Below are 129,958 nucleotides of genomic sequence, written 5' to 3'. Positions count from 1 at the left end.
CAACTTAACAAGAGATTTATGAAGAAATCACAACTATTGCTTATCAAAAGCCTAGAATTTATGGCTTGTTCAAAGTGCGTAAACTGAACGTTCTCTTGTGACCTTTTTTATTGGCTTCTTTACAATGTGAACTGGCAAAATCCTATACCTCAAGCCTGTACTTAATTTTATTAAAACTATTTGATCGCTGATTCTTCCAATTTGTGTCTTGCAAATTACACTTTTCTAAAGATACCAATAATCTTTTATACGAATTTACCGTTGGGTTAAACGATTGGAATCTGAGCAGACCATTAGTATCGTAGCCCCATTAAATCTTCACTTTTTCCCAACGATTTTTAACTGATGGAGCTGGCTACTAAATCTCTTTCAACAATATCATGTATCAAAAAAATAAAATTAAGAAAATAAATGAAAATGCCTTTATTTATTATAAAAGTTTAAACTTTGTAAAAAAAATGTTCGCCCCTTAATAAAAAAAAGTCACACGCTTTCCAAGGATTGTTTAAAACAATCTATAAATTATGAACGTCATACATTTTCAAATAATGATTGTTAAAACAATCTATAAATTATAAAATTTATACATTTTCAAATAATGATTGTTAAAACAATCTATAAATTATAAGTCATACATTTTCATATAATGATTGTTAAAACAATCTATAAATTATGAACGTCATACATTTTCAAATAATGATTGTTAAAACAATCTATAAATTATAAAATTTATACATTTTCAAATAATGATTGTTAAAACAATCTATAAATTATAAAAGTCATACATTTTCATATAATGATTGTTTAGAACAATCTATAAATTATAAAAGTTATACATTTTCATATAATGATTGTTAAAACAATCTATAAATTATAAAATTTATACATTTTCAAATAATGATTGTTAAAACAATCTATAAATTATAAGTCATACATTTTCAAATAATGATTGTTAAAACAATCTATAAATTATAAAAGTTATACATTTTCATATAATGATTGTTAAAACAATCTATAAATTATAAAAGTCATAAATTTTCATATAATGAATGTTAAAACAATCTATAAATTATAAAAGTCATACATTTTCATATAATGATTGCTAAAACAATTTATGAATTATAAAAGTCATACATTTTCATATAATGATTGTTAAAACAATCTATAAATTATAAAAGTCATACATTTTCATATAATGATTGCTAAAACAATTTATGAATTATAAAAGTCATACATTTTCATATAATGATTGTTAAAACATTATATGAATTATAAAAGTCATATATTTTCATATAATGATTGGTTAGAACAATCTATAAATTTTAAAATGTATACATTTTCAAATAATCATTGTTTAAAACAATCTATAAGTTATAAAAGTCATAAATTTTCAAATAATTATTGTTTAAAACAATATATAAATTATAAAATGCATACATTTTCATATAATGATTGTTTAAAACAATCTATGAATTATAAAAGTCATACATTTTCATATAATGATTGTTAAAACAATCTATAAATAATAAAAGTCATACATTTTCAAATAATGATTTTTAAAACAATCTATGAATTATAAAAGTCATACATTTTCATATAATGATTGTTTAGAACAATCTATAAATTATAAAAGTTATACATTTTCAAATAATGATTGCTTAAAACAATCTATGAATTATAAAAGTCATACATTTTCATATAATGATTGTTAAAACAATCTATAAATAATAAAAGTCATACATTTTCAAATAATGATTGTTAAAACAATCTATGAATTATAAAAGTCATACATTTTCATATAATGATTGTTTAGAACAATCTATAAATTATAAAAGTTATACATTTTCAAATAATGATTGCTTAAAACAATCTATAAATTATAAAAGTCATACATTTTCATATAATGATTGTTTAAAACAATCTATAAATTATAAAAGTCATACATTTTCATATACTGACAACTTTCACAGGGAGAACATGAATATCTACTAGACTATCCTCGGGTGTTTTCAGTCTCTCTGTTCCCTATCTTCTCACCAGTTTTTCATCTTTTCTGACTCACGATCTGCCTTCGATTGTCTCTAACTTCAAAATGCCATCAACTGTGTCCAACTGGCAACTGTTCTTAACTGATGCAAACCCAAGACTCTCTGAAAACTGCTCTCAAACATCGTAAAACTTATTACCAATGCTAAAACTAATTCAAAATCTCCTTTTGTTCAGCCCTATGTCTCAAATAACTGTCACACTTTGCTTTACAAGTAGTTTCAAACAATTAACTTAAAACAATAAGTTTAAAACAATTAGTTTCAAACAATTATTTTAAAACAATTAGTTTAAAACAATTAGCTCAAAACAATTAGTTCAAAACAATTAGTTTCAAACAATTAGCTCAAAACAATTAGTTTCAAACAATTAGTTTAAAACAATTAGTTTCAAACAATTAGCTCAAAACAATTAGTTCAAAACAATTAGTTTCAAACAATTAGTTCAAAACAATTAGTTCAAAACAATTAGTTTCAAACAATTAGTTCAAAACAATTAGTTCAAAACAATTAGTTTCAAACAATTAGTTCAAAACAATTAGTTCAAAACAATTAGTTTCAAACAATTAGTTCAAAACAATTAGTTCAAAACAATTAGTTTCAAACAATTAGTTTAAAACAATTAGTTTCACACAATTAGTTTAAAACAATTAGTTTCACACAATTAGCTCAAAACAATTAGTTCAAAACAATTAGTTTAAAACAATTAGTTCAAAACAATTAGCTCAAAACAATTAGTTTAAAACAATTAGCTCAAAACAATTAGCTCAAAACAATTAGTTCAAAACAATTAGTTTAAAACAATTAGTTTCAAACAATTAGTTTAAAACAATTAGTTTCAAACAATTAGTTTCAAACAATTAGTTTAAAACAATTAGTTTAAAACAATTAGTTTCACACAATTAGCTCAAAACAATTAGTTTCAAACAATTAGTTTAAAACAATTAGTTTAAAACAATTAGTTTCAAACAATTAGTTTAAAACAATTAGTTTCACACAATTAGTTTAAAACAATTAGTTTAAAACAATTAGTTTCAAACAATTAGTTTAAAACAATTAGTTTCAAACAATTAGTTTAAAACAATTAGTTTAAAACAATTAGTTTCAAACAATTAGCTCAAAACAATTAGTTTAAAACAATTAGTTTAAAACAATTAGTTTCACACAATTAGTTTAAAACAATTAGTTTCAAACAATTAGCTCAAAACAATTAGTTTCAAACAATTAGTTTAAAACAATTAGTTTCACACAATTAGTTTAAAACAATTAGTTTAAAACAATTAGTTTAAAACAATTAGTTTCACACAATTAGTTTAAAACAATTAGTTTAAAACAATTAGTTTAAAACAATTAGTTTCAAACAATTAGTTTAAAACAATTAGTTTAAAACAATTAGTTTCAAAAAATTAGTTTAAAACAATTAGTTTAAAACAATTAGTTTCAAACAATTAGCTCAAAACAATTAGTTTAAAACAATTAGTTTAAAACAATTAGTTTCACACAAATAGTTTAAAACAATTAGTTTCAAACAATTAGCTCAAAACAATTAGTTTCAAACAATTAGTTTAAAACAATTAGTTTCACACAATTAGTTTAAAACAATTAGTTTAAAACAATTAGTTTAAAACAATTAGTTTCACACAATTAGTTTAAAACAATTAGTTTAAAACAATTAGTTTCAAACAATTAGTTTAAAACAATTAGTTTAAAACAATTAGTTTCAAACAATTAGTTTAAAACAATTAGTTTAAAACAATTAGTTTAAATCAATTAGTTTAAAACAATTAGTTTCACACAATTAGTTTAAAACAATTAGTTTAAAACAATTAGTTTCAAACAATTAGTTTAAAACAATTAGTTTAAAACAATTAGTTTCAAACAATTAGTTTAAAACAATTAGTTTAAAACAATTAGTTTAAAACAATTAGTTTAAAACAATTAGTTTCAAACAATTAGCTCAAAACAATTAGTTTAAAACAATTAGTTTCAAACAATTAGTTTAAAACAATTAGTTTCAAACAATTAGCTCAAAACAATTAGTTCAAAACAATTAGTTTCAAACAATTAGTTTAAAACAATTAGTTTCACACAATTAGTTTCACACAATTAGTTTAAAACAATTAGTTTAAAACAATTAGTTTCAAACAATTAGTTTAAAACAATTAGTTTAAAACAATTAGTTTCAAACAATTAGTTTAAAACAATTAGTTTAAAACAATTAGTTTCAAACAATTAGCTCAAAACAATTAGTTTAAAACAATTAGTTTAAAACAATTAGTTTAAAACAATTAGTTTCACACAATTAGTTTCAAACAATTAGTTTAAAACAATTAGTTTAAAACAATTAGCTTAACGTTTTGTTTTTCTTTGGGGTTCAAATGGTTCTTATTTTCCTTATTTTAAATCGCGATATATACAAGGTGCTTTCAATAAGTTTCCTGACTTTTTTTCTATAAGCATTTGTCATAGACCCTTGAAAATTGAGTTTGTTATTGCTACACACCTTATGAGATGACTGACCAATTTTTATGATTTCAGGTTCAAAGAAACTGCTCTAGCAAAAATTGGTATATAGCCTGATTGTCACAGCTGGTGAATTTCGGACATGCAATCGTGACATGAGGACAATTTAGAAGGACGATATGCAATAAAATTCAGTTTTAAACTTGGAAAAATACCACAGAAACGTATGGAATGCCTCATACTGCTTTTGGATCATCTTGCCGTAATCGAGCATCAGCTTTTGAGTGGCATAAGAGATTAAAAGAGGCCAGGGAGTCTTTGAAAGATGATGAGAGAGGTGGGAGGAGTAAAGAAGTCAGAACACCAGAAATGATTGGCCAAATAAAGAATTTCATGGATAATGATCGTCACGTATCTATATAGACAATAAGTGCACAATTTGATGTCAGTGTGAGAACTGTACACATAATTATTCGCGAGGAACTGAAGATGCGGAAGAACTGCATGTAGTTTGTTCTAAAGGAGCTCAGAGAAGATCAAAATGAAAGACGTTGTCATGGAGATGGTCAAGCTGATCCAATTCAGATCCCTATAGTCAAGATCTTGCTCTATATGACTTTTTGTTGTTCTCTTAGCTCAAGGAAAACCTTAGAGGCTGTCGTTATGAGACAATTGAGCAGTTGAAAGAGGCTGTGACGAGGGTCATTGACACGCTCACACAAGAGGGCTTCCATGAGGCCTTCCAGAAGTTTTTGCAACAGTACAAGTGTATTGCAGCCGGAGGAGATTACTTCGAAGAGGACTAAAATTTCATGTGTGTACTATTGATAAAAATGCCTATATGAAAAAGATCTGAAAACTTATTGAAAGTACCTCGTATGTAACACAAACAGCTTTAAGAATCAAACCTGCACGCAGAGGCACACTGACCCAACTGACTGCAAAATCTCAGAAAAACTAACCGCCAACCTCAACCGTCTACCTCAACTCTGCCTCACTTTCCAAAGGCTTTTTTGGATTTTTTTAACCTTGACTGATTCTGACTTTCGTCAATCCAGAAGTTAACTGCTGAAGATATCCACTCGAGATAATGGCTAGATAGTTTTACATAAAGGTATCTTTAGATATTCTTCAGCATTATTTTCACGGTCACAACATGATTCCCCATTCAATAAGATAATTGTTTTATTTCAAATAAAGAACATATCTATTGGGTAGCCATATTACAGCCAGAGATATTTTCAATTCTCTTTGCCCCCCCCTCCCTTTTCTTTGACCACAAATGCATCATCTGTAACGTCTGCCATTCGAATGCACCACTAAAACGTGCAGCGCTTTGCATATTTATAATTGAAAAATTAACAAAATATAAAGAATTAGCAGGCCGCTCGGCATTGCCCGGTCATGAAATGTGCATACATATTATATTTTAATTCATACAGAAACTGAGACGTGCGTGCGGGTATTGTTTTTTTTTTCTAAATCTTTCACTTCTTGTTAGTAAAAAAAAATACTTGAGTTGAGATCGAAACCAAAACCTAAAGACAGTGACTCAAGTACGATAACCATTAGACCAGCGTGAAACGACCTTTAAAAGGTGTTTTCAAACTACGTATTCTTAACATAAGTAATCTGTCATGTAAACGATTCGCACATGCGCATTCATGAAACAGTTAACAAACATGTAAAAATGCGATAACTCCTATGTACCATTTTTAAATTTTGACCAGTTAACAGCCATTTTCCGGATGAAAATTGATTAAAAAGATTTTTACTTGTCTGAATATCCTATATACCATATTTCAAATCTTTAGCTCAAAAATTCGTTGAGTATATAGGTTGAGAAGTATCCTCACACTGTCACACACACACACACACATTCTCACATTTATAGATTACCAAAACAAAGAATTACCAAAATAAGTACAACACGTCACTATAATCGTTTTATTACTTCACAATAACATCCCTCTTTGTGATAATACAAGCGTGTTTATGCATTTGTATGTTCACATTACTGCATACCAACAGTGCTCTATTCTTTTTTGAAGATCTATACCTTATGCTAAGTAACACACTTTTGTTCCTTTCATTCAGACAGCTGTTTCGCCCAATCATGTGACTTCAGTGTAGCTAGACATGACAAAAGCAAATATGTGTGTGTGGATAAAAATGTTTATATTTTCTGTTCATGACGAGCTGCTCAAATGCCTTGAAAACTTCTTCCTACGCCCTGCGTTCATGGAATTTGTGTTAGCATTTGTTCTGCCGGTCTGATGTCCACAGACGTACGGGTGGGTTGGTAGTGCAAACCGGAAGCACTCGATCTCACAAGATAAATATTTACACCGTATGTAAACGACTGAGATGAATTGAGTAAACAATCTTGCATAAACAAGAAAAAGTATTCTTAAGATACGTCTATTTAATTTACGCGGTTAATAGTGGAAATTACAGTTAAATATTACATGATCACAAAAAAATGATATTCCAGACTGTGCTTATAAAAACCTTACTTCAAATGTAAGCTTTATAAAAACGTTATTTCACATTTAAGCTTTTCTAAAAATGTTATTGCAAATTAAAGCTTTATAAAAACGTTATCTCAAATTTAAGCTTTATAAAAACTTTATTTCATATTTAGGTTTTATAAGAAAACTATTTCAATTTTAAGCTTTATAAAAACATTATTTCATTAAAGGTTTATAAATTCATTATTTAAAATTTAAGTTTTATGAAAACCTCATTTAAATAACACTTTTATAAATGCATTATTTAACATTAAAGCTTTATAAAAACATTATTTCAAATTTAAGCTTTATAAAAATGTTATTTGTAATGAAAGCTTTAACAAAATATTATTTCACATTGAAGCTTTATAAAAACATTATTTTCAGTTTAAACTTTACAAAAACATTATTTAAAATCTAAGCTTTATAAAAGCATTATTTCAAATTAAAGCTTTATAAAAATGTTATTTGTAATGAAAGCTTTAACAAAATATTATTTCACATTGAAGCTTTATAAAAACATTATTTTCAGTTTAAGCTTTACAAAAACATTATTTAAAATCTAAGCTTTATAAAAGCATTATTTCAAATTAAAGCTTTATAAAAAAATATCATTTTACGTTAAAGCTTTAAAAACATTCAAAATTTAAGTTTTATAAGCATTATTTCATATTTAAGCTTAATAATTATCATAAAACATTATATCAAAGTTTAGCTTTATAAAAACATTGTTTCACATATATTTGACATTAAAACTTTACGAAAAAAAATGTTTCAATTTTATTTGCCTAATGAAAACATGGTTTCAAATTTAAGTTTTATAAAAACACAATTTTACATTTAATCTTTACAAAAATATTTTGTCAAATAATGGATTTATAAAAATGTTATTTTAAATTTAAGTTTAATACATTATTTCAATTTTTAGCTTTATACAAACATTACTTCGGATTAAATCTTTATAAAAATATTTTTTTAAATTTAAGCTTTATAAAATATTATTTACCATTTTTGATTTATAAAAACATTATTTGAATTTAAGCGTTATAAAAACTTTATTTAAATTGAAGCTTTAAAAGAATGTATTTAAAATTTAAGCTTTATTGAAACATTATTTAAAATTAAAACTTTATAAAAATTATTTTAAATTTAAACTTTATCAAAACATTTGTTTAAATTGAAGCTTTATAAAAACGTAATTTTTCATTTAAACTTTATATAAACAATATTTTAGATTTAAGCTTAATAAAAACATTATTTTTAATTTAAGCTTTGTATAAAAAATTATTTCACATTTAAGCTTTATAAAAACATTATTTTATATTTAAGCGGTTTAAAACGTTTTCAACTTCAAGCTTTACAGATACATTATTTAACATTAATGCTCTATAAAAACTTTATTTCAAATGTAAGCTTTATAAAAACATTATTTCAAATTAAAATTTTAACGTAACAGTATTTCAAATTGAATTTCATAAAACTATTTAAAATATCACTTTAGAAAAGAAATTATTTAAAATTTAAGCTTTATATAAATATTATTTCAAATTTGTGTTTTACAGAAATTTGGTTTTTAAGTTTAAGCTTTCTAAAAAAATTACTTTAAATTTAAGATGTATAATTAAATTATTTCAAGTTTTATCAAACATTATATCAAACTATATAAAAACATTGCTCAAAGCTTTATAAAAACATTATTTTAAAATTAAGCTTCATAGAAATATTATTTCACTTTAAAGCTTTATAAAAACTTTAATTTATATTTAAGCTTTAAAACACATTATTCAAAATAGGAGCTTTTAAAAAACATTATTTTGCCTTTAAGCCTTATAAAAAAGTTTTTAATTAAGCTTTGTAAAAGTTATTTAAAATTTAAGCTTTATGAAAACTGTATTTTAAATTAAAGCTTTATAAAAACATTATTTCAAATTTAAACTTTTTATAAACATTTTTCAAATTAAAGCTTTATCAACACGTTACTAAAAATTTAAGCTTTATAAAAGACAGTATTTAAAATTTATGCTTTAGAAAAAGAATATTTTTAAATTTAAGATTTATAAATGATTATTATAGATGAAAGCTTTAAAACATTATTTTACATTATAGCTTTATAAAACATTATTGCAAATTAAAGCTTTACAAAAACGTTATTTCCAAGTAAAGCTTTATAAAGAATATTTCAAATTATAGCTTTATAAAAACTGCATTTTCTAATTTAAGCTTCAACAAAACGTTACTTTGATTTAAACTTAATTAGAAAAGTCTTTCGAATTTATACTTTATAAACACTCTATTGCAAATTTTATAGAAAACATTATTTAAGTTCAAGCTCAATATAAACATTATTTAAAATTGGCGCTTTATAAAAACATATTTTTAAATTAAAACTTTATAAAGACATTATTTTAAATAAAAGCTTAATAAAACATTATTTAAAATGTAAGCTTTAGAGAAGCATTAGTTCATATTAAGCTGTATAAAAACCCTATTTCAAATAAAAGCTTTTTAAACAATTTTTTTTCAAATTCAAGCTTTATGAACACATTTTTCACATAAAGCTTTATCAAAACTTTTTTTTAATTTAAGCTTTATAAAAACATAGTATGCCATAAAAGCTATATAAAAACGTAATTTCAAATTTCAGCTTTATAAAACATATTTCCAGATTTAAGCTTTGTAAAAATTGTATTTCAGTTTTAAACTAAATATAAACATTATAAAAACTTTATTTCAAATTTAAACTAAATATAAACATTATAACAACTTTATTTCAAATTTAAACTAAATATAAACATTATAACAACTTTATTTCAATTATAAACTAAATATAAACATTATAACAACTTTATTTCAAATTTAAACTAAATATAAACATTATAAAAACTTTATTTCAAATTTAAACTAAATATAAACATTATAACAACTTTATTTCAAATTTAAACTAAATATAAACATTATAAAAACTTTATTTCAAATTTAAACTAAATATAAACATTATAAAAACTTTATTTCAAATTTAAACTAAATATAAACATAATAAAAACTTTATTTCAAATTTAAACTAAATATAAACATTATAACAACTTTATTTCAAATTTAAACTAAATATAAACATTATAACAACTTTATTTCAATTATAAACTAAATATAAACATATTTCAAATTTAAACTAAATATAAACATTATAACAACTTTATTTCAAATTTAAACTAAATATAAACATTATAACAACTTTATTTCAAATTTAAACTAAATATAAACATTGTAACAACTTTATTTCAAATTTAAACTAAATATAAACATTGTAACAACTTTATTTCAATTATAAACTAAATATAAACATTGTAACAACTTTATTTCAATTATAAACTAAATATAAACATATTTCAAATTTAAACTAAATATAAACATTGTAACAACTTTATTTCAATTATAAACTAAATATAAACATTATAAAAACTGTATTTCAATTATAAACTAAATATAAACATATTTCAAATTTAAACTAAATATAAACATTATAAAAACTTTATTTCAATTATAAACTAAATATAAACATTATAAAACTTTTGATTTAAGATTAGGAAGAGAGTTGGGCAACGTGGGCCAGTTTTGGCGCCAAATCTACACACACAACGGGTTCATTAGCCGGATTCTTCCCAGCTCCCTCAGTTTTATATCAGTTTTTTTATTCTTATTTTTAAATTTCACATATTATGTGTCCGAATCCCTATCCTTTTAGACAGTACTAGAATTATTTTTATTCACTTTCGATTTCAAAATTTTAAGTGAGATATACAGACATACATACATACATACATACATACATACATACATGATGATGATTGATTGCAATCTTGTCAGACGAGTGCCACTCCCTCAGTCACTGAAAGTCCATGAGCCAGAAGATAACCCTTTTTTTTAGTCCTGCCAGCGAATTCACACGCTCAAGCAGACATGACATTGAAGACGGTCCTTAGCATACATACATATATATACATATACACACATACATACACATACATACCCATAAACATACATACATGCACACATCCATACATCCATACATACATACACAATACATATAACACATACATACAAACATATACATACACACATGCACACACATATACATACATATGCATACACATATATACAATCATATACATATACATACACACATATACATACATATTCACATACATATACGTACACATGTGTGTACATATAAATACATGCACATAAAGTTACCTACATATACCTACACATACATATATATGCACCTATATGCATACATATATATGCATATATACATATACCTATACATACATACACACAAATATATATATGTATATACATACAAACACACATAAACATATATACACAAAAATAAATAAATAAATAAAGATATATACACACATACATATATACATACGTATACAAATAGGTATACATACACATACATACACTAGTACATATATTAACATACATACATACATACATACATACATGCATACACACACACATACACATACATATGCATATATAGAATGATGGCAGATCAATTATTACATGCTTCCAGCATTTCAGGGCTACACATGTGACACTTTTTCCATAGCCACGGACAATTTTTATAGACAAATGCTTGAGGAAGTATCTATACAAAGATGATGTTACAGAGTTTTAGCTTTGTACGACAGCTAAGTTTCTCTCTCGGTTCAAAATGTTGAGATCCAGCAACAAGCATGAGCAAGATAGCCAGCAACCAATCAAACTGCAGACCAGCTTAATGCTTAACATACATACATACATACATACATACATACATACACACTAACAGACATCTCTCCTTTATATAACTGAAGATAGAAGCTTAAACAACAAGCATGGGTTTTTGTATTAATTTTCTCATTTTGTTTTAGCTGGGGATGGGGCATACAACCGGATGCCAGATATTCACTTGCTGTCTAAAGCAATCCAACTGAGAGATTTTTTAATCATCCTTTATATGCTAACTAGCGGGGATGCCTGGCATTGCCTGGATGTTTGTAGGTGCAAATGAAAAAAAAATGTTTTGTTAGGAAGGTAGGCTCGAACCCGATGCCTTGGGGTGTAAGCAAAAAAAAAAGCGTGATGACTTACCTCAATTCTACGAGGCAGTGGAATGAGAACAGTTGAAATTAAACAATTAAAAACTTAAGTGACAGGTGCGTGAATTTGATGAGGTCAAACATCCTGCGACTTGGGGAGTGTCCAACTGAATAGCAATTGTCTGATATGACGGGTTATTTTCCCCCATATTGATCAAACCTCATTGCTTTCAGGAGGTCTCAGCACAAAAGGCCGGGAACGCCTTCGCTTTCACAGTTTTGCTTTTTTTATTCGGGAAAGCAAAACAAACATGTGGCGAGTGAAAAAAAAATCGCAAAAATAGCGTATATAACTCGCCGAAATAAAATATACATGAGAGCTCGTTTTGTAAATCTTAGATATTATAATCTAGGTAGCATATAAAAGGTTCTAAGAAACAATAAGCAACCCGAGCGCCCCCCACAACCCCGTTCAAAAGCCTTTGCCGGACATACAGAAAAAATACACACACACGCATAAACACATACACATTTTTGCTTTTATATTATAGATGTTCTTATCTCACTTGCACTTAGTTCACCAAGTAAATTTTCGACATAGCTTTTTAAATGTTTTTCATGAGTCCAATTGCTCCTAAAATAACAGTTTCTTTTATTATCGTACATAAGTCCTTGGTATTTTGTTATCTTTTCCCCTCTCAACTCTGTTTAAGGCAGTATCATTGGGGACACTAACTTATACTAAGGTTGCTTCTTTCTCCTTCTTGTCTCACTTGTACCCCCTCGACTAAATCAGCTAAATCACACCCCTTCACAGTAGAGATCCCTAGATGTAAGAGAGCCTTCTATTCCAGTAGTTTCTTCCCCAGAACCGCTAGACTTTGGAATTCCCTTCCGGGTTCCTGCTTCCCCAACTGTCCTGACATGCAAAAGTTCAAGTGTAACGTGAACCAACAGCCGCCCAACTCCCCACATAGTACCCGTGTAGCTTATGTCCCTGATAGTATCCGCCTACATCAAAGTGGCAACGTGCCTTGTTTGGGATGAAAGTTTGAGAAAAAACAAAATTTTTAAATATAACTATGTCAAGTTTAATAGCTCTGTTTTCAAAGTATGTAGCTGTAGAAATTGCCTAGTCATAGTGGATGGTGTATGACTTATTTCCAACTGTTCTTTCTGGTAAACATGTTCTAAGGACTTGCTGTTGCATTCGATATTCAACTGTCCAGAAAAGTTTTAATTCTGTGGAGTTAAGTCCCCATTAAAACATACATCACTTTTCTGTCTTTTTCTTCAGCAAAGAATGTCACAATCTACATCTATAATATAAAGCTGAATGTGTGTGTGTGTGTGTGTGTGTGTGTGTGTGTGTGTGTGTGGTCACGAATAGGCTCCTATTTAAAAAAACAGGTTACATATAATGATAGAAGATGTATCGAGACACAGGAATGGGTATGTTTGATCTGGCAGAACGGTTGTTCATTAAAATTGTGGGGTCTGCGTTCGCACCTGGTCCACAAAGTATGAAAATAAAAAATTTAAAAATGAAAAAAAAACGTTTACAAGTGTTTTTGATATAGATGTACATAAGAATAATTTGATAAGTATGTTTTAACTTAAATAGGGATGGTATAATAAAATTGTGAGGTTTGCGTTCGCGCCTTGCCTCCATAGAATGGAAATAGGCACAAACTTTAATAAAGACTTTTCATATCTATCTGCATAAGTATACTTTGATAATTATGTTTCAGTTTGAAGAAATATGGTATAATAAAATTATGGGGTGTTCGTTCATGCCTGAACTCCATAGAATGGAAATATGTCACAAAGTTTAACAAGGTTTTTTAATATAGATCCACAGAATATTGTGATAAGTGTTTCAGTGTGAACAGGTACGGTATAATAAATTATGGGGTTTATCTATTTTATTTTTACTTTCATCATATTTTGCTTTGGTTTTGATACCCCCAGATTCGAAGCATTCTCTTTACAACCCTTCCTTTTCATAACCTATCATACTTTCATAAATCAGAGTCCATTTTCTGTAGGCTGTTTTTGAACCCAGTCAACGACGGGTACTTTTGCTAGTTGTTATATAATTAGCAAAATTGAAATTCGTAGCGCTAAAGATTGAAAATAGTTAAGAGACAATCTTCTGTCTTTTATATACAAAAATTCAGCAAGACATACAGACATTGTTTCTCCAAAGTTTCCATTGCTTCTACTTTGTAAACTCAATTTAACTTAATAAGATAATTTTTTTATTCATCTTTTTAATGTTGCTGTTGATGAGGTGTTAAGGGAAATAAATGTAACATAGCTGTTACGTCGCAAACAAACAAATAGAAATAAATAAAAATCCGGGTCGGCATTTTTTCTTTTTTAACAAAAGTTTTGTTTGTTTCACCATTACTATTGTTTCAACACCACCTAAAAGTCTCTCGCCATCGTCCACCTTTTTTTTTTTCTTTTACAAGGTGGTCATCACTTATCAAGGCCTGGAAGCCACTCAGGGATAAGGGTAATTGTAAGTACAGTACGTTAGTGGGGATATTTAAAGTGTCTACTTAAGAGGGTGGTTCATCAGGAATTTGTTTACGTTGGACCTGAAGACATCCAAGTTGTAGTCAGGAGGGAAGCCGGCAGACGGAACAGAATTCCACAGGCGTGCAGTTCTAAGAAAGAAGCTTTGTTCATGGAATCTATGTTTTGATTTAGGCATAGATAAAGAGTGGGGAAAGTTTTTGACAGTGGTTTCAGCTGGACGGGTGTTTTTTGTAAAAGATTGGCGAGGGGGTCCAGAGATTGGAGTTCAGACGCGCACCTGCCATGGAAATAATGATAAAACAAAGATAGGCTTGCAACATCTCTTCTCTGGGAGAGAGGTTGCAGGGAAGAGGAAAGGGCATCCCCCACTAAGCCACGAAGTCTATTTTGTACTTTGTCAAGGCAGGATAGCTGTTTTTAGCAGCTCCTGCCCAGATATGGCAGCAGTATTCCATCCTTGGACGTACTTGGCTTTTATATAGATAGAAAATTGCATCAGTAGTGAGATATCTTCTGGAGCGGTAGAAGGATCCCACCATCTTTCCAGCGACCTTGGCAACAGACTTGATGTACGTGTTCCATTTCAGATCAGGAGTAAAGGTCAAGTCCAGAAGCTTGTCAAAACATTGGGCTTCTCCTAGACGAGAGCCATCCATTTCAATTGATGTCAGATGGGGATCAGAGCGTTGATGATGTAAAGATAGGAGTTTTGTTTTAGATGCATTAAAAGTAACCAGCCACGTCTTCCCTAATGAACCACTCATTCGAGATCAGAGGAGAGAGAATCCGAGAGAACTTTGTCATTTACAGCCTTTGATGTGTTGCTGTAGATGGTCGTGTCATCAGCATAGATGTCAACGAATGATTTAAGTATGTGTTTAGGGAGATCATTAATATAGATCAGGAAGAGAGTTGGGCCCAGGATGGACCCATGAGGGACTCCAGCATTAATACTGCAGGCCTCTGATTTTTGCCCATCAACCACTACTCTTATGAGCCTATCAGAGAGAAATGATTTAATGATAGAGAGAATATTTCCAGTTATACGGTAGCTGGAGATCTTGTGAAGTAGGCCTTTATGCCATACCTTGTCGAAGGCCTTTGGTATGTCAAGAGCAATTGCCCTAGAAAGGAAGCCTTTGTCAAGAGATTCACTAATCCTATGAGATATAACCGTTAGCACATCTGCTGTAGATCTAGCAGAACGGAAACCATATTGCGTGTCGCTAAGAAGGTTATTTCTGCTGAGGTGGTTGACTACTTCTCTATTTAATATGGATTCCAGCAACTTACTCATGACACACAGGAGACTTATTGGTCTGTACTGAGAGGGAGATGACTTATCACCGGAGTTCTTAAATACAGGCCGTACTGATGAGGTTTTCCAAGGTGTTGGAAAGCACTTCTCCTTAAGGCAACGTTTAAACAGTTTTGTAAGTATGGGAGCAAGTTCTGGTTGAAGCTTTTGTAACACTATAATTGGAATGCCGTCAGAGCCAGTAGCTTTACTGGAATCAAGGTTCTTGATTAGTTGTGCGACCTTATGCACAGATATTTGTATGTTACCTAGCATGTTCTGTGTTATAGGAGGAAATATGGGGAGTTGATGGCCTTCGTCGCATAGGGTAGAATTAGCTGCAAACCTGATGTACACTTCTCTTCTCTAACCGCATGCCAGCCACAGCCAGCCATTAGTTGCCTTCACTTTACATGTCCATTTTCTTCAACGTTGACTTTCTTTCTCGCCGAGTATGTGTCGCATTTTTTCTCCTTCTTCTACTCACGCACACGTCCTAATTTGCATATGCGCTTTTTTTTTTACTATTACTGCTAATCTCTTCGCGTGTGTGCCATCCTTCACTGCTGCTTCTATTTTCCACATACTTATACACGTTCTGTTACATATATTAGACAAGCTTTCTACGACTCTTGACCAAATTCTGTACATGGTGTTTTCTCCAGTATTAAATAATGTTGCAAAACGTTTGGTTCTTGTCTAGAATTACCCCTATATTAAAATATATTAAAATATATTAAAACCAAAAAAATAAAGAAATCTGTATGATGTAACTGTGATCAAACGAAAATAATTTTTTTTTTAAATCATATAAATTGATCACGTATTTTTAAACAAGAAAATCATTTTAAAGCGACTAATGGGAATTTGTAGGCATTACAACAAAAATCTTAGTATGAAGTATTATTCAGTTATCTCCCTTTGTCTGAGATTATTTTTTCTAAATGGACAAAACAGGAGCTGCTAGAAAGACTTATCCTGCCTTGATAGAGTTCAAAACAGACTTCGTAGCCTCATCTTTTCCTCTTCCCTGCAACCTCTTTCTCACAGAAGAGATGTTGTGAGTTTGTCCTTGCTCTATTGTTGTTTTCATGGCAAGTGTTCGGCTGAGCTCCAATCTATGGTCCCACCCTCGCCAAACTTTCACAAGAAACACTCGTCTAGCAGAAAACACTATCAATAATTTCCTCCACTCTTTATCCGTGCCTAAACCTAAACGTAGATTCCACGAGCAAAGCTTCTTTCTTACAACTGCACGCCTATGAAATTGTCTTTCATTTTCCTGCTTTCCAGCTGACTGCAATATGGTTGTCTTCAAGTCTAACATAAACAAGTTTTTGATGAGCCGTTCCATATAAGTTAACAAATTTATCAAATTTCCATTACTAACGATTATTATATTGTCCAATTTCTACTGTACACTCTTTAACCCTTATCCTCGAGTGGCTTCTTGGCCTTGATCAGTGGTCATTCCTATGTAAAAAAAAAGTCACTGCCACAGATACTAATAAAATTTGATTTTATTTAAAAATAAAAAATACCTTATTTACATGATTTTTAGAATATATTTTTCTTTATTTTTATTTTTATTATTATAGGGAGAATTATTTTTATTATTATAGGGAGAATTTTTTTATTATTATAGGGAGAATTATTTTTATTATTATAGGGAGAATTATTTTTATTATTATAGGGAGAATTTTTTTATTATTATAGGGAGAATTATTTTTATTATTATAGGGAGAATTATTTTTATTATTATAGGGAGAATTTTGGGCAAGACCCCTACCTTTTAGTTAAACTTTGGATCTTTCAAGTATTGCATGCAAAATCGTTCATTCTGAGGAAATCTCATCACGTCATCATATTTTTCTCAATTTTTTTTTTTTTCATATTTTTTGTCACTGTGCATAACTTATGAAAAATCCCTTAAATATCTTCCTGTAGAATGCCAGGATTTTATTTATTTTATGGATGCTTAAGGTGCTGCATATTCTAGGCCAGTGTTTCTGAAAAATCCTTAAAAGAAATTACACGTTCCATGGAGCACGTGTACAAAAACAAAATATGTTGTATCTCCTTTTATTTTCATTCTAGACATTGTTGTCCATATTTTTGAATAACTCATTTAACAATGCACTTAGTAGTTGTCTTTTCTTTGATGGATTAGATTCAAAATTCAAATTGTGAGAAGTAATATTCCTGGAATATTTAAGAATACAGAAACTAAACAGAGTTATGTTTTTTTTGTTGTTTTTTTTTTTTTTTACATAGGCGTCACCACTTATCAAGGCCGATAGGCCACTCAAGGATAAGGGTTAGAGTGTAGAGTAGTCAAAAGGACAATATAGTAATCGATAGTAATGGAAGTTCGGTAAATTTGTTAACTTAAGTGGAACGGCTCATCAGAAACTTGTTTACGGACTTGAAGACAACCATATTATAGACAGCTGGAAAACAGGAAAACGGAAGACAATTCCACAGGCGTGCAGTTCTAAGAAAGAAGCTTTGATCATGGAATCTATGTTTAGGTTTAGGCACAGATAAAGAGTGTGGAAAATTATTGATAATGTTTTCAGCTAGTCTAGTGTTTCTTGTGAAAGTTTGGCGAGGGGGGACCATAGATTGAAGCTCAGTCGAACACTTTCCATGAAAATAACGATAAAGCAGAGACAAACTCGCAACATCTCTTCTGTGAGATAGAGGTTGCAGCGAAGAGAAAAGGACATCTCCCACCAGGCCACAAGGTCTATTTTGAACCCTATCAAGGCAGGACAAGTCTTTTCTAGCAGCTCCTGCCCAAAGATTTTTTATTTGGTTCTTCTTGTTTCGACATGGAAAAATTCAATTGTTTTATAAGCTGTTCTGGCATTTGAGTGATTCGTTTTCACAGTTCTGAATTTTTTAGATGAGGATTGATCGTTTATATTATTTGTTTTGATCGAACTATTGTTCTCATCTTGAGTGTTATTTGTACAATGTTTCGGTCGGTGTAGCTTTCGACCTTCATCGGGCATGTTGGTTGTTTTGGAAAAGAAAGGATATAAGTTACTGGCTCCATAGATGATTTTGTATTCTTGGAATTATTGTTTATTGGCCGTGGTCTCATGTGTGTGAAAAAATGTGATTTATTCTTATTGCATAAATAGAATTGCCCAAATTTACGGTGGTATATTCTCATAGTAAATCAAAAATTATTGCAACATTAATACTTCTTTGTCAAATTTTCAGACATTGTAAAAAAAGAAAAACAAAATTGAACAAAACTTTTATTACATACTTATGTGTTAGGTTTAAAAAGATAGTACAAAGAAAATTGTGCAAATTTTATAGATTTTTATGTATTTTTTAAAACAAAAAAAACATTTTAACAATGAAATATTTTGCCTGTCATTTTGTCAAGAGACATAATTCAAACATTACTATCACACAATCATCATCATCAGGATACCAGATCGAAATCGTTTACTAATCAAAATTGATTTTATTTTAGAAAAAAATATAATAAAATTTACTGGATCAATTTTGGTGCACAGCCTTTTTTATCTACATGTGTTACGGACATTTTAATTACAAAAAAAAAAAAAACTTTTCCTTTTATTCTGATGATGAATGTTTCCCGAAATTAAGAAAAAATTGTTCAATCGTAGAATGCACTTAAATAGATGCAGATTTCATATTTATTTTTACAAAGCCAATTCACTATCGAAATATCCAAAAAATATATCGTCGTGATTTCAAAAGTTAAAAAAGCAAAAATTATTTGGGTGCCATCAGCTAGAATCAAATGCAAAACATTTAAGCACTCCAGTCACGTTCGCTACCATTTGAGTGATCAACAGATAAGATTAAAAATTAAATCACTTCAAGCTATGAATTTTGCCTTTCAATTACCTGACTTTTGTACACGTCATTCATCCAAACAAAGATTTTACTCGTTATAAACCATCCTTGGTGTATGATTACTATTCCCGATATTTACAGCGTTATGTGACCAGTACACACACACGTTTTATATACAGATTAATAATTCTTTATAATGCGGTAAACCTGACTAAGCAGCAATTAGTAATAAACTTGTCAGTTTCTCGTAGGGAGAAGGTAAAAAAACAGCGCAGAACGATATGTCATCCTGAGAGAGTAAGTTCATAAGGATCCACACTGTCATGCTTGTCGTCTGAAGAGGCTTTATCGGTTGAAGTATGGAACTGCATTTTTATTGCCAAGCTTGAATGGGTGCAGTTTATTTTTCATGAAACTAAACATTTATTATAATTAATGTGGTCAGTCGGTCATCAGTAGGGCTAGGACAACAGCATATTCTTTTCATTGTTTTGACTCTTGAGTGTTGATATCTTGTATGCTTTTATATAGAGTTATGGGGTTCTCGGTTGTCTGTGTCGGATATATACTCGAGAGTCAAAACAATGAAAAGAATATGCTGTTGTCATAGTCCTAGTTATCAGTCTATCACACACTTAAGCAGAAATAACATTAAAAGAAAAAAAACATTGAATGAACGCATCTTAAAAATTTCCATTCTTGTTAACAAATCATAGTTTTTTCTATAAATACTATTATGGTAGGTGTTCTATTTATTTCCTGCTTCCTTTGTTCCAACCTGTTAGTCTAGTGGTCTTCATCTATTCACTGTTCTAAAACCTCATTGGTATACGACTTCTTATTCAAATAGCTTCAAGAAGTGCAAAATAGTGGAACTCTCTTCTTGTTGACTGCTTTTCTCCTTCCTACAGACTTTGTCTTTTCAAAACTATATGTCAATTTCTTGTCTTTGCTGTAATCATTTTTCATTCTTGTTAGCTCCTTACATAAAGTGGCTTCATGCCTTGTCTCATGCCATTTCCCTAAAAAAAAAAAAAAAAGAATGAAAAATAAAAAAAAGCATTGTTCAAATGTCTAAAGATATTTTATTCGAAAAGAAATAGAGGGGGGGGGGTCAAAAGTTTCTAGAAGAATCCGACTGCGCCAACATCAATGTTTTCTTCGTTCGTAAAGAATATCAAACATCTCACTCCAAGTAACGTGTGCTAAAAATTCATTATGTGAAGGCTCGATGAATCGGTTACGGACATTGTGGTAAACTGGTTGGCCGTAGAGAGTTCCAGTCTTCCAGTCAGGGACGTCTTTCATCAATTCACTCTCTTCATCACGGTTGGCGCGCAGCCTCTTCAAATAACTGAAGAGAAATAAAAAACAACCAAAAAGAATAAATAAATAAATAAAATATAAAAAACAACCAATAAAAAAATAAAATAATTTGTGTAGCGAGTAAGAAAATACTTAAAGTTTTTTTTTTTTTCACTAAAACCTAAATCATTTATAGTTCATTTCTAGTAAAGAGACAAGATTTAACATACTTTCAAAAGCGAGAGAAAGATATATAAAAATATATATATATGTATATATATATACACACACATACACACACATATATACACACACACACATATATACACACACACATATATACACACACACACATATATATATATATATATATATATATATATATATATATATATATGTATAGAATGAGAGAGAGAAAGGAGATGGATAAAGAAGAGAAAGAGGAAAAATTAAACAAAAAATGAGACAGAAAGAGAAAAGACAGAAACTAAAAAAAAAGAGGGAAATAGAAAGAAAATGAGACAGAAAGAAAGAAAGAGAGATGAAGAGACAAAATGAGAGAGGAAGAGAGAACAAAAAGAGAAAACAGAGAGACAAGTAATCATAGACTCACAGTCTGTCAATCTCTGCCAGAATAAGGGGTTCCACAGCAATTCTGGCATCCATCATTTCGCGTTTGTTATTTCTGAAAATTAAAAACAATAAAAAAAAAAATGGTTATCTAGCAAAATGAGAGAAGAATTATAAAAATCTGTTTTTTGAGAAACAAAGAAATAGTTTTATGTAGAACATTATTTTAAAAACCTCACAAATTTTAGAAGCAGCAGAAATTAAAGCCAACAAAAATAATAAACAAACACATAATACCGCCCCCCCCCACTAGTTTTTGTTATTCATGAGAATTGATTTGACAGAAATTGTTAGGTTACCCTAATAATCTTCTGACCCATTCCCAAGATCTCAGGAAAAACGATTTAGTTATCGGCTGAACAAGCTTAACCCTTGTGTCACATCTTCCTGCAATGGGAAATGACGGACAGGGACTCTTTAAGAGATGAATGAGTACAGTGGATAGTACAATCAATAGTTAAGTTTTTTGAAGAGTTCAATGAGGGCCATCTTGTATGTTGCCTACGCTCTGCTTGAATTCCACTATCAAACACTTTACAATGTCGGGCCAGGTTTTGTTTGGAATAAAATGATGCTAGTTGGGAAATTATAGAAAGCAAAAGTTTTGCAGTAGAAAAAGGAAAATTGTAAAACAATTGTGAAAGAAAAAAATCTGCATCTGATTAATGGCTGCTTGAATCTCATCAAAGCTTTACAAAAAGAAAAAAAAGGCATTCAGTCCGATTTTAACCAAAGTTAACACCCTTATACAACCTAACATTACACATGCATATGAAAAATTTTATTACTGCACAAACAGAATGGTCCAACATATAAAAACAGTAGGTTCTTTAATATGACAGGGGCGCATTCGAAATGAGGGTTTCTATTTAAAGCACAATTAAACAATGATGCTTAACTTTTGAATTTAAAAGCCATTATATAAAATTTTTTTAGAAAATTAACTGTTCTGTACAGTTCCCTAGTTTTATAAAAAAATTTAAAGAAATAAATATTTAACAAACTAACATATTTTTATACTACTAAGATCAGAAAAAAAAAAGAACATTTTCTATTTTTTAAAGAAAAAAAAATACATATTTCTTATTTCTTTCTATAAAAGATAAAAAAAAAATTAAAGAAATAAATATTTAACAAACTAACATATTTTTATACTACTAAGATCAGAAAAAAAAAAGAACATTTTCTATTTTTTAAAGAAAGAAATACATATTTCTTATTTCTTTCTGTAAAAGATAAAAAAAAAATTTTAAGAAATAAATATTTAACAAAATAACATTTTTATACTACTAAGATCAGAAAAAAAAACATTTTCTATTTTTTAAAGAAAAAAAATACATATTTCTTATTTCTTTCTGTAAAAGATAAAAAACAATTTAAAGAAATAAATATTTAACAAACTAACATATTTTTATACTACTAAGATCAGAAAAAAAGAACATTTTCTATTTTTTAAAGAAAGAAATACATATTTCTTATTTCTTTCTGTAAAAGATAAAAAAAAAATTTAAAGAAATAAATATTTAACAAACTAACATATTTTTATACTACTAAGATCAGAAAAAAAAGAACATTTTCTATTTTTTAAAGAAAAAAATACATATTTCTTATTTCTTTCTGTAAAAGATACAAAAAAAAATTAAAATAAATATTTAACAAACTAACATTTTTATACTACTAAGATCAGAAAAAAAAGAACATTTTCTATTTTTTAAAGAAAAAAAAATACATATTTCTTATTTCTTTCTGTCATATATAATAAACAAACACATAATACCGCCCCCTCCCACTAGTTTTTGTTATTCATGAGAATTGATTTGACAACTTGATAAAAAAAAATTTAAAGAAATAAATATTTAACAAACTAACATATTTTTATACTAAGATCAGAAAAAAAAGAACATTTTCTATTTTTTAAAGAAAAAAAATACATATTTCTTATTTCTTTCTGTAAAAGATAAAAAAAAAATTTAAAGAAATAAATATTTAACAAACTAACATATTTTTATACTATTAAGATCAGAAAAAAAAGAACATTTTCTATTTTTTAAAGAAAAAAAATACATATTTCTTATTTCTTTCTGTAAAAGATAAAAAAAAAATTTAAAGAAATAAATATTTAACAAACTAACATATTTTTATACTATTAAGATCAGAAAAAAAAGAACATTTTCTATTTTTTAAAGAAAAAAAATACATATTTCTTATTTCTTTCTGTAAAAGATAAAAAAAAAATTTAAAGAAATAAATATTTAACAAACTAACATATTTTTATACTATTAAGATCAGAAAAAAAAGAACATTTTCTATTTTTTAAAGAAAAAAAATACATATTTCTTATTTCTTTCTGTAAAAGATAAAAAAAAAATTTAAAGAAATAAATATTTAACAAACTAACATATTTTTATACTATTAAGATCAGAAAAAAAAGAACATTTTCTATTTTTTAAAGAAAAAAAATACATATTTCTTATTTCTTTCTGTAAAAGATAAAAAAAAAATTTAAAGAAATAAATATTTAACAAACTAACATATTTTTATACTATTAAGATCAGAAAAAAAAGAACATTTTCTATTTTTTAAAGAAAAAAAATACATATTTCTTATTTCTTTCTGTAAAAGATAAAAAAAAAATTTAAAGAAATAAATATTTAACAAACTAACATATTTTTATACTATTAAGATCAGAAAAAAAAGAACATTTTCTATTTTTTAAAGAAAAAAAATACATATTTCTTATTTCTTTCTGTAAAAGATAAAAAAAAAAATTTTAAGCAGTGCCGTCATACTTTGAGTTGCCCAATCTTCTGCTTTGCTGCTATTTTATCTCTAAAATAACCTTTTTTTTTTTTAATTTAATTCCCTTTACTGTTCCACGGTTTGAAATAAGCTGAAATATTATTCTGTTCATACAACTAAACATTATAGTTGCTACAATGGCCTTCACCATGTTCGGGTTAGGACGCCCTTTTCCTTTCCCTGCACTACACTTCCAATTATCGCAATCCATGCACTGTGGTTCTAAGCAAGATAGTCAATCATGATTCCACCATTCAAAACCAACCACCTGGGAGTTCAGCCAAGTTCTCCTTGATAAATATTACTAGGGATATGACAACAGCATATTCTCATCATTGTTTTGACTCTCGAGTATATATCCGACACAGACACAATCAATCGAGGACCACATCACTTTGTCTAAAAACATATAAGATATTAGCTGATATATACTTGAGAGGCAAAATAATGAAAAGAATGCTCTATTGTCATAGCCCTAATTATTACGTTTGATGAATTATAAAAAAATAAATAGGGATTTATTATACATAAAACGTTGCATACACAAAACAAAAAATCTGTAATATTGTTTCACTTAAATCTTTTTAATGGCAACATTACGACGATGCTCATCAGAAAATTACTAATAATACATAATAAAGTGTAAAGAATAAAAATTTTTTTTAAAGTAGTTGAAATTAAACTCAGAATTTAATAAAACTGAATTTTTTAAAAGATTCAGTTGATGTTTAAATATTTAATTAAATACAATTTACGTGAAATAAAAGTTACTCTCAAGTTGGTAACGTATCAGTTTTGATGGAGAAATTTACTTTATTAAATTACGACGTTTGTTTGTTTACATTTTCAGCAAAATTGTTCTCAATATGATGACTTAATTGTTTGGAAAATACTTACAGAGTTTGCAACTCATTTTAAATAAGCTGACTTAGGTTTCTATTATTAAAGCATTTCATACAAAATTTGCTTAATAATTGATAACTCTTTAATAAATTTCAAGTATTTTTTTTGCAATTGTCTTGTCTATTAGAAAAGGAAATTTAAAAAGATTGTCATCTTGTTGCGAATACATCTTGACACAAGCAGCAAACGAAAAATAAAAATAGGTAGAAGGAGTGATATAAAAAAAGATCTTACTTCCAATATTGGGCTTGGAAATACCAAGCCACCATTCCGACTGCAGTTAAACCAATATAGGTGGCAAACATACCAAAACCTAAAGAAAAAAAATAATGAATTAATACAAGCATTAAAAAATAAAATTTATCACGGTTGGGAAAGAAAAATAAATTAGCAGATGATAAATACAAACTATGCAGTATCTCAAACAAAAAAATCATTTGAATTTTTAAAATCGAAAACAAAAAGTAAAATATTTTTGGGGATATTAATCTAATCAAAATCGGACAAACTTTAGTAGTTGGGTAAAAAATAAATAAATAAAAACTTTTTTTTTTAACACTGCTGTCGTCTCCATTGCTGAGTGAGGTTTAAAAAAAAACCTAACAGCTAAAGGGACACAACTCTTTGTCGACTTAAATAATTATGTGCCTTGCTCAGAGATATTTCTCTGATAATTGCATCATTTGGTTTTGTTACAACACAACATCGTTTGGGTCATTTAATGGCAAATCAAAATACCTATTGTAAACATCTGGATATTTTACTCATAACCAGGAGCAAATTATGGGTTCATAACTTTCACAATAATTTGTAAATTATGTGCATTAAGGTATGAACCCACAATTTACTCCTTAGGTCAATATTGTAATCCTCTGGTTTCAAGAGGTTTTGTGTCAAGTTTTATTCATCAATTAATATACTATAGAAGGGTAAATCAAGATAAATTGATACATCAGTTTTTCACAAAAATATTTTATATAACATTTCAATTAGAAAACAGTAAACAAAAATAGAAAAGTTTGTTTCTAATTCTTTAAACTTTTCATTATTTTCCTTGTAAATATTTTGTAATTTTCTTAAAAATATTTTTTTTTCAAACTGTTAAAAATTGTTTGTTAAACTATTTAACATTTCTTGTAAAATATATTTTTCAAACCTGAAGAAACATACAACTGGCAACAATTAATCGAATATACAACCTGATTAATCCCATGAAAGATCAATAACCGGTTGTAGATTTTATTTCCAGAATCTAGTCTTCCCAAACAGGGCTCTAAGGATAAACTTATCTTTAGTTGACCTTTGACAACTAAATATTTTCGTTTACTAGCCAAATAGAAAAGTTACTAGTCAAATCAATATGATTTTTGGAATATGACATCTTTGTTTCATGACAAGTACGTACATCAAAGATTTTTCTGGGTTTTTTTATAAGTGTAATTCTAACGAATTTGATGTTGAAACTTGAAAATATAAACATTCAAATTTTTTCAGATGTTTTCCAAACAGCCTTTGTTAAGAAAAAAGAACATTAAACTTTTTATTGTTTAAATAATTTGACTTTGCTCAGTTTATTGAAAAAAAATTGAAAAGATATTTTTCTCTCAGTAAATAAGCTTTAAAGGTTTGTCAGTGAAAAAAACACAATCATCAAAAGATGAGCATTTTAATATTTCATATGAGTTGGGAAAAAAATCACTCATAAATTCAACCGTTTCATTCGTAAAGCCCTGCCAAGGGATCACTTATCTAAGTACTAACTAGGTTCAATGTTGCTTAACTCTGATGATTTAATGTGAACCAATAATTCAATGTTGATGTAATGCAATTAAACATTAATAAACATTTGTTCAAAAACTATTAGATCGGCATCAATTTTCTCATGAAGAGCCGCTGAGATGCCGCACGTAATTAAGTTCAGAATACTCCCTAGGATTTTTTAAATAAAACGGTTTTAAAGCGAGAAACAGTCATGGATTTGCGCTGTTACCTGTGCTGCTACATTTTGGTCAAGTTCACAAATGAACTGAGATAACTCGAGACACAAACATTAAAATAATTTTTGCTTCTTTTTGGAAGTTGTAGGCTCTTTTTTATCATTTGTATTCCTTCGTAAGCTTGTTTCAGTTAAAAGTTGAACCTCAAGTGGCTGTTGCTGCTGTTGGTGTTGAGCGCCATTCATCCATTTTCATATGAATCAGATTTTGTTAGCATTTGTTTTCTCCAATATCTTTTGAGAAAGTACGTATGGAAAAAACCATGTGAAGATTACCAATATCTCCAAGTTCTTGTGGAACGACCTGGATTCGAACTTGGCACACCCAAGTTGTCAGTTCATATTGTTAACCATTGAGCCACAGTCAACTCCTTGCTGCTGCTGCTGTTTATTTCCTTGACAGTCATGCAAGGTTATAGTATTGCTAGCATTAGGAAATGGATTGTCACAAAATTATTTTGTGATGAAGAAACCATTGTTATTCATCGTTTAACACGCATTGCAATGCTAACATCGGTTGAATGATTCTTCTCTATCAATAATAAAAAATAGAAAAACACTAATTTTCTGCAATTATAATCAGCACAATTCAACTTGAACACGTCTCAAAATTGAAAATCAAAGTTAAAAGTGTACAAAGAAATGCGATCAAAACTAAAATTCAATATCAACAATTTCTTTGCATTAAAAAAAATCAAAAGTGAGAATTTACAATCAAAACATTTAAATGCAATTAATATGCAAATTAAGTTTTCCAAACAAGATTTTTGAAATGCAAATTGATTTCTTTTGAAAAAAAGGAATCTAATTTGATGCATCATTCATCAAATGAAGCGACAATAACAAAAGCTATTCATTGGGGGGGGGGGGGAGCAACTAGATATCAATTTCAATTTCTTCCAAAATTAAAATTTCCTTCAAACGAAACAGGGTTGAATGAATATGCAAATTAGCAGACCATTCATAAGAATAACACGGCAACAATTATTTGCTTTTCAATCAACAGTATTGTTTGCCTTACAACTAGCACAATTAAGATCTTTATTATGCAAAGTTCAAAGGTCAGCTTTCTGTGTGCAAAAAAAAAAAAAAATTAAAAAAAAAAAAATTAAAAAGATAAACAAGCTCTCAAAAAGAGAGCTACTCACGTTTTCAAAGCACAGCAACCAATCATATAAAGTCCATAATTTTATTTGGACGATTTGGATAATTTGGCTAAGTATTCTCGTGTGTTATTTGGATGGTTCGGACAAGATGAGAACAATAATCCAAACAAGATATAGCAATCCAGTAATGTTACAAGAAAGGCTGTTCCCTTTTCTTGTAAATACGAAAAACATTAGATAAGTGGAAAATGAGATTAGGACAGACCGAGATTCGAACTTTGTAAGCAAGGTTCAGAAATATATTCAGAAAATGGAATGTTAGAATTTTGCATTGTTAAATTTCATATAAAATAGTTTAGATATGTTTGTTTGAAAAAAGAATTGTTCATTCTTTTATGCAAATTGAATTAAAAAATATTAGCTAAAAACAAAAAATAATGAACAATACAATTTAAAAATATATTGAAAAATAGGTTAGTGAGAATTCTTTGTCTGCAGAAGTGTGTTGGGAATATTTGCCGAGCCACGTATGTTTAAGCCACGTGAGTCGATTACGTTTAAAGCCATACATGACGTCACAGCAGAAAGGGAATTTCTCAATATAGGAGCTAGTTTTAGAGATTGAGGGCGGTCGGGCAGACAGGTTCGAACAGTCGAACAGAGCTGGCATGATCAGAGGACGTCCCTTTAGAAGCAAAGGGAGAACGTTTAATCATGTAGAACGACTGGTCAATCTGATAAAGAAGTTATCATGTTTTTGTAAAACTGTGTCGTGTCATCATTCAACAGTTGAAGGTAATGTGTGAAACATTTTATATGAACTTTGTATAACCCCATCCTAAGTAATGTCTCTCTCCATCCCAAGTAATGACTCTCTCCTCCTGTGTTAAAAAAACTAATCGTCCTCTTCTCACATTTCAACCTATGTAACATCCAGTGTTCTTCAAGTCCATCTTTTTAAACTCAGTCCTTGTTATGTTGAACTAGGGAACTTATACAGAATTTCAAACTGAATTATTTAATCCACAGGAGGTATAGCCATGACTGGGTGACAGTGTTTTTATCTTTTTCTTTTTTTTTTTCTTTTTTTTTATGAAAAAAATGTCATTGTAATAAGGAACTAGAAAATAAACAAAAAAATGTACTTCAAGGTCAAAAACAGCCAATGATAAGTGCAAGATGAATAAATTCCAACCCAAGAGCAATTCTTTCCCCTTTGTCAGAATTATTGCTCATCGAATGTGTGGACTGAACGACAAAATATAGGGAGACGAGAGTTACAAGACTGCAAAAGTAATCAGAGTTGTTTGGGTGTAAGTATTGCCATTGCACTCACAAAATGGACTTGTACAAGCACATACCACCATTTATTATAATCAATTAAAAATGGAAAAATGCAATAGTTATATTGAAACAGTTAGCTCCCACATTTTATCAACTAGTTTTGTCTGATTCCCTAGTGTTAAATTAATCCACCACATTTGTTGTCTAATTTTTTGAAATTTTTTTTTATTTTTGAAAATATCAATTAACAAATAATAAAATCAAACTGTTTATTAAAAATTATTATTGCCACCCAGACTTAGGGTTAGTGGTAGGATTAAGGAGAGTATGTTTGGTTTAATAAAACATAAATAAAATCAAACTGTGTTTATCTAGAAGTGTAAGCCATGTTTAGTTTCAGAACAGTTTCAGATGGTTTATTGTTCCACACAAGTCCTGAGAGGTGACTGGTTTGCAATAGACAGTTCCACAGAGCAAAAGATTCTTACCGTGTCGAGACAGAAAAAACATACGAAATTGCTACAGAAAAGGTTTAATATTTATCGAGCAATTCTGGTTTCTGATTGGTTGGTAGCAGAACATGAATTAATTCGATTCGTCAGTTGCTAGCAGCATCGTTTATAAATAGAATCCCCCGACTGTGAGGGATCATACCCCATTATGAATCAAAAATATTCCAACAGTTTATTAAAAAAAAATTCGCAAGAATTTGTTAACAAATACAATTTGCCAAGTCACCACTTGGAAAATCAGATAAAACTAGTTGAGAACATTTAGCAGTCATTTTATGAGCCAACAACTTGAATATAACCAATTAATAGAAATACTATGAAATAAAGACACTAATATAATATACCAGGGCTTTACATTGCGAGTGAAACAGTCGCATTCGCGAGTGATTTTTCAAAGTGGCAACTTGAAATAATAAAACGTTCATCTTGGCACTTGTGTTTCTTTTTTTCACTGACAATCTTCCAAAGCTCACTGCCGTTTTAATAAAACAAAGTCAAATTATTTGAACAAGAAAAGTTTAATAGAATAAACTCTATTCTTTTTTAACGAAGGGTGTTTAGAAAACACCTGAAGAAATTCAAGCCTCAATATTAAATTCAGTGTATATTTAGAATTACACTTAAAAAAAAGAAAATACAGAAACATCATTATGATGTATGTGCTTGTCACAAAACAAAGATGTCATATTCCAAAAATCATATGGGTTTAGATAATAACTTTTCTATTTGGCTAGTAAACGAAAATATTTTGTTGTCAAAGGTCAACTAAATATAAATTTATCCGTAGAGCCCTATATTAATAGCAACGTTGTGACCTGGCCGGTAATAAGCAAAACAAAAAGTGTATTAACAAAAAAAAGTAGGTTACAGAAGTACATGCCATGATTTTTTTTTAAATACTGGTGATCAGTCTTCGGCAACTCCACAGACCTACAAGAGGTGTTCAATAAATAATGCTCTTGAACCACTTTCTGCTGTTTAATCTAGTTGAAATTTTGCATTGGCAATGATTTATATCTCTATGGGTTATGTGGAAAATTACAGCTGTGAACTAATTATGGTTGCTGATTTAAAAGTGTTTGAGCTAAGTCGGGTGTGAAATGAAGATTTGAGTGTCACACAGTGATCTGGTTTTCGTATTTGAAAGTAAACACATCACAGGGGACGTTTGATGAAATAGAAATCACACATGGTAATGATGCCTTATTATATGACCTTGTAAAACGCTGACACTGTAAATAACAAATATGGTCAGATATCTATGGAAACAGCTCCCAGACCATCCCTGCTGCCTTCTACCATAAACGAGGCATCTCTCAGTCAAGTTGAGGCTGCCATTATGGAAGACCAAGGAGTGGCTATTTGCCAAATAGACCAAGAGGTTCAGATTAGTACAGGATCTATCAGTTATGACAATTTGGATGTGCATAAAGGTGTCTGCTAAATTCCCAGGTTACAAGAAGCGAGAACGCATTGAGTGCTTGAAGATAATTTTGGAGATGTGCCAAGACGACGAGTCAAAGTTTTTCAAAAATAAAGATGAAACCTGGGTCTATCACTATTATCTATTGACCAAAGCTCAGCCAATGCAATGGAAGGACTTGGATTCACCATCTTCAAAGAAGGCAATGACGCAGTTCTCTGCTGGCAAGGTCATGCTTATAGTCTTCTGGGACCAGGACAAAGTAGTGATGAGAGGTTTCCAAGCAAAAGGTACAATTACAGAACTCTATTGTGCTACACTTTGAGGAATTAAGAGAAACTATCAAAATCAAAAGGCGGGTCAAGATCAGCAATGATATCATCCTCCTGCAAAACAACACTTCGGTCCACAAATGCGCATGTATCAAAATCACAGGCATGTATCAAAATCACAGGCATGTATCAAAATCACAGGCATGTATCAATGAAATCCTCTACCACTCCCTCTACTCTCCTGATCTTGCATTCTCTGACTTCCACCTCTTCCCAGCCATGAAGTTGCTTTCAAAAAGAAAGCATTTCCTAGATGACTTTTTTTTTTTTACACAGGCATCACCACATTATCAAGGCCAAGAGGCCACTCAAGGATAAGGGTTAAAGAGTGTGCAGTAGAAATTGGAAAATATAGTAATCATTAGTAATGGAAATTCGGTAAATTTGTTAACTTATATGGAACGGCTCATCAAAAACTTGCAAGATGATGCAATTTTGATTTCCGAAGTCACATCATGGTTCAAGGACCAACCTAGGGGGTTCTACAAAATGATCTTCAGAGCGGCATTAAGAATGTGTAACTTTGCGTGGTTTCTATGTAGAGAAAAACTAAAAAATGTGCCAAGTTTTGTTGCTCTACTGCTACGAGAAGTTGGTCAGGATCATGACTTATTGAACACACTCTCGCATCAGTTTTCTGTGCATCAGGAGTTATTTAAGAAGGATTGTTTCTAGGGCAATAGCACTAGACATGTTAAAGGATTTTCATAATGTCTAGCACAAGGGCTTGCTTCACAGATTTCTTAGCTTTAAAATATCTGATATTCTTTTTGCAACCAAGGAATCCTTTCTCTCCAATAAGTCTATAAAAGTAATTGTTGACATCTCAAGTTGATAAAATCAATGTCAACATGCCACAAGGATCTATTCTGGACTCAACTTTTTTTTCTGATCTGCATTAATGATCTTCAAAATTATATTTGGAGCTTATTTGCTGACATCTATGCAGACAACACATTATCTATGGCAGCACCTCAATGAACATTGGTGATCCAAAGATCTTGTTGGTTCTCTCTCTTCTGATCTGAAATATTTGGTGCAATGGAGAAAGAAATGTTGCTTGTAACTTTTAACACCTCTAAAACATTCTCTCCTTTTACCACCAATGTCCAGATCCCTGTTTTGCCAAAATCAAAACGCTTATCCTTGAGGAAGTCTTGATAAACTCCTACAACTGACTTTCACTCCAGATCTAAACTAAAAAACAAATTGTCCGTTTCATATTAGCAGTGCACAACATATGTAGCATCAAATTTCAATCTTTAGTGTCCAAAATGAAAATGTTTAAACTTGTTTCTTTGCAACCAGATTTGCACAGGCATCCACCGAATTAAAACAATTAAATTTAGGAGTGATACGACACACAGACACATAATTCTAAATATGAAGGAGTTTGCTTGAATAAATGCACAAATTCTCTCCTCCACCCGACTCACTAGTGACTTAGATGGTTTATGAAAACTTTATTTAAGTAGATATTTAATGTATATATCTTCCTAATGGAGGCATAGTAATATCTGGCAGCGAATACACGTTTAGAATTATTTGTCTTGAGGGAATGGATCCATGGATCTTATCAGATCATTTATTTAGAAGGAAAACTGGTGTAAACCGTCAAGTGCGGAAAGCCTCCTTTCCCGAACTGAAGACTAACAACCTATTCAGTTTACAAGTCTAAAATTTTTTTAAGTAGATAGACTGTCTATTACTGATCTTTTGTGCTCCTCACTGTATTTTAGTCAAGAGCAAAGATATGATAACAGGGACACTTTAAAGACACTCCTTGCTTGGCCTTGTTTTCTGACTCGTCAATGAATGCTGCTCCACAATCTCACTATCTGAGCAACTTGGGGACACTTGCTTGTTACTTAATTTCATATGACTACTCTCAGTTTTCTAGAGGTGTGACAACTTATTTGACTGCTGTTTCCGACTGGTAGTACAGGAATCATGTTGCGAAATTAAGACAGGAACAAAAATTAAGTACAATATAAAACAATTTACAACGTTAGAAAATAATGGATTTCACAAAAAAATAAAAATGAAAAAGCCTCATCTTTGTCCTGAAAAAATCATCTATTCGCATGCATTCAACTTGAAGATTGTGTTGTCAGGACTTCATATAATTTAGACTAAACCTTTAACAGGGTTCAAAAACAAGTCGCCAACCTGACAAGTCCTGCACTAGTAACCAAACTGTAAACTTTGTCCCATTACTGAAATATGGCATCTTTGTGTCTGTTGAACAAGTATTTTAATGGAATGTGCAAGTATTTTAATGGAATGTGCAAGTATTTTAATGGAATGTGCTCTGATGAACTCAGAGCTCTTGTATCCCCACAACATAGATACCCCGACAAACAGCAAAATCCCACCCCTACACTGTAGAGATGCCAGAAAGTTTTCTACTTAAATAACTTCTGAATGAATAATGAGTTATCAACCACTCCCCCATTATTCAACTACCATGATTTCATTTGAATGGCAACTGATAAAATTGAACTGCTTGCCCAATTATTCAATCTAAACTCAACTAGTCATGCCATGAACCAATTTTCAATCTAATAAGTCCCACTCTGTCAACTAAGCTCTAACCCCTGTCCCATCACCGCAATGTTGCATCTCTATACTCTGTGCTTGTTTTACAAGTATTTTAATAGAATGTGCTCTGATGAACTCATTGCACTTGTGCTCCCTCGACATACATATCCCTGACAAACCCACTTAGCAACAAAATCACACCCTTCACTGTTGAGATCCCTAAATACCCGAAAACTTTCTACTCTAATAGTTTCTTCCCTCAAACAGTTAGACTTCGGAATTCCCTACCTGACTGTACTGATATGCAGAAGTTTAAATGTAACATAAACCAACATCTTGTTAATCTTTCCTAGGCATGAATCCAAATAGTTAGCCCCTTACGTTCAAGTGATGATATGCCTTGTTAGAGGTGAACATGAGTAAAAAAAAAAAAAAAAAGTCACTAATTTTTCACTACAAACACTTGATTATCGGAATATCCCTCCTGTCTATGTCCGTGACATCATAAAAAAGCCTTGACATTCCTAAATAGTAATACTAAAGAACGCACAGTTTAGCGCTGGACAAGGCACATTGTGCTACTTAATGACAGTCGGTTTTCAAATCAGTAATTAATAGATTTCTTCTTCATCAATCAATATAAAACTTATATGATTGGATTCAGAATAAAATTTTCTTTAAAATGGTATTTTTAATATTTGTGTTGTGATTTGTATATTCCAAGAAATTGTAATTTAATTCTGCCTATTAATGAAACATGCTGTCATGGCATGCTTGCGAGCAGAAGATGACTTTTCGGATGCACACATTTTACGTCTGTTCATATAAATATTCGACACAAGTTCTACAAGTTGATGATATTTCATATTTTTAAACTAAGAGAAAAGAATTGTCTTTATCATGGAATTTGAACTAAACACGTACGACTTTCCAGTCAAAAGTTGAGGCTTCATAGTACAAAACTAAATCATGATAGAAACTTTGTTCAAAACGGTATGTAACAGCTAATATATTTATTTCGTTTTTTATAAAATTTGAAAAGGATTGGTTAAGAACTTGTGTTAGGAAATAGATCGAAAATAAGAAAAAAAATATGGTAAATCATATTGTAGACCCGTTTTACCGGAAGTGAGGGTCAGCTGATTGGATCTGCGTGTGAGTCACGTGATCAGGGTAGCTGGAGTTGGAGAGTTTGGATTTGGACAGAGAAAAGCGGACGGCTTAACAGATCACCCCCTCCTCTTCACTGTGGGGGGGGGGCTGACGTGTGAGAAATAAGACCTATGCAAGACTTTGAATTAACCACACAAGCAAAGACATTCACTTTCCATTCTTCTGCGATCAACATCTGGAAGGTGAATAAAAACTATATAAAACCAATTTATCGTCTTGGAGTGAATGAATATTCGTCCAAAACCGGTTTCCAGTCTCCCCTCCAAGACACAAGATGAATTCCAGGTGGACAAGATCAACGACGCATGAATAAGGCATGTCTAAGATACATGTACCACACACAAACACACACACACACACGAACAATTAGATATGAATAAATCACAAATAGAACATTAGACGATCATACAACGGTACCCCTTTATGATACAACAATATAACACTTGCTATGTGCACATCGACAGAAATGGTAACAAGCAACAATATTTAAGTGTTTTTTTTTAGTGCCGTAACGTGCGATACTGTCATGTAAATTCAGAACAAAATGCTTGTTTACAAAGTGGCTTACCAGCCATATTTTGTTAATACTTTCTTGGAATTGTGTTATGGTGGCCATTTTGGATTTCCTGGTCGCCATCTTGGATTTTTCATGTGATAATATCCATCAGAATAATATTTCCTATGATGATAAAGCATTACTTACAATTTTTCTTAGCTGTTTTTATGATGTTTCTACGTTAAAATATGCTAATTAGTATGCTAATTAATCCATAAGTTACCAAGTAAGATGGTCATAAATAAAGCCACCGAAACTTTCATGGTATTATGATATGTTCAAAATTTCATTATAATATCTTAAAAAGATCTGAAGATTCAGCTTTTTAAAGATGGGTTAGTCTGTAAATTTCCTACCATTTTCAGTCATACGTCCAGTGAACCATGCATTTTTTGATACTTTGAATGGTTATAACTCTAGTTTTAATGGGTCGATTTAAAAAAAAAAAAGATTATTTTTTTGTTTTTATGCTCTTTTCAATAATGCTTAATTTGAGTTTATTCAATCTAAAGAAAAAATGATATTGCTACTCAAAAGCATGCACGCTTGATCTTATCTCTGCTAGAGTAAGAAAAATATATATATAGTGATACCTTGGTTGTCGAATAAGTGTATTTGAACCAAAAGTTGAAGATTTTCTTGCACTGGTAGTCGAACGAAATTTCGGAGTTCGAACCGCCAGCTTCACTTTGAATGTTCCTCAATGGAATGTTGTAATTCATATCAGTTACGATACTTTTTTGAAGTGGGACGACCCAACCCCACTCCGCCGACGTCGTCACGCAAGTGAACTTTACGGCGAACAGCGACATTGCAACCCCTTCGACAGTCTACCAGAACCACACAATATGATTGGTCGATCCTTTTTTTGCGTGGGACAATAAAGGACCTTGAGGTGTCCAAAAAGTTTTTTAAAAAGTCAGTAGACTTCAATACAATGAACGAAGCAGATGTACTTTGGGACGAGAGTAATTGCTCAAAATAAAAAAAACTTTGTTGTTCTAATAATTGGTTTGTGTAAAATCTTTAGAAACTAAGAAGAACTGGACATTCTTTTACCATTGGATAATTCTGTTGAAGAGGAACATTCAGAGAAGAGGAAAGAGGATGGATCGACAACAGTATTGAAAGAAATATGTAACAAGTGGAATAATATCACACAGATATTCCTACAACCAGCATTCATTGAATAAATATTTTAAATGTAAAGAAGATCCCATTCCAGAATCATCTTCAAGAAATTTGCCAAAGAGAGAACCTTAGATTACGATTTGCCTTCTGTTTTGATGGAAGCAGATTCTCCTTCCAAGCAGTAACCTCCCCATCCCTCCCTTCATCACTTGCAGCATCAGCTGATCATAAAAAGGTAAGAAATGACAAACATTTTACCCTCTTAACACATGCATCAATTAGACTTTTGTAATCATCTTAATATACGTTTTAGTTGATTTTCTGTGCAAGTAAATGTATAAAATCCTCAAAGTTTGCAGATAAAAAAGGACTTTTAAACTCTGGAATCAGTTAATTCTATTTCAGTTAATTTAAAAGGGAAAACATCATTTTGGGTGATCAAGTAAACATCTGGAACGAATTATGGTCGCGTACCGTGGTACCACTGTATATATAATCTGCTGAGTTGGCTATTGTCCTCTCCAAACTTTATAACAAATGTCTTGTCAATTCTTGCTTCCCTGACAGCTGGAAAATTGCTTCAAGAACTGACCCACAAAATCATCACTCCCCCTCCACCAGTCTCTTCCCACTCTCTGCTAAAATCTTTGAATCAGTAATTAATCTAACGATAGTCCAATACATCATAAATGTTAAACTTTTTTGTAAGCATCAGTATGGATTTAGACAACCTGTTCTAATGTGGATAGCCTAACAGTCATTTCTGAACGCATACACCATATACTGGATAAAACAGGTAATGTGCAAATAATAATGCGTGATATACAAACAGCCTTAACCAAGGTTTGATATTAAGATTATTTTGTATGGTATTAGTGAATATTTTTTATCAGTTCTTTTTTTTAGCAAAAAAAAGAAAAAAAAAAAAAAAAACTACATACAAATGTTTGTGCATGATGTTGCCAAGCTAATCAAAAATCTTGATTCCAGTAAAGCAACTGACCCTGACAGCATTCCTATTACAAAAAGCTTCAACCAGAACTAGCTCCCATACTTACAAAGCTGTTTAAGCATTGTCTTAAGGAGAATTGCTTCCCGACACCCTGGAAAACCTCATCAGTATGTCCAGTATTTAAAAATTCAAGTGATCGCTCATCTCCCTCTAAGTACAGACCAATAAGTCTTCTGTGCGTCACGAGTTACTGAAATCTGTGTTAAATAGAGAAGTAGTCAACCACCTCAGTAAAAATAACCTTTTTAGTGACATGCAATATGGTTTCCATTCTGCTGGATTTACATCAGATGTGCTTACAGTTATATCTCATAGGATTAGCAAATCTCTTGCCGGGGACTTCCTTTCTAGAGCAGTTGCTCTTGACATATCAAAGGTCTTTGATAGAGTATGACATAAAGGTTTACGCCACAAAATCTCCAGCTATGGTAAAGCTGGAAATGTCTTCTCAATTATTAAACCATTTCTCTCTGATAGGCTCATAGGAGTAGTGGTTGATGGGCAAAAATCAGAAGCTCAACTGCTGGAGTCCCTCAAGGGGTCCATCCTGTGCCCAACTCTATTCCTGATCTACATCAATGATCTTCCAAAACACATTTTAAAATAATTCGCAGACATTTATGCTGATGACACTACCATCGATGGCAACACTTCAAAGGGCGTAAATGACCAAGTTCTCTCTCCTCTGATCTTGAACATGTGGTACAATGGAGAGAGAAGTAGCTGGTTAATTTTAATGCATCTAAAACCAAGCTTCTATCTTAACATCATCAATGCTCTGATCCCCGTCTGGAATCAATTGAAATGAATGGCTGTTGTTTTGGGGAGGCTCCATGTTTTGACAAGCTTCTGGGTCTGACCTTTACTCTTGATGAAGATTGGACATGTACATCAAATCTGTTACCACAGCTGCTGAAAAAATGGTGGAATTGTTCTACTGCAATTCTCTACCTATATAAGAGCCAAGTTCATCCAAAGATGGAGTACTGTTGCCACATCTGGACAGGAGCTGTTAGAAGCAGCTTATCCTGCCTTGACAGAGTTGAAAATATACTTCATAGCCTAGTAGCTGATGCCCTTTTCTCTCCCAAGCAACTTCTTTTCCACAAAAGAGATGTTGCGAGCCTGTCTCTTCTTTATCATTATTTTCATGGAAAATGCTTGTCTGAGCTCCAATTTATGGTTCCCCCCTGGCCTGACTTTCACGAAAAACACTCGACTAGCTGAAACCGTTATCAATAATTCCCCCCACTCTTAATCCGTGCCTAAACCTAAACATAGATTCCATGAACAAAGCTTCTTTCTTAGAACTGCAAGCTTGTCAAACTGTTTCGTTTTCTTGCTTTTCAACTGACTACAACATGGTTGTCTTCAAGTCCAACATAAACAAGTTCTTGATGAGCCATTCCTCTTAAGTAATCCAATTTACCAAATTTCCACTACTAACGATGACTGCAATATTTTTCTATGGACTACTTATCGAGTGACCTTCGGGCTTTGATAAGTGGTGACTCCTTTGCAAAAATTATTTGCGGCAAAAAGACAAGGAGCAACTCACCATCGTTGATCTTGTTGAAAAAAATGGAGGAAATTCTCGAGCACACTGCCTTTGAACCATACAGTCTCTCATCCTTGAAATCTCGATTGCTAGAACATTTCAAAGACAGAATCATTGTGACTGAAATTAATGGAAAACCTAATGTTACATTCTTAAGTAGAGCAAAATATATTCTCCATGAATTCTATGCACAGGGTCACTCAACAGAGGTGATTAGAATCATAGAAATGGATGCCAAGCTTTTCAAGAATGACATTAAAAGTATCCATATAAATTCAGAATATTACCCGTCTAAGAATGATCTTGAATAGGATACAATTCTTGAATATGTTTCTAAAATATTGTTGATCTTTTCAGGAAGATATTTGCAGGCAAAGACAATGATTTGAAACTTGCATCAATAATTCCAGTGATAATGCATGCTGTTAGACGCTGAGTTCTCCTTGCACCTTTGCAGTTTGGTTTAACAGTGGAAATGCATAACCAATTTGGATCGAGGTTCTTAATTGACATTCTGAATTAACATAGTTTCTCTTAATCTTACTCGGAAATCCAGAAATTCAAAAGAAGTGTTGCTCTTGTTCATGGCGCTGAAACTCTTCTCTGTTGAAACTGAATTTGTGTAGTTTGTAGCCGATAATGTGGACCATAATGTAAGGAGTATTGATCGATTCAACACATTCTACCTTATGGGCATCATAGCATCTTTTATGCCCGGGAAAGTTAATGCAAAACCAGTTACAAGGATTAAAGTCCTTTCAGAAGATATGATAAGGGTTGGAAGGATCAACATCAAATACCTATATTGACAACACACCAACAAACCACCAGTTACATTTAAAAAGCTCCACGCCAAGAAAGTCGTCAATTCCATTGCTAATGTTGACATCCTTTTGGGAGGTTTCACTAATTTTACATCTGTCCAGACCCGCATGATCAGGCCTTATGCAGTCAGTGCACAAAGGAGCATATCCTGGGAAATCAGCCACAGTTTTTTTGCCAATGATCAACATGGACCCTGATAACCCAAACTGTGTGTACTCAACGTTATGTCACATTCGTGATTTAGCCAGGAAAAAACAATATTACACCAATTCTAACATTCGATCAGACATTTTGGTACAAAGCAATGAGGATAGTCGAGTTACAACCTAGTTCCAGTCCGCTGAAATCATGTCTTGCGACTTGGTGGGCTCATTTGATAACAGGTTCTGAACTTGTGTATGTTGAAAACTCGGTCAAGCACATGCTAAGTAGCAAAGCAATTGCAAGAGCCATTTGTGCTCACTTTTTAGTTGATGTTGCTCTGAACGCATTTTTTTGCGAAAGCCTATGATTTGCCAGTTTCACATGTCACTGAGGATGCAGAAGAGTCTTTTCCTCAAAATGAAGACCTGAAGAAAACTCAGGGGCTATTGAAAGGTCTTCTTGATGACACTGAGACATTGGATAATGTTCTGTCATCAGAGTCTGTGACCAGGATTGCCAAGAGAATCAACCATGTGAAGGACGTGATGGTTGATCAGCAAACAGCAAAATTGTGGCTTTAATCCTTTGATAGGGTGAAGATTCTGCAATTGTTTATCAAAGCAGAGCGCACCGAGAACTGGGAATTGCACCTTAACACTGAAAGGAAAATGCTGCTAATATTTGCTGCAGCATTTTTCACATTCTATATGCAATATATTTTTCACATTCTATTATATGCAATATATTTTTCACATTCCAAATGCAAAGTAGGCCTACTTGTACTTGCAGCAAATGGAGGAGCTGCCGAAAAGCCATCCTGAAGTGTACCAGAAATTTTATGAAGGATTTCATGTGATTAGACGGAATAATTACTACTGAGCTGGCTTCTTGACGGATCTGATTATTGTGCTAATGAGAAGCATGAAGACATCTGGAGGTCTTACTCATGACAGAAGAATGGACAAAATTCAACGATTGGTTTGGACACTATCGCTGCCAGCGTGCGCTGAAATCAAGTTTACCATGCAAGAACTAACAGGCATTCATTACGGCACAAGGAGGTACTTCAGCAAGAAAACATTGAGATTTGAGGGATACATGGAAGTTCCTTGCATTTCTCCAGACATTTGACTTTTCACGGAAGATCCGTTCATTCACAGCATTTCAAGTGGAGTAACTGGAAACAAAAAGGTGAATGTGGACAGACCAAATTCCGTCAGAGAAACAATCATAGCTTAAATGAGTGGAGAAAATGTCCACAAGTACACTTAAAAAAAAAAGGATCAAGCAATTACACGCATCAAAAGTTTCGCTCAGCAAAGATGAAGCAGAGTTGAAACTGATCCACAACTCCTATTCCAGAGACTGTGTATGCTATTTACCAATGAACTCTCAACTTGGCCGCAGCAACAACATTTCCCGTACGAGCGTTGTGGTTACCCACCGGCACTTTTTGATTATTTCGGACTACTGTGAGAGGCAAAAAACTGACTTTGGCAGACACAATATGGGAAGTGACTTCCCTTGTACAATCAGGTTCACAGTCTTCAGATCCATAGTATCTCTTAGATGATGGAGCACTACTTCAACACCTCCCATGGAAAAAATGTCACACATTTGATGAGATTTGTGCCCAATATCACAGATATGTCACAACTAGATATGGAAAAGCATGCATTGTTTTTGATGGGTATTAAAGACACGACTCACCAATACCGAACAGGGGGCTCTGTTGTCACTGACGCCTTTAATGGTGTTCAAATTAAAAAAGGATGTTTTTTGTGCTAATCAACAAAACAAACAATTGTTCAACTTGCTGGGAAAGAGTTTGGAGGAAGCAGGTTGTAACGTAGTCCATGCATCTGGAGACACAGATGTATTGATTGTTAAGACTGCTCTAGAACTTGCACAGACAGGAGAGCCATTTTGATAGCAAATGACACAGACCTATTGGTCATTCTATGCCAATAGAGATGATGGTTACATCTTGCCACAACCAATAGCTAGCGTGAAAGTCTGGAATTTTGGAAGATGTGTTCCAACATTCTTTTCATCCATGCACTACTGGGTCATGATTCTACATGGAATTGAGAAGGCAGCATTCCTTCGAAAGGTGATGAACAATAGAAACTTCCTGAAACTGACAGAAGTGTTTGGCAAGGATAGCAGTGCAGAAGAGGTTACAAAAGCCGAAGAGAAGGCTTTAGTATGCTTATGCTATGGTAATGATGGGGAAAACATTGATCATCTCCGACTGAGGCGCTTTAAGGAAAAAGTTGCAAAAAGACCAAAGTATGTTGAGGTCAAATCATTGCCACCAACAAGAGCAGCTACGAAATTCCACAGCCTTCAAGTTTACTTCCAAATTATGGAATGGAAAGGTAGAAACCAGCTAAAATCTGACAACTGGGGACGGAAACTTTCAGATAGTAAATTACAACCAATCAAGACTGACTTGCCTCCTGTAAATTTGTTGGTTATGATTAGGTGTAACAGTACTTCAGGGTGTACTGCAGCAAGATGCAGTTGCATAAAACATGGCATTCACGGTTCAAACTTGTGTGGGAATTCCAAAGGCCTCCACTGCACCAACTCACCACAGCCATATGATGATGATGATGATGAAGTTACCTTTGACTAGTTCTTGACAAGAAATTTTTTTTGGTCCATTCATAAACTTGTTCTGTGGTGGTTATGTAAGAGCCTTGCCCCAGCATTCGACCAACTGACCATTCCTTTATTGTAAATTGTACTTATTTTGTACCTATTTTTTTTAATGAAATGTCAGGAATTAATGTGAAAATTGTTGCCTTGAAAAAAGCTACTTCGTCTGTTTTTGTACCTTTTATATTCCTATTTGTGTAAAAAAAAAAAAAGTATGAAAACAATGGCAGGGGGGGGGTCATTTTCTGGTATTAGTTTATTATTAAGCATATAGCTACCTATGATTACAATTTAAAACACCAAGAAAATGTTAAGCTGGCTTGGGGTGGGCCCTGAGTAGGTTTTTATGCAAAAAATGTTTTTATTTTTAATTTAAGAAAAGTTTTTTGTCAAATTTGTTTATTTTTGTCAGTAATTGTCAAGAATAATACACATACTTGTCAGGAATTTAATGTCTCAAAATTTTAATATTATTATGTTGGATTTTAAAGATGGTGGCCGTTGACCCCTTTCAGCAAGGTTAATTGTGACAAACTATTTTTTATCTGAAAGAAAGGTATTCATGGCCAATATGCAAGTTAAAAACCTTTCTTAGCAATTTGTTTGAAGTTCAGCCACATTTTGACTGGATTATATGGCAATGTGAAACATGTTTATCATCATTCAATCCCGAGTACAAACATATTAAAAGGTTTATATCTGTAGTAACATTTACTCGATTGTAATTCATGACAGACTAACAAAGTGAACTGACATCTCTTCTTTTTCATTAAGCAGAAAAAAACTGACATTTAATCTAAATATTTCTTCAAATAATTATATAGTAAAAATAGAAATTCTACTCAATAATATCAGTCCAGGTTAATTTTTATCTCAATTACCTAAATTATATAGAATTTGGTGCAGTTCACCATTATTCTCAAACAATTTATTTTTGCTAAAACTATGTTTGAGTAAAAACAAAAATAAGTCAACCAAATTTCATTGTGCATTTAAAACATACAAGACCAAAACTATAGTCTCCATCTTTATAAACAAGTAGGAAAAAAAGTTAGCTAAAGATATATAATAACTGAAGTTTACAATTTTGTAGTTAAAATAGTGGGAGATTGTGCAGTGAACACAACAAATGAAACAAAATGGTAAAACAAAAACAAATATACAACTAATAAATGTTACCATATCTTGAACTTTTCAGCTTTAAAATGATTTCCCTTGAAACAGTATTATGTTTACCAAATTAATTCTGATTTTATAAGAATTTAATTTAATTGATAAGATTAAATAGTTATTACAGTTTGGTTATTTAATTAATAATTAAACCCAAAATAATAATGTTTCAATGGCAGCCATCTTAAAGCCATTTTTATTTGTTTATTAATATTGTTTCATTGCTTTTAAAAATCTTTTGTAAACAAAAGTCAATTGTTGGTAAAAAAAAAAAAAAATTCTAAAAGTAAGATAAAAATAAATTTGACATAATAAAAATTACCTCCCGTTGAAGTAAAAAGGGCCAACCCATTTAATTCTAAATAATTTAGGTGACTTAACTAAAAATTACTTTGGCCATTTTATAAATTTTATGTTACAAAAACTAAAAAATAATTTATCTGAATATGAGGCCAGGTAAAAAAAATAAATGTAATTCAAGGGAGATAATTCAGTTTTTTTTTGTTTTGTTTTTTCAAGTTTTCGTTTCTAATTTTAAAATTCAACTCATTATTTTAGTAATTTAAAATAATCAATGCAATAAAGAGCAATAATTCAATATGGAATAAATTTTATTCCAACATAATTAAAATAAATATTTTTTTAAAAAAAGAAAATGTTAAGATATTTACATTGACCTTCAAATGTATTTTTTTTTTACTTGATTATTTATATATCGAAAGGAAAATATTTTGAAAATTAAATTGGTGCTTGTTAATAAGAGTCGACAGATCGATTTTTAAAAATATTTTGGGTGCTTCTACACTTTATTGTCGAAATTGGAGACGCCATTTTATTTAACGCACCTGCTCTCCAAATCCAGGGGAGACTATGGCCGAAGCATGAAATAAATAAAAAATTAAACTGGAGAACAATTGCAGTTAAAACAAAAAATAAATAAAAAAAACAAAAAAAACAACCCACTTCCCCGTTAAAAGAAGAAAAAAACAATCATTTAAGTTAATTTGTTGTTGACTTTTCAAAGTTGCTTTAATTGAAAAAAAAACAAAAAAAAACTATTTTATAAATATTGCTTTCATTACAAAATTAGGGTTTGTATTACTGTACACATAGATTCGAAAAAGCTGTCAAAAAACAAATATATAACAAATAAATGTTATCAAAGGCAAGATAAGTTACTTTTCTACCAAACTGGATATAATTTTTGTGTTTTTATTCAATGTAACATGTTTATTTAGCTCGAAAAACATGCAGTGTTTACCGATGTATTGGAAAATTCAAAATGGCACCCAACTCTCTCTTTAACACGGTAAGTTTGGGAAAAGGTGTCATAAATAATAAACTAGACAAAATACTATTAAAAAAAACACCGAATATATGTCATTGCCAACTTATGTCATGGTAAAATATATTGAGCAAATTTCTAAGAGTTTTTGTCTACTTTGATAAATTTTTATACAATAAATGTTTTGGTTTTGTTTTCAAATGGCGCTTGTCCAGTTTAAACCATTATATGTCATTTCATTTTCTGCTTTTAATAATTAAAAAAAATGTTCCATGAAAAAACTTTCCGTTCTCATTAATTAAATCGAAACATTTCCAATTAAACAATTTCGGATATATGTTCTCTTTCACTTTATTTACCTTTTTTTTATACTTCTTTCCGGAAGTTTAATTTTTTGTTATTTATTTTATGCTTCGGCCATTGTTCTCCCCTAAATTTGGAGAGCAGGTGCGTGATATAAAATGGCGTCTCCAATTTCGGCAATATTTTGTTACGGGGGTATTTGTTCTTCAGATGCTGCAATGCTGCATTGCTGCACTTCAATGTCAGTGGAGGAGAAATCCTTCACGACTGAGACAATTTTTATTTTTGTTTCTTTTCTCCACATTAAAAACGACCCTGATGTCTAACTCTGTCCCGTGGGGAGGCATTGTAAATAGGAACAACAATAGTTATTTAACAGTCATGTCAAAAATAGTAATCTATATTTGGCGCACGTATGAAAGCGGCACACCCCACCGCCCACCCCTCTGTAATTTTTTTTTTTTTTCATTTTTTTTTCAGCCGATTATTATCGAATGGTCATTAATCTATATCAGATTATCAACAAAAAAGAAAAAAATTCAATAATTAACATTTTTAAGGAGTGCTGCTCCGCTGCTGCTCCGTTTCTAATAGAACGTTGTAATAAATCGATCCCCATTTTGGAAGCAGCGACTTATTTCTGCCGACTTTCGAGAATTTAGCTTTTTTAAGGTTAAACTGCTTCAAAAAAGGCTAAATTCACGAAATTTAGCCGAAAAAAGTCAATGCTTCCAAAAGAGTACCGCTTCCATACGTGCGCCATATATTCAAAATTATTTTTTTTTTTTAATTTCATTTTCACCCCAAACAAGGCACAGTACTACTTTGATGTAGGGGGCTCGGGACAGTAGTTGTAGGGATACTATGTAGGGAGTCGAGGAGCCAGATGTCTATTCACATTACACTTGAACTTCTGCATGTCAGTAAAGTTTGGAAAACATGAACCCAAAAGGGAGTTCCAAAGTCTAGCAGTTCTGGTGAAGAAACTATTAGAGTAGAAGACCTTCTTACATCTCTCTACTGTAGGGGTAAGACTTGGTTACTTGTCAAGTTTGTCAGGGGTATTTATGCTGAGGGAGTACAAGTTCGTCGGAGCATCCACCATTAAAATACTTGTAAAACAGGCAGAGGGATGCAACATTCTGTCGATGGCTTTTAACCCTGCCCAGGAGCGAAAGACTAGTAGCAGGTGCACCAGCCCAAATGTGACAACAATACTCCATACATGGGCAAATGGTAGCCTTATAGAGGTATAGGATACTTTCAGGCATAAATAACTTTCTAGCACGGTAGAGAGAGCCTACCTGATTCACAGCGGTCCTGGCAATGCTCTCAATGTATCTTTTCCAACTCATGTTCCCATTGAACGTTAAGCCAAGGAGTTTAAAAGATGTATTTTTAAAAGATGTATTTTCAGGTAATGTATCTTTAGCCATTATTGAAGGAAATAAGTTTAGTCTTGGCAGCATTGAATGTGACCATCCGTTTTTGTCCCCAATTCCATTACAGATTGGCGGTCGTCCTCTAGTGTTTCTGCCATTTCCTTAGATATTTGTTCATTTGCTTTTCCTTTGTGCCTGTTATAGGGCGTGGTGTCATCAGCAAATATACCCATGTTAGAAACAATTTTATCAGGGAGGTCATTTATGAATATTAGGAATAATAAAGTTCCAAGGATAGACCCCTGAGGTATACCTGCATTTATATCATATTGCTTCGATGTACGACCGTTTACAATCTGGATTTTTCTCTTATTTAAGAAGGATTTAATTATCTTAAGTATTTGTCCAGTGATACTGTATGATCTGATTTTCCTTAGAAGACCATCATGCCATACCTTGTCAAAAGCCTTAGATATATCGAGGGCTACCACTCTACCCTCCTCTTTTTTGTCCAGTGAACGGTATATAAGTTCAGAGATTACAGTAAAGATATCTGCTGTCGAATGGACTTTCATAAATCCATATTGTTGGTTGGTCAGAAGTTTAGCAGCTGTAAAGTGATGGACTAGAGCTTGGTTAATTATGGACTCAAATATTCTGGTGAAAAGTGAGAAGAGGCTAATGAGGCGATAATTTACTGGGTCCATTCTTTCACCAGAATTCTTGAAAACTGGTACCACAGAAGCAGTTTTCCAGCAGTCAGGAAAGCAAGATTTGTTAAGGCATTTGTTGTAAAGTTTGGAGAGGACTGGAGTCTAGAAGTGTAAGCCATTTTGAGTTTCAGAAACAGTTTCAGATGGTTCGCTGTTACACACAAGTCCTGAGAGGTGACTTGTTTGTAGTAGATAGTTCCACAGAACAAAATATTCTTACCGTGTCGAAACCCGGGAAAAGAACATGTGAAATTGCTCCAGAAAAGGTTTAATATTTATGAAGCAATTCTGGTTTCTGATTGGTTGGTAGCAGAACGTAGTTAATTTGATTTGTCAGTTCTTAGCAGCATCTTTTATAAATAGAATCGTCCGACTGTGTGGGATCATACCTCATTATAGCTTCAAAATATTGCAACATATTTGCAACGACCTCAGTGGAGCATTTTCTTAATAGCACAACCGGGATGAGATCGGGTCCACACACTCTTGAGGTGTCTAGGATTTTTATGATATCATGCACCTGAGAAGGAGTAATTTTCATATCATCTAGTGTGACGTCAGTCCACAAAGGAAAGTCAGGGAGGGTGTGGTTTGCTGGGTCTAATGAGGAGTGTTAAGGAAACTGACTGGCAAGCATGTTCGCCTTCTTGGTTGCTGTGCGAACAACCTCATGATTGTTAGAAACTGGGGGAATTGTTGATTGCACATTATTTACTATACTGTTGCAGATTTTCCAGAAATCACGGATTCCTAATTTCTGTTCTTCAATGCATTTTCTGGCAGTTTTGGTATATTACAAAATTTAGAAAATTCACTGAGTAGAAAATTATTTATAATCAAACAAAAGTAATTTTTATGGAAAATTGGACGAAATGGCATTTTCCCTAGATGTGAACACCTTGATGACTGAATACATGGGACATACTTATCTTCCTTTTTCACAACTTTATGACTGATGTTTTGTTTTTAGCTGATAGCAATACTTTTTTTTTTATTAAAACATGACCTAAATGTGAAAAACTGAGTGCAGATGTTTTACTCAATGAATCTTTGTAAATTTTTGATATATTACTATTTTCGACCTGACAAGTACTGTTCCTATTTACAATGACCCCCCCCTCCTCATGGGACAAAGTTAGACACCAGGGTCGATTTTAACGTGGTATTGTTTTGGCTGAAAACCGCATATTAAAAAAAACTGGTCTGTCGACTTTATCTTAACAAGCACCGTTAAACTTAATTATTGTATTATCATTTATTAATAATAATGAGTTTGTTTTACAACAGATCGAAGTACGAAGAATTGATAAATAAACAGATGTATAACAAATGTTACCAAAGGCAAATTTTTGGAGTTTTTTATTACATTTTCACTCCAAACAAGGCACACTGCCACTTTGATGTAGGGGGCTACTATCAGGGACATAAGCAACAGGGATACTATGTAGGGAGTTAGGTAGCAAGATATCGGTTCACGTTACACTTGAACTTCTGCATGTCAGTACACTTGGGGAAGCAGTGACCCAAAAGGGAATTCCAAAGTCTAGTAGTTCTGGGGAAGAAACCACTGGAGTAGAAGGCTCTCTTGCATCAAGAGATCTCTACTGTGTAGGAATGGATTTAGCTGCTTGTCGAGTTTGTCGGGGGTATTCAACGTAAAATGAGCACCCACTTTCTGGCCACCTAGTAATTTCTTCATATCATAAACAAATTAAACCGTTATATTCTTTTTCAGCACCCAAGCTTCTGGGCTTGACCTTTACTCACGATCTGAAATGGAACATGTATATCAAATCAATTACCAAAGTCGCTGGAAAGATAGTGGGATCCTTCAACCGCTCCAGTAGAAATCTCACTCCTGATGCAATTCTCTACCTATATAAAAGCCAGGTTCGGCCAACGATGGAATACTGTTGCCACATCAGGGCAGGAGCTGCTAGAAGCAGCTTACCCTGTCTTGACAGAGTTCAAAATAGACTTCGTAGCTTAGTGGGGGATGCCCTTTTCTCTTCTCTGCAACCTCTTTCCCAGAAGAGACGTAGTGAGCCTGTCCCTACTTTATCGTTATTTTCATGGCAGGTGCTCATCTGAACTTCAATCTCTGGTCCCCCCTCGCCAGACTTTCACGAAAAACACTCATCTTGCCAGAACCACTATCAACCCACACGGTAAATTTTCAGATTAGGTCCACCTCCACAATTTTCTTTTAAATGACAACTTTTATGAGTTTTCGAATATGAAAATCGCATTGAAACTTTGCAGAAATAAGTAGTTATCGAGATATAAAAAGTTGTATTATGCATTGTATTCTTTGGCGGCCATCTTTATGGCACGCGCGTAAAAATGATGGCCGCCAAAGAATAGAATGCATAATACAACTTTTTATATCTCGATAACTACTTATTTCTGCAAAATTTCAATGCGTTTTTCGTATTCAGCATAGTCGAAAACCTGTCTAAGTCGTCATTTAAAAGAAAATTGTGGAGGTGGGTGGACCTAATCTAAAAAAATACCAAACAAACGAACGAAAAACAAAAGTATTGTAAGCCGCTCGCGTGTAAGCTTACTGACAGCATTATTAATGTCCTAACTTATGAAAAATGAGCGAATCTCTTAGTCAAAAGAAGACACGGTTTTCGGAGGGCGCTGAAAACGAATATCACAGTTAAATCTGTTTTACGATATGAAGAAATTACTAGGTGGTTAGAAAGTGGGTGCTCATTTTACGTTAAATTTATATAGGAAAGTGATCCCCCACTTTTTGAGAAAGTAATTTCTTCATATCATGAAAATTACTTATCTGCCCCAAATTTAAATATGATAGGGTTTGTATTACTGTACACATAGATTCGAAAAAGTTGTCAAAAAACAAATATATAACAAATAAATGTTATCAAAGGCAAAATAAGTTATTTTTCTACCAAACTGGATATAATTTTCGTGTTTTTATTCAATGTAACATGTTTATTCAGCTCGACAAACATGCAGTGTTTACCGATGTATTGGAAAATTCAAAATGGCGGCCGACTCTCTCTTAAACACGTTAAGTTCGAGAAAAGGTGTTATAAATAATAAACTAGAAAAAAATACTGTTAGAAATTCGCTCAATATATATTACCGTGACATAGGTTGACATATATTCGGTGTTTTTTTAATTGTATTTTGTCTAGTTAATTATTTATAACACCTTTTCTCGAACTTACCGTGTTTAAGAGAGAGTCGGCCGCCATTTTGAATTGTCCAATACATCGGTAAATACTGCATGTTTTTCGAGCTGAATAAATATGTTACATTGAATAAAAACACAAAAAATATATCCAGTTTGGTAGAAAAGTAACTTATCTTGCCTTTGATAACATTTATTTGTTATATATTTGTTTTTTGACAACTTTTTCGAATCTATGTGTACAGCAATACAAACCCGAAACTTGACATTGATTGACCCTTAATTTAAAATGTTTGTTTTTTTTTTACTATGAAAACGCAAGTTGTAGTGAGCGCTATAGTTAAACCGAAAACAAAGTTTTGATACTCTTGCTTTTGGAGTCCCGAGAATTTGTCAAAAACTCGAAATAAATAAATATACTAAGAAAAGTCTCCAGGTCTAATAATGTGTTTATCCACACACACACACACACACATTAAGGGTTTATGCAATTTACGCGCCTGAAATGCACTTACACCAAAATTTGGTTATTTTATGTGACAAGGACGCATGAATGTTTGTTTCATTTTTTTTAGACAATAATATTTGATTTTTCTTTCGTTTGTATCAGAAATTATTTTTGATTCAAAAGTTTAAAATAAATACCGAATTTTTAAGCCATTTTTATTTTTTTTTGTTGATCGATAAAAAATGGCAAGCATGTTTACTTCGCATGTTTTATTCGTAATTCAGTCGTTTAAAAACGTAATTTTTCACATTGAATTAATGTTTGAAATGTTAAAGTCAAGTATTATGATTCATTTGTGTTCATAAATCAGAGAAAACTATTAATGTTTTTTATGTTTGTTGTCGTTATAAAAGAACATTTGTCCAAGGGCAAACGGGACACACGCACATGAAGAAGAAAACTTAAGAAATTAACTGCAATTTGCATTAAATGAATCTAATTCAGAAAATTACTTACCACTCATTCCCTTTTTTGTTTGTTGTTTCATCCAGTTAATGGGTCCATAGCCCCCCTTTGGGGGCATATCTTGTTTGTAGCCGACCCCGGCACTCGCCATTGCTGCGGATATCTTCATTCGGGGTCGGAGGGGCTAACAAATTACTACTGACATCTAGCGGACAAAAATAAAATAGAATTATCTCCCTTAGAATTTGATTACTGCCCTTTATTTTCAGAGTAAATCAGAGTGATGTCCCTTGTTTTTGTTTTAACTTTTAATGCAATTTTCCTATTGCCTCCCCACGAGCGAGGGTATAGTTAGATACAACGTAGGTTTTTAACAAGACGGAAACTAGCTCCCCAAAAAAGAGCACTCTCGATAGGAACAAGAATAAACTTTGCCTCGGTTTAAGAGGTTTTCTCCTTCACTGATCAAGGAAGAAAAAGTGAAGCGTTGTATATGAGTAGACTTCAGATGCTCTTCCTAGCCAATACCAATTTAATGGTTTTCAATTTGAATACAAAGATTTTGTTTGGAGGTGCTTGTTTACACTGATCTTTTAAACTAACGCATTTCAAGTGAAAACATTACATGTCATGGTGAAATTATTGTCAATTCTAAAGTTTACAAAAAAAAATGATCCAGTTGAAAAATAAGCGCTGTGTTATAATTTGTCATTGTGCAGGGGGAGACAACTCTCGTTTTACTGAGAGATTCATTCATTTTTTTTTTTTTTTTTTTTCAATCTCATAAGTTAGGGCACTCAAACTGACGATATTTTTTATTAAATTAAAACAACATAAAAAAAAAAGAAAGTTGCGACGAATTCTTTTAAATATAACAAAATTGCTAACATTAATAATACAAAATGTAGTCTTTACGCACTATTAAGAGAATCGTGTGTTTTCATATAATTTACTATGCTACCGGGTTTACACATAGATTCGAAAAAGTTTTCAAAAAACAAATATATAACAAATAAATGTTATCAAAGACAAGATAAATTACTTTTTTACCAAACTGGATATAATTTTGGTGTTTTTATTCAATTTAACATGTTTATTCAGCTCGAAAAGTATACAGTGTTTACCGATGTATTGGAAAAACACGGTAAGTTCGGGAAAAGGTGTTATAAATAATAAACTAGACAAAATACTATTTAAAAAATACCGACTATATGTCAAGTTATGTCACGGTAACATATATTGAGCGAATTTCTAACAGTATTTTGTCTAGTTTATTATTTATTACACCTTTTTCCGAACTTACCGTGTTAAAGAGAGAGTCGGCCACCATCTTGAATGTTCCAATACATCGGTAAACACTGTATGCTTTTCGAGCTGAATAAACATGTTAAATTGAATAAAAACACCAAAATTATATCGTTTGGTAGAAAAGTAATTTATCTTGTCTTTGATAACATTTATTTGTTATATATTTGTTTTTTTGACAACTTTTACGAATCTATGTGTACGTACAGTAATACAAACCCGCTAAACCAATGCTATTTAATTAGATGAAAATATTTAAAAAGAAAGAAAAAAACTGTGGCAACTTTTTCTAAATTTTTTACGACTACTTTTTTTTTAAGTAAATGTTATGGTAAAGTTTTAAAAAAGATAGTCTTTAACCTTAAAAAAATACAAAGAATGAAACAAGGATGGGTACGTGTAAAATGAATGCCGCTGCTCAAAATGTATAAACATTTTGAACCCTCCTTTAAATTCACCCAAAATTAGGAAATTAACAAATTTTAATGAAATTTTCACTATGTATCAAATAATGATCATGGAATATAATGAACCCATTATTTGTATTTAAATCTTAATGGAAATGTGGCGCTTATGTCAATAGTAACTCCGATCTAAGGGAGATAACCAGTATAGACATAGCAAAACTAAGCATATTTTTCAAAGTATAATTTGGGACGCTTATTAATTAATGTACACAAAATTATAGTGAACAACCTGTTACAATGAAACAATGGTAATTAATTAAAAAAAAAAAAAAATTGAATAAACTTGTTGATTAACGAAAAAAAATTAAAAAATAAGAATTTTTTTTTTTTTTAGTCAACGTCAGGATGATTACATCTTTTTGAAGGAAATTTTGAAGTATTTAAACTGTCAATTTCTGGCTATGATTGAAGTTTAAAGTCAAGCATTGTAAATTAATAAGAATTATTTAGACAAACAAAAAAGGAATGAGAGAAATTGTGATTTTTATTTACATAAAAAAATGGTACTAATCGTACTGAAATGATAACGTTATTTTGAAATCCATTTTTAACACAGGGAGGGCTCTTTCTTTCTTTCTTTCTTTCTTTTTTATGAACTATTCTGTAGTTCAACCTAGCAATTTAATAAACAAAAGATACCGTAAAAATTGAATTTAATAATAATTAAAAAAAAAAAAAAACTTGCATGGTCCTTTCTCTACTCGATTTATGGCGGTTGCCATAGCTTTTAACAACATTTGAAAAAGGGGTCACCATTTCCCATTTTGGGGGCACCACCGACATTAGAGAGAGAACAAGAGTGCTGAAAAAGAATGGTTGGGGGAAAGAAAACATCGGTTATAATTAAGTGCGACGACACTTTAGGATTAATGATGTTTTATAAAGGTTTCCAAGATATAGGGTACAAAGAGGATGGTACATTTCTTTGATAAAAGTCTTTACCCAGGGAAACGAGTCCGTCACGTCTTGATGCTTCTATCGTTTCTGCATGTCTGAGAGAGATTTCTTCTTTGTATCGCCCTCCAAGACAGTCCTCTATTCCGATTGGCTGTAACCTCTGGTGACGTTGAGAGAAGACAGGAAGGGAAAAGTAGAAGAGCAGGGAGAAAGAGAGAAATAAGGGAAGCATACCGTAGCAGCATCATAGTAGTAGTTCACTACACGAGTCCCCCTCCAAATAACGGAGTTAAGTACCCTCCACAAAATTATTAAATATTTATATTGCCTAAATTTGTTTAAAAATAAAAGTATTCATTTTTCTTTTTCCATGTTACTTTCCTACCAGATCTAAACTTATATGTGTCAGCACTTTTATCTTCAACTTTGTCAGTATCATCTGTCTTAATAAGTTTATCATTAGTAGTACCGTCATTTATCTTTGCCTTTTCAGTCGTTCTAATTTTATTATTACTAGTTGGTTCTATGTACGGCTTTAATCTATCTATTGATATGTGTGTATGAGTACCGTTGTTCATATCGATCTGATAATGCTTATCTGATTGAGTCAAAACTTTATAAGGACCTGAGTACGGTGCTTCTAATTGTTTCCTAACTCGATTAACTCTGAGCCATACTTTTTCGGTATAAATGTTTTGGGACTGTCATGGATATATCCTTTTCCGTTGTTAAATACATCAATTTCGGACATCTATTCACACAAATTACGTATGTACTGGTTATTAACTGGAGTTTCTCCTACTCTCTGTGTGTGTATCAACTGCTGAGGAATCAATATCGGAGCTCCAGTAACAGACGTCTCTGTGTGTGTATCAACTGCTGAGGAATCAATATCGGAGCTCCAGTAACAGACGTAAAGGGGGAAAATCCTGATTCATTAGGGGTGCTACGTATACCCAGCAAAATCACCGGTATTGCTTTCATCCATGATTCTTTTCGAGCCATTATTGCCGCTTTAAGGGTTCGGTGTGCTTTTTCGATCATCCCATTACTTTGAGGGTGATACGAAGTTGTCCTCAATCGGTAAAAACCTACTACCTTGGCCAATTCCTGGAATAATTCGCTCTCAAACTGACTACCTCTGTCAGTTACAACATGCAGTGGGACTCCAAATCGAGATATCCATGCATTGACAAACGCTTCTGCTAACGACTGTACAGTTATCTCAGTTCAATCCAACGAGTTGCACGATCGATGCAAGTAAGCAAATATTTGTAAGGGCTCAGGTGAGGGTCGGACTCATTGTGCGTTAAGGGCAGGGGTCCAACGATATCGATATGTACCGTCTGGAAACGTGCAGATGGTAACTCAAATTCTTGGACTGCAAACTTTGTGTGTCTGTGAACTTGTGATTGTTGACACACTACACATTCTGCACAGAATTGTTTAATCGTTTTATCTAAACTAGGCCAAAAGTATCTGGACTTGACCAATTTTATAGATGCTCCCGTACCAGGATGCACTAAGCTATGTAAACTGTTGAAAATAGCTTGACGAAGCTCTTTTGAGATAAACGATCTGGGGTACTTAGTTGAAGTATTGCATAGGACTGAGCCGACTTCGCTTGACACACAGTATTCTTTGCAAATTAGTGTATGACTTTATTTCGTCATCACCTTTTTGTGCCTGGGCTATTTCAGCCAAGTCGCATGCATCTATCTACACAGTTAATGCAGGCCGAGACATACAATCTGCAACTATATTCTCAGCTCCTTTAATGTACTCCATGTCAGCAATATATTCGGCAAGCACTGATAAGTGTTGCTGTTGTCGATCTGACTTTGCTGGTGTCTGACTATAAAAGGCTCGGCATAATGGCTTATGATCAGTGAATAATGTCACGTGACGACCTTCTATGAGGTGGCGGAAATGTAACACTGAAAAATAAGCTGCTAGTAGCTCTCTGCCGAACATGGAATACTTGGCTTGGGTTTGAGAAAATTTCTTGGAAAAGAAACCTATAGGTGCTGGTTTCTTATCTGTCAACTGGTGTAATGCAGCACCAGCGGCGTATTGACTAGTATCCGTAACTAAGTGGTATTCTGTAGCTGAAGACTGTGGATGAGCTAATGCCATAATTTCCGATAATTTGCTTATTGTTTTGAAGGTGCTAGTTTCTTCCTCATTAACCTCAGTCTTTGCTTCAGGATCCAACCTCATCCGTTCGGATAGTGGTAAAATTATGGATGCATAATTAGGGACTAATTTGCGGTAAAAACCTTTCATCCCCAGAAATCTACGTAAGCTTTTTGAGTCCTTAGGTATCGGAAATTTTTCAAACTCGTTGATTTTCTTTAGAGTAGGCAAGAAGCCTTCTTTGCTTACGTGAAAACCTAAGAAATCCAACTCTGGTACTCCGAATACACACTAATCTAAGGAAATCTTTAAATTGTTATCACTAAGGATCCAAAATACTCTATCTAAATCTTCCTTGTCCTGTTGCTCACTTTCGCTAAAAACTAGTATGTCGTCTAAATATATAAATATGCAATTTAATTTTAAAAATATTTTATCCATAAAACGTAGCCGCAGCATTCTTTATACCAAATGGCATGTAATTAAACTCAAACAAACCAAAAGGTGTTACTACTGCTGTTTTAGACACATCTTCAGGATGTACCTTAATCTGATGATATGCTGCAGTTAAATCTATTTTGGAAAAATATTGTTTATTAGCTAAGTGTGTGCAGAAGGAATTTATATTTGGTAGCGGTCTGTTTTGGTAATGCTATTTAACGCACGGAAATCACCGCACGCTCGATATGACCCATCCAGCTTCTTCACCAAGTGCAAAGAGGTTGCTCACTCGCTACTGGAAGGCTGGATAACTCCAGTATTTAGTAACTTCTTAAATTCTGTCTGTGCTGCATCTAACTTAGGACCGGAAAGTTGTCTGGCTTTAGAAAAGACTGGTACGTGGTTGGCTGTATCAATCCTGTGATACACTTCACCATATTCTTTGTTTGTGTTGTTATGTTGTTATGTTGCACATTATTATATTTATCTATTACTTCGGTAACATAATTTGCTAGGTCTATTTTGTTAATCACTACAGCATCAGTTCCCGTTACTGCATTGACTGTAATTTCATGCTCCGTTATGTTATCACGGATGGATCTATTTTTACAATCCACTATAATGTTAAATTTGGTTAAGAAGTCAAATCCTAACAAAGGGTTAGTGACATCTGCGATCACGAAACTCCATTGAAAAGATCTTCTCAAACGGGGTATCTTAACTTTGAGGTTTGTCTGACCATAGCATTTTATGCTTTCACCGTTAGCGGTAGAGATATGAACAGGAGTTGGCTCCAGAGTAATTCCATTTACTACGGAATGTGGGAAAATGGAAACACTGGCTCCTGTATCTATGATAAAATTGACTTTAGACGCTCCTATTTTAGCAGAAACTTCTAATAACGGCGGCACTACTGGAGCAAACACAGTCCGGGAGAGGAAGGGCACGATTTAAGCAGAGTCTGTAAGCTACTCTTTTTCTTTGGCCACTTACACCATGGCTTACATGTACGAGCCTCCTCCACAAAATATATATGGACTCTACATATCTTTGGCCGCTGTTTCCTTCTATATGGACATAGGCCGGCTGGAATGGTTTCACTAGACTGTCTGGTGGTAATATGGTCGTTTTTCCGAGTTTGACTCTCAACCGCCTGAAATACTGACATATTTTCTATTAACGGCATCAAGTTGTCGGATAGTCGACTCAACTCCGTTAACGGCATTTCAGTGTGGGCTGCTATTATTGGGGTGATTTGCTTCGGAAGGGCATGTATGAATTTATGGTGCACTATCTCGTTGCTTGCCCCTATTCTATGTGCGACCGTTACCATCTCCTGGAGGTATAATGACGGACGACCAGCTAACGTAATGGTCATCAACTTCTCCAGGAGTTCAGGTCTGGTCTTTTCATATGCAGACAACACAGACTCCTTTAACTTCGCATAGTTTATCGTCTGCAGAATTGCTGGAGGTATATTTGTTACCACGTCAGGCGGTAATGCGCTGATAACCGTATAGAACTTAGTATCATCGCTCGTAATGTGTCTGAGATGGAATTGAGCTTCTATTATCGAAAACCATCCCTCGACACTCGTCTCCATAAATTGTGGGGGGTTTATGCTAACCTGTTGTGCGTCCATTATTATTATTACTAATTATTATTATTAATTATTATTATTATTACTATTATTACTACTATTAATTATTATTATTATTATTATTAATTATTATCATTACTATTAATTATTATTATTAATTATTATTATTATTACTATTATTACTACTATTAATTATTATTATTATTATTAATTATTATTATTACTATTAATTATTATTATTATTATTATTACTATTATTACTACTATTAATTATTATTATTACTATTAGTTATTATTAGTTACTATTATTATTTTTTTTATTATTATTTATGTGTAGCTGCGACTAAAGGAAATGGCTGGGGTGTGATAAGGAAGAAGAGAAAAAAGGCGAGTACTCACCAGAGGTTAATTTCAGCAGGTGTTTGGAGAAATAAACAGAAGCTGTAAAATGGCGGAAAGTAGTTTGTGGGTTCAGGGGTTAATACCATGCAAACGGTTTGATTATCAGATTCGTTGTCAGCGACCCCGATTACCTCTAAAAAAAAACAAATTAGAGTGGTCGGTGTTCTGTTGTAAATAATCTGAATATTTACCCTAATTTTTTTTTTTCATGTAATCTTTTTTTTTTTTACATGTAATTTTTTTTTTTTTTTTAGTTACTGTTGACATAAGGAAATGTTTAAACAAAAATCACCTTTACTAATGTGAGGGTTTTCTGTAGAAAAAAAAATGAATTTATATTTGATTTTTTGAACATAAAGCATCGTAAATTGTAACAATAAAAAAAAATTTTTACAGGAACATTACGAAAAAAAAGCCTTAAAGTCCATATTAATGAATTCGATATAACTAAGAAAAAATAATTTCTCGAACTACTAATATTATCATTAGATTAAGCATCGTTTATTTAATATTTTCACACACAAAAAATTATAATTGCAAAAAAATATTTGTACTTTTTTTTTTGTTACATGTTCACATCATTTTTATATGGAAGATTCTTATATTTTCCTTGCTTGAATGAACATGTAACTTTTGGCATAACATAATTTACCGTTTGCATGGTATTAACCCCTGAACCCACGAACTACTTTCTGCCATTTTACAGCTTCTGTTTATGCTACGCATGTGTGGCAGCATAAACAATGGTTGTTGAATGTGCCTTCACGTAAAGAACTGCCGGTTATCTTTCAGATGCAAGGTTCATTGTTTACTTGCGGTTTTAACGATGTAAGATTCCGTTGTACGGAAGACCAAATCGGCCAAAATGTCTATCATGTTTTTATTGGCGCTTTTCTTCGTATTTTTAATAACATTTTTTTGCACCATTTACAAGTTCTTTTTACAAATAATTTTTTTAATACTGTAATAGTAAAATAAAGATACATTTATTAATTACTAGCAATCGGTGCCCGGCGTTGCCCAGGTGTTTTGAAGTGTTTGCTTAGGAAAAAAAAAAGGTCAATTTTTTAAAACTTTTACCCCTATTATGACCTCGTAACATTTATTGTTTAGGGATCAAGTAAAGTTAATAAGTTAGATCCATGTCCAAGGAATCTATATATATAAAATATCACGTGTTCAGACCTTAAATTGTAGGAGAAGTTTGGTAGAGTTCTCAAAGGTCTAATTGTTGAATATTGACCACTTAATCGCCAAATTTCTGTCGAAAACCTATCACATCGATGTTCCCAAATCTCAGTACCCTGTATATCAAATTTCGAATCTGTAGGCTTAAAATTGACAGAGTTTTAACGTAGGGAAATGCACACAGACGCACCGACACAGTCAGACACCATCACTTATACATATATATAAACATAAACATCATATATATAAAGATAATAGTACGCCATATATATAACAAAAGAGCATTATTTACTGAAGTGAAAGGAAAACCCGGGGGAAATTTACCCATAAATAAATCTATATTTTTTTGTGTGTATTGATAGTCTGGTACTTATACAGTTTAGTGACGACATTAAAAAATGGAAATATTGAAAAAAAAATTTTATTGTACGTAACTGTTATAGACTGAAGTTCTCTGAAAAAAATTTCACTTCATTTGATCAAGTAGTTTTTTTTTTTTTTTTTACAGCGAAAAACAATGATTTATCACGGCTACGTCAACGTGGCCATTTTGGAAATGTTATTGCAGGCCCAGGAATTCCCCAAGGGCAGGTAACTGCCGTACATAGCAGAATACCTCCATTTTAGGCCAATCTAGCCCTTTTTCCCCCCCACCAGAATGAGATTTTTTTTTTTTTTTTTGCGAAGACAGATGCCATTTTTGGGGTGTTTTTTTTTTTTTTTAATTTGTAACAGAAGTAAATAAACGAAGTTTCGAAGTTATCCATGCGTGTCCAACTGAGCATGTTTCGAAAATAATCTCGTATAAAAATTCCTCAATTCTTTGCATTCTTCAATTTCTTTGCATATTCAATAGTATTCTTATTTATAAAAAAAAAAGTACGCAAAAAAATTGCAGATTAAAAAAAAAAAACGTAAAAAAACTTCAGATGTGTTGTGCGCATCTCAACATGGCGAGAAAAAAAAAGGCTAGATTGCGAAATTTGGCCTATAATGGAGGTATTCTGCTATTTCCAAAATGGCCACGTTGACGTCGTCGTGATAAATAATTGTTTTTCGCTGTAAGATTTTTTTTTCGGAGAACTTCAGTCTATAACAGTTACGGACAATAAAATTTTTTTTCAATATTTCCATTTTTTAATGTCGTCACTAAACTGTATAAGTGTCGATAGTCTTATCAACACCCCTTTTTTCTATTTATTTATAAAGAAAATACAACTTTATACAAATTCCCTATTAGTTTTTTTTTCGGTTCTCTTATACGATGATCATCTTTATTTAACTATTACGTGTAATTATATTCATACAGATATTCTATATGATTTATATTTGCGTAATATTTGCGTAGAAATGAAGAAAATCAAATTTACTGTGTATTTATCGTGTTGCCATAACAACGTGACGTAGCCAAGGACGGTAGTGGACGTGAGTGTGTGTGCGTGTGTGCGCGTGTTTTCGTGCTGTATTGTTAGTAGTAGTAGTACTAATAATCTGGCCAGCGTTTGCTTTCTTGTGTTAATGGCGGACGTTGAGTCAGAGGTTGGATTGTGATGTCTGTAACTTTCGTATTTTTCTAATTTGTAAATGGCAAGTTAGAAAAAAATTAAACCCTTCCAAGATGGACAATAAATAAGACCAAAATATTTTATGGTAAAGTTAAGAGCGTAAGAACTATACTTTTTTAGGAGATGTGATTATTGGATTAACCAATCAGAAATCGTCTGTGGCACACACATCTCTGTTTTTATATAGATATAGATATAGATAGATAGATATAGATAGATATAGATAGATATAGATATAGATAGATATAGATACGGAAAAAGTATCTCGTAATGTTTTCACACGAGATTTTTTTCCTGTTGATTTCTCTTTTTTTTTTAATATTAAAATTGATTTAAAGTGATTTTCAAGCCTTTAACATGACGGAGTTTATAATGAAAACCAAATTACCGTTAAAATTAAAATAATCTTTATTAGAAATTTGTAACAAAATAACAAAATTATAAAACTACTAGATTAAAATTGAGAACTTTTAATTAAACAACGTGAACATTTTATAATGAGTGTTTTCATGAAATGTATTTTTAATAATAAACTTAAACTTCATAAAAAAAACGTATCCAATATAGAATTTTACTAAAATAATTTTACTATTACAGTATTAAAAAAATTATTTGTAAAAAAAAACTTGTAAATGGTGCAAAAAAATGTTATTAAAAAATACGAAGAAAAGCGCCAATAAAAACATCGTAGACGTATATTATCATTTAAACAGTATATCAATTTAAATATTTAAATTCAGTAAATAAATTTAAATATTTAAATTATGGCCGATTTGGTCTTCCGTACAACGGAATCTTACATCGTTACAATCGCAAGTAAACAAGGAACCTTGCATCTGAAAGATAACCGAACTGCCTTTTCAAATGGCATAGTTGTTGTGAGCCGACAACAACTACGGAGGGCAGTAATTGCAGAGAATGCAGTTAGGAGATTCAAAGTTACTATCCATCGCGGTTACCACCTGACGAAGGTCAGAGGAATAGTTGGCTGAAAAGTCGTGAAACGACAACTAATAAAGATGAGAATAATAGTCCGCAATAAATTAAATTAATACAGTTGATTTTATTTACTTATTTTATTATTTTTATTTAAATTCCAATTAAATGAACTATTCACTTTCAGTAACTGGAACGCATGTTTCGTTTCATATGCCCAATGTTTCATATTTCACAATTTTGATTTACCAAGTGACTTTATCCATTATTTAAAAAAATTATTTAAAAAATGGTAAAAATTATACAAACATTCACAATAGGAATGTATGGATGCACAGCTGGGGAAAAAAAAAAGAAAATCAACACACCTTAGCTCCTTATAACTACCTGACGTTATTTTCAAACAGACTTTTGACTTTCTGACATTTTGGGCTTCTATAGAATCTACACATAGATGACTTTGTTTGGGTTTGCTTAAGCGAAGCTAGAATCTTCTGCTTTTGGGGGCTAATTAAGTTATTTTTTGTTTGTACAAACAAGCCGTTTTTCTTATTTAATTCAATATCTTAGGACTTTAGTAATTATCTTAGAAATAGACCCAGAAAACTAATATTTATCTTTCAAAGGATTTTTACAATGAATATATTTAACTTCAAAATTTAGCTGAATTTGTCAGCTTCGTAATGTCGCCGTGAAAACATTTTTCAGTATAACTTCTTTTTTTTTTTCACGTGTACAAATATTTTTTTCCGTTTGAAAATTAACTTTTAGGCGTTAATCTTTCAAATACAATCAAAAAATTAGTCGGAAACCTACAAAAAAAACATGATAAACCGGTTTTCAAAACTATGTCCCCCTATCAGTTTTCAGCCATTAATGCCTGTACCTAATACTTGATCATTTTCCATAAGTTTTGGATTTTATACTAATTTCTACATGACACGTAGGTACTAATAATGTTTACATCTGAAATGCATTGGTTTTAAAGATCACCAATGTAAACTCATTAGACATCTAGCAAGTAAAATTTTGATCCAGTGGTAATTTTATTTGCGATTCACACACTTATAATTTCAGATTTCTTGAATTTTGCAGAAAGACAACAAACCAGAAAAGTGGTCGATAAACAAATATATAACAAAAAAACGTTACCAAAGGCAAGATAGTTAATCTTCTACTTATTTGGATAACTTGTTTTAAATGACAAGCTTCTGGGTTTGACCTTTACTCCTGATCTGAAATGGAACACGTACATCAAGTCTGTTGCCAAGGTCGCTGGAAAGATGGTGGGATCCTTCTACCGCTCCAGAAGATATCTCACTACTGATGCAATTCTCTATCTATATAAAAGCCAAGTACGTCCAAGGATGGAATACTGTTGCCATATCTGGCCAGGAGCTGCTAAAAACAGCCTATCCTGCCTTGACAGAGTACAAAATAGACTTCGTGGCTTAGTGGGGGATGCCCTTTTCTCTACCCTGTAACCTCTCTCCCACAGAAGAGACGTTGCGAGCTTGTCCTTGTTTTATCGTTATTTCCATGGCAGATGCTCGTCTGAACTCCAATCTCTGGTCCCCCCTCGCCAATCTTTCACGAAAAACACCCGTCTAGCTGAATCCACTGTGAAAAATTTCCCCCACTCTATATCTGTGCCTAAATCAAAACGCGGATTCCATGAACAAAGCTTCTTTCTTAGAACTGCACGCCTGTGGAACTCTGTTCCGTCTGCCTGCTTCCCTCCGGACTACAACTTGGATGTCTTCAAGTCCAATGTTAACAAATTCCTAATGAACCGCCCCCTTAAGTAAACACTTCAGCAAATCTCCTCACTAACTTAATGTACTTGCAATAACCCTTATCCCTGAGTGGCTTCCGGGCCTTGATAAGTGGTGATCACTGTTTAAAATAAAAAAAAAATAAAAAATGTCACGTGACATTTACTGGGTGGGTTTTTACCAGTATTTTGTTTAATTTTCGATTTTGGAGCGATTATTGACACTCTCCACATGACCATCTCATGTTGGCCATTTGTTTCTTATTCTGACGTAAGATTCGGCATTTGTGTTTCAAACTAAATATATGCTTTAAAATAAGTTTAAATGCAAAAACTTATCCAAGCAGATAAGAGTTGTATCTTGCCTTTGGTAACATTTATTTGTTTTTTAACAATTTTTTGTTTATTGTCTATTTTGCAAAATGCCTTATATTTTACTCAAACTCATTTTTAATCATTATATGAGACTATTTCTCAGCCTAGCTTCCATATGTGATATATACAAAACAGTAGTAGTTCCACTAGGTTGAGAAAATGTTCTTACGGAATTTTTAATTTTGATTTCAAATGATGTATTATTATCAAATAAATTTTCGTCATAATACCTGTACCTTATATATAATTTTAAAGAGCATTTTGATTTCAAATGATGTATTTTCAAATAAATTTTCGTCATAATACCTTCACCTTATATATAATTTTAAAGAGTATTTTTCGCTCTATCTGATCGTTTAAATTACAATCGTTTTAAAACAATTATGTCTTCTTTTCAGAACGTTGGCTACAAGATAGAAAAATAGCAAATTCACACAATTTTCTTATTTCAATTCAAGCTAGGCCAAAAAGTTGCTGAAACAGCTTGCGATATCAATGAAGCATTTGACACAGAAACCACTACTGAACGCATAACACAATTGTAGTTTAAGAAATTTTGTGGTGGCGATAAGAATCTTGAAGATGTGTGTAGTGGTCGGTCATCAGATGTTGACAACGATCAATTAGAAGCCTTAGTCAAAGACAGTTTACACACAACTGTTTGAGAACTTGCTTCTGAATTATATGTAATGTATACAACAATTTTCAATCACTTGAGAGAGATTGGAAAAACAAAAGAACTTGGTAAGTGGGTGCCTCACGAATTGAACAACAACCAAAAGAAACGCCGTTATGAAGTGTCATCTTCCCTTCTTTTACACAAAAAAGAATGACACATCTCTTGACCAGGGTTCTTTACGACAACTTACCTCAGTGGTTAGACACTGACGAAGCTCCACGACACTTCCCGAAGTCAGAGTTGCACCAAAAGAAGGTCATGCTGACTGTTTGGTGGTCTGCGACCAGTCTCATTCATTACAGTTTTTTGAATGCAGGTGGAACCATAAACAATACTGTCAACAAATGCATGAAATGCATCAGAAACTTCAACAACAACACCGAGCACTAATCAACAGAAAAAACCCAATTCTCCTCCACGACAATGCCCGACCACACATTGTTAAACCGACCCTACAGAAGTTGAACGAATTGGGCTATGAAATTCTGTAGACCAAAAACTGACAATGGAGTCTGGTAGGCAAAATGTTTTAAACAAATATATATACATATACATAAATATATATAGAAAGAGGTTTGTGTTTACTATAACTTTTTATGCAAATATTACGCAAGTATAAATCATGTAGATGATCATCCTATAAAATAAATAAAATAATAGGGAATTAATTAAAATGAATGTTTAAAAGAATATGCAAATTAGCTAGATCTTTGCAGATGAATGCAATTCAACGATCCATGTACAACAAAGTTGTATTTTCTTTTGAAATAAATAGAAAAAACGGCTTTTAATTTGAATATCAAAACAAAAATCCAAATTTTGTAAAAGATTTTTTATAGTAAAACATTTTTATCTAATACTCTACAAGGTTTCAAAGCCAGTTTTGAACTCTATCAAGGCTTGATAGGGTGCGCTGAGCAGCTCCTGCCCAGATGTGGCAACAGTACTCCATTTAAGGCATACCTAGCTCTTATACAGATAGAGGATGCATCAGCAGTGAGATATCAACTGGAGCAATTGAGTGATCCAACCATTTTGCCAGTAATCTTAGCAACAGATTTAACCTGAAGTAAAAGTTTAAAAATCTGACGTTTTTTCTAAACCATACTATTTCCATGTTGACTCATGAAGTTTTTTTTTTTTTTTACACCATCATTACAAGATTGCACTATATATATATATATATATATATATATATATATATATATATATATATATATATATGCATTCAAATTTGCGAAGCTGGATTTGGAATTGAGAATTCCGATCATAAGTTAAAATAAATAATACAGAATGTTATTGAAAATGGAATGTAGAATTACCATTGTTTAGTTCACATAAAATAGTTATTGTTTATTGAAAAAGGAATGTAATGTTGTAATTTTGTTTCTGTTAAAGAAATGAAATTAAAATAAGGAATTTAAAAATGGACAATGGAAAATGTTGTAAAGTGGGTTAATCAAAATTTAGGTTAGAGAGTCGGCTTTGTGGAAATGTGAGGCGTGTCAGGCCACATGTCTGATATGCATGTGTTGGTCATGCGATGACGTCATGAGTTTTAAATTTAGTTGGAGCTTGGCAAAGGGTAAGTCAGTCAGTTAGTCAGGGGAGAAGAGAGAAGTCAGTGAGTCAGAGACAGAGCTGACATGGAACCTTGGAAGCGAAGGGGAGAAGAAAGAATCATGTAGAGACTTGAATTCCTTGATGCAAAGCCATTGAGCGGTCGGAATGGAATAAACAACATCGCGATCTTTTTGTATCTACGTCTTCGTGTTATGTTATTCAACAGAAAAGGTATTGTGAATTTATATTATAAGAACTTTGTGAAAATCATCATCTCAAAAATAGGTAAAGAAATACATGTGCCAATGTTATAGAAACACTTCCATTCACAGAAATGTCAAACGTATAAATGTCAAACGCACTATCTCTCGGTCTATCTATCTATATATCAAATCTCCTTTCATTGTGTATTACTTGCCGTAAGCTCTCCTATATTAACATGTACTCTGTCTCTTTATATATAAGACCTGTCTCTTTATATATAAGACCTGTCTCTATCTCACAACATGAACACTTTAACACAAACAATATATAATACATGCGTCATCCCTTCTAAAATATAATCCCTATGTAACATATATATATATGTATATATATATATCTTATATATCTATAATATAAAGCTGAACGTCTGTGTGTGTCTGGTCACGAATAAGCTCCTATATGGTTTGTGGCACTATTTCCTTGTGCCACTGTTTCTAACACACTCTGCAGCATGGACGGGTGGTAAATTGTCCATGAGCGTAGAGATACAAAGAAATCCCTTCCCATAATTCCCTTGCTATCTTTCTGTCTCTTTCCTGCACGACCACCATGATGTGAGGACGCATAGTCTGTCTTTCCGTACATGGGAGGGGGAGACCCCCTCCCTCAACACTAGTTAGGGTAGGTTAGTTAACTTCGAAAAGCCTATTATCCAGTTTTAATTGTAAAAATTAATTGTAATATGCATTGTAATATATATTTTGTAAAATAAAATAGTTAGTTATACCTTATGTATATTACAATTGTGTCGCGTGTCATTTTTCTTGTGTCTGCCATGAATGCCTTCATAAATGTCTTAATTCGAAAGGCGGCCCTGAGGACAAAGAGATGAAGATTCCCACCAGAATGCCACCAGGGTGAAGAGATCATCTTGAGAAAGGAAAGGAGCCACGCCCAGATCCAACATCTCAGGTATGATTTTCTTCTTGCTACACAGACCCTAATGACTGGCCCATCTTCATATCTTCATGAGACCGCTTTAAGACATTTACTATTACACGTCTGTCGGTCACACCTCAGTGACCGGCAGATAGTGGTATAGGTTGACTATTATAGAAAACTGATCACATATAATGGTAGAAGACAAATTTAACGACAATTAGAATTTTATTACAACTTGCCACCCAAAACAATTTAAAAATACATGAAAATTGACATACTCCAATGGAACTGTATTTGACATTAAAGAAAATGGCCGACTATATTATTTAAAAAGTATGGTTCCCTCAAAAACTGTATGTCACGACTTGGAAACATGGCATAAAATTCTAGGACACTGCAATACAGCTGATATTAAAAAATTACCAAATGTAGTCGAAGGCATGAAAATAATACCTTCAGATGATCTCCCAAATTGTGATGCGTGTGCATGGGAAAATGACAAAAGATATAAGCCGAACGCCAGACAAAAAAGCTACGAAAATTCTCCCACTTGTGCATTGTGACTTAGCAGGTCCGATCAGCCCGATGGGGAGAAATAATCTAAGGTACGTTTTGAACTTTATTGATGATTTTTGCAGTTTAATTATGGTTTATTTTCTAAAATATAAATCCAACACTATCCTCGCCACTAAGAAATATTTAGCTGATGTTGCCTCGTACGGTTCAGTAAAATGCATTCGCTCAGACAATGGGACTGAATTTACTAGTAAAGACTTTGAACTTCTATTAATTAACCACCGTATTGAACACGAGAAATCGGCGCCATATTCCCCCCTTCCAAAATGACACCACTGAAAGGGCATGGCGAACCCTTTTTAGGATGACAAGATGCCTACTTATTGAATCGAAATTAACACATAGTTTATGGACATACGCTTTAATGACAGCAGCATATATCAAAAATAGATCGTTCAATAAGAGACTAGGTAAAATGCCGTATGAAGCGTTTTGCGGTGTAAAACTTAAAATGAACAGAATGCATCTATTTGGTTCTGATTGTTTTGCATTTATAGAAAACACCAGTAAACTAAATACTAAAAGCGAAAAAGGTACTTCCGTAGGTTACGATAAAAATAGCCCGGCATACTTAATCTACTTCGCAGCTCAAAATGCCATAAAAAGGGTTAGATGTGTAAAATTCAATGATACATTGAATTTAAAAATGGCGATCAAGTGGATGAAAAACGTGAAATATTACCTAGCATCTTAATCGATCACAATGAAAATATTAATAACGACAACTATTACAGTACTTCTGACGAAAATATTAACCAGACACGTCGATACCCAATAAGGGAGCGAAAAAGGGCAGACTTCTTACAAATTGAAAAGATACAAGATTACGCCGTGGATTACTGTTATTCGTTGAACAGCGCACCGGAAAGTTATAATGAGATGATTAATTCAGAAAATCACCAAGAATGGGAAAAAGCTATGGTATCCGAATTGAAAGCTTTATCTGAAAATAACACATACGAAATAGTGGCAAAACCAACAGATAAAAATATAATTTCTTCACGCTGGGTTTTTTCCAAAATAAAATCACAGCTTCTGGCAGTGAAACTTTTAAAGCAAGATTTGTGGCAAAAGGTTTCTCACAAATTTCTGGTGTGGAATATTTTGCAACATTTTCACCAACGACAAATTTAACAACAATTAGAATTTTATTACAACTTGCCATTCAATACAATTTAAAAATACATCAAATGGGTGTAAAAAATGCTTATTTAAATGCTCCGATTGACTGTAAAATCTACATTTACCCTCCAGAGGGATTTAAAATGAAAAATAAAAATTGGGTGCGGAAATTAAATAAATCGTTACATGGACTAAAACAAAGTGCACACAATTGGAATTTAACACCCCATAATTATTTAATAGAACAGGAATTCAAACAATGTCCCATAGACGCATGCATGTATATCAAAAATGTAGGTAATAAATTGTTGATTTTGTTTTTTTGGGTTGACGATATATTACTCACTTCAAACTGTGACGACACTAAAAGATGTTAAAAATTAATTAAATAAAAAATTTAAAATGGCCGATCTTGGATGACTGTCATGGTTCCTCGGTATAAAATTTACCTGTGAAAATGAAACTATAACTATGACCCAATCACGATACATTGAAAAAAATTCTGCTCAAGTTCGGAATGCAAGATTGTAAGCCGCGTTCAACTCCCATCGAAATGGACATAAAAAAAAAATTGTAAATTGTCCCGGGCACAACGTTAAACTGCGACCTGATCTGAACTACGCCACCATCTTTGTTCAACACAATGTCTCAAAACTTAACATATATATATATATGTATATATATATATCTTATAATATAAAGCTGAACGTCTGTATGTGTGTGTGTCTGGTCACGAATAGGCTCCTATATGGTTGACTATTATAGAAAACTGATCACATATAATGATAGAAGATGTATCGAGACACTGGAATGAGTATGTTTGATCTGGCATAATGATGATTCATTAAAATTGTGGGGTCTGCGTACGCGCCTGGTCCACAAGGTATGGAAATAAAAAATTTAAAAATTAAAAACAAACGTTTACAACTGTTTTTGATATAGATGTACATGATAATACTTTGATAAGTATGTTTTAACTTAAATAGGGATGGTATAATAAAATTGTGGGGTCTGCGTTAGAATGGAAATAGGCACAAACTTTAATAAAGACTTTTTATAACTATCTGCGTAAGTATACTTTGATAATTATGTTTCAGTTTGAAGAAATATGGTATAATAAAATTATGGGGTGTTTGTTCGTGCCTGACCTCCATAGAATGGAAATATGTCACTAAGTTTAACAAGGTTTTTTAATATAGATCCACAGAATATTGTGATAAGTGTTTCAGTGTAAAAACGTATGGTATAATAAATTATGGGGTTTATCTATTTTATTTTTACTTTCATCATATTTTGCTTTGGTTTTGATATCCCCAAATTCGAAGCTATCTCTTTACAACCCTTCCTTTTCATAACCTATCATACTTCCATAAATCAGAGTTCATTTTCTGTAGGCTGTTTTTGAACCCAGCCAACGACGGGTACTTTTGCTAGCATATATATATATATATATATATATATATATATATATATATATATATATATATACTTAAAATTGGAGGTAATGAAAATTATAAATGTACTAGCAGGTCGTTGCCCGGTAGTAAAATACACATAAATATCATATTTTAATAAATACAAAAACTGAGACATGTGCATGTGAGCATTTTGCTTTCTTTTCTAAACAGTTAACTTTTTGTAAGTAAAAAAAATATACTCTAGCTAAGATCGAAGCCAAAACTTAAAGACAGCGAGTCAAGTACGATTAGGCCAGCCAGCTTGACACGATCTTTAAAAAGTGTTTTCAAACCTACTTATACTTAACATAAAGAATTTATCAATAAAACAATTCATGCATGCACATTTGTGAAACAGTTGACAAACAGATAAAAATCCAATGAGCTTTCCACATTCTAATTTTCCATTTTTATGCCTTAGCAGCCCTTCCTTCTAGATAAAAACTGATTAAAATATTCTGAGTTAAAAGAAAATGTTTGCTTGACTGCCAAATTATATCAGTCCATGAAGAAATAATTCAAACTTACCAATTGAACAGTTTTTCTTAAAGCAAATTCTCTAATCCTTCTTCCAACAATGATTGAATATTGGCAGCTGTCAAGATTTGGAAATCTATAAATTTGAAAGATATAACGATGGGTTTATTGAGAAAAACAAAAGGATACAATAGCATTTATTTGTAGGAAACAATAATGCAAACATGTGCATTGCTGCATGTTTAGCGAGATGCATAGTTGCACTGTATACAGACTGTCAGTAGCCCTCGTTAATCAACAAGTAAAGTTTCTATACTAATGACACCTTCTCTTATACTGTCACAGCCATCTAGCTTTGGAAACTCCAGTCAATCTGCAAAGGGGAGATAATTCAATTAAATTAGACGACAAGCCTTCAATGAAAACGAGTAAAAGTTTACTTCTCTCAGAGAAATCATTTTTTCATTTCAGAGAATCTTCTCGTGTCACTGGAAAAGTTTTGCGCTTGGGTTCTGACACGCCATATTTGATATAAGAACTTAGTAGAGTTTCCGGTGTTAATTTTAAATAATGTCAAGGAATGGTGTTGTTTCATACAAATTGTATCATCCGTATGAACTGACTGAATGTTACATTTTCTTGTGTTAAATCATTGTCATATGATTTACATCGTTTCGCGATCAGCATGCAGCAGATGTGATTTACAAACAAGAAACTAAAGTCTTACACAAAAATTAGCTGAACTAATAAAACGATTATTAGATATTTTTCAATTTTAGAGCAATTTTAATAGTTAAGTAATAATCACATATATATAAACAACAGGGAGAAGGTGTATATATATATATATATATATATATATATATATATATATATATATATATATATTGTCGACCGTAATCCTCATCTTCACAGTTGTTGTTTCAGCACGTTTTGGCCAAGTTATCCTTTGGCCTTCTTCAAGTGGTTAACCATGACAGGAATAGAAATGCTGAGTCTTGTAACTGTATCAACAATAATTACTGCCTTCCATAGTTGTTGTTGTCTCACCACGTTTTTGGCCAACTAAGCTTCTGCCAGGCTTTGGGTAGGATTGAAATCACAACCTTCAGACAATACTCACCTTAAACCGTAGAGACTCAACGCTTCTATCCACTGTGTCATGGGCTTCAAAGTGCGATCAAGGTTGGATTTTATGGTCCTATAAATCCAATTTTGTGTTCTTATCTGATCTTCCATTGTTGGATACTGAATGGTATTATATATTATTTTTATTTTTTATTTATTTTTTAAATTTTTGGTGGGGAGGGGAAGGGCCTTTGTTATAAGGGTTCATAATTTGAGTATTCAGAAGACAACTTGTTGAAACAACAACTATGAAGATGAGGATAACAGTTGGCAAAAATTATGGCGCCTCATCTCAAAAGATTCCAAAAAATGAAAAATAAATAAAATAAAATTATATATATATATATATATATATATATATATATATATATATATATATATATATAAGGCAAAATGTGTGTTAGTATGTGTGTGTGCATTTTTTCTGTATGTCTGGCAAAGGCATTTGGGGGGGGAGTTCTGGGCGGTTACTGTTTCTTAGAACCTTTTATATGTTACCTAGATTATAATATCCAAGATTTACGAAACGTATTTATCTTTAATTTGGATGACTTTTACACGCTATTTTCGAGATATTTTTCACTCACCACATGTTTCTTTATATAAGTATATAAGTGAAACTGAATCCATTGTGTGGGGACATGCAGAAAAGCAATAAGGTTTGATCAATGTGGGGAAAACCCCTTATATCAGAACATTGCTACACTCCCTTTTAATTGGGAGCTGGTTTTCCCCAGCATCTTAGGGGCAACAAACAACATATGCAGAAACTGGCTTGCAGCCAAAGTTAAGTGCGGGATTTCATTCTCTTATGGCGTGATATTTGACCTCATTAAATTTACGCGCACCTGTCACGTAACTTTGTAATCGTTTGACTTTTTAATCGTTTAATTTCACCCATTTTCAGTTCTCTGCCCTTGTAGCATGGTGGTAAGTTATTAGGCGATTGACCTCCAGGGTTTGGGTTCGGCTTCAAACCTACCTACCTACCTACCAGAACTTTTTTTTTTTCTTTTACATCTTCAAACACCCGGGCAACGCCGGGTACCCCGCTAGTACATAGGGAAAAGGTAATTGTTTAGAAAGGAGGAAAATTATGTTAATTTTGAAAAAAAGGTTGCACAATTACATGTATGAGGGGCGTGCAATAAGTAATGCCCCTGACCCACTTCCATTTGTCTGATCTTGCATGTGCAATGATTTATATCTCTATGGGTTATATGGCAAATTACAGCTCTGAATTAATTGTGGTTTCTGTTTTACAGGTGTTTGAACTGAGTCAGGTGTGAAATGGAGCCTGTTGAATGTCGAACAGTGATTCGGTTTTTGTATTTGAAAGGATGCACACCACAGGAGACTTTTGATGAAATGAAAGAAACTTATGGTGATAATGCTCCCTCATATGACCTTATAAAACGCTGGAATTGTGAATTCAAACATAGCCGCAAGTCTGTGGAAACAGCTCCCAGACCTAGTCGCCCCCCCCCTTCTGCCATTGATGAGACATCTGTCCGTCAAGTTGAGGCTACCATTTTGGAAGATCGGTGCATTACTATTCGCCAAATAGCCCAAGATGTCAAGATTAGTACAGGGTATGTGGAAACTATCATTCATGACCAATTTGCATATGCATAAGGTGTCTGCTAGATGGATTCTCAGGTTGCTCACACCATTCCAGAAGCGAGAATGCGCCGAGTGCTCGAGGATGAATTTGGAGATGTGCCAAGAAGATGAGTCAAAGTTTTTCAAAAGACTGATTACACAGAATGAAACCTGGGTCCATCACTATGATCCAGAGACCAAAGCCCAGTCAATGCAGTGGAAGCACTTGGACTCACCACCTCCAAAGAAGGCAAGGGTGCAGCCCTCCACTGGCAAGATCATGCTCACAGTCTTCTGGGACCAGGACGGAGTAATGATGACAGATTTCCTGGCAAAGAGTACCACAATTATAGGAGCCTATTAAGCTTCACTTTTGAGGAAATTAAGGAAATTTATCAAAATCAAGAGGCGGGGCAAGATCAGCAAAGGTACCCTCCTCCTGCAGGACAACGCTCCGGTCCACAACTTGCATGTCGCCAGATCAGAAGCACGGGTGTGTGGTTATGAAATTCTTCCCCATCCTTCCTACTTTCCTGACCTTGCACCCTCTGACTTTCACCTCTTCCCAGCCATGAAGTTGTTTTTGAAAGGAAAGCGTTTCCCAGATGATGCAGCCTTGATTTCTGAAGTCACATCATGGTTGGCGGACCAACCTGGGCTGTTCTACAGAAACGGTCTCCAAAGCTGCATCAAACGATGGGAGAAATGCATAATTCTGGGTGGTTCCTATGTAGAGAAAGATTAATAACTGTGCCAAGTTTCGTTGCTCTACTACTATGGGAAGTGGGTCAGGGGCATTACTTATTGTGCGCCCCTCGTATGTCTCTCAATTCTCAATTCAGTTTTCGTATAGAAATAAAGGCTTTGCATACTTTTGAAATTCGGAAATGAATGATGGCTGACTCTGAACTGCTGTCTAGAGTTCTGTCAAGATTAGTCAAACCTGTCGCAGACGATGGATAAAGGGAACGAAGGAGTTGGGTGACTCCGAGTGACTGTTGCTGAGGGCTTTTGTTACTAAAGTTCAGCTGTTGTTCTGTTGGGTTAAGGTTTGTTTTAGGCTGACTCACGTGACTCCTAAGGGAGTAGTGGTTCAGATACCTATTAGTCAATCCACTAGCTCCTAAGGGGATAAGGCAATATCTCTACACATTCTAATAAAAGAAAAAGTTAATTTAATAAAGAATCATATTTGCTATCGAAACAATAGCAGAAACTTGCAATGAAGTGAGAGGATAACAGAAAAAACAGCTTACATTGTAGACTTGTATATAATCAAGATTATCGACTGTTTTCACTTGTGGGGTATTTTATTCCGATCTCCAGATAATGTCAGGTTATCAGGAGATAAAACGCACTGTTTCAGAGCCTATCTCTTCCTTGCAGATTTGTACATAATCAAGTTTATCAAATGTTTTTTTATTTGTGGGGCATTTCTTTCTAGTTTCCAGATAATATTGAATCATCAGGAGAGAATATCAACTGTTTCGGGGCCTACTTTTTTTCTGTGTATCGTCTTCCTCTACTTCACTGATGTGAGGCCTAATTATGTGAATTGCATTTAAATAAAATGAACACTTCAGTATAATCAAAACTTGATGATTAATTAATTATCATATTAAAGATAAATGAGTGGACACAATAAACAGAGATGTTAGGAGGGGTGGCATTTCACACTTAGCGATTATCAAAGTTATCCTTCAATTATTATCTGACTTATTAACTCTCATAGACAGACTGACTGAATTCTTAGTTTCTTTGTCAATCTCAATATCCGTGACGTAATGCATCATGTCATTGAAATTTCTTTGCTGTAATTGAACTGAGCTCATCTAACTTTACATGACATCTTTTGCTATTCAGTTTTCATGGAAACTTGGTTATTTCCCAAACTTCATCTCACTTTGGTCTACACTTCGTTCAACCTTTATCAAGCTTAACACTAGCTGATGTAATCGCTATCTGATATAAGATCATCCATTTTATAACATGCTAAGCAAGATGCATTATTTTAAATTGTGTGAAATTTTTTCTTCTTAAAACTTTTTTCTATTTATTTTCATTCGTTTTGTTTTAGTTTATTATAATTTTTATTTCACTTCATTTTTATTATTTCTATATCGAAATAACACTGCAATGCTCATATACAGGGTGACCCAAAAAACAGAGGACATTCAATTGTTTTTCTGAACATTTTACAGTCAACGGAGAAAAAAAGGTGTTTTGATGTGATTTTTTGAATATAATAAACTAGTTATGACCAAAGTTCCATTTCATTTGGACAAAACACTAAGAAACGGGGCCTAATTAGAGTTGGGGCTCGTTTTTTTTGGTCACCTTGTATATGATCAGCCAATCAGATAAAAGAATTACATGTTTTTTTGTATACTTACTTGTATTCTCTATAAAAAGTGCATCTAAAAGGAAAAGAAGAATGCATTATTACTTCGTTTCTGTTTAACATATATATATATATATATATATATATATATATATATATTAAAAGAATAAAATATGTATAAATACGTTTGAAGCCAAAAACTGCAACGCAAACTTTTTATTTTGCATTGCAGTTTTTGGCTTCAAACGTATTTATACATATTTTATTCTCCAAATTTCACTCAGCACTTCTAACGGATATAAACAAAATATATATATATATATATATATATATATATATATATATATATATATATTAGCTTATATGTTCAAATTTAATTTAAAAAGGATCAGTTTTCAAAGACCTGCAATAAAGTGATGGATAGTGGAAATTCTTCGATAAAGAATGCAATGTCATAACTTTGTGAATATCGCATGAATTTGAATAAAGTTTTTGGAAGTAACTAACCTTAAAGGAGTCGTTTGATGATATAATTTTCATTTTGTTGTGATGTATATATATATATATATATATATATATATATATATATATATATATAACTACTTCATTTACTCACATAAAATTGATATACGAAAGTATAGATATATGTGTAAACTTTAAGTATTTACTTCAAAAGTGCTCAATACGTAGGTAGAGCTAGTTAGTAATTTATAATTGCCATAATATAATTTCAAACTGAATTATATATATATATATATATATATATATATATATATATATATATATATATATATATATATATATAAGGGCAAATAGTTCATAAAACATATTAAAAAACACTTTGAAAAAGAGTTAAAAACATATTTCATCTGAAAAGGAAACACTTAATAAGTGGATAGTCCTTAATCCGCAGAGTTTTGAAGAAATACTTTCCTTCTCATCAGAGGGTAGGAATTAGCAAAATGCGGGATCGGATTTTGCTTGCAAAAGTATTTGATGAAACTGCAAGTAAGTCAAAGATCTTACTTGATAACAAAAAGTGAAGCATAGGGAATATGGTGAAGAAAAAGGTGATTTCACATGAATGGATAGTCTGGTGAAAGGTAAATTATCCAATGCCTTGGATTTACATTTTTGGATTTTACCATCATTGGATGTCTTCAAGTCCAATATAAACAAGTTCCTGATGAATCGCCCCCTTAAGTAAGACACTTTATCAAATCTATATTACTAATAATTACTATGATATTATCCCATAGATTACTGTACACGCAATAATCCTTATCCCCGAGTGGCTTCCGGGCCTTGATAAGTGGTGACTACCATGTAAAATAAAAAGAAATGTTGATAAAAGAAAATGGAGATTTTTAATTTTTAGCCTTGCAGTAAACATGTCTTCATAGCTCAGGCATTAACATCAAAGGAAAAGTAAATCGTAAGCTAAACGTTTTGGTTTTAATTTTTGGTGGTGCATTTTTTTAAAACTTGTTAAATCATCTATAATATAAATCTCACCTGTTTGTTTAAATGTATGTATGTATGTTTTTATGTCTCGCAAAACTTTCGACAGAGGCGACGTATTTTCACGAGGTCAGTATAATTTTGAAGCTCGACCCTTTGGACCACAAATATCGAAAAATTGGCCAAAACATTAATTCCTTCACCCCTCAATTGGGCACTTTTCTACAGGGCGGGGTCGCTTTTTCGCTAATATTTTTGAAAATCATTGCCTCTTTTCCTCCTTTACAGTACGGGTACTACCACTTTTTTTTGATCAACACACACCTCCAAACGTCTGGGCAACGCCAGGCTAGTCTATATATATAAAAGCCAAAAAAGGCTCGCACATTTTTGTATGTCCAGCAAAGCTTTTTTTGCGGGTGTTCAAGGTGGGGGGGGTGTTACTGTTTTAGAACTTTTTATATACTCCCTAGATTATAATATCTACGATTTGCAAACAGACGTCATCTTTAGACTTATTTTGATCGACTTTTATAAAATTCCCGCTATTCCGCCCTCTTGCATGTTTGTTCGGCTTTTTAGTATAAATAAAGTGAAACTAATTGAAGTGAAGCAGTTTCTTGACTTTCCCGTCAGGGACGGCCAGAAAGCAATCAGCTTTGATCGCTGTGGGGAAACCCCTCATATCAGACAATTGCTATTCATTTGGACACTCCTTTTTTGTGGAGAGCTGGTTTTCCCCAACATCGTGGGGAAAAAAATACAGCGTGCGGAAAGCTATAAGCTTAACTGGCTAACAGCGCAAACTCATTCACTTAACTTTCACTTTCTGCGTGTCAACTTTTTAATCGCTAAATTTCAACACTTTTGAATTCCTCTGGCGTCTTAACACAGCAGAAAGATCTCAGGTTTTCTTTTATTTTCTTCCCCGTTTCGCATCACGTCACGGTTCGAGCCTACCTGCCTACTAACACTTTTTTTTTTCTTTTTTTCACGTTTTTTTCCTCCTTCGATGTTCGGCTTCGAAATTTTGTTTTTTTTCCTCCACACACACATACAAACACCCGGGCAACGCCAGGCACCCCCAGTAGTTACTATATATTGGGTCCAATATAATATAATTTTGATTAACGCAAATTTCATATTTATTATAATAAATATGAAATCTGCATTAATAAAAATATCATATTTAAATATATTTCATGGCCAGGCAATCCCGGGCGGACTGCTAGTATATATATATATATATATATATATATATATATATATATATATATATATAAAGAGAGAGAGAGAGAGAGAGAGAGAGAGAGAGAGAGAGGAAACATGGACACCTTTGTATAGCTTAATTGCCATGATATAATTTCAAACTGAACTATTTACAGTTTATTTTCATTGCAACAGACCGTACACAATCTTTCTAGACTGAGACAGCAGAGGAGAAATTCGCTTAAACTGGTACATAGTCAGAAAAAAAATTGCTCAATATGCACAGCTTCTCTTTGTATCCTTCTGCCAAAATATCTGGTGGAGAGGTTGCACGTACTTCTTCATTTTGGAGGCGATTACATTTTTCTGTTTTCATCCGTTCTTTTATATTTGAAATTGTTGTGGGGGTAACGATGGAGTTGACATAATAATGAAAAACTGCTCAATACCCTTAGTAGAGCAGGTGTGTCCAAACCAAGCTTCATGTTGAACCTGCCAATGCCGGGTATCCATGCTAGTATATACATATTTCCCCAAAACTTCTGGCCTTGATTAGGGGAGACTAAAACTTGCTGCTATGTGAAATTTACTTTATGTATGAAAACAAAAGAGGGGAGATATAATATATGAGAAATATTTGGAATCAAGTCTCCCCTGGTTGTTATTTCAGATCATTTGAAATCATAGTAGCAAATTTTAGTCTATCCTCCATCAAGGCCAGATGTTTTGGAGAAATATCAGATATTTTGTAATTCATATGCAAAACTAGGAAAACAAATGGGTATGATTGAAACATTTTATGGCTGTGAAATAATGCCAAAAATAGGCTCTGGATGATTGATGATCCCCTTAATGTGCGACCTTAAGGGCAAATATCCCATAGTCCACTACACAATTCAGGTCATTATATATATATATATATATATATATATATATATATATATATATATATATATATATGTATGTGTGTGTGTGTGTGTGTGTGTGTGTGTGTGTGTGTGTGTGTGTACAGGTAGCCAAACTGAATATTGAAATGCTCAAATCTTTGGTTCTATGGGACGAAACTACATGAAAATTTTGAAGATTATAATACTATTTTATGGTTTAAATTTTATGACACTTGATAAAAAAGAACCTATATTTTCAAATCAACAAAATATGTATACATTTGCCTACATTTGCCATGCCACTAATATATATATATATATATATATATATATATATATATATATATATATATATATATATATATGAGAGAGAGAGGTGTTATGAAAATTACTTTTGTTTTCTTTTTAAACTATTTTCTTCTTCTATTTATTTGGCATGGCCGAATAAAATTGGACACAATTCTGTTCCTATTCTTTGTTAAGATTAACTTTTGAGTACATTTTTGATAAGATAGGAAATCAACAAGCTTTAAAGGCTTCCAGGCCGAGTTGTCTCCCTTGCTCTGTTGCTTGTAACGTTCCTCAAAATCGCCACCATTCTAAATGACACATTAAACGAATTGAAACGGCAAACGAACATATATAAGTGTGTGTGTGTGTGTGTGTGTGTGTGTGTGCTCACGTGCGTGTGTAGTTTCAGATGCTATATTTCCAGGCCGAGTGATCTCCCTTGCTCTGTTGCTTGTAAGGTTTCTCAAAGTGCCAACATTCTAAATTACATACTGAACGAATTGAAATGACGAACGAGTATATATAGGTGTGTGTGTGGGTAGGTCTGCGTACTCACACGCCTGTGTAGTCTCAGATGTTATATTATTTGTTAAAAATGAAGATATTCAAATTATTTGAATCTTACACACACACACACACACTAGCAAACTGCTCTGCGTTGCCCAGTCATAAAATATTTTTAAATAGGGATGTTTTATATTTAATATTCTTATTTCCTTCAAAAGACTTTTTGTATTCCTACACGTCAACACATAGGAAATAAATACAGAAAAGATATAAACATTTATATATTTTTCATATTGATTTTTGATTCATACATATATACACATATATATATATGTATGTATATATATATATGCATATATATATGTGCATATATGTATGTACATATATATATATTTATATATAAACTAACATTAAAAAAAAAACCCTAACCTAGATTTAAAACAGATCAAGAAACTAGATATCCAGGCTAAATAGAGCACACACAAAGGAACAGGTTAACCAGAGGTCAAATAGGCCTTTGTCCGATAAGTGCATGCTCATTGGCTGATAGGAAGAGCACGGTTGATACTAGAAAGCTGATTGGCTAACTAAAATCTCAATAAAAGATGCGTATATAAAAACGACAAACAACCACAAAATTCACGCATAAGCCTGAAGAATCCTAGAGTGGATGAAACGCGGAATATTCAGTGTAGCTTAATGGCCATATATATTTTATAACTTACTTACTATATATATATATATATATATATATATATGCATGCATAGGTGTGTCAGAAATTTCGTGAAAATAGTGAATAATTCCACCCCATCTTTCCAAGCTTATAACTCATCGAAAAATGTAATTCAAGCCCTAATTTTTTTTTTCAATTAAAGGAGCAACGACCCAGGTTTCATTAAAAAAAAAACAACGTGTTTTTTTTAAAAAAAAAGGTTTTAAACTTCGGACTTTACAGGTAAATTTCTAAAAAAACGTTTGTTTTTTTTGTTTTAAATTTGAATATATTATTTATTGACCTTTTCTCTTCAATCTGTGATATATAAGACTTTGGTACATAAATTAATTATTTACTTTTTAATAGACATTTCAAAATGGGAGGCGTGAATTATTCGAACCCCTGTCTTTCCAAGCTTATAACTCCTCGAAAAATGTAATTCAAGCCCTAATTTCTTTTTCAATTAAAGGAGCAAGGACCAAGGTTCCATTAAAAAAAAAAAAGAAAAAACAAATAAGGTAGTTTAAAAAAAAGGTTTAAACTTCAAACTTTACAGGTAAAATTCTAAAAAACACTACGTTTTTTTTTGTTTTAAATTTGAATATATTATTTATTGACCTTTTCTCTTCAATTTGTGAGTAAATTAATTATTTACTTTTCGGTGAGTAAATTAATTATTTACTTTTTAATAGAAACTTGAAAATGGGGGGGGGGGTGAATTTAAAAAAAAACGTTTGTCTAAAATATTATATTCAGTTTATTGGAAAGAACATAACATTTCACATTGACCCTGAAAATATCGTAAAAATAGAATCAATAGAAAAATTTTGATAGATTTTTAAAGTTTAAAAATTGAAAAATATTGAGTTCGGAAAATTCATAACTGTTTATAAAAAAAAAAAAATATTTCTATTACTTTTAAAACAACTGTAATAGTTTATTTTGGAAGTATAATCCATAAAGAAAATAAATAACCCACTTTTAACAGAGAAATTACAAGATTTTTATATTTTATTCGCAGTTTCGTGTTAGGGGTTTCAAAAATTCCTACAAAAATTCTGATACACCTAATGCATGCATGCATACGTACATACATACATACATATGTATATAAATAGAGGGAGAGAGAGAGAGAGAGAGAGTAAAAGCAATTAAATGAAAAGATAGAAAGAAATCAAATACTTGTATTACATTACCTTTTTCGATGACAAGCGAAATATTCCGACGTCCACAGCCAAGCAGGGACCTTAACTCCATGAAAAGCGCCCGTTTGAAAACGTCTATCATTTTAACATTGCGCGGCGATTTCACGTAAGCAACGTCCTTCACAAGACGTTGTTTTCTTGGCCTTATATCCGTTAATAAAATTGAATTAGCACCAACAGTCCGGACTTTGTACTCATTGGAATATACTCGAACGACCCGCTCAAATATCAGATCAAACTGCGCCTTCGATACGATTATGATGACCGCCGATGATGTTGGTGTCAGCATTCGGGTTGGGGTCACACTGAAATCTGGCTTTTCATCCTGGCGCGTCTGGGGAATCCGGATTCTGAACTTCCATGATAAGAGATTTTTGAGTTTTTCAAGGGCTTCAATATTCAGGTCGACAATATGAAGGAACGATAGAGTTCGATTTTCTTCGTAGTCAGTTAAGAACTGTTCTATTGCTTCGGATAAACTTTCAGCAAACAGCTTCACTGGAATCTGTCTGCAATCTAGAGAATTGGTTGACATTATTTATAATTAGCAGGGCCCATGGAAATTCCACAGTAGCTGAAAATTTTTTATAACATATTATAAATAAAATTATGAATAAAATTATAAATAAAATTATAAATAAAATTATGAATAAAATTATAAATAAAATTATAAATAAAATTATGAATAAAATTATAAATAAAATTATAAATAAAATCAATAAAAACTAAAATAAAACAAATAATGACGAATTTAAAACATTTTTTTGAAAATTCTTGTTTTAACCTTTTAAAACTAAAATGAATTGATTTAAAAAATTTAGATGTTTTTAATGGAAATTCAACACAACATATTTTTTTTCTGAATAATTTTTATATAAATCATAAAAGAACAGACGTCAATTCACTTACACATTGTTTAAAAATTTTATAAAGGAAACTATAATCCAAAAACTTACAGTCTCCTCTTAACATGACTTTTTTATAAAATAAAATAAAATAAAATAAAATAGCCAATTTGAAACCGTAAACAGACAGCCATGTTTTTCAAAATTTGTTTTTTTAAATTTTTTAAATTTTGTGAGAGTAAATGGGTTTGATGATTTTCAACTGACAAAGAGCGGCTTTAAAGGGAGATAATTTTAACTGATAAAGAGCAGCTATGAAGGGAGATAATTTGTTTCCTATTAATGTTTTGTTTGTGACACTAGACGTATGGACAAGTAAATAAACATATATCAATATATAGATATATTCATATTTTAACCCTTATTTGAATTTTTTTTCATTGAATAACTTTTAAAATAACTTTAAAATAACACTAAAATAACATTAAAATCACTTTAAAATAACATTAAAATGACTTTAAAATAACATTAAAATAACTTTAATATAACATTAAAATAACATTAAAATAACACTAAAATAACACTAAAATAGCATTAAAATGACTTTAAAATAACACTAAAATAACATTAAAATGACTTTAAAATAACATTAAAATAACTTTAAAATAACATTAAAATAACTTTAAAATAACATTAAAATAACACTAAAATAACACTAAAAACATTAAAAATAACTTTAAAATAACATTAAAATAACTTTAAAATAACATTAAAATAACTTTAATATAACATTAAAATAACATTAAAATAACTTTAATATAACATTAAAATAACACTAAAATAATACAAGATAGAAATATTTTCGAAATTTATGAAAATAGTTGGACAGAACTAGAATCTCACTGGAGTCTGAAATCTAAAGAATTGATTGGCAGCAATTATAATTAACTATATACTTTGTTTGTACTTATATCTTTTAATTATCTAGTATATCTTTAAAAGTGAAAATGGTGTGTGAGAACAACTTGCAACATTTATAATCAATGAAAGTTAGTATATAGAGTATTCAGACACGTGAAAAACTTTTTAATTGTTTCTTATCTGGAAAAAAATATCCGCTAAAAGAAGTCAAAATTAAAAAAATTGTTACTTGGGTGGGGGTGGGGGATCATTGGATTTTTATCTGTTTGTCAACTGTTTCACAACTACACATGTGAAGTTTTGAAACATGACAGCTTCCTTATGTTAAGAATAAATAAGTTTTAAAAACATATTGTAAAGAACGTGTCAGGCTGGTGTAATGGTTATCGTACTGACTCATTGTCTTAAGATTTGGTTTCAATCTTAGCTCGAGTATTTTTTTTTACTTACAAGTGAACTTTTAGAGAAAAAAACACATAACACTCATGTGCATATATCTCAGTTTCTGTATTAATTAAAATATAATATTTAAGTAATTCTATATATATTAATATTAATAAGTAATTCTATATTTATAAATATTAATAATTCTATATATATTAATATTAATAAGTAATTCTATATATATTAATATTAACAAGTAATTGTATATATATTAATATTAACACGTAATTATATTTATATTAATATTAATAATTCTATATATATTAATATTAACAAGTAATTGTATATATATTAATATTAACAAGTAATTATATATATTAATCTTAATAAGTAATTCTATATATATATTAATATTAACAAGTAATTCTATATATATATTAATCTAAACAAGTAATTATATATATATTAATCTTAACAAATAATTCTATATATATTAATATTAATAAGTAATTTATATATATGTTAATATTAACAAGTAATTCTATATAAATTAATATTAATAATTCTATATATATTAATATTAACAAGTAATTCTATATATATTAATATTAACAGGTAATTCTATATTAATAATTATTAATAATTCTATATATATTAATATTAACAAGTAATTCTATATACATTAATATTAACAAGTAATTCTATATATATTAATTAATAAGTAATTCTATATATATTAATATTAACAAGTAATTCTATATATATTAATCTTAATAAGTAATTCTATATATATATTAATATTAATAAGTAATTCTATATAAATTAATATTAACAAGTAATTCTATATATATTAATCTTAATAAGTAATTCTATATATATATTTATATTAATACGTAATTCTATATACATTAATAATAATACTTCTATATATATATTAATATTAACAAGTAATTCTACATATATTAATATTAACAAGTAATTCTATATATATTAATATTAACAAGTAATTCTATATATATTAATATTAATAAGTAATTCTATATATATTAATATTAATAAGTAATTCTATATATGTTTATATTAACAAGTAATCCTATATAAATTAATATTAATAATTCTATATATATTAATATTAACAAGTAATTATGTATATATTAATATTAACAGGTAATTCTATATTAATAATTATTAATAATTCTATATATATAAATATTAACAAGTAATTCTATATACATAAATATTAACAAGTAATTATATATATATATATTAATATTAATAAGTAATTCTATATATATTAATATTAATAAGTAATACTATATATAATAATATTAACAAGTAATTCTATATATATTAATCTTAATAGGTAATTCTATATATATTAATATTAATAAGTAATTCTATATATATTAATTTTGATAAGTAATTCTATATATATATATATTAATATTAATAAGTAATTCTATATAAATTAATATTAACAAGTAATTCTATATATATTAATATTAATAAGTAATTTTATATATAATATATTAATAATAATAATTCTATATATATATATTAACATTAACAAGTAATTCTACATATATTAATATTAACACGTAATTCTATATATATTATTATTAACAAGTAATAATATATATATTAATATTAACAAGTAATTCTATATATATTAATCTTAATAAGTAATCCTATATATATTTATATCAATAAGTAATTCTATATATATTAATATAAAAAAGTAATTCTATATATATTGATTTTAATAAGTATTTCTATATATATTGATATTAATAAGTAATTCTATATATATTAATATTAACAAGTAATTCTATGTATATTAATCTTAATAAGTAATTTTATATATATTTATATTAATTAGTAATTCTATATTTATTAATATTAATAATTCTATATATATTAATATTTACAAGTATTTCTATATTTATTAATATTAATAATTTTATATATATTAATATTAACAAGTAATTATATATTAATATTAACAAGTAATTCTATACATATTAATATTAACAAGTAATTCTATATATATTAATATTAACAAGTAATTATATATATAAATCTTAATAAGTTAATCTATACATATTAATATGTATAAGTAATTCTATATATAATGATATTAACAAGTAATTCTATATATATTAATCTTTATAAGTAAGTCCATGCATATTAATTTTAATAAGTAATTCTATATATTAATATTAACAAGTAATTCTATATATATTAATTTTAATTTGTAATTCTATATATATTAATATTAATAAATAATTCTATATTTATTAATATTAATAATTCTATATATATTAATATTAACAAGTAATTCTATATATATATATTTATATTAATAAGTAATTCTATATATATTGATATTAATAAGTAGTTCTATATATATATTAATATTTACAAGTAATTTTATATATATTAATATTAATAATTCTATATATATTAATATTAGCAAGTTATTCTATATATATTAATATTAACAAGTATTTCTATAGTTATTAATATTAATAATTCTATATATATATTAATATTAACAATTAATTCTATATATATTAATCTTAATGAGTAATTGTATATATATATTAATATTAATAAGTAATTCTATATATATTAATATTAATATTTATATATATATTAATATTAACAAGTAATTCTATATATATTAATATTAACAAGTAATTCTATATATCTTAATCTTAGTAAGTATTTCTATATATTTATATTAATAAGTAATGCTGTATATATTAATAATTATAAGTAATTCTATATATATTAATATTTACAAGTAATTCTATATATATTAATATCAATAATTGTATATATATTATTATTAGCAAGTAATTCTATATATATATATATATATATATATATTAATAATAACAAGTAAGTCTATATTTATTAATATTAATAATTCTATATATATTAATATTAACAAGTAATTCTATATATATTAATATTAATAAGTAATTCTATATATATTCATATTTTAATCCTAATTTTAAGGTTTTATGTCATGGAAAAAATAAGACAACATAGAAATTTTTTGGAAATTAAAATAATAGACAGAACTTTTTTTTTTTTGATATTGAGAAAACTATTTAAAAATTAACCACTTAACTCATTAAATAATTTGAAATTATTCCTATAAGATATCGATTAACATACTTAGAAATGATCATTTGCTTCCATAATAATTTCAAATAAGCCATTGGCTCTATATCAGACACCCATCGAAAAAATTATGTTACTTGGATATTCATTGAAATATACGAAAACCCATTTAAAAATATCATGAGACTCGTTGACTCCTTATCATTCAAACTCTACCGTGTTTGAATATATACGTAAGTGTTTACTCATTTAAAATTGCTTGAAAGCTTCACCGCTCACTCATTTTGTGATCAAATTTCAAACAATTTGTACATTTCATAGGTCACGTTTTCAGCTTTATTTTGAAAGAGATATTTTCAATTTTCGTTCATTAAAACAAACGTTATAATAAAATTACTAGTGTTCAAAAGTCTTCAGAATAAGTAAGGAATGTGAGAAACGGTTTCTTCTGATTGGTTGTTGGTTGCCATAGCAACATTTTCAACATGACGTTTTAGAGACGATTTCTTCTGATTGGATGTTGGTTATCATAGCAACTTTTTTGTTGTCGACACCTTCATAAATTATAGCGGGAATGTCGCTGGCATGCCATCTTATTTGGGTTATAGAGAGAGAGTTAACAAAAGTGATTCTCTTTGCCGTGCTAGGGCTGATAATCTTTATGAGATCGCCCATTAATTCTGTTTCTCTCTTTTTTTGTCCTTTTTTCTGTTTATTTACTTAATTAGATGTTTTATTTGATTTTTTTATTTAGTCAATTTAAGAAGTTGGTAATAATTTTTTATGGATTATTGAAAATGCGTATAATATTGAACACAAAAAAGAAAATATTATTTCAAAGCAAAGCCTGGAAAAATATTGGATTACATAAAAATACGAGCATGAAAAGTAATATGGTTAAGATAAAACTTAGAAAAGTAAAAGGAATAATTGTTAAACTGGAAAAGAAAAAGACAAGCTATTCTTGTAAAGAATATAATAAATTTATAACTTAAAATATTGCAGCATTAAGCATTTTAAAAAAATTCAATTTAACATTATAAAATCAATTATTAATGCTGAAATATTACAAGATTGTTTTTTATTGTCTTTTTCTTTTTTTCTTATAAACAAATTTTCACACCAAATGAAGGTTTGAAAATTTATGGATGGTGTGTTCAAACCCAATGTACTGAACCCTTAGTGTTAGCAAATTTATTATATAAAGGAAAGATGTCTGTGTTTTGTGTGTTTCTATGTCTGCTAAAACTTTAGTCAGCTGCATCCGACCGAATTGAAACTGATACCCTCTAAAAGAGCAATGCCTTGCATGCATAATATGCCAACATTAGAAAAAAGATTCATTCTGTGGTGATCAACTGGACATCACTGTTTTGGCAATCATGCAACTAACTATAACTGTCTATAAAGCTTATTTTGCAATGCCATGACGTCATAAGCACTCGTGACTGTGCAGGCAAATACGTTTGCCTGTAACTTTTTGCCTTTTTCCCTTCTTTTGCATTTCATGTTTGAGCCTGGCCACCACAGCTCGTTTTTTTTTTTCGGTTGCATGGGCACTCCCTGCTATTTTGATTGGTGATACAAGTTGTTTTGATTCATTTTTTTTTTGGGGGGGGGCATTTCTCCAGTGCATGGGTAACAAAAAGTGCTCAATATCCAGCAAATCGCTTTTTCTTTCATATCTCTTCTGTCAAAATATCTGGTGGGAAGGTTGTCACATACTTCTTCATTTTTGGGGGTGATTACATTTTTTGTGTTTTTATCCGTTCTTTTATTTTTGAAATTGTTGTGGGGGTATCAATGAAAGTACTCAACATCCTTAGTTTAGCAGGTGTGTCCAAACCGAACTTCATGTTAGCCCGGACAACGCCAAGTATCTATGCTAGTTATATAATAAAGCATAAATTTCTATAGGCAAAAATGCAACCATCTCTTTTACAGCTTACAGACTTAAAGCCTGCCAGACACAGCACACTGAAGGGATCAGTTCTTGGATTAATACAACACATTTTCTACATAAAACAGAGAAGAAATGCCAGATAGCCACAGCCACTTACCACAGTTTCAGCATCAATATCAAAGTTTTGATGATAAACACAGCATAAGCTCAGAACTATTAAGAGCACAACGTGTCTGAACGTATTTATTCCTCGCTTCACAGGATTGTATTTAGTGCCACATCGTCTTCGATACAATCAGGTCGAAAGATTTATATTTGTGCCTTACAACTCTGATTCGACTCAGCGATGTCTGACGACAGAGCTATACCATATTTTACATATCAAGACGCAGGATTAGATTTAGACAGATACATACGATGCATCAGAATAAAAGAACCGACTTAATTTGTGAATATCAAAGTCAAAGACTATGGGAATGGATGTTAAAACAATAGCAGGCAGCAACTTCAGTTCTGTTTATCGTAGAGATTTTTTAACCAATGACGTCGCACATATGACAATGACTTCAAAAATGTACGTCAAGAAAGACCATATTTTCAAATTTTAATAGCACTAACCCCCCATGCAAAATGTTAGTCTGATCAGATAAATATTTTTGTAGTTATCAATGTTTCTATTGCTTAACTTTGGGAATATTTCATACAATATGGAGAAGTAAGGTTCAGAAAAGATTTTGACTCATCCTTACATTGTCAAGAAATTATCAAGTCATATCAAGTCTGATTATGTTCTTGCTTTCTGACTGGTATGGCATCAGAATGGATAAAAAATATCTTGACGTACATCTGTACATTATAAACTAGCAGGACCTGTTAACCGGCGTTGCCTGGTGGAAGCATGCCTCCCTCACCTCCGTGAAAACAAATGAGGTATGACTGTTGCTGTTGTTGCCCAACCCTCAACCTCCTCATGTTAAGAACAGTTTTCGGAATAGACACCTCATTTTGAGTGGGGTGGGGTTGTCAAAAAATTTGTCCAAAACGGAATCTTGATAATCGCTGTCAGGATTCCCACATGCAAATACTCTGAACCAACAAAATAATTTGGTGGTTGCAGTGTCAGTCAGCCCGTGCATACTAATCTGGTGGCCAATTATTAACAGTGCACAAGACAGGGCATTATATCTCGGAAAATATTTGTATCCGCCAAATAAAAATGAGATTTTCTAAATCAGCATAGTGGGAAACTTATAAAAGTCATCATTTTAAAGAAAAGTGTGTAGTTGTAGTTAGGGTACAAATTTATTTAAAAAAAAGAAAGAATAGCAAACATATAACAAATAAGTTTTTAATATGCATAAAATATTGGGTTCAGGATATATATTTCTTTTTATTTTTTTTTTGGTGGGGGTGTGAGAATAACTACATGGAGAGGGCGTTATAATATGTCGTAAAGTACTTGTACCGTCAAATATAATTAACATATTTTGATTCAGCGTAGTGGGAAACCTATAAATAGCATGGCAGATTGCTGAAACAATCTTTTACTTGGTGAGTCTGTTGCCAAGGTCGCTGGAAAGATGGTGGGATCATTCTACCACTCCAGAAGATATCTCACTACTGATGCAATTCTCTATCTATATAAAAGCCAAGTACATCTAAGGATGGAATACTGCTGCCATATCTGGGAAGGAGCTGCTAAAAACAGCCTATCCTGCCTTGACAGAGTACAAAATAGACTTCGTGGCTTAGCGGGGGATGCCCTTTTCTCTACCCTGCAACCTCTCTCCCACAGAAGAGACGTTGCAAGCCTATCCTTGTTTTATCGTTATTTACATGGCAGGTGCTCATCTGAATTCCAATCTCTGGTCCCCCCCTCGCCAATCTTTCACGAAAAACACACGTCTAGCTGAATCCACTGTGAAAAATTTCCCCTACTCTTTATCTGTGCCTAAATCAAAACGTGGATTCCATGAATAAAGCTTCTTTCTTAGAACTGCACGCCTGTGGAACTCTGTTCCGTCTGCCTGCTTCCCACCTGACTACAACTTGGATGTCTTCGAGTTCAACGTTAACAAATTCCTGATGAACCACCCTCTTAAGTAAACACTTCATTAAATCTCCACACTAACGTAATGTACTTGCAATAACCCTTATCCCTGAGTGGCTTCCGAGCCTTGATAAGTGGTGACCACTGTGTAAAAAAAAAAAAAAAAGGTAAAAAAATAATCTTTCAAGCAAAAATACAAAGGAGGGGTAGTGTTTGTTGAATAAGTAAGTATATAACGTACATGCATCATGGGGTTATATTTTTTTTGGGGGGGGGGAGGGAGTAGATATAGAATTGTTTTGTTTGTTGTTATAAAAAAAAATTAAAATATTTAAATATGTAACAGCTCGTAATAAAGCACAGTAGAAGTTAAACATTGATGCTCAGAAAGCATAAAAGGTAAACACACAAAGAAATGTTTGTGTTTCTAGAATAAGTAAATATAGGGTAATTTTGAGGGGGGCGGGGTGGAGGTATAGGACTGTTTTCTTAAAAAGTAAAAAAGCATAGTAGGAGAAAAACAACAATGCTCGGAAAGCGTATAAGGTAAACACGGTTAAATGTAAATGTAATGTATTTTGTTTCTAGGGTATTTTTTGTGGGTGTATGGTTGTTTCGAATAATTAATGTGTACATATGTAAGAGTTAGTGTATCAGTACTGAAATTTCTGATAATAGGGATTTAACGTGGTTGTATTTGGATGAATTTATTTTTTGATGGTAGCGTCATATAGAGAGGGTAGCCATATTTGTAAATGTCGAGCATGTTCGTTTATGTAAGAATATTTTATTCCAGAATAATCGGTTTGTCAGATCTCAGCCAATGGAAAATTAGGGAAATTTGAAGAGAGAAACTGTTATTTTTGAAATGGGAAATGGAAAGTTAATGGTATGTATATGAGCTTTTGATACAATTACGAAAGGTGCAAGGTCAGTATAATAATAATGTGTATACGTCTACCCGGTGATGACTGAGTATGGTAGGAGGACATAAAATTAGAGGGAAAAATAAGAACTACTTCTTCTAAAGATGTTAGTGGTCGTGGTGGTGTTTCTTCTAGGATGTAATGTAGGATTGTATTCTGTTAAGAGAAATGGCTATACCCCCTCCTCTTTATTTGTGATATATATATATATATTAATCAAGCAGACAACCCCCCCACACTCTCATATCACAATCAGTCGTAGTTAAAGCGAGACCAGATGGGATGCCCCAGTTTTCCGTGTTGTTATGGCAACAGTATATCAAGATGACACACCCCCACCCCAGCCTTGAGCGGATGTCATTGATACAACATCCCCATCCCCAACTGGTCTGGAAGCAAAGAAAAAGCGGGAAATTTAATCAGTCGGACTGAGAGTGCAGACGCGATCACACGCGTGGCGATTCTTCTCTTCAACCTATAGACACCGTGGCCCACGTCGCATGGTGAAAAACACCAGTCGACTCACATCGCGCCGATAAGGAAACAATGGATATACCTTGGCATGAGATAGTTGGACTGAAATCGCACGGTGAAGAAAAAAAAACCAATCGACTCACATCACGCTGATAAGGAGACAATGTTCATACCTTGGCACGCAATGGTTGGAATTTAAAAGTCAGTCATGAGAATTGCTTATCAAAAAAACAAAAGGGAAAGAAAAACGAAAAGCAAGAAACGAATATTAGTGAAACTTCGCGCCGTCGGAATACGGACCAGCAACTCCGGAAAAAGGAAAGATAAGTACACTTTTCAAATTGTCCAACTCCCATCTCGTACAAATAGCTAACTACGTTGAACTATTATGTGCCTCATATAAAAAGAAAAAGAAAGAGATAAAGAAGCAACTCTCTAAATAATTCTCCCCATCACTGGACCCTCCCTTTGGCCGGCCCATGAACAATCTATTATTGACTCCTAGAAAAAAAAAGTAGTGAAAAGAGACAATCTTTATTTTCTTGAAATTTCTCATTATAACCCCCCCCCCTGGAACATTACTTACGCACCTCATTGATTTCCATTTGAAAAGGAAGGAAAAGAGAATAAGAGACGATATTCTTTGAACAATTACAAGCATCACATATTCCCCTCCCCTTGCTTTATCCCATAACATTGTCTGCATGATTTTTATTTGTTTGAATTATTGTCTTGTTGCCCTGTTTTGTTTTCCGTTATTTTCTCTCCAGCCTTGTTTTATAAATAAATTGTCGTGTTTATAACACTTATATAAATGTCGTTGTGTTCCTCACCATTTTTCGTTGCCTTGCATTTGTTAATGTGAATGTCACCGAAGTATTCCATGGCGATATCACTGATCCGAACTTGGACAGGTGCTATCTCGGCTGAATAACTTTCAGCTGGCACCCTATATTTATTTTTTCCAAGACGCGCTCTCGGTGTTGGAATCTTCTTAGGAGACCCCTACCCGAGGGTACCGTCACAATTCTAACGAATAAATGTATCTAAAACGGCATTCTAAAGTTACATAAGATCTTGGATAATAGTTTAGACATAATAAATTTGTATGTAGCATCTATTATTGCAAACCTACGGTAATTTGGTCCAGAGGGGAATTTCTGCAATCAAAATATTATATAGTAGATAAGTAGTTATTTAACGTAGCCACCAAGGCGTTTTAGCAGCAGCAGCCATATGACACATATACAAATGAGCAAACCAGTGCATGAGGTAACGTCACAGTGGAAGAAGAGAAGACAAAGAAAAAATGGAGAGACAAAAAGAACACCACATGGCAAGGACCAAAAGAAAAGCCATGTAAAATGAACATGTAGCTCATGGCCATGAGAGACTTTTAAGCTCATGTTGAGATGGCAGGGTTTCTTAATAACATGGCAGACGAGATAAACTAAGAGATTTTTAAAGTAAGATGCAATGCGTTATTTTGGAAAGTACCATGAATAAATGCCTTTTATTTAAATTGAAAAGTTAAGTTAAATTTCTTTCCTTTTTTCGTTCTTTTCTTACTGTCTCTTCAACATGCTGGGTCCAACTGTTAACATGTAACAACATGTTTAAAAAGATTAATCCAGTAAGTAAATAAACTGAACCACAATGAACACCAACAAATCTCGGCTTCAGTGTTCTCTTAGCTGTTAAAAATTCTTCCCCAGTTCACCCTTTTAAAGTACTTGTTTTCCTTATATGCAAATAAACGCCACGTTTAAAAATCAAATGCAAGTTCTTTTTGATACTGAAATCAACTACCCAACGTATGAAACACGCCACATGCTTCAAAGCAACCCTTCATTTTCTTTCCCATTTAATCTTCCTTTATATTTAAAGCCACATAATCAATCACCGGCACTGTAAATAGTTTGATATGCTTTAACACTAAAGAAAACAAACATAAACGGCAATAGAATATTAAGAGATATTTACCGTTTCCAAGTAAAGGCATTGAAAGAAACCGAACTTCGAGTTCTTCACATAGGGAAAACGCCCATGTTATAGAATTCACCAGAGCCAATCGAACCGTTTGTTCTGATTTCTCAGCTGTGTAATGAGGAATGATGCAGTGCAATATGTATTGATTTCCCATGTTGGGCGCATGTGTCGCGACAGCTTCACCAAGTGGAATTGGTCTTGGGAAACGGGAACGGATCTCCGTTTCCAGTTCTGGTCCAGCCACCGCAGAGACAGCCTTTGCACTACCTTCGAAATGTAATAAATTTGGGTTTGCTGGTATGACCACAGCCTCCGTGCGTGTCATGTGCAAATGGGCTTTGTAGAGCTGAACATTCAGGTCCTCAATGTTAATGGAATACTCAACTTCTAGGGAAAAAGAAGAAAATTAGAATATGAACATGTATACTAACAAATATGTAACAATGCAATACGAAAAGAAACAATAATTTAGAAATAATATTACTTTAATAAAAATTAGAAGCAACAAGATAAGACAGCAAAGTGGCTCAGTAACATGCTACAACAGTCTCTAAGGAGTTTTGCACAACTGTCTGTCTGCGTTCTCCCCGTAACCTACATTTTTACAGTTGAGCAGCAAGATTTTGTACATGAGTATCGAGATTTGCTAGTTATAAAAGTTGTGGGCGCTGCCATTTTTTTTTTCACACAGGCATCACCACATTATCAAGGCCAAGAGGCCACTCAAGGATAAGGGTTAAAGAGTGTACAGTAGAAATTGGACAATATATTAGTAATGAAAATTCGGTAAATTTGATAACTTATATGGAACGGCTCATCAAGAACTTATTTACGTTAGACTTGAACACAACCATATTGTAGTCAGCAGGAAAATGGAAGACAATTCCACAGGCGTGTAGTTCTCAGAAAAAAGCTTTGTTCATGGAATCTACGTTTAGGTAACTAACTTTTGGAAGAACCCCCGCCCCCCCATCCGCTTTTCTTTTATATCGCAAGTTTCTTAAAACGTGACTAGCTAAAGTCCAGAATAAAATCACGCTTTTCTTTTAACGGTTAATTTTAAAAAAAAAGAAAGTCTTTTGAACGCTGTTAAAACTTACATTCTTCTCTACAGTTTGCATTTTGGAGACGGAAGTGTTTTTGTTGAGATAAGTGTTTTCAATTTTAATCATACTTTTATTTTTAGATTCAAATATTAATAACTACATTTTATCTCAGTATTTGATGTATGTATTTCTGTTTTATTAAATGCTAGCTTTTTTCTCGTCCATAAATGTTTATTTATCTACCAAGTTGATCTTAAATATTGTATAGACTCAATCCATTATATTATCCTTTTTAGTCCCCACCCCTTAATTCCTGCTTCCATCTTATCTCGCAATTACTTATAACGTCACCAACTAACTTTCGGAAGACCCCCCCCCATCCGCTTTTCTTTTATATCGCAAGTTTCTTAAAGCAGTGACTAGCCAAAGTCCAGAATAAAATCACGCATTTCTTGATTCTTTCTTCCCCACCCCGGCAGCTTGATATCACATGACTTACACACGTGCAGACCCTTTAACGGTCAGCCATTTTCTTGGTTTCCAGAATTTTTCCTACACTTTCTAATTTTGAGCTAAACAACAGCAATCATTTACAAAAATTTTCCCATTCAAGATAAACACTTACATCAAATAAATATTAGCCTATTTATTTTATGGTTACTTAACTACCATTAACGTAGGTAAATATTTTAACTGATAACACCTAATTATAATTTTGTTTGCAAGCAATAACGTAAGCGGTCTTTCATTTACATTTCGGATTCATTATATTTAAACATTTTTATTATTAAAAAGTTCATGAAATTTTTCCTTAAGTTTAAGTGTTTCTTATTGACGTTCTCCAAACCAGCTGTGCAATTTTAAGAGAATAATAGGATTATAACAGACATCAATAAAGTAAGGAGCATTAAAAAATCACATTGATAAACATATTTTGTCTTCCTTGATTGGTGCTTCATAGTTTATAAATTTTATTAACTTTATTATATTTTAATTTACTTTATTAAACTTTTTTTATTTATTATATTTTTATTGTGTTTATTATATTTTTATTGTGTTTATTATATTTTTATTTATTTTATTATATGTTTATTTATTTTGTTATATTTTTATTTATTTTATCACAATTTTTTTTACTTTATTATATTTTTATTTATTTTATTATATTTTTATTTATTATATTATATTTTTATTTATTTTATTACATTTTTATTTTTATTATTATATTTTTATTTACTTTATTTTTTTTATTTATTGTATTATATTTTTATTTATTTTATTATATTTTTATTTATTTTATTACATTTTTATTTATTATTTATATTTTTATGTATTTTATTATATTTTTTTTATTTTATTATATTTTTATTTATTTATGATATTTTTATTTATTTTAATTTATTTTTTTTACTTTATTATATTTTTATTTATTTTATTACATTTTTATTTATTTTATTATATTTTTATTTATTTAATTACATTTTTATTTATTTTATTATATTTTTATTTATTTTATTACATTTTTATTTATTTTATTATATTTTTATTTATTTTATTACATGTTTATTTATTTTATTATTTTTTTATTTATTTTATTACATTTTTATTTATTGTATTGTATTTTTATTTGTTTTATTACATTTTTATGTAGTTTATATTTTTTTATTTTATAATATTTTTATTTATTTTATTACATTTTTATGTAGTTTATATTTTTATTTATTTTATTATATTTTTATTTATGTTCTTATATTTTTATTTATTTTATTACATTTTTGTTTATTTAATTATATTTTTATTTATTTTATTATATTTTTATTTATTTTATTATATTTTTATTTATTTTATTACATTTTTATTTATTTTATTGTATTTTTATTTATTTTGTATTATTTTTATTTATTTTATTATATTTTTATTTATTTTATTACATTTTTGTTTATTTTATCATATTTTTGTGTATTTTATTGTATTTTTGTTTATTTTATTACATTTTTATGTAGTTTATATTTTTTTATTTTATTATATTTTTATTTATTTTATTATATTTTTATTTATTTTATTACATTTTTTTTATTTTTTATATTTTTATTTATTTTATTACATTTATATTTATTTTATTATATTTTTATTATTTTTATTACATTTTTATTTATGTTATTATATTTTTATTTGTTTGTTATATTTTTATTTATTTTATTATATTTTTTCTTTATTTTATTACATTTCTATTTATTTTATTACATTTTTATTTATTTGTTGTATTTTTATTTATTTTATTACATTTTTATGTAGTTTATATTTTTATTTATTTTATTATATTTTTGTTTATTTTATTATATTTTTATTTATTTTATTATTTTTTTTTATTACATTTTTATTTATTTTATTATATTTTTACTTATTTTGTTACATTTCTATTTATTTTATTATATTTTTATTTATTTTAATTCATTTTTATTTATTTTATTATATTTTTTTATTTTATTACATTTTTATTCATTTTATTACATTTTTATTTATTTTATTATATTTTTATTTATTTTATTACATTTTTATTTATTTTATTATATTTTTATTTATTTTGTTACATTTCTATTTATTTTATTATATTTTTATTTATTTTATTACGTTTTTATTGATTTTATTATATTTTTATTTATTTTATTACATTTTTATTTATTTTATTACATTTTTATTTATTTTATTATATTTTTATGTAGTTTATATTTTTATTTATTTTATTATATTTTTATGTAGTTTATATTTTTATTTATTTTATTATATAGCAATTATCCAAGTAGAAAAAAGTAAGTTAATGAGAATAACTGTAACTGCAAAATCCATGCACAATGCCCTTTACAAAATAATTATATCATTAAACAAACTACAATATATACACATGAAAAATCGAAAAGCAAAAAAATATATATCAGAAACTGCCATAGGATAAAAATTAATCACAAAAGCACTCTGGTTACAGATACATCGATAGAATACAACATTATCAAACTGTGATCTATTGTCGAATAGAATTTTATTAAAGATTGGCCAGGGCACTTAGATCATCCGTGTAGATGATGTTTTAAGCGAAAAACTAAAAGTCTAAATTACAAGATGTTAAAATCTTACTAAATTTTAAATATCAACTAATTGTGGTCAGAGAACACATGTCGGGAGGGAAAAGAGGGACCAGCTCCCCCGAAGGGGGTAGGGGGGGCTGGAAAGTGAAAACCGGTATGAAGGGTTTCTCCTACATTGACCCAAACTGATTGCTACAAGAGCAATGGTGTCTGATATGTGAGGTTGGTATTTATTTGCTCCCCCACTGAGCAAATTAGGCACAAGGCCGATTTTTAATGTGAGGAGTGAAGGGGAAATGGAGACCAGCTCCCCGGGGAGTAGGGGAGATGGATAGTAACAATTGGTATGAAGGGTTTTCCCTACATTGACCAAGGTCTTATATGTGGGGTTTCCCCCACATATGGTCTTTGCTTGCAGTATCTGCAGGTACAGCTATTACACTTTGATCTTTGCCTCTCGGGCCAAGGTTTATTCAGTTTGTATTAGGTGTATTCGGATTTGTTGCAATCGAATATTACATTTAATATTCTCGCTGACAAGTACTATTTACTATATTAACAATTTCGCTATCCAATGTTTTCTGTAATTGTTTTTTCAATGGCCTCCATATATTTTGGCACGTAATTCGTACAACCGTCGCATAAACCCATATTGGTATTCATATTTATTCTTACAAGTATTCGAGAAGAAAACTTTATGAAGATAAATACTCAAAGCTTGTGAAAAATGTACTTTTTGTACAAACTAAAGTTTATGTGGATGTTTTTAGGGATTTTTTGTTTTTGTAGAAAAATTACAAAAAAGTGGAAATTTTGGGCAAAAAAAAACTGGAAAAATGTTAAATTTGTAATGATATGTTTATTTTGTATTAAGTTAGAAAAAATGGACATTTTATTAATTTGGAAAGAAAATAAAATTTCTAAAAAAGTCGTAGAAACGTTAACAAAAAAATGGAAATTTTTTGTTAAAAAATTTCTAACAAAGAAAATTTTACAGGTGAAAATTTGGAAACACAATTGTTGGCTGCAGTAAAAAGTCACTCTCAACTGTGACTGTGCATGCTCCGTAAACACTTTTTACCATCGTAAAGGAAGTTTGAATAAAAACATCGGAAAGTGAAAGTGTTAATATTTAAACAGTTCTTGTCAGTGAGAATTTTAAATGTGATATTTATTCGCAGTCGACCCGAATACACCTGATACAAACTCAATAAACCCTAGAAGCAACTTTTTAAAGATAATTCTTCCGATGACGAACCAGCACAGTTTCACCGCGATAAATAGGTATGGAGGATTAATAAATCCAGAGAGAAAAATGAAGGGAAACGAGTGATTGAGAGCGTATAAAATGAGTCAAAATTATAAAAAAATATAACAATCAAAATGTATTGAATAGCACTGAGTAATAAGATTTAATCCGTAATGGAAAATGTAGAATAATTTTGCATTCAATATCTTTAGTTAAAATGAAAACAATGAAAGGAAGTCACATTTTAACATTAAAAAACAACTTTATTTGTTATCTTCGTTAGTAGCGTGTACAAAAGAGAAACAGGTTAGTAGGAGAGTTCAGTGTTCGTGCGCGTTTGTATTTAGTGAAAAGAGTTTCTGATGTGGGGACGTAGATTAACTATCCGACAGGCCTGTTAGAGAGAAAAGTGTTCAATGTGTTTACGTGTTGTAGGAGCGTGCGTCCGATAGTAGAGACGGGACAAAGGATTAGTGTCTCGTGCTAGGAAAGAGTACGTGTGTGAATTGCGCGTGGAAGCAAGTTTTGACGATAGCCATGTTGGCTTGTTGTACTCACGTTAGCCTGGGGTTAAAGGCGAATGTCTGCTGCCAGCGAAAGCCAGGGAGAAAGAGAAGGAAGAGTTGCCGATTTAGCCTTTTATGTACTCGGTCACGTGATTGAGAGCTGGCTTGTGATTGGACAAGCCAGGGAGAAAATGGATTTCAAATCTCGAGCCGCGAGAATTAACTCCTGCTACTGTACTTGTTGCAAGTTTGTCTACTACATATCAACAGTGCTTTTAAAAGTCTATTTTTCATTACTTAAGAAATACACGCTCGGCCGGCGTTTTCTACTATATCGGACATTTGAACAAAGAAAAACATGCCAAGCATTATTACTGTGGTACGTAAAAAAAACAAAAACTTGTATATCCCGATGAAGATTGTTATGAACCGAAATGTCGATTTAAAAAATATGTTTATTTATTGAAAATATTCTGCACTTGTGTTAGTTTTGAAACCATTAAATTTTGAATTTTGCATTCTATATTAACAGTGATTTAAAACAGTTAACTTTTTGTTATTTTATATATATATATATATATATATATATATATATATATATATATATATATATATATATATATATATAATCAATATTTTGAAGGGGTACAAAACTTTATTATAGCTATTAAAAAGGGAAGATTGAGTTTTTGTATCCATGGTAAAAAGAAGGACGGAGGGGAAACATTCAATGGAGGTTTAAAAAAAATAAACAAACAAGGGGGGGTAGAGTCGACCGACCAGGTTTCGCTTACACTTTTCAAAGCCAAATCGAGGCATTTTTTATGGGGGAACAAATTTTATCGGGGAAACGACTAAAATAAATCTACCGTTATGATAATTATACAATGGAGAGGAAACGCCTTAGAGACTAATCACGTCAAGACCCAAAAGACAATCCCTTTGCTTACAGAGAGAAGGTCTCTTTAAGTAATAAAGTAAACCTATGAGGGAGAAAATAATTCTACTTTAGCCTTCCTTGATGTATTGATAACGAAAACTCCATCAAATTATCTAACATCAATTTACCGTAAACCAACGTTTACGAAGCTGTATATACGTTGGGATTCATTTTGCTCTAACAAACGAACTCATAGCTTAATTTGGACCTTGACACATCGTGCCTTCATGATTTGTTCACAATCTTAATTAGATGAAGAACTAAAAACGATCACCAATACGTTGTCCAATAATGGGCACCTTCTTGATGTGATTAACTCCACCATAAAAAGGAAAATAAATAATTTTTTTCAAATAAAAATTAAGGTGGCGGCTAAATGTCCAATTGACATTCGTTTACCTTGGTTGGCGACAATAAGTGAAAAATTCGCCAAACAGATTAGCTCAGCTGTTGAACATTGCTATTTTGTCTTTAATCTAAGTGTGGTGTTTTCGACAGAACCATTATTGCCATCCTCTCGAAAGGACGTTCTGCTCCCCATCATGTGAATAATGTCATTTATCAATTTAAATGTAGTTGCAGTGCCAACTACGTTAAATGGTCGCGTCCAACAACATGTACCCAGCAAAATCAGGAATGGAATGTACCGACCAACGGATGTTTTGAGTAATACGCATGGTTCTGCTATAACAGACTATGTGCTTAAAAACCCGCGATGTGCAATGAATTTCAGCAGTGATTCATTTTCTATTCTGAGTCACTCTCATTCGTTATTTCATCTTAATAAAGACTCTTCATATCTATCTGCGTAAGTATACTTTGATAATTATATTTCAATCTGAAGAAATATGGTATAATAAAAATTATGGGGTGTTCGTTCGCACCTTACCTCCATAGAATGGAAATATGTCACAAAGTTTAAAAAGGGTTTTTAATATAGATCCACAGAATATTGTGATAAGTGTTTCAGTGTGAAAAGGTATGGTATAATAAATTATGGTGTTTATCTAATTTATTTTTACTTTCACCATATTTTGCTTTGGTTTTGATACCCCCAAATTCAACCCAAATTTACAACCCTTCCTTTTCATAACCTATCATACTTTCATAAATCAGAGTCCATTTTCTGTAGGCTGTTTTTGAACCCAGTCAACGACGGGTACTTTTGTTAGTCTATATAAATACACACACATCAGTTTGCCGTATCTGGCCAGTGTCTGGTCGGAACAAGTTATAAGGAACGGATCAGGATTATTTATTGCAGATAGGCAACCGTCTCTCTTCTGGAAGACCGTTAGAACCAGGTTTTACATTCAGCGTACATACAGTTATTTCAAAATGATTACTTAGCTAAGTGTTAGTCAGGCTCGACATCGCTTAACTTCAGTGATATTACGGAGCATCAAGGTATTTTTTTATAGCCGTATGTCATAATAAACGATAATAATTATAAGGAAGCATATAAAGAAAAGAAATAATAATCGAAATGTATATGGTCATAATTTTGCACAGTAAGTTTTCTGTTATTAGTAGTCTTTAGTTAGTACTTATGCAGTATAAGAACCGTTCTATCGTCAAAATTGTCTGTGCGGTTTACGGAAAACTTCGCAACGTGCCGGACGAAAGACTTGTGATTTTATTTCGTAATACATTAATTCTGTTGGTATGAAACTAATTCAATTAAAAATTAATTGAAAAGTGAGAATAATTAAAAAAAAAATTGAAAAATGAAACCGATTTTAATGAAAAATTAATTGAAAAAAATTAAAATTTAATTAAAAATGAAAACCATTTCAATTCAAATTTAATTGAAAAATGAAAATAATATTCTTAAACAATTATTGGACAATTTTTACGAAACTTTAAGAACATTCAAATTCAAATCAAGAAAAACACTCATTGAAAATTTTATGAATAAATGTTTATTTTTGAATAACAAATAACTGATAGCTAACAAATTGAAAATGGATTTTTTTTTACAAAGGAGTCACCACTTATCAAGGCCCGGAGGTCACCCGAGGATAAGGGTTAATAAGTGTACAGTGGTTAAGGGAAATATGTTATAGTCAACTTTAGTATTGGAAATTTGGTAAATTGGATTACTTAAAGGGATAGCTCATCAAGAATTTGTTCACGTTGGACTTGAAGACAACCATATTGTAGTTAGTTGGAAAGCAGGAAAACAGAACAGAGTTCCACAGGTGTGCAGTTCTAAGAAATAAACTTTGTTAATGGAATCTACGTTTAGGTTTAGGTACAGATAAAGAGTGGGGGAAATTATTAATAGTGGTTTCAACTAGACGAGTGTTTTTCATGAAAGTCAGGACAGGGGGGGACACAGATTGGAGCTCAGACGAGCACTTGCCATAAAAATAACGATAAAGCAGAGAAAGGCTCGCAACATCTCTTCTGTGGGAAAGAGGTTGCAGGGAAGAGAAAAGGGCATCCTCCACTACAGAGTCTTTTTTATTGGCTTAGCGTTTCGACACCTTTCGGCGTTTTCCGTAAACCGCACAGACAATTCCGGCGATAGCACGATTTTTATACTGCATAAGTATTCTTTAGTCTGATGACTTTCTTTCGGAATAAGAAATACCAATGATGAGTAAACTTACCCATTTTAGGTAGTCCTTAAAGTTATGGCTGTCAAACAAAAAGCGCACATTACGAAACTGAGGACGTCGTCATTTTGATAATCGCTGATACAACATTATGACGTAATTATGACGTAAATAGGATTTGAAATAATCAAGGCAGATTTATTAGAGAATAAAGTGAATTTACTGCGATTTATTTGTCTCCCCACGACGGCTGTATATTATACAAGGTTAAGTTTAATATAAACTGTAGTTATTGTTTAGCCATTTATCTGTCTGCATAAATGTCGACGAAAGAACAAAGAATGTGATTTGAGTGGTTGTTGATGAAGATTATGAAGAGAGTTTTGGGCCCAAGGTGGATCCCTAAGGTACGACAGCGTTAATACATCGGATTTTTGACTTTAATAAACCTTTCAGAGAAGAAAGATTTTATGGTTGAGACATTTCCAGTTATTCCGTAGCTGGAGATCTTATGAAGTAGACCATTGTGCCTGACCCTTATGGCTCCAAAAGCGAATCCATTATCTATAGATTCACTGATCTTGTGTGATATTACCGTCAACAAATCAGCTGTTCATCGCCCCGAACGGAAACCATATTGCATGTCACTGAATATGTTGTTTTCTCTGGTGGACAATTTCTCTATTCATCACAGATTCAAGATATTTACTCATGACGCATAGGAGGTTGATTGATCGGCACTTCTACAGTATGTGGACGGCAACCATATCTTGTGGTGCGTTTCATTAAACTGTCGCCAGGTGGTGCTTTTCGATCAAAGAATAGGGGACAATTTTACTTTAATTCAAAAAATGTTTCGGAAAAAAATCCAATTTTGGAAAAATGTTTCATTTCAATTATTTGTTCGAAAAAAAAAAAAAAAGAAACAAACAATTTTACTTTATAAAAATCCAATGTTGCGTTCATTACAAAATTGTTTTATTAAAATTATATTTTCTTACGCAGACTTTTAAATGTCTTTACAATTATATTTTGATGCATTTTTAGACAATAAATGTTTTGGTTTTCAAGTATTTTTCTGTTCAGAAAAAAATTATTCTTTGTTACTTATTTGCCGTATTATTTGATCAAAAAGAAATTGGAGTTATCGCCCCAACAATGGCCGCCGTCCACATACTGCAGAAGTGCCGATTGATCTGTATTGAGATGTAAAAGACTAACCCCCGTCGTTTTAAATAATAGACAATCTAACGGGGTTTTCTAATGTGTTGGGAAGCATCTTTCCTTTATGCAACGATTGAACAACTTTGTTCTGGGTACAGCTTTTTGAACACAATGATTGGAATGTTGTCAGGAGCAGTTGCTTTGCTCGAATCAAGGCTGTTGGTGAGTTTGGAAGCATCTTGGTATATGAATGCTGCTAAGAGGATTATTGATCCTGAGATAAATTCAGGAGTAGACGGTCATTATCACTTGGGGTGGAGTTTGATGCGATCTTCTTAGCGAAGAGTTTGGCTTTGTCGAATGCTGATGTAATCACCTCAGGTCTGTTGATAATGGTTAGGATAGAAGTTACGCATTTGTTCAGAACTTTGTTGGTAATGCGCTAAAACTCTGTTCAGATCATTTAAACTTGACAGTTATGGCAAAATACTTTCTCGTGTTTTCTATAACCATTTTTTTATGCAGTGGTTTCTTGCAGTCCTACAGGTAACTTTAGTTTCTGAACATCTATTTCGTTTAAAGCAGTTAAAATAAAACAATTGCAGCGGCACATTTAGGAGTGTACCATGATGGACTATTAGGTTTAAAAAGTTTTTAAAAAAGTATATAGCTGTCTATGCCAATAGTTAACCAGTCTGCCATATCGGATGCGATAGAGGAAAGATCCAGATCGCCAATGAAATAGTGCAGAGAACATTTTTTTTTTACTCACATTCACTCCTAACGAGGCATATCGCCACTTGCATGTAAGGGGTTACTATTTGGGACTATGCCTAGGAAAGATTAGCAAGATGTTGGTTTACATTACATTTAAACATCTGCATATCAGTACAGGCAGTAAAGCAGGTAGCAGGAAGGGAATTCCAAAGTCTAGCTGTTCGAGGAAAGAAACCATTAAATTAGAAAGCTTTCTGGCATTTAGGGATCTCAACAGTGAAGGGGTGTGATTTTGTTGCTAAGTGGGTTTGTCCGAGATATGTACATCGAGGGGACACAAGTGCAACGAGTTCATCAGTTGACAAAGTAGGACCTATTAGATTGGACACTCTTCTTTGGACCCTATCCAAGAGAGAGAGAAAGGCTAGCGGTAGATGCACCAACCCAAATGTGGCAACAATACTCTATGCATGGGCGAATGGTGGCTTGGTAGAGGTACAGGGTACTCTGATGTGTGAGTACTCTTCTAGCACGATAGAGGGAATCAAGCTTCTTTTGCAGCACCCTTTGCAATGTCCTCAATTTATTTGTTCTAGTTCATATTGCCCGTGAATGCTTAGCTGAGGAATTTAAAGGAAGAATTCTCAAGTAAGGTGTTATTTGTCATAGATATCAGTGATTGGAAAGGTGTCTTGTAATTGTTAAAGGGGAACAGCTTAGTTTTACTAGCATTAAATGTTAACATTCATTTATGGCCTCATTCTACTATTGTCTATAGGTCAGTTTTTAACGATTCTGCCATTGTCTTACATTTGTGTGCATCCATTCTTCCCTCATACATGTTATAGAGCGTTGTATCATTAGCAAATATACTCATCTCGGGCACAATATTATCGGAGAGATCGTTAATGAATATCTGGAATAATAGTGGTCCAAGGATTGACCCCTTAGGCATTCCAACATTAATGTTATGCTGTTTGGATCTACGTCCATCAGTGACAACCTGGATTGAATTATATTTAGTATTCATCCAGTTATACATTATGATTTAATTTTTATTAGTAGCTTTTCATGCTAGACTTTATCAAAAGCCTTGGATATATCAAGGGCTACACCTCTTGCTTCGCCTGCCTCACTCAGTGCGTTGTATATGCGTACAGAAGTGACTTTTAAAATACCTGCAGTAGAACAGCATTGCTTAAATCCATACCGTTTGTCAGAGAGAAGATTAGCTTTTGTGCAGTGGTTGATTAGAGCTTTATTAAAAGATTTTAGTGAAGAGAGGGGCAATAATTGAGAGGGAATTCTTGTATGCTGGTACCACAGAGGCCATTTTCTAGCTATTAGGGAAGCAAGATTCAGCAAGGTATTTATTGTAGAGCTTGGAAAGTATAGAGGCTAGCTCAGCTAAGCATTTCTTAATTATATAGTATAACAGGGATGAGATTAGGCCAACACGCCTTGGAGGTATTCAAGTTTTTTATGATATTGCAGACATTAGAAGGGGGTGATTTTCACATCATCTAATGTTGCTTCAGTCTGCATAAGGAAATTTGGGAGGGGGTTGTTTGTTGGTTCTAAGATGAAGTTGGAGGCGTATCACTGGGCAAGCATTTCAGCTTTTGTGGTACAGTCCCGACTTGAGGAAAAACGGTAGAGAAAATATAACTAATGAAGTGACAAAAGTTGAAAGCAAATAAAAGTCTGGTCATCTGATTCAAGATGTTGCTCTGTGCTACAAATGTAGACTCCAAACCCGTGCATATATTTATCCGAGTCCTTATGGCAGAAAGGGGGGTATCTTGTCATGTTAAACTAATAAGAGGGGGTTGAGGGGAGGAGGTTTGTTTCACTTAAAGCTAAGATATCCGGGAAACTTACTAAGAGATAAGACTCTACATCAGTTCACAGATTTGTGAATGTGAGCCTCAAGGGAGGAGGCGAATTGGTTTTGTTTGGGTCGTTGTCTGGTTTGATCGTGATATTTGTTTGGGTTGTCATTTCATTACTTTTTTGTTTAATTTTAGATTGAATGGGAAGAGAATTGGACAAACTGGACCAGTTTTGACACCAAGTATACACACAAAACAGGTCCATTAGCCGAATCCTTCCTAGACAGTTGTGACCTCATGAAAGCCCACTAAAGATAGCAGCCAGGTCCCTTTCCATGCAGGACATGGTACTACAACTATTCCGATATTATAAACTACAAAAAAGTTAGGGCTCCTGCATTGTCAATCAGAAACAGCAGCCAGACAAACTGTCAATCAGGTACCTTCAACCTAGCAAACAAAACCGGCCCAAACCAGCCGAGTGAGCACAAGTGACATTCCAGCAAACCCAATTTGATCAGTTTGTGAGAGAAAGAAATTGGGGATAAGAATAGGGGAATGGCGTTCAATGTCCTAGTCAGGAAACAAGGCCAAACACAGGGTGGCTCCGAAGGGGCTCTGTTATTGCACCTCTGCGCCTAGCTAATAAACAATGTGAAAACCAGCAATAGGCAAAGCCTATTTACTCCTTAAGCAATTTGATGAGTCTCTGATATTGTACCTCTGTGCCTGGCTAATAAATATTATTATTATTATTATGAGTAGTAGTAGTAGTAGTAGCAGTAGTAGTAGTAATATTATTATTAATATTATTATTAATAGTATTATTATTATTATTATTATTATTAGTAGTAGTAGTAGTAGTAGTAGTAGCAGTAATATTATTAATATTATTATTAATGGCTCACATGGAGCTTTCACACAAGTCAACAAACGATCTGATTGGAAACCTGTGGTATTCTCTGGAAGCTGAGTGACAACAAGTCTCCCCAGACGTCCAGACCTCTCCACCTCCTTCGATAGCATTTGCAAATGAATTTGCATCATCGCAACAGCCGCTTACCATTGATTTCTCGCTGGTAGTGGCCATTGGTTTATGCTGGAATTTGAGTGGCACTCAGCCTCCCCAAGGTCCCAGTTCTCTTTGCGTTTGTCCAGCCGAGGTCTGGTTGGCGCTCGCTTCTCAGTCTTTCAATCCTTATTGACCCTTCTCGGCTCTTTGGTATCATTTTTTTTTGGGGGGGGGGATCGGTGATGAAACAATGGGGGGAGTGCATGATGGGGGGTGTAGAAATATTATTATTAATATTCGGAAGAACGATAAAAGTGTTGCCTTTAAGAAAACAACACTACAGCTTTATTTTAAAACTTTTGTTGAAAAAATCAATTCAAGTAACTTGATTATGTAGTAGAGTTGATATCTATTCAATGTAGCCGCATTCAGCTTCAATCACGTCCTTGATATCCATCCGGAACTGGAAGCATGCCTTTTTTCATAAGCGCTGATAGAATACCCAATGTATGGCAGCAATCAGGCTGGCTTTGGTATTGTGAGAGGTCATGTTGGTGATGTTCCCAACGTATGACTAAACAAAGCAGTCCAGCGGATCCATGTCAGAAGAGGAAGGGGGCCAGTGAGAGAAGGATACAAAGTCATAGCATTCCTTCTGCAGCCAAACCTGCATCTCTTTGGACTGGTGCCAAGTCCTGCTACCACACCCAGAATCACCGCACTCTTGAGCACATTCAGGTACACATTGGTGTTGTCTTTCAAGCCAACTTCGAAGATGTGAAGTGGCATGATGTGGCCCTCACTTGAAACCACACCAAAGACCAGAACCGTGGCAGAAACTTTGTTTTCATCATCATAGGCACAGCCCTGTTATTCATGACAATCTAGTGATGTATTTTGAGGGTGTAGGCAATGGTCCTGTTGTCATAACTTTGATCGGTATGAGTTGTACAGTGGCGCATCTTCGATCTTGCTTGTTATACATTGTGTCACTTTCAGACATGATAGAAAACTCCTATCACTCTTAAGATATGTACACAACTGTCCAACTAGTAGATGATCTGTAAGAAAAAAATAGAAAACTAGTTTTCATCAAACGAAAATGGAATAATGTTGTCTTTTCTAGGGCAACAATGCTATTGTTCCACTCTATATTATTATTATTATTATTATCATTATTTATTATTATTATTATTATTATTATTATTATTGCTGTTGTTATTATTATTGGCTCACAAGGAGCTTTTACTCAGGTCATCAAAGATCTCTCCTTGAAAATAACCTGTGGTGTTCCCTGGAAGCTGAGTGAGAACAAGTCTCCCCAGGTTTCCAGTACCCTTCACTTCTTTCGATAATATTTGCAAATAAATTTGCATTATCGCAACAGCTGCTTGGCATTGATTTCTCGTTGGCAGTGGCCATTGGTCTCCTAAGTCCCAGTTCCGTTCGCACTTATCCGGCGGAAGTTTGGTCAGTGCTCTCTTCTCAGCCTTTCCTTCCTCCTTGACTCTACTTGGCTGTTTGGTCTCACACCTTTTTTTCTGAGGAAGGGGGGGGCTGGAGCAGTGATCTGGTAATGGGGGTATGGAGTGGCGTCAGAGAAATTATAGATATGCGACTTCAGTGTTATTGGTTCCATGTGGCATTTCTTGCTTTGCTTCTGCAGCAGTTTGTCTGATCTGCACTTGTTGCTCATGTGTGTTAGTTTCCAAATTCAAGGGTTTTCCTTAATATTTCAGCGGTTTTCATTATTGTTGTTCGTTGTATTTTTCCAGTCAATCCTTTGATTCCAATTTTTTCCATTCTTTTTTCAAAGTTTTTTTGGGTTGTTCCTAGTGCTCCTAATATTATTATTATTATTATTATTATTATTATTATTATTATTCCAAACCTTTTGTACAAATTCCAATACTTTGTCATGGCGACGTTTGTATTTTTTTAAGCAAGTGTAGAACACACACACACACACACACACACACACACACACACACACACACACAAACAATGTGTGACATTGTTTCAAGATTTAAACCACAGTCTGCACTTATCAGAACTGTCCTTTCCAAAGATGATTCTATTGATTGCATTAGTATTTACTGCCTGCTCTTAAGCAGCAATTATAAGAGTTTCTCTCACTCTTTTCAAGGCATCTTTAAACAGAAAATTCCCTAGTCCTAACATATTTTGCATATTTAGTACATAACTCAAACTGACCATGAAGTTTCATTCTTAGTCAACTTTTCTGCTTCGATTCTTTTCTTATACTTCTGTTTATCTTCCATGGATCCTTGATCTAGTTCTTCCTCTTTCGTCACTGCTGCAAGTAACATTTCATGACTGTTAGCCAAGTCTAATCAATAAACAAAAATGAACAGAGAAACAATTGATAAAACAAGAAGAAATGGCAAAAGATGAGACAAAAGAAGAAACTCATGAAAAGGAGCTTAAACAGAAAAAGAGAATCCGTAATAACAGCAGAATGCGATTTGAGCCAATTATATCAAAGCAAAGATTGACAAGACACAAGAAAACAGCAAATGCAGATTCTGTGGACAAAGAGACGAAACGCTAAACCACATTATTAGTTAATGCATCAAACTAGCCCTATAAGAATACAAGAATAAACACGGTCAAGAAGGGAAGGCAGTATACTGGGAACTATGCAAACAACTACATCTTGAACACCCAGACAAATGGTACAAGCACAAACAAGTAGCAGTATTTGAAAATAAAAATCGCAAAATTCCATGGGACATGGACGTACAAACACATAAATCTATCCAAGCAAGGCAACCAAATGTCAAGAAGAAAAATTCCTAGTAATTGTCTGTATTTTTGAGATGAGGTGTTTTCATTTATTGAGATTGTCGAACTGACTTGCTCATCTTGGTTGTAATACATAACATTATAATGTTTCGGCCGTTTTACCCTCCGGCTTTCATCAGGTGTTTTGTATCGAACTGGGGAACCGTTTGTTAAGAATCTCGAACCCAACCCTTTAATATTATTACGGGGGTACCGTGTTCGGACCCCAGCTAGGCTCTGGGACATAGTTGCTGATTCTCTGTTTTGAATGTTACTTTTCACTGCCTTCGTTCAGGATTGAACTCAGCACCTTTGGGTAACTGTAAACTTTGATACAACGTCTAGGACCACTCGGCCATATGTCACTAGGAAAATTCTTGGTTGGTTTTTGTTAATGTTAAACCTATGTTGTTATTCAAGGTTTTCTCTCTCTATCAGAGGTGTCCAAATTGCATTCAGTTCTATGTTTGGTTTGCTCAGTAGGTTGTTATGTCCGAGCATGTGAGCTGTTTCTTTAAGTTTTCTCACTTTCCAGTGGGTCTCTCTGTTTATTATTTTTACTTCATCCCATGGGGGCGATGGTCCCCCCCCCTCTCCATCCAGACATGGTTGGCTATACCCGATTTTTCCGTCTTCCCTTTAGTTACCACTTTTCGGTGTTCTTCCACCCTTACTTTGAGGGGGCGGCATGTTTCACCCTTGTAAACCTTTCTGCAACTGCATGGGATGGAGTATATGCAGTTTTTGGTCATGTTCTCCTCCATGCGGGACTTCACTCGTACCAGGTGTCGTCTGAGTGTTGACTCGCTCTTGAATACCGTCCTGATGTTGTAGGGGGCACATATTCTCTGAATCTTTTTGGAGATGCCTCGTATGTATGGTAGGCAGACCGTTGGAGGTTTTTGGGTTTCATTCTCGTCTCTTATACTATTAACACGTCTGGTGGATAGTATGCTATCGGGGTAGTTGTTATGACGGAGGGTATTCTTCAACCTGACCATTTCTTGGTGGTATGTAATGGTGTCACTACTTATTGTCTCTGCTCGATGTTGTAGGCAGCGTGCGATTCCATGTTTGATACTGTATGGGTGATGGGAGTTGAAGTTAAGGTATTGTCCGGTGAAGGTAGGCTTGCGATATACGGATGTCTTAAACCCATGTTCTGTGCGTGATATGAGTATATCAAGGAAGGCCAGTTGGTTATCTTTTTCTTTCTCCATTGTGAACTGTATCGATGGTCTTATTGAGTTCACATGGTCTAGGAGAGCCTGGATGTCTTCCTGATGGGGCCAGAGTATGAAGGTGTCATCAACGTATCTTAGCCACATGGTTAGCTTTAAGGGAGCTGAACCTAAGGCCATGTCTTCGAAGTATTCCATGTATATGTTTGCCATCACTGGTGATAATGGCGAGCCCATAGCTAGCCCCTCCTATTATCACCAGTGATGGCGAACATATACATGGAATACTATCGGAGAAGCGAATATACAGAATTGGTCAGAAAGCTGAGAGGAATATGGGAGACGAACAAAGTCAAAATAACACCAATAATAGTAGGAGCACTAGGAACAATCCCAAAAAAAACTTTGAAAAAGGGATTGGGAGCGATTAGAATTAGCGGGGATGACCGAGAAGATTCAGCAGATAACAATAATAAAAACTGATTAAATATTAAGGAAAACCTTGGAATGCAGAAACTAGTTCGCATGAGCTACAAACAAACCAGACATATAGGAACTACAATAGAAGTAAAATGAAAAAAATAGAGGAACGCCACATGAAATCATGAAAACTGAAATCATATAATTGTACCTATTTACTATGCCTCCCCACGGGACAGAGTTAGACACCAGGGTCGTTTTTTAACGTGGAGAAAAGGTAGAAAAATAAAAATTGTCTCAGTCGTGAAAGATTTCTCCTCCACCGAAAGAGAACAAGAAAATAGAGTGCAGCATCTGAAGAACAGATGGTATTTATTTGCTCCCCCACCGAGCAAATTAGGCACAAGGCCAATTTTTAATGTGAGGAGTGAAGGGAGGGGGAAGGGAAAAAGGGGACCAGCTCCCGAGAGGTGGGAAATGGGAGCTGGTTAAAGGTCAGGCATGTGGGGTTGCCCCCATATCTGGTCTTTGCTAGTCATAGCTAGTCATAGCTTGCAGTATCTGCCGGAACAGATACTACACTTTGATCTTGACCAAAAGCCACCAAAGCAAATAGTGTGAGGGGGCAAGGATGATGGAAAGACCGAGGGGGGGGGGCACTAACCAGACCTCTACTGAATGAGCGTGAAGAATACTGGGATCTTGGGGAGGCTTATTGCCACCCAAATTTCAGTGAAGGTCAATAGTCATTGTCAGCGAGAAATCAATGGCAAACGGCTGTTGCGATAACGCAAATTCATTCACAAAGGTTATCAAAAGAGTAGTAGAAATCTGGGGAGACTTGTTGTCACCTAGACTCCAGGGCATATACATCACAGGGTCTTGACAGAGAGAAACATTTAATGGTGGCCTGTGTGAAAAATCCCAGTAAATACAATTAATAATTGTTTATAAATAATTCTAATTGTACCCTAGAAAACAAACTAAAACAAAACAAAACAAACACCGAAAAGAAAAAAAAAAAAAAAAAACATCACACTCAGACCGGAAACTACTTTATAATGATCTGGTGCAATAACGACTTTCCTATCTCAAAACAAACAAAGCGTGCATCGTTTGCTTTCACTGCCTACAATGACGTTATCAAAGCTAACTAATGGTTGCTAAGCTAGTTCCCAATCAAGTTTTTTCCATAAAAATAAACACTCTGAAAAAAGGGGGGAAAAACCTAGGCTTATATATGCCTTTCCCGCATCTAGGGAAAATTGTGGCTCACCATTAAAGTATCTGCGCGTGTGTGTGTCATGTGGAATTAAGCTGTCGGAGTGGGGGAAGAAAGAATCGAAATGATGGTTCCCACAGCTTTTATAATTAAGCAGTCTCGCAAAGTGACAGAAAATCTCGCAGTTTGTGTACAAAATCTCGCCGCTCGACTGCATAAAAGGAGGCCGCAGAGAGAATGCGGACGAATGATGACGAGAATCCTTGGAGACTGTTTTTGCATGTTACTGAATCCCTTTGCTGTCTGTCTCATTTAAAAAAAAACTTTTTTTCCTTACCTTTTTTGCCCGTACCTAGTACACACACACACGCGCGCGCGCGCACACACACACACACACACACACACACACACACACACATATATGTGTGTGTGTGTGTGTGTGTGTGCGTGTGTGTAACAGCCGCTAGCGTTGGTAGCAGTAGCCACATGACACATACAAATGACCCAGCCAGTGCGTGAAGTGAGGTCACAGCGGAGAAAGAGAAGGAAAAGAGAAAGAAAAAAATGAACTACGTGGTGAGGACTGGAGAAGAAAATTGCGTGCCAGGGAAGATGAACGCTTGGCTCAGGGTGGTGAGAGACGTTTAATTACGTGGCCGACGCCATAAACTATGAGAACTTTGCGTTATTTTGGAAGAACCATTCCATTTTTACTGAAAAAAAGGAATGGAATTTCTTTCGTTTTTGTTTACAACTGTCTCAGATACAACGTGTTGGGTCCGAGTATTAAAATGTAATGATGACGTTTTATATATATATATATATATATATATATATATATATATATATATATATATGTATATATATATATATATATATGTATATATATATATATGTATATATATATATATATATATATATATATATATGTATATATATATATATATATATATATATATATATATATGTATATATATATATATATATGTATATATATATATGTATATATATATATATGTATATATATATATATATATGTATATATATATATATATGTATATATATATATATATGTATATATATATATATATGTATATATATATATATATGTATATATATATATATGTATATATATATATATGTATATATATATATATGTATATATATATATATGTATATATATATATATATGTATATATATATGTATATATATATATATGTATATATATATATATATATGTATATATATATATATATATATATATGTATATATATATGTATATATATATGTATATATATATATATATATATATATATATATATATATATATATATATATATAGGGTGACCAAAAAAAACGGGCCCTAAATCTAATTAGGCCTCGTTTCTTAGTGTTTTGTCGGAATGAAATGAAACTTTGGTCATAACTAGTTTATTATATTCAAAACATCACATCAAAACACTAGGGTCTTTGGCCTTTTTTTTTCTCCGTTCTACAGCATATGTTCTAGATAGCCTCCATTTAGCTTTTGTTTTTTTTTAGGTCACCCTATATATATATATATATATATATATATATATATATATATATATATATATATATATATATATAATAGGATTGTAAGAAAAAATCTAATTAAATGACTGATTATGTCACACCTAACTCAGTCCAAACACGTGTAAATCAGAAATCACAATTAGTAATTTGTCACATAACCCATAGAGATATAAATCACTGCATGGCTGATGGAATGAGGGTGTGCTACCCCCGTGGATTAAATAAAGAGTTCCGTTCGAAATTCCATACAAATTCCTAAGTTCGACGGAAAGATTCCCGAATTCTATAAATACACCAAAAAAGATCGGAGGTTACATCGACCGAAACGTTGTGAAAATAACGGTAAAGATGAGAATTGTAGAATCCAAATAATGCAAATAATATAAAAAAAATGTCAGAAACAAAATGTTTAACCGAATTGTTCAATTGTTTGATATTTTATTTTTTCGATAAACGTTTTTAGTATAGCAGCGTGGACATCGATTTTCTTTTTTCTTCTTTTTTGCTCAAAGTTGCTCTAACCAGATGAAGCCTCAAAACTGCCCCAACCGTCTGTGAATGTGAAGAGGAGGGCAATACGATGCAACACTACCTTGCCTGCCCCCCATTGCTCAATCGGTGCGGTTTGAAATATCTTGCTGAGTACAATAACGATGCAAAGGACTTAACAACAAAAAAAAAAAAAATTGTATAACCAAGTGTTTCAGAAATACGCAAACGAGAAATATTTATGATAGTATTGTTCAATTATTAGATATATTAATTTCCCATGAATAGTATTTTAGCATAGGCATCGATTGTCTTTCTTGTTTTTTTGTTTCAAAGTTGCTCTGACCAAATGAGGCTATAAAACTGACCCAACCGTCTGTGAATACGGCACAACACAACACTACCTTGCCTGGTCTCCACTGCACAACCAAAGGAATCCATTTTTTAGTTTAATAAATGGTTTTCAATGGATTTCGTAGCCCGGTCGTAAAGTACGCTTAAATATGATATTTTAATTCTTGCAGATTTCTTACACATTATTATAGAGTTAATGTTCTATCGATTTTTAAATATTATAAAGTTGCGATTTCAAAAATAAAAATAAACCCATATGATTTGAGTGCATCAGTTTGAATCAAAACCGAAGCATATATATATATATATATATATATATATATATATATATATATATATATATATATATATACATATTAAATATTATAATTATTATTACCGAAATTTTGATACCTCCCAATAAAGTAGTACTATTTTCTATTTAACAGTAAAGGATCATCATTAGTATTATAAAATTAAAATAACACCTTCTATGAATACGCTTAGATTTAGTTGTACAATTTACTTACAGATATTATTCTAAATCTTCAGTTTAATCGCCCCATTTAAAGGATATTAACAATGAGTAAAAAATTTAAAAAATAGCACCTTATATATTAATTGTTTGAGTTGAGTGGATTTAATACATTTAAACAGAGTAAAGAATTTAGGTTAATTAGTTTAAAGGTTGATTTCAGCTTGAAAAACGTTGTTTCGTTTGCTTCTTTTTCCTCTTCCTTTCTTTTATTTTATTTTTTCTGCTTCTTTTTCTTTTTCCTCTTCCTTTCTTTTCTTTTATTTTTTCTGCTTCTTTTTCTTTTTCCTCCCTTTCCTTCTAACCTGACCTGCTAAAGCGACTACTCAACCTTTTTATAGCTTTTTATAGCTCGTTTGAACTTTGTCCATAGAAGTCACTTTCTGCTATATATATATATATATATATATATATATATATATATATATATATATATATATATATATATATATATGTATGTATGTATGTATGTATATATATATATATATATATATGTTATCTTCCCCCCCCCATCCATCTCTTCATTTTAAATTTCTCTCCCCTCCACTACCCCTTTTTACCTATTCTATCTCACAAACGTTTAAGCCCAGTAATACTAAGGCTTTAAATATAAAGTTTCCAACCAGACCTTAAAAATCTTTTCACCGGCCCATGACGAAGAATTACTCCAGAAATATGCCCAACTTGGATTACACAATATACAGCTTGGATCTCATTACTTCACTGCTTTAAAGGACAGTTACCTTGGATTTTACCGCGCAATTTAAAACTAAACCTTTATATCATTTTCTTCAATTTCCCCTGCTATGGGACTTCTGTTTAATCAATTTTTTATTATGATTTGCCCGGAGATGGAGAGGAAGGAGGGGAGAGGAATCAAAACAACAGTAGGCAGCTCGGGGAAAAGAGATGTTAAATTTAAGAACTTTCTTTTAATATAAAGAATATGTTAAGTTATGTTTGCACTGTAATTGCTTAAAGTATTATCGTTTGTGAATTTTTGATTTAAGAAAATAATCATTTTATACCAAACACTTAGTTTAAAGCAAACTTTGTTAAAAAAAATTTATTTGAAGTTTTATTATTTTAAGTGACTTGAGTGAAATTCAAATGTATTTTTTATATTTCGACGAAGAACTCATCTTTGCTTAGTTTAAGATTTTGTTTTTTTCTATAATCAGTTATAAAGTTTAATTAAAATACCGTAATACTCCTGATGTATATTGCAAAAATAATAGATATTTTAAAAATATACACACACACACATAAATTTAAATTTTCCAATCTTATAAATAAACTTCTTTCCAATCAACGAAAAAAACATTAAGAAATTTACGTACGGGATTTTATGCAAAAGAAAGAAAGAAACAAACAAACAAACAAACAAACAAACAAAAAACACGTAAATTTTCAAATCTCATAAAATTCTTTGCAGTTAATAAAAAAATTAAGAAATTGACGTGCGGAGTGTGAACATGCAAAAAAACAAAAAAAGACAAAACAAGACAAAAAAAAAAAACACACTCATCAACCCACAGTAGAATTTTCACGAAATATTTTTTGCATTTACAACTTTTTATCTGAAAATATTAAATGAGCAATACTTAATTCAATGATAGGTAGTTCGAGAAATTTATTTTTCTTCGAGTTATATCAATTTCATTAATACAGACTTTAGGGACTTTTTTTCGTAATTTTTCTGTAAAAAATATTTTTTTCTATTTTTATTGTTACAATTTATGATGCTTTATTTTCATTAAAAAGCAAAAATAAATTCATTTATTTTGTTTTTTTACTAGTGAAACCATAACTTTAGTGAAGGTGTTTTTTATTTAAACAAAATAATACATTTCAACTAAGATACAAATAGAAATAATGGGTTTATTATATTTCGTAATCATTATTTGATAAATACTAAAAATTTCATTAAAATTGATTATTTTCCTAATTTCTGGGGAATTTTTAAGTAAAGGAAAGGATCAAAATGTTTATACATTTTGAGCATCGGAAATTTATTTTGCACGTACCTTCTTAGATACGTCCGGTTCGCAAACTGTACATGGTACTATTAAAATATTTCAGATTTGCATTGAATTTGATTCATAGTCATTGGACACCAATTAAGCAGGATTCCCTGGATTTCTTAAGACTCCTAAAGCTTAAGGTTTAAATTTTAGGAATTTTCTATAATCAATAAAATGCCAAGGTTTTTGATTAAAATTGGAATAAGAGTTATAGACATAAGGTTTAGTATAAGTACATGTTCACATGGTAGTCTTCAAAGTAGTGCACAACTATTCTATTCAGGGAATTAATTATACTCGTCCTTGGACAGACATTCTTCTAGTGTGTATATATATATATATATACAGTATAACTCCTATAATTTGAACATCCGCTTCGTTCAAATTAGAGGATGCTGTTCAAGTTTCGCGATAAAAAAAACGTGCTGCAGTTAACTTTCATTTTCTAAGAATTAAGAAATAGTAAATGAAATTCATTGCTATATGATACTTCAAGTATATATTAAGTTGAGTTTACGATATATTGTAAGTAAGAATTGTTCAATATTATTACCAGGAACAAAAACATTGAAAATAAATTAAATCTATTCTTACTTGTTAGGTATTTATTACCTAAGTTATCATCTACAGAAATCATACATTTATGTAAAATACAGTTTTTTTTATTTATTCATTGCAGTTTCTATTTTCATCGATTAAGCTCCCGGGCGCTGCCATTGTATTTCGTAAGCCTATTCCCCTCCTCCCCGTTTTTTCTTTTTTTTAATGGAGAGTAGATAATACAGTGGATGTGTTATCGGCAGCTCCAGTAACTCTCGCTTCTCCTTTTTTGTCCCTCAGTCCTCATTCAAATGAGTGATTTTTCTGACAAAGGGTGAAGAAAAAGCTGCTTAAAGGTCGGTAGTACTTGGTGAACAGTAGTCTGAGATGTCGGAAATTTTTCTGTCTCTATGTCTATCCTTGTGGCCATGTCATTAGTAAGGGTGCTGGAGGTAAATGTTTTGTCTGGGCTGACGTTATCCGCCTGATAGTCAGGGACCCGAACCTTGGATTAACCACTAAGGAGGCTGTTCTATCAGCAAGCACAAAGTACTGGGACTGCTGTATTGCCATTTGGTGAATGGATTATGGACCATGCAGTAGTCTCTGGTGGGGCCTCTCAATGCCATACTAGTGGGTAATTGTAACGGCTTTACCTTTTCGTGTGCCACAAAAAATTCCTGTCTTTCTCTCTCTTACTTTCCCTCTCTGTACTGCTCTAATCAAGTATGCCGACCTGTCAACAAATCCCAAAACCTCAACATGAAATATCTCCAGAACAAAAACTCGAATAAACCTAGAACCCCATCTTTCAATGTAGACCCCTACTACCAGGTCTCCTTTTCCAACATCAGGGGTCTATGCTCCAACCTTCCAGAGGTTGAAACCCAATTTTAACGGATACTCTAACTTAACAGCAAAATCTGACCCCCAAGATCGCCATGAGCATGGAATAAGTGCCTACATTAAAGATAGCTTCCTGTGTGGCAGGGATATCTCTAGAGAAGATCCTAATTTACCCTATATGTGCTTCTGGGTTGCACTTGTTAACACCACTGCATTTATATTTGTCCTCTATCGGCCCCATAACAGCGGAGTTACTATCTTTAAGAGTATATCTGAGAAAATTGACCACATCCTGTCTGCACATCCCTCGGCTAACATCCACACCTGTGTTGACTTCAACGTGCATAACGTGGAATGGCTGACCCATTCAAATAAGACAGACGATGAGGGGAGGTTTTGTCATGATTTTGCCATTGCTTATGACCTCACTCAGATTGTTCGTGAACCCACGCATGTGCCTGATACTACTGGTCAATATGCAAGCCTCCTAGACCTTTTTCTCTCAACTTCCCCATAGCTGTGTTCATGTTCCGTTCATTCTCCTCTAGGATCCTCTGACCACTCTGTCGTATCAGTTAAGATAAAAATGAAATGTAATAAGTCCCCAAACGTACCCCTCCACCGTACTGTATACTGATACTCTATGGCTGACTGGTATAATTTCCGTACATTCATATCTGATTCCATGTTTAAAAAGGATGTGTCCTCTATAGTATCAGATCTGACCGAATGGTTAATTGTAGGCATAGACCAATTCATACCATCTAAAACATTCCAACAAAAACCTAACAGCCAGCCATGATTTCCCCAGAATGTGCTGCTGCTATTGCGCACAGAAATCATTTTTTTCCATCACTACCAACGTAATAGATGCACTGAGACTAAAGCTGTTTTCAGGAACGCCAGCAACCACTGTAAAAGAGTAATAAAAAATGCAAGAGAGCTATATGCCCAGTCTGTTAAATCCAAATTAGCTGATCAGCTGCTTGGTTCCCACCAGTTTTGGCAAATAACAAATAGGATCCTGAACAGAAGTGTGCGTTCTATCCCAACCATTATCAATGGACCAGAGGTCAACTCGTCAGCATCAGACAAGGCCAAACTATTTGCAAAAAACTTTGCAGCTAATTCTACCCTATGCGACGAAGGCCATCAACTCCCCATATTTCCTCCTATAACACAGAACAAGCTAGGTAACATACAAATATCTGTGCATGAGGTCGCCAAGCTAATCAAGAACCTTGATTCCAGTAAAGCAACTGGCCCTGACGGCATCCCAATTAGAGTGTTAAAAAAGCTTCAACCAGAACTTGCTCCCATACTTACGAAACTGTTTAAGCGTTGCCTTAAGGAGAAGTGCTTTCCAACTCCCTGGAAAACCTCATCAGTATGCCCTGTATTTAAGAATTCAGGTGATAAGTCATCTCCTTCTCAGTACAGACCAATAAGTCTCCTGTGTGTTATGAGTAAGTTGCTGGAATCCATATTAAATAGAGAAATAGTCAACCACCTCAGCAGAAACAACCTTCTTAGTGACACACAATATGGTTTCCGTTCTGCAAGATCTACAGCAGATGTGCTAACGGTTATATCTCACAGGATTAGTGAATCTTTTGACAAAGGCTTCCTTTCTAGGGCAATTGCTCTTGACATATCAAAGGCCTTCGACAAGGTATGGCATAAGGGCCTACTTCACAAGATTTCCAGCTACGGTATAACTGGAAATGTTTTCTCAATCATTAAATCATTTCTCTCCGATAGGCTTATAAGAGTAATGGTCAATGGACAAAAATCAGAGACCTGCAGTATTAATGCTGGAGTCCCTCAAGGGTCAATCCTGAGCCCAACTCTCTTCCTGATCTACATCAATGACCTCCATAAACACATACTTAAATCATTCGTTGACATCTATGCTGATGACACGACCATCTACGGCAACACATCAAAGGCTGTAAATGACAAAGTTCTCTCTGATTCTCTCTCCTCTGATCTCGAGCGCGTGGTTCAGTGGGGGAAGACGTAGCTGGTTACCTTTAATGCATCTAAAACCAACACCCTATCTTTACATCATCAACGCTCTGATCCCCATCTGGCATCAATTGAAATGGATGGCTCTCGTCTAGGAGAAGCCCCATGTTTTGACAAGCTTCTGGGTTTGTCCTTTACTCCTGATCTGAAATGGAACACGTACATCAAGTCTGTTGCCAAGGTCGCTGGAAAGATGGTGGGATCTATGACCTTCACCTTCACCGAGGTGCGCGACTTGACACACACAAATAAACCGCCTCTTAATCACCTGCTAACGCACGCGTCACTGTAACATCCAATGACAACAACAATAACAACCTTCTCATACCTGCCTTTATACCACTATCTCAATCCTTCCTCTTGCGTATGTGCCTGTAGATTCCTGACAACCTCGAGACTTCCGCTTATAAAAACCCAAGTTTTGTTGTCGCGCATGCCTATACAAGGTACAAACACGAGGGCGTTTGTTGTGTTGGTAAGTACTACAGGATCCTTCTACCGCTCCAGAAGATATCTCACTACTGATGCAATTCTCTATCTATATAAAAGACAAGTACGTCCAAGGATGGAATACTGCTGCCATATCTGGGCAGGAGCTGCTAAAAACAGCCTATCCTGCCTTGACAGAGTACAAAATAGACTTTGTAACTTAGTGGGGGATGCCCTTTTCTCTTCCCTGCAACCTCTCTGCCACAGAAGAGACGTTGCGAGCCTATCCTTGTTTTTTCCATGGCAGGTGCTCGTCTGAACTCCAATCTCTGCCCCCCCCCTCGCCAATCTTTCACGAAAAACACCCGTCTAGCTGAATCCACTGTGAAAAATTTCCCCCACTCTTTATCTGTGCCTAAACCAAAACGTGGATTCCATGAACAAAGCTTCTTTCTTAGAACTGCACGCCTGTGGAACTCTGTTCCGTCTGCCTGCTTCCAACCTGACTACAACTTGGATGTCTTCAAGTCCAACTTAAAGAAATTCCTAATGAACCGCCTTCTTAAGTAAACACTTCCCACCGTAAAAAAAAAAAAAAAAAAAAAAAGCGATCACGAAAATCTACAATTTCTTCGTTCTGTAGCTTCTTTATGATTATATCTCTTTGGAATGACATTGCTTGCAAAACATAGTTGTCACTAAAGTAAGGACTTTTTTCTAGAAATTTTATAACCGTCTCCATAGACTTTTCTGCATCATCCCATGATATTGCTTCATCAGAGTGTTCTTGGTTATTTACATTAGGGTCAAAAGAATGGGAGCTGTCGCTATTTTCATCACCATTACTGCCTTCAGGATATTGATCAGTAGTTTCCTCATCTTGTTGCACCCACATTTCAACATCATTTGCATTAAGTGATTTAAGAACAGCGTGGTTGGTCGGTAACCGGTTGGTTTCAAGAATTTTTTCTAGACCGGATGTATTCTCTGATTTTAGAGTTGCAAGCCATTGTGATGAGTTGTTTTACACAATTTTAAATATAGCAATCTGAAAAATTTTTTACAGTTAGTGTAAATTAATTATCCATAGCTAATCTATATTAATTACATAGTACCAATGCTAACATTTCTGCACAATATCTGACTAAACCATGTAAACAGTTTTACTGCAACTCCGCATCAAATATGCTAATACAATTTCAATGACGAGACAGTTCATGTTTAGAGAAAGTCCAGGTTTAGAAGAAGTCCAAATGAAAGGAAGTCCAAATGAGAGGAAGTCCAAATGAGAGGAAGTCCAACTTTAGAGGAAGTTCAAATTAAAGGAGTTTTACTATATATATATTTTATATATATATATATATATATATATATATATATATATATATATATATATATATATATATTTTATAAGTGGTTTTGATAAGTGGTGACCACCGTGTAAAAAAAAAAAAGCGATCACGAAAATCTACAATTTCTTGGTTCTGTAGCTTCTTTATAATTATATCTCTTCGGAGTGACATTGCTTGCAAAACATAGTTGTCACTAAAGCAAGGACTTTTTCTAGAAATTTTATAACCGTCTCCATAGAGACACGAGCCATCTCCCAAATTTTAACCCCACTAATGGGCACCATTAGTACTGCTCATATTAAAAATTCTGGAGACCTACTAAATAGAATAAAAAACATCAATATACAAAATAAAACAATGCATAGTTTGGACATAGTCTCTCTATACACCAATGTCCCAATTAAAAAATGTCTTACGTTACTTCTAAAACATCTAAACAAAATTAAAATTGATCTACCTTTCTCCCCGAAAACATTAATAGAAATAACTAAACTTATCACAAACATTACCCACTTCCAATTTAATAACTATTTTTATAAACAAAAATTCGGACTCCCCATGGGAAACCCCCTTAGTGGGGTACTCGCTTGCTTATTCTTAGAATTCTTAGAAACTAGCTCTTTTAAATTTAGAATACCTGCAAACACAACTTATTTTCGATACATTGACGATATCCCCATTTTTCTCCCCGCAAATACACACATAGAAGAATTAAAAAATAAACTCAACTCAGTCGAACCCTCCATAAAATTCACATATGAATCCGAACATAACAACTCCCTACCCTTTCTTGATGTACTTATCATAAGATCTGAAAACGATCTTATGTTTAAAGTACATCGAAAAAGTACACACAAAAATGATTATATACACTATTACACGCACCACAGTGATAAAATAAAAACGGGCATGATCATCGGTTTTTTCTTACGTGCCCTTAGAATCTGCAGCCCTCAATATCTCGAAAATGAAATCACACATATCACCGAATCACTAAAACTTTTACAATACCCAACTTACCTTATCTCTAAAACAAAGAAAAAAGCCATCAAAATATACTCAAACATAGACAGACAAAAGCAGAACACACCAGATACACCACTACTAAATAGACATCTTCTTATACCTACCCACACTAACAACGACACAATTTGCAATGCTCTTAATAATCTAGGCATACAAACAGTACAAACCACTTCCTTAATTATAAAGCGAACTTTAAAAACTAGCAAGCATTCCGCTGAAATCTCCACATCCAAAGCCGGTATTTACGCTATCCCATGTAATGATTGCAAAAAACCATACATAGGTGAGACACAGCGAAATTTGGAAATCAGACTAAGCGAACATAAAAGGGACATAAGAAATGCAAACCCCTTAAATGCACTCTTTTCCCACTGTGTCGAACATGGCCACTCTTTCGGCTTTGGACGTGCAAAAATCTTAAAATCCATCCCAGATAGAGCAAAACGGAGACTTACTGAATCTGCTTTAATTTCAAATATTAATACCATCAAACAGAGAAATGGATTTGATAATGTAGCCCCAATCATAGGTAATATAATAATAAATGAACAAAACATTAATTTAGATACTGGTTGATTAAAAAAAAAAATGCATATATGTATATAACCCCCCCTCCACACACACTAGATATAAATTCTCTTTTCATCATGAAATTTTTTTTTTCATATATCGAAATTTGATATACATGGTACTGAGATTTGGGGGAAAAAAAAAATTGTAATCTATTTATTAATGAGTAATTTTTAATGATTTAAGGTGGTTTATATTTATTAAATTTAAACCAACGTTTATGATTACATGATAGAAGCTCGTGTCTTGAATTTACTAGTTTGGTTGTGCTTTTTATATCTTCATATTTTAAAATTTTTAGGGTTTCTTTTGTACATAGTGTACAAAATAGATTACAATTTTTTTTTTTTTAATAAATTAATTTAGACCAATTATCGCCCTTAGACTCGTAAATCAAATAATAAATAAAGCCAATAACACACGACAATTATCTCCCCTTAAAAACTTGCAAAATAAATATTCTCTCTGTATATATTAACTGTAGTGTCTTTAAATCAAAATACGCTAACGGAAACAATTTACTGCACGAGCGTCGCCCTTTTAAAATTCATCATTCAATAAAATAAAAAGCTATAGCAAACATCTAAATGACTACTTTAAACACAGTTCCTGATTTCAAAAAAAGAAAAACTAAAAGGTAACTATCTCTATATATTTTTAAATCAAATTTATTATGTAAATTCAAAAAAAAAAAATATTTTTCTACTCATTTCTATCTCTAACCTATACTAATTTTCTTATAAATTTTAAATCCAAACCTTTTATTTCAATTTTTCAGACTCATCTGCCTTACTTTTAATGCTAGGTTTATTTTTGGTGTCTTTTCAATTCAATAGAAATCCTCCTAAATTTGCTGATGAGGAGACCGTGCTTACCAAAAAAACTATGTATAATTTTTCTACGTGACTTCATGTATACCACAAATAAAAAGCACGGATTTCCGAAACGATCGTACAGATAATTGACTTTGTTGTTGTTCCTTCTTATGAAACTGATTTTTAATTTAATTAAAATTTGATTTTTAAATTAAAAAATTTTTTTTTTAATTTTTAAATTATAAATCACATTACTTAATATATATATATATATATATATATATATATATATATATATATATATATATATATATATATATATATATATATATATACAGGGTGTCCGTAAAGTTACTATACAGTCTTATTGTTTTATTGTATTATATTTGTATTAATAGTTAATATGTATTTTTTTACAGGTTTATTTAATCAAGCATGCCACGCAAGCTAACTTTGGAAGAGCGCACATTTATTTTGAAGCGATTTTTGAAAACAGAAAATGCACAGGATGTAATTCGACTGTATAGTAACTTTACGGACACCATGTATATATATATATATATATATATATATATATATATATATATATCATATATAGATTGTTGGAGAGCTATTGGCTACACATTAGCAAACGTGTTTCAATGACCCCCTAGCAGGGAAAATCACCTCATCAGGCCAAAAACCATCCACGAAACTTTCAATAAAGACCATTCCTTTATATTAAAGTCAACTTTACAGGGTTGAACCATTCAAAAAAGTTAGAATGGCGGATCATAAGAAGATCGAAAGTATGTAATTCATTACACGCACAGTGCTTTTTATGCCTTCATGAAAAATTAGAAATAACGAATTTTAAAGACCGGGAGAAACTATGAACATTAAACAGGAAACAGCAATTTCATGTAAGCATTTCCAAATACATTCACTGAAAAAATTATAAGAATATAAACGAATTAATCATCGACTTATATATTGTA

At 32.2% G+C, this 129,958-nt stretch overlaps 1 protein-coding gene across 4 annotated transcripts; it reads right to left on the bottom strand.

The window, feature by feature from the left end:
- Window positions 1–20,857: 20,857 nt before the first annotated feature.
- LOC145276691 (NADH dehydrogenase [ubiquinone] 1 alpha subcomplex subunit 13-like) lies at window positions 20,858–106,268 on the bottom strand. 4 transcript variants are annotated; one of them, XM_080127874.1, is made up of 6 exons: window positions 106,138–106,268; window positions 96,693–97,085; window positions 84,066–84,590; window positions 77,851–77,874; window positions 72,779–72,863; window positions 25,667–25,745 (listed from the first exon to the last, which is right to left on the bottom strand). In XM_080127874.1, the coding sequence occupies exons 1-5, from the start codon at window positions 106,139–106,141 to the stop codon at window positions 72,796–72,798; spliced, it is 1,014 nt and encodes a 337-aa protein (XP_079984000.1). In that variant the 5' UTR covers window positions 106,142–106,268; the 3' UTR covers window positions 25,667–25,745; window positions 72,779–72,795. The 4 variants fall into 4 exon arrangements, with proteins under 4 accessions (XP_079984004.1, XP_079984000.1, XP_079984003.1 ...); XM_080127877.1 differs by having other exon boundaries at window positions 96,693–97,082; window positions 106,138–106,240; XM_080127876.1 differs by lacking the exon at window positions 25,667–25,745 and adding an exon at window positions 59,870–60,002.
- Window positions 106,269–129,958: the final 23,690 nt, after the last annotated feature.

This window comes from Euprymna scolopes, chromosome 5 (assembly GCF_053919585.1).
Source record: "Euprymna scolopes isolate OS-2025 chromosome 5, ASM5391958v1, whole genome shotgun sequence".
Classification (NCBI taxonomy): domain Eukaryota; kingdom Metazoa; phylum Mollusca; class Cephalopoda; order Sepiida; family Sepiolidae; genus Euprymna; species Euprymna scolopes.
Note: the sequence above shows the minus strand (reverse complement) of the source record. Positions and strands in the feature narration are given on the sequence as shown.

Excerpts from the sequence above, each read along its gene's own strand:
- LOC145276691 (XM_080127874.1), bottom strand. Across the intron at positions 84,591-96,692 it reads AATGCCTTTACTTGGAAACG|ATTGCAGACAGATTCCAGTG; the intron begins GTAAATATCTCT and ends CCAATTCTCTAG. Across the intron at positions 77,875-84,065 it reads TTCGCTTGTCATCGAAAAAG|ATGCACTTTTTATAGAGAAT; the intron begins GTAATGTAATAC and ends TTTTCCTTTTAG.